The sequence below is a fragment of the Petromyzon marinus genome, chromosome 24, assembly GCF_048934315.1.
Source record: "Petromyzon marinus isolate PM22_M1 ecotype Great Lakes invasive population chromosome 24, UKy_Petmar_22M1.pri1.0, whole genome shotgun sequence".
Classification (NCBI taxonomy): domain Eukaryota; kingdom Metazoa; phylum Chordata; class Hyperoartia; order Petromyzontiformes; family Petromyzontidae; genus Petromyzon; species Petromyzon marinus.
This window is the reverse complement of record NC_133690.1, coordinates 18,966,795-19,110,973: the sequence shown is the minus strand read 5'-3', so window position 1 is coordinate 19,110,973 and position 144,179 is coordinate 18,966,795. Positions and strand designations below refer to the sequence as shown.

The following is a 144,179-nucleotide window of genomic DNA, read 5'->3' as shown; positions in this document are numbered from 1 at the left end:
TATTTCAGCTTCGTCTAGCCAAGGATTTGTTGGAGGGGGCGATTGTGTAACGGAGTAAGTTATCTTCTTGGTTATGGCAAGTTTGGACCGTGACACCGGCACACAGTGGCCTTCTCTTGCAAATTACATGAAGGGATCTTTAGCGGAGTAATTTTGCGGTTAATACAGCGCAGTATTAATCGGGGTGGCCGCTGGACTCGAACCGCGAAGATCTGCAACAAGCGGTGAACGGGTGACCGCTGGGCCGCGTCACTGCCCCTGTCCCGTGAACCCCCGAGCTCCCAAGCATCTCAACTATGCTGGAGCGCGCACGTCCAACGGCACAACATCCACCATTTCTGTAGCGCCTCTACTGCTGAGACCCTCATTGACGGATTCATCAAATCCTGACTTAAATCTTACACCTCTCCCTGACAGCCTCTTCACATCCCTCGTCTCTACACTGCAGGTGATCCAAACTGGTGTTGCCGTCGTCTCTCCGGCACCCATGAATGTGACGGCCTCTCCCCGATGCTCCGATCTCTCCACCGACTCCCAATCCCAGATCAACTTCAAGCTCGCACTCGGCGTCTTCAAGATTCCGCATTGACTCGCTCCTGCCTACCTCACCCCTCTCATCTCACTCTACTACTCCCCTTAATGCACACTCGGCTCCAGTAACCAAGGCTTTACAGGGAAGCCCCCAGTTAATATTCGACGAATGCGAGGTTGCTCATTCTCTTGTCCCCTTCCCCCAGCCACCCGTACTGTCGACTCCCTGCCCCGGTTCAAGTCCAGAAGGAAGCCTTTCCTCTTTTACTTCACCCATGACCGACTGCCTCTCTCTGTAAAACAAATAGCCCAGCCGTCTCCCTACAGCGTCTTGCGATCGCACCGCGCCCTTGCCCTGCCGCACTCTCTCACACTCACCACTGCGCGCCGTTGCGCGTGATGGTCATGCCCGGAGCGATGACCTGCCCGTTGATGTAGCAGGGGCAGAGCGAGGGCCCGTCCACGCAGGTGCCCTCCTGCGTGCGGTAGCCGTCGCACACGCAACCCTCCACGGGCGTGTCCGTCACCAGGCACGAGGTGTCGAACTGCGACAGCGACGTGCACGTGCTGTTGCAGGCGTAGGCGCCGTACTGAAACTCCTCTCCCTCGCCGCACTGCCGCGTCACCTCGGCTGAAGCGGAGGGGGACGTGGGGGGCGCGCGCTCGTGTGAACGCACGGCTGAGGTGGGGAGGCCTGTGCTGTGGAGATGAAGGCGGCCCGGCCGTGCTGCTGGCCACCCGCCCCCTCGTCGTGTGCAGTGCCCTGGCGCGGCGCCAATAGTCTAAGGCTATACGGGGGATATTTGTGTGTGCGTGTCTCTGTGTAGGATGCAATTATGCAGATGTTTTCAAACGTAGATCTGTTTATGAAATCAAACCATGCGATAAACTACAGCACTCATCTCGCACTGTCTGAATCTCCCGCAGTGGAGCTGATGATGATGAGGCTATACGGGGGTTCTTTGTGTGTGTGTGTGTTGTACACGTGTGAGCGTGGTGCACACTCACTGCACACGCCCGCCTTCCCCCTCCACCCGATGAGCACGTGTCCGCGCGCCGCGCACTCGTGTGCGTACGCGCCCAGCGCGGCGCACACGCAGCGCCCCGGGCTCTCGCACTCGCACGTGTCGTGCCGGCACGTCTGTGAGAGGTGGCACACGTACGCACGCACACACACACATGCACGCACACACACACGTACGCACGCGCACACATACATGTACACACGCACACACATGTACACACGCACACACGTGTACACACGCACGCATGCACGCACATACGCACACATGCACGCAAACACACACAGGTCCGCACGCACGCGCACACACATACACGCTCACGCACAGGTACGCATACACGCACACACATGTACACACGCACGTGCACAGCGTTAGTAGTGCCGTGTCACCGCGCTTTCTCTTGGATCGTGCAGTCGTGACCCCTGCATGGCGCTGAGCCAGGCTAGGTCGCTCAGAGTTGACGAGGAGCAGTGGTGGCATCATGATAGGAGGTCATGGGTCAAACCCACCTTTTCCTAAACCGATTCTAACACCTTATGCCAAAGACTAATACGGCCGCAGTATTTTAATCTTTTGAGTCGATGGTCTTAAACAATGCTGTGTGCGTTGTACACGCAGTGCGGTTTAATGATTTGTTTACATCTCCCGTCATCGTCCATGCCAATTAAATCCCAAAATTGCTGAGAAATCAAAGACGAGCTGGAAAGCAGCCAGGTGGTGAGTAGGCGGCAACAATTACCCACACTCTTGAATCCTCTGTCGATTTAGATGCTTTCAGTGTGGGAGGAAGGCGGAGTACCTGGAGAAAACTCACACTTGCGAGGGGCCAACGCTCTACCCCATACAGACAGAAGGGACATATTTAATTCGCCCGCTGGCCATACCACCTTCCTCCTCGACGCCCACGGCAATGGAGTTCACAATATTCGTGCGAAGATCTACCAACCCTCACCGCTGCCGCCACAGTGCTGGCTACAGGCATGCGCCACCGTGGAGAAGGCATGCAACGTGCGAGGCACGATGGGAGGACTGAGATCACGGTCACAATCGTGCCCCTTGATGTTTGGAAGTCACCCCTTGCCGACGGTTCCTGGGCTGGAGCGACCATTCACACAGAGTCCTACGTCAATAACACATTCGCTGAAATGTAAGGGCGACCCACCTTGTAGAAATGGTTGGGGTTCACCACCCCATGGCACTTGGCGAAAGGGCCCTGGGGGTCCATGAGCTTGGAGCAGGTCTCCTCGGCGTACTGGGCTGGTGGGGGGGCGTGGAGGCGAGTCAGTGGTTTAAAGTTTGTATGCCAATTACTTACCCAACAATATGAACGGCAGCCGAGCTAATGTTTAACTGGAGCTGCGTGCCCGCAGGTATACCAACGTGGAGGTACAGAAACTTGGCGCGAAGCGACATGCGCGGCGGCCATCGTGAGCGGGGGGTTTCAAACGTTCGTGGCAACGCCGGCCGAACGGAGAGAGCAGCTCACGCAGCAGACACGACTGTGTGACAGATGCTGCACGGTGACCCACCATGCCACGTGCATTTCAACGCAAGCTATGGCAAGCAAGAGCGATTGAGCGCAGACCTAGAATTCCAATCCGCGATGTGGAGACAGATGTACGAATGTGATGTGTTGTCTGCTTATATTCTTATTTTATATTTATAGAGTGCCTTAGCTGATGGTGCTTTTCAAAGTTTATAAATAAGTAACAAAAACCAAGAGATTATAGATGGCAGGGGGCATGCAAGGGCCGAGGAATGAGTGGCACGTGGAATCACGGAAGGGTTATAGGGGACGTGGAGAGGCGATGGAAGAGGAAAGGAATGTGCAATGGAGAAGAGGTGAGGATTTGAGAGGGGAATGGAAGGAGGTTAAGGAGGGAGACTGCTCAATGTACAGGGGCAGTTGATTCCAGTGGAGAAGTGCAAGGAGGGAGAAGATCGAACATGGGATTTGGCACAGTGAAAAGGAGGGACAGAGTGAAGATTGGAAATGAAGAGGATGAGAGGAGGGGGACATGGCAGGAGATGAGAGAGGCGAGATGAGGAGGGGCAAGGCCATGGAGATATTTAAAGACTCGTGAGGTATTTCAATAGCCAGCGTTGTAGTAAACGGGATGCCAGTGGAATTGACGGAGGAGAGGCAAAGTGTGAGAATTAAATGAGAGATTGAAAATAATCGTCTTGGTTCTTTCGGTAAAGTCACGTAGAATGAGAATAAAACATTCTACGTGACATTACCGAAAGAACCAAGAAGATGAATCCTTGCAGTCACGAAAGCTTTAAATAGAAATTGAAAATAATCTTAGCAGAAGCATTTTTTATTTGTTGGAGGGGGGTGAGAGCGTAAGCAGAGAGACCAAGAGCTAGATAATGGCATTCGTCCAGTTGGGTACGCTTGTATTCTCCGCAACAACGCTGTTAATGATAATCTTGCGTTACAATTGTGACCGGCGCCTCCACACGGTCCGCCCCGGCCACCGACCACTGGCGGTTGTCCTTGAGTAGCAATAAACCAGCCACCTTTTACACATGAAGATCATCAGGAAGTTGCGTCTACATTCACAGACGATGGAGGTGGCGTTGCGAAAGTTTAATTTACAATGCACACTTTATGCAAAGCATCCTTTGGTGCTTTACAACACTAATCATAACAACACAACTCAAAAAGCCATTGCTCAATCAATGGAGCTTGAAAACAAGCCAATTCAAGCAAATATGTTTATATGTTTGACGGGAAATTTCGGTCTGCTCTTTAACCAGGACATGACGTAAACCTACCCTGAAGCATGAACAGCATTCAGCATTGCTACGACTTGGGCTCGCATCAAAGACATTCTAAATGCACAATTTAGACTACATTTAACAACCTAACTATAAATGTGATTGTTGCACTATTGCTGTTGTGACTTGGAATCGAGTTGCAGGGAGCATAGCAACTGAAGTCCCTCTCCACGCACAGTCATCATTCATTGGTCTCACGCCGCCACCGTGGGCCACGCTCACTGGCACCGGTCAGCATCTCGCCCCACAGGCGACCGCGTGGAGGGGGTCATCCGAGCCCCTCGTGAGCGTTCCCCGAGGGACCCACCGGTGTGCGCGTTGATGGAGCACGGGTCCTGCAGCTCCTCGGCCGTGTCGGGGCAGCCCGTCTGCGCCTTCCACGAGTTGGCGAAGGGGGTGGAGGTGGCCTCCACGAGGCCGCATGACGTCTTCAGCTCGTCCGCCAGCACGTCGTTGTAGTTCCCGCAGAGTCCTGGCGCGGCGCGGACGCAGCGCGTGATGACGGTGCCGCGACCCCAGCGCAGAGACCGTGGCACCCAGGAGTCCTGATCCCAGACCCTGGAGCACTGTACCCCAGGACCCTTGTATCCCAGATGCTGGGAGCCTGTATCCCAGGACCCCTGATCCCTGACCCTGGAGACCTGTACCCCAGATCCCAAACCCTGGAGCCCTGTACCCCAGGACCTCAGATCTCAGACTCAGGAACCATGTATGCCTGATAAGAGAACTCCGTTAATGACGCCAAGCCCAGACCCTGGGACCATGGGATTTTGAACCGCGGACCCTGGACTCTCGTCCCTGAGAATCTAGGATTGACTGAAATGCAACGAACATTTCTCTTGGTGACTGAACGGATGGGAAAGTGCTGCCACCTACAGTGTGGACCAGGGGTCACTTGGGATCTCGGCGGGAGCTCTGCGTTATTTCCTTTCATGGGCTGTTCTCTAACTTAGAGGGTTATGCCACTCGGAGATTTCCGAATTGAATCTTTATCTACATGCCGCAACCGTCGATAGTGCGGTGGGGATGACAAAACGGTGTGTGCGCCGTGCAAGGGCCTCACCACAGGTGCGGTTCTTGTAGGCGACGGACACGCTCATGTAGAGCTGCATCTGGGGCTGCAGCTGCAGTTGGAGGTGCAGGCCGGAGCGGGTGGCCACCTGCACGAACATGGACGACTGGCGGAACACCTGCAGGCCGGCTGCGCACGCGGGGAGGACGGGAACACGCCTTCAGGTCGTTCCCTGCATGCCTCCGCAGAGTTATCGTAGAGTCGCGACGATAACCACGGTGATGGCACGGACGTGCTGAGATAAAATTTACAGCTGAGGTACGGTAAGGGCTTGGAACAAGGTGCGGTGGTTACCGGTGGAAAAAAAACGATTTGCTTTCCATTCGTCACACAGTGGAAACACGTGTCTGTACGGCCTTCACCAAGATTACGTTTGAGACTTTGTTCAAACTCTCGATGTCTGCCAAAGTGATAACGCACGACACCAATTTTTGTGCACGGACATACACAGCCGTGTTTGTCACGCCACTGTTTGTTACTCCACTGCTGTATGAGGGCCTCCCACCCCGTGTGGGGTTGTGGGGGTTATTTGACTATACTCTACCATGACGGTTAGGGTGTGTGGCATGTGGCGTGTGTGGTATGACGCACACATGGTGTGCGTGGTATGACACACACATGGTGTGCGTGGTATGACGCGTGTGGCACGTGTGGTATGACGCGTGTGGCACGTGTGATATGACGCGTGTGGCACGTGTGATATGACGCGTGTGGCACGTGTGATATGACGCCTGTGGCACGTGTGATATGACGCGTGTGGCACGTGTGATATGACGCGTGTGGCACGTGTGATATGCCGCGTGTGGCACGTGTGATATGACGCGTGTGGCATGTGTGTGTTGTGAGTTACACACACCATTGTTGCTGAAGGGAAGGTTGAGGATCATGGAGTTCATGAACACACGGCCATTCGACTCAAACTTCATGACCTGAGACGCGCGACACAAACACCGAGACGAGCCCAGGAGGTCACCACGGATTGATACGTGGGAAGCGCACGTGGGAAGCGAGCACATGTTCCCGTTCAGTCAGTCGTGATTCATCCTAAAATTCACAAAGCCACACTTAAAAATAACCACCGCGACTGAATACGTAAAGGCGTGCAACAGCCCTGTGAGAGATTAACTAGGAGTTACTGATTGAGTAGCAAGTGAACTCACCTCGCCGCCGTGCGTCAGCAGCAGGGACACGGAGGTGAGGCACGTGGCGCGGCTTGTGGAGGAGCACGGGCGCAGCTCGGCGAGGATCGTGAACTCGCGTCCTGCGCAGTCCTGATGCACAAGCACGGTACACACACACACATGATACACACATGCACGATACATGATACACACATGCACGATACAAGGCAACTGAGCGAACCAATAAACCAACCTGAGCAATGTCATAGACCCACAGTCACCGCCACCTCTGAGAGTACGCGCTGTGCATGAAGCCAACAAAACTTCTCACGGGCAGCCCCGGTGGTGAGGTCATACACAACGATCGGCGAGTTCAAGTGCAGGCTAAAAACATTCTCCAGCGCCCATCAGGGCCCGGTTTCTGCCGTCCGAGCTTCCCCTTCGACGACTTACGGCGGAGTAACAAAGTTCACGTCGACCAATCGACCTACGGAAGCTGGAACGGTGCACGAGGGCCCGTGTGGCCAGAACTACAGCCGGCCGCCATCGTCTCCCCCGTGCCGATGTGTACGCACCGCACAGAGTACTCATTACATGCTGAGCCGACCTGGGGGAGGCCCACAACCGGTTCGCATAATTGCAACTGACGTTGGCCGTGGCAGGGAACAGAACCTGGGTCAGTGCGCTAACCAATGCGCCTCAACACAGAGGTTTGTCGAGGTGGGATGAGGATTGTCAGATAACCATTTCTAGGGAATGTCCAGGGTGGAGCCCATAGAAGGGACACTTGTATTCTGTGATGGCCGCGTATTTTGTCTTCAAGCCAACGTGCGCTCGAGGCACCGTTCCTGCCGAGCGGGCAGCACGGCCGAGCGGGCAGCACGGCCGAGCGGGCAGCACGGCCGAGCGGGCAGCACGGCCGAGCGGGCAGCACGGCCGAGCGGGCAGCACGGCCGAGCGCAGCGGCGAGGTCGGCGCCGAGCCACAGCGCCGACCAGCGAGGCCCCTGCACTGCGAGTCGTGCCCGCTCACACGCGCGCCTGCCCGTGATGCCGAGCTTCCGATCGTGTTCTTTATTGCAGTCGCTCGTTGTGCAGCATCGTTTTACGATGGGCGTGCGTGTGTTTGCGAGAGTAGGCGATGATATGCCGCCAGCTATCCGATCGGTGTCGTAACTCTCGGACTTTGTCGCGAGGCATCGGGGACGCGGCCGCATTGGGGCGCGAGCGTGAGAAACGACGAAGGCCGCGACGGTCGCAGCCACGCGACAAACCCCGGCACGAGAGGAGATCAGCGAGCGCTGCGCGCCGCAGCCCCTCTCCGCCCAGTGGCGTGGCTGTCGGGGGTGCAGGCGGTGCCGCTGGGCCACTTGCCACCTGTCCTTGGGTTTCACCGCATTGCTGTTCTCTCTCCGGTATCGTGAGATAGTCTCTCCCCGACTCATCCAGGTGTGTTTATTATACCTGGTCGATGGCAATGCCCGCAACTGCAGCGGGGCGCATGGGCCATAGGGGGCCCGTGTGCCGGGGCCACGAAATGTGGCGGGGTGGGGGGGGGAACTGGGACCGTGAGTGGTCCCCACGTGGTTCTTTGCCGCAGGCGCCCACGCCAGTGGCGTTGCACTCCTGCACCCACCCTGGGACTGCCACATCTGCATAGGTGCTCGCGTTGCCGCACGCTAACCATCGCGGCTCGCGGAGGCTTTGCACAATCGTGCACCAGCTGCGAGGTAAACTCGCATCTACGAGACCTCCAGTGATGAACCAAACTCACACCTGATCTACACCCACACCTGGTCTACACCCACACCTGGTCTACACCCACACCTGGTCTACACCTACACCTGGTTACGAACCATACCTGGCCACCACCCACGCCTGGTCACCACCCACACCTGGTCACCACCCACACCTGGTCACCACCTACACCTGGTCACCACCCACACCTGGTCTCCTGGGCAGCGCGCTCACCTGGGAGAGGGTGTAGAGACAGTTCCCGTGGAAGGTGTAGGTGCGGTGGTCGAAGGTGGTGAAGTGGGAGCCGCCCTCCAGCTTGCACATCCCCGGGCACGGCAGACTCGAGCAGTTCCACTGGCCCCCTTCACATTCGCTGTGTCACGTGGGTGGGGGGGGGGCACGGGTTAGAGCAGCACACCCACGGGGCAAGGCAGTCTGGTGTACTACAATGGCCAGCTGTATGTGGCTGGAGTGAAACCTCCCATTCAGCGTCTCCTCTAAATCGACACAGGTTAAATTCTCGTGGTCCGTTGATTGATGCACGTGGCTGGTACTCGCGTAGGAAAGGCCGCAACTGGCGCGGAGGGCACGCTCACGGGGATGTGGCTACCCTTGTGTGCCCACTCAGTCGTTGCCACTGCTGCATCACAACGCAGGTACCGGATGATTCCTGTGCGACGCGCGCTCGCTCCTGCCCTGGCGAGCAGGAGGTGTCGCCACTCGCAGCATCTTTGAATTAACCGGTGGCTTTGGGTGGAGCTGTGGCCGTGGATGTGGTTGTTGGCACCGCTCTGGTTGCGTGAACACGTGCAGCGCAGCACTTGACCGAAGTCGAACTTGAAATTCTTGGTCTGTTACCGGCCTATTGCAGCGTCGCGGATCGTACCAACTACAGAGTGATGAAGGGGCAGAGGGGCCCTATAAGGGGCTCGTACCATTTACTGCAGGGGGTCCTCAGGACCCCGCCGGGTGGGTACTGCCTGCTGTCGAACACGCAGGAGCACTGCTCCACCGGCACGCAGTGCCTGCCCTGCGCCTCGTCCACGTCATCCATCACCGTGCCTAGGAGGGAGGGGGGGGGGGGTAAATTAATGATTTGGCTCTTTTCCACTGATGGACTGGACTGAAGCTGTCGAGATCGTGTTTAAAGGGCACGCTACCAAATTAAATAAATAAAGACATAAATGAAAACAACAACACCGATGGTGCTGGGGAGACCCTTGCCCCAGCCGAGGGGTTACTGGTGACTCCTCGGGGTTTAGGGTCGGGCTGAGTCAAGCGCCGACGCTGCCAATCTCCGCGCGATTTATGCTGCCATCAATCGCTTGAGAATACAAGGGCAGAGATCAGAGCCTAATTCAGAGATTTGAAGTCAACGGCCTAATTCCTTCCTCACCACCCATCACCACCATGGCCGCCCCCGCTGCCACCCTGCCCGCGCGTTCCCCACCACTGCGATGGTCTCGTCTGTGCTTTTTGCCCAAAATCGGACGAAATGGGAAATTTGTCTAGATGGGAACCTGCGTGATGCTGCCTTGCGGATCATGGAAGCTAAGCAGAGAGACGAGGCTGGATATTGCTTAGATTGGTTACACCCAGGGCTGGAACTGGGCCAGAATGAGCTGGAACACCGCAGTGATGGGAGGGAAAATTTTAATCCGACTACGTTCCGTAAGGAACCAAGGGACAAGTGTTGTAGCGGCTAGCCGTCTGAACAGATATATATGTATGCATGTTGAACTTCTTTCACACTGTACGCAGCTAACCGTGCTAATCGGAGGTGCGTGTACACGTGTACATCATCATGAGAATCGCAAAGTCCACAAGGACCATTGCGTCCTCCGCTCCCACAGTTGGAACAACTTCCAAAGCGAGGACGGCCGTGCCGTGGAGATTTAACTGAGAGGGTGAATCGGGGACCACAGCAGCTCAGAAGCATTTACCCGCACCCGCGTGCGTGCGTTTTGAAGAGGTGGGCTGATACGGTTCAGGAAGATGAGGATTGAGGATTGAGGAGACAAAGGCGGACGGGTGAGGTGCTGGCCTGCCCCTGTGTCATTCCGGCCTTAAAAGTTGCTGTTCGATAACGACACTTGCCGCAACAAGGCGATAAAGGGAATCTTTGTCTTTGTACTTGCATGAGGGTACGGTTATTGCTTGTAGTGCAAGGTGTGTGCAGATGTTTATTGTGTTTGACAAGCTGCACACTCTAGATAGTTTTCATTGCAGCCTCCCCCGCATATCCCCAGCCACGGGGATGATCGTGCATTTCTGAGCTAAAGAGCCCCAATAAACCGGTACATTAATCGAGAGCTGCTGGCACCGTGGCTGCACAAGGGAATGAGGACTCGTCCTGGCACCGACGATGGCCCCAACGGCCCATGAGCAACCCCACCCCCCATCATCCTCCGCCTCGCCACGTGGGCCCCTCTTTGCCCCTCGCTGTCGTAAACGTCGTGAGGTTAACTAAGGTACAACGGCTCGCACCCCCCCCCCCCCCGCGCACTCCCCCAACTCCCTATCGGCTCCGAGTGAGCTATGTAAATTTCGCACACTCCATGCAAATTAGTTCACGGTGCTTGCAGATGTGTACAGGTAGGTGTGTACAGGTAGGTGTGTGTAGGTGATTACCGTTAATATGGAGTGGTAGTGCAACGGCTCGCGCACTGTGCTACGAAACCAGCAACCCGAATTCGATTCCCACTCACGGCCAACACCAGTCGCGATTATCTGAATCGGTCCTGGGCCTTCTCAAGGTCGACTCAGCCTCAAAAGAGTACCTGGTGCAATGTGTAAACATCGCTACTGGGGAGACAAAGGCGGCCTTGCGTGGTGCTGGACACCCACTCCCTCGTGTGCCGTGCCAGCCTTCATTGGTGCTCGCTAACAGCACTTTCCCCAACAGTCTCTTAAGACTACATGGGGGCGGGAGAATCTGCCTTTGTATAGTTAGTTGAGTGTAGGTGTGTGTAGGTGTGTGTAGGTGAGTGTTGGAGAGGACAGGGCGCTTGTAGGTGGTTGCGTGATGCCACGGCCACGGAGCTCCCTCCAGGGGAAGTGCCCCTCACCAGACACACCACGCCAGCTACGTCTGGCCCTCGTGATTGACCCCCCGCGAGCACGCCTCACCTCCCTTAGCTTCTTTGCCAGGCCGCCGAGCGCGTGGTCTCCAAACGTTTCAGAGAGGTGAAAGAATTGGCCAAATTCCGATGTGAGTTGAAAGCCCCGGCCCCTGTGATATGATGTGAGCGAGTTCAACCAGAGACATCTCCAGGAGAGTCTGGACGACAGTCAATGAAACTGAAGACGCACACTGCGCACCGTGGGACACGCTGCGTCGGCAGTAAGTGACTGTGGATGGTGGAGAATAAAGTCTCCGATTCCACAGTTCTACCCATGCGATGAGCAGCGGGGTGTATGGAGTGGGGCGTGAGACGATCTCACGCCAGGGATGTCCTGAACCGTGTTCAGAGGCATTCCAGCCCAGGCCGGCAGGAGGTGAGCAAGCGCAGGGCGGACGATGTGCGAGATCAGGCGCCCGATCACGTAAGAGCGGTTCTCGGTAGGTTCTCGATAGGAATCGGCCAATGGCAAAGTGGCGGGAGGGAAAACGGGCGCCCGGGGATTTTTTGAGTCGGTCTGCGCGAGAGCGTCGGGCGGGAGCGCTCGCTCTGCGTTCTTCTCCTCCCCGGGGGATCCGGCCGCCGCCTTCCGTGCTCGAGATGCGATCCCGGCAGTAATCCCAGAGGGCGAGCCGGATTGGCGAGAGGGGAAACTCACTCGTGTTGGCGGAAGGTGTCGGCCGAACGGTCTCAGCGCTCGTGTAAAACAACAAAACCGCTGAACGTCTGAGAACGAGGCCAGACCACTCACTCCGTAATGCAGGTGAGCGGGGCAGGTGAGCGGGGCAAGTGAGCTGGGCAGGTGAGCGGAGAAGGTCAGTGTGGCAGGTGAGTAGGGCAGGTGAGTGGGGCAGGTGATCAGGGCAGATGAACGGGGCAGGTGAGCGTGGCAGGTGAGCGTGGCAGGTGAGCGGGGCAGGTGAGCGTGGCAGGTGAGTGGGGCAGGTGAGTGCGGGTACCAGGGGGGCAGAAGCAGCCGTCGAGGCAGGCATCCTCGCACAGGGCGCTGGCCGTGGGGTTGGAGCACGTGTCCAGGCAGCTGGTGCCGCACTCCGAGTGCTCCATCGCGTCGGGACACGAGACGGCTGTGTAGGGACACGACGCGGACACGGTGACACGAGTACAGGGGATTAAATGGTACGTTGAGATTCTCGCTCTCGTTCCATATAGGGCTGCGAGACTTCAAATTAGAGTGAGTGATGGCTGAGTGAGTGGGTGAGTGAGTGAGTGGTTGAGTGAGTGGGTGAGTGGGTGGGTTAGTGGGTGGGTTAGTGGTTGGGTGAGTGGGTGAGTGGGTGGGTTAGTGGGTGGGTTAGTGGTTGGGTGAGTGGGTGAGTGAGTGAGTGGTTGAGTGGGTGAGTGGGTGGGTTAGTGGTTGAGTGAGTGGGTGAGTGGGTGGGTGAGTGGGTGGGTTAGTGGGTGGGTTAGTGGTTGGGTGAGTGGGTGAGTGAGTGAGTGGGTGAGTGAGTGGGTGAGTGGGTGGGTTAGTGGTTGGGTGAGTGGGTGAGTGTGTGAGTGAGTGAGTGGGTGAGATAGTGGTTGGGTGAGTGGGTGGATGGGTGGGTGAGTGAGTGAGTGGGTGAGTGAGTGGGTGAGTGGGTGGGTTAGTGGTTGGGTGAGTGAGTGAGTGAGTTGGTGAGTGAGTGAGTGGGTGGATGGGTGAGTGAGTGAGTGAGCGGGTGGATGGGTGGGTGAGTGAGTGAGTGAGTGGGTGAGTGAGTGAGTGAGTGGGTGAGTGAGTGAGTGGTTGAGTGAGTGGGTGAGTGGGTGGGTGGGTTAGTGGGTGGGTGAGTGGGTGAGTGAGCGGGTGAATGAGTGGATGAGAGGGTGAGTGGGTGAGTTAGTGGGTGAGTGAGTGAGTGAGTGGGTGGATGGGTGAGTGAGTGAGTGGGTGAGTGAGTGAGTGGGTGAGTGGGTGAGTGAATGAGTGGGTGAGTGAGTGGTTGAGTGAGTGGGTGAGTGAGTGGGTGAGTGAGTGGGTGAGTGGGTGAGTGAGTGGATGAGTGAGTGGATGAGTGAGTGAGTGAGTGGGTGAGTGAGTGGGTGAGTGAGTGAGTGAGTGGATGGGTGAGTGAGTGAGTGAGTGGGTGAGTGAGTGAGTGGGTGAGTGAGTGAGTGGGTGAGTGAGTGAGTGGGTGAGTGAGTGGCACTCACGGCACAGCTGGGAGTTCCTCCACGCCCCCGGGCGGCCCCCCGCGAGCGCGCACTGCCGCGAGAGCTCCGCCAGGGAGTCGCAGGCGCACTCCGTGGGGGGCAGCCCCCACGTCTCCACGCACGCGCACACGTCCCGCGTGCACGCGACCACGAGCGCGTGCACGTCCACCCCAACGCCCTCGCACCCGGAGAAGGCGGGGAGCTGCGTGAACGCACGGCAGGTGTCCACCTAGAGAGGGACGGGGGGGGTGGGTGCGGATGAGGTCGAGGCACTGCTCTGGGGGCGGGGGGGGGGTGCGCCAGCTGAGCGCGACTCACGTGTCTGGAGCAGTTGAGCGCGGGGGGTCCCGGAGGCGCCGTCTCCTCGGTGCAAACCGCACTGCCGTCCGCGAGCTTCTGCGCCTTCACGAAGTCCGCGACCGTGCGCATGTCTGGGACACGGGGAGCGAGGGGAAGGCGTCAGTCGGGGGACTGGATGGGAGCACGGGGCAGGGGACCATAGGGAATCGCTCATTCTCTGCTTCCCAAATTGTCTGTGACTCCCTTCAGGCCGCCATCAACACCATGCCCCTGTTCAGGCGCAGACTCGGGATCTGCTTTCCATCTGAATCTCACTCTCTGCAACATCGTCTGACACGGTCAGTATTTAGACGCCATGCGTATCCATGTCTTGCAGCACTGAGCGTGGCTGGGCTGGCGTGAGTTCTGCAGGAGCGCTCTCACCGTCCTTGAACTCGGAGTTCACGGGATCCTGGTTGTAGTCCCCGCACAGGCCACACATGCGCCCCTTGAACTTCTTGTCCACGGAAATCTGTGGGCGCAACACGTGGAGTGAGGTCAGAGACAGCACCTGCCATGCTATGGTGGGTAAAATAGCAGGAGCGGTGTACTGAGTTTGAGTAAATTATGCGCGTGGTGGTGAATGTGGATGCTGCGTGGGTGCTGTGCGCGCGAGTGAACGGGGGAGCTGAGCGGGCCGAGCGGCGTTGGGAGGCACCGTGAGGGACTGGTCCACGCTGAGACGAAGCTCCATCACGTTGCGCATGCGCACGGTCGTGTAGGCGCCCACGCGCGTCACCTGCGCGCCGGTGTCGCTGAACGGCAGGCGGACCCTGCTCACCCACACGGGAGGGAGCGGACAGCATTGAGCTCAGCACACAGAGATCACCCACGGGTTAACATAGAACACAGCACACAGAGATCACCCACGGGTTAACATAGAACACAGCACACAGAGATCACCCACGGGTTAACATAGAACACAGCACGCAGAGATCACCCACGGGTCAACATTGACCACAGCACGCAGAGATCACCCACGGGTTAACATTGAGCACAGCACACAGAGATCACCCACGGGTTAACATAGAGCACAGCACACAGAGATCACCCATGGGTTAACATAGAGCACAGCACACAGAGATCACCCACGGGTTAACATTGAGCACAGCACACAGAGATCACCCACGGGTTAACATAGAGCACAGCACACAGAGATCACCCACGGGTTAACATAGAGCACAGCACACAGAGATCACCCACGGGTTAACATACAGCACAGCACACAGATCACCCACGGGTTAACATAGAACACAGCACACAGAGATCACCCACGGGTTAACATAGAGCACAGCACACAGAGATCACCCACGGGTTAACATTGAACACAGCACGCAGAGATCACCCACGGGTTAACATAGAACACAGCACACAGAGATCACCCACGGGTTAACATTGAGCACAGCACGCAGATATCACCCACAGGTTAACATAGAGCACAGCACGCAGAGCCAGTAACACTTACCGCAAATGTGACAGCATAGGTGTAAAAATCACACAGCCGTTGTGCATCGTGTAAAAAAACAATCCGCAGTTCCTGAAGAAATGCATTGTAGTTCTCCTGTCTTAGATCACCATCAAAATAATTTGACCAAATGTGACGCCGAGTGAGGGCAGCAGTGAACCAGCATGCCCTGCGTGCTGCCCACCAGGGTAACCCCGCAGCAGTGGAGATGCACGGTCATCATCCCGACAACACGCAAGGCGTCTTACGACAACATGGCGTGTTTAACATCCCCTACGGTTCACGTGATATCTGCACCGTTCTGATGATTGTATAATCTTCTTCCCACGGTTAACAACCTGTGCCCCCCCACTGCCCTTCCCCAACATCCTCCAGAAACCCTCCTTTGCATCCCTCATCCTCTACCCCCCCCCCATCCCCCACCACCCTCCCCACTCCCGTGCAAGAAGCAAGCTCGCTGCGAGTCCTTCCAAATCACTCCACGGCTGCAAGTCCGCATTAAAGAGGACTTTTAACGAACGGTTAAACAGAACCAAATCTTCCAAACCAACTTTGAACCAGTTGAACCCTACCCAGTTACTGGGTGTTTGGTGCACCACGACCACACATGAAAACTGATCGGTTCGGCTACCTGGTCTCAGGCCCTAAGGTGGTAAAGCTGCCCAAGCTCTTAGGGACACACGCCTGAGCCCACATGTTCTCAGTCTGTCGCGTCCAGGCGCACACCTTGTCACGCTCAGCTACGTTCAGTCGAGCTCGGATATGTCGAGGCGCGTTCAGGTTCACGTGAGTTTTTTTTAGGTCCATTCAGGTGCTTTCTTAGGTGTGCGCGGTGAGCCCAGGTGCACTCGGGTACGTTCAAGTGCGTTCACGTGCTCTCACGCGGGTCCGGGTACGCTCAGCTACGCTCGAAGCGTCGAGGCTGGGGTGCGTTCAGGCGAGGCGTGTTCACGCGTGCTCGGGTGCGGCGTCCGCGTACCTCTCCCCGCGCGCGGTCACGTTCCCGTCGCGGGAGATGGAGATCGCGAGGCCGTCGAGCTGCGCGCTCACGGAGCTGATCCGCCCCGCGCTGCGCCGCACCTCCACGCTGAAGCTGGAGGCGCCGTCCCCGCACTCGCGCGCCGCCACGTAGGGGCACGCGCCCGCCGCGCTCAGCAAAAAGCCATCGAAGGTGCGCACGTGGCCCAGGCCCCACGCGCTGCACGTGCCGTCACGGTGCATGGGCGGCGGCGGCGGCGCCGGCGGCGGCGTCTGGGACTCTGCACATGAGATTCATCATCATCAGCATCATCAGCATCATCAGCAGCAGCAGTGTCATCGTCATCAGTATCATAGGGCATCACATCAGGGGTGAATTCCAGCGCACCCTGGCGTGGCTACCGACGTCGATGCTGGGGAACCGGGCGTGTGTGCACACCACGCCACTACCCCCACGGGGCCTCGGAGTTTCCACTCCTAGTAATTGGGCACGATCTCAAACACCGCAACAGGGAGAGTCAACTGCTTCACCCTGGCCAACTGAGCTATCAAATGTCCCTCCTGAGATCCACCACCGATGTTTCGAACCAGCGCCTTGAATGCTAATCACACGAAGGTACCACAACGGTACACGCCAAGTGAGATCTGCATGCCTCGTGGCAGCATCCACCCACCCACTGCCTTCACAAATGAGGATGCAGTCCGGCATGTGATCGCAGCAACAACAACCGGTCCATCGGCCACACAACAATGAGTACCTTGTAAAACTTCCAAAATCGTGGATCCATTGAAGCAATCTACGGGATACATGAGGCAATTTCCTGGCTAACTAACCTAGACATAGACCGGTTATCCATCCATGCACAAGATAGAATCATAGCCAACACCACCATCATCACCACCATTATAAGCAGTCATCATCATCTCATCACCAGCACCGTCACATCCTCGAGGGAGTGCCCCCACCTGTGCCGTTGTCTGCGCCACCGAAGTTGATGTCGCTCGTCTGGTGGCTCAAGAGGAAGTTGCCCATCACGCCCGTGCCTGCACACACACGACCCTCAGCGTCATCATCATCGCAAGCACGCGGGGCTACCTGAGTGATGGGATGTGGGAGCAGTTGTCAATGTGGGGGTCAGGGTCGGGGTCACGCACCGCTGCAGATGCCGCCCATGACCGCGTGGGCGTCTTGCGCGCTGATCTGGAGTGGGTAGAGGTGCGCGAACGTGGGGAGCGAGGCGACGGCCTGCAGCTCCTCCTCGTCCACAAGGGGCCTGGGGAGCAGAGGGGAGCAGGGGGAGCATGGTGGGAGAACGTTCATTCATCTCGTAATCGGTGAGGACTATCGAGAAGCTTATGATAAACGTGGCAGAGACGTAAGAGGGACAGAAGAAGGGGAAAACAGAGGCATAGGGGAGACTAGTAACACAGGAAGCGAGAGAGAGACATTAAGAGACAGGAGAGATAGACAAGGGGTAGGGAGGGGAGAGGGCCGCTCACCCGATGCCCACGGTGACGATGAGCACCTGGGCCTGGCTCGCCAGCTCGGAGATTCCGCTCACGCGGTCGTCCGCGGGTCCGGTCGTCATCAGCATCAGCACCTGGAGACACGCGGGCGGTCACGCGGCCCGGCGGTAGCGCATTCGCTGCTTGTTGTTGCAGAGGTTCGTGGTTCGATTCCAGCGGCTACCCTGATTAATACTCCGGTGAGTGTATGAACCGTGACATAACGCGCCGTCTGCTTCAAAGTGGACCTCACAGATCCCATGATGTAATTCGCAGGAGCAGGCCATTGTGTCCTGGCTTCATCGTCCAAGCTTTCTCGATGTGAAAATTACCTGCAAATGAATTTGAGAAAACCTGGCAGGACCCATCTGAAAATGAGTCTCAGTGAGGCTTTCCTGGGTGAACGAGGATAATCGTGATTTATATAGCATCAGATCCCGTAAGTAAAATGTGTGTTGTAATACATCAGCCACCTGACACAGCCGACGAGTAAAGTTGTCACGTGATTAAACGTTGCAATGTGTCACTACTTCAGCACGCCGGTGTTGGAGGGCAATCTCACACCATCATCAAACAACTGGTACTAACACAAGCAGCACCATCATTAAACAACTGTGACTAACACAAGCAGCACCATCATTAAACAACTGGTACTAACACAAGCAGCACCATCATTAAACAACTGGTACTAACACAAGCAGCACCATCATTAGACAACTGGTACTAATTATAGATTTGAAGCTTTCGTGACTGCAAGGATCCATACTCTTTGGTTCTATTCGGTAAAGTCACGTAGGTAAAAATTTAACACAAGCAGCACCATCATTAAACAACTGGTACTAACACAAGCAGCACCATCATTAAACAACTGGTACTAACACAAGCAGCACCATCATTAAACAACTGGTACTAACACAAGCAGCACCATCATTAAACAACCGGTACTAACACAAGCAGCACCATCATTAACAACTGGTACTAACACAAGCAGCACCATCATTAAACAACTGGTACTTACACAAGCAGCACCATCATTAAACAACTGGTACTTAAATTTTCGTTCATGAGGCTATCCACATATACAAACACAGAGACAATTTCAACCAAGAAGATGGATTCTGGCTTAGCAATCATTGGAAGGATTTGATAAACCATTTCGGGTCTTAATTGATTGTTCACGCTCAAGGTGGCTTTCAGACCGCATCCATTATTTTTCGTCTCCCCCCTCCTCTTTTCCGAACATAGATGGACTCGTCCATCTGAACAAACTGTCAAATCGATATCCGTGGTGCTAACGTTAAATAACCGCCACTTTTTTCAAATTTTCTTGTTGTGGTTTTCACACCTGATGATGATTGCTTGTGTTGCAGTCGAAACGTCGTGAGCATTTTATTGTTTTATATTTTTATTATTTTATTGTTTCCCTTCTACGTGACTTTACCGAAAGAACCAAGAATATAACTGGTACTTACACAAGCAGCACCATCATTAAACAACTGGTACTTACACAAGCAGCACCATTATTAAACAACTGGTACTAACACAAGCAGCACCATCATTAAACAGCTGGTACTTACACAAGCAGCACCATCATTAAACAACTGGTACTAACACAAGCAGCACCATCATTAAACAACTGGTACTTACACAAGCAGCACCATCATTAAACAACTGGTACTAACACAAGCCGCACCATCATTAAACAACTGGTACTAACACAAGCAGCACCATCATTACACAACTGGTACTTACACAAGCAGCACCATCATTAAACAACTGGTACTTATACAAGCAGCACCATCAGAAACTGACACAATCGCGAAGACGTCCTCCGGTCTTGGGCCTTAAACACGGAGGGTGATGTCACCAATGTGCCAGGAAGTGAATACCTAGAGTTGAATATGCTGTATTCCCTTAAATTATGCTGTTAGATTATAATAAGTTACGTTAGATACGTTTTTATAACGGAATGTATAGATATATTTAGTGAATCAGATTAGTCAATGTTAATTAATGAGGCTACACTAACTTAGTAGTAATGTTATAATGCTGTGTTAGTTTATATTAATGTGAATGCGTTTCCAAGCCCCGCTCAGCCCGGAGATGTCAACTCTGTTGAGATAATTTTAATTTATCTCAATTCTAGAGGATTCGCTCACAATCTGGCAACTGCCTGATGACGCTGTCGGTAGCGACCAGCGAAACGACTGCACCCCATTGTCAAGTGTGTGTGGATCGCTCTCCAGCACAGCGGAGTGCTGAAGCGATACATTGGCACTTGTGCTAATCACGTGACAACTTGTTCATTGGCTGTGTCGGGTGGAGGAGGGTGAACGACACATTTTACTGGCCCTTGCGACTTGGGATCGCCGAATCACAAGTCGTTGGACTCGGTGAGTATTCTCTACATGTGTTTACTTAATAGGGTTCGCCTGTTGGCATCTCTTACATACTTTGTATACATACGTACACATACATAAACTATTCCAATGAAATTTCAATTTGTGCTGAACTGCAGTTGAACTTCCTTGCCGAGATTTCTACCCGACATCACCGAGACACCGCGACCTGTCGCTTTAAACCCCGCACACGGTGCACTCCATTGTTCAGCAACGTTTGGTGACCGCTCTGTGATTGCAATCTCGCTGCTACACTTGGGAACCCGGGTTCGCCACGGGTGTCTGAGAGCCGCATTCGAACCCAGGACCTCAGTGCTCCGACGAGGCAGCATCGTTCCAACCACCATTCCCTCGCCCCCCCTCCCTTTCCCGCTCTCCCCTGCGCCCCCTGCGCTCCCCTGCGCCCCCCCCCCTTCCTCCCCCGCGCTCCCCGCACTCACCTTGGTGCGATGGACCCCGTCGTCCGGCCCGGGAGGAAACCCGGCCTGCAGGATGAAGTCGAGGGCGCCGCCCGTGTTGCGACCGCCCCGCGCCACCTCCACGAGGCCCAGCACGTAGCCCGCGCTGGCGGCGGAGGCGGCGTCCCCCAGCCGCAGCAGGGGCTGCGCGTCGCGGTCGAAGCGCCACAGCCCCACGCGGGACAGGTTCCCCGCGGGGGCAAGCCACTCGAGCGCGGCTCCCGCGAATGTCTTCATGGCCTCCAGGGTCACGGTGCCCGTCTCGCGGTTCGCCTCCAGCACCAGGTTCAGGTCGAGAGCGGCGCGCGTGCACGCTGGGGGGGGGGGGGGGGGGGGTCGCGGACACGGTGATGAACACGTGGCATGGAGGGACCGCACAATGCGCGGTGTTCACGCGCGCGTGCACGCTGTGGGGTAGGGGGCGAGGAGGTGAGATGGTTCACGCGTGCCTGACCCCCCCCCCCCCATAATCATTAAACTTTACTCAGTAGAGGAGGTCGTTCGTTCTCATTCTGCTGCTGTGCCCCGGTCATCCGTGCTGGCTCTGTTCAACTGGAGGCTCCAAGACCTCATTGTCTCCTCTGTGTGTGACTGCCTCTGTGATGTTACATATATATTTATATAAATTAAACATTGACATATATTAAATTAATTAAATATCTGTTTTTTTATTGCGCATATGGTGCTCTGTATGTAAGTCACGTGTAAAATAATTCGCCAAATAAATAAATACGTGATGTAAAATCTTGTCTGACACCTGGCACGCTGGAAGGCGTTCAGCGCCGCATTCCGCACGCGCGATCCTCTCCGTTTACCCAACAATCTCCGCTTATTCTCAAGAGGCTGCTTTTTTTGAAGGATGTTGCGTTGTGGGGATTTTTTGACCTCAGTTCCTTTTTAAACTCGGAGTTTTTTTGTTTTGTTTGACTTCGTGTTGGAGGAGACACGAGTACCCGGAGATAACGCAACCAGCGCATACGAGGGAGCGACATTTGTGACGGATTCACGATTCCACTTGATGAACTGGACTTGTCTATGCGCCTCCACCACGTGTTTATTGAGAAACATGAGTTTAGAGTATTTGCCTGCAATACATTTACACACGATAAGCCACTTCGTTGAGCTATAATTTGTGGCCAGGTCGCTTCTGAAAAAAAGCTTTAAAACTCAGTGGACCTTACCTGGTAAAGAATAAATAAAGTGTAGCGCGTAGTGTGTCGATTCATTCGTGTCCGCGTGTACGTTCGTGCATTTGTGTGTGCCCACGTGTGTGTTCACGTGTTCGTGCTTTCACGTGTGTTCGCGTGTCCACGTGTGGTCACGTGTGTGTGTGTGCGGCATGTGTCTGTGTGCAGGGTTGCATCTCACGTGTGTGTGTGTGGGCCATGTGTCTGTGTGCAGGCTTGCATCTCACGTGTGTACCCAGGGAAGCCTCACTCAGTCGCTTTCTAATGAGGGTCCTCGCCAGTGTTTGCAGTAGCGGCGCTATGATTACTGTGTTGATACCAATTTTCGTAATTTGCAGATATTTCAAAAAAGCGAATTTGCCAACTTTGGACCAGGACGCCGGCACGTAATGGCATACTTTTGCGAATTGCATCACTGCATCTTTAAATTGTTTCATGGTTAATACACCCCTAGTATTAATCAGGACGGCCGCTGGAATCGAACCGCGAAAAATATGTAATCGTGCTACCGCGAAACGAGGGCAATCGGTAGATTCATGGCTGAAATTCCACGAAAAACGATTGCGGGTTTCTGATTTTCGGGATCGGTAATACATTCTCAAAATGGTTATCGGTGTAACGGTGTTTGTTTGATAACCCGAGGTATGTTTGTACTGCGTGTTTGTGTCTGTGCTGTGTGTGCGTGTGTAGGGAGCGGTAGTGTAGTGGTTAGTAACCCGAGTTCGATGACCGCTCACGACCAATAATGGCGAATATTTGAACCGGTCCTGGGCCTCCCTTGGGTCGACACATCCTTCAATGAGTACCTGGTGCGGTGAGTAAACATCGCCACTGGGGAGACAAAGGCAGCCGGACGTGGTGCTGGCCACCCACCACCTTGTCGCGTGCCGTGGCGGCCTTGATCGGTGCTCGCGAACAGGACTTGCCCCAACGGTATGTCAGAAGCTATACGGGGGATCTGTGTGTGCCCACGTGCCCCACGCGTGTATCCGAACGCGCACGTGCACGTCAGTGCACCAATTTAAAATCCCCACGCACTCGCGAGTGCTGTGCGTGTGTGTGTAGCGAGAGCGGTTCTTCGAGGCGATGTGACCTCGCCTATTGGGGACCCATGAGGACCCTCGCTCTACTCCTCACCTGGATTCCCAAAGCCACGCACCGCCGGGAGCAGCATCAGCAGCAGCCACATCGCTCTGAGGAGACGAGACCCCGTGCGGCCGCGGTTCCAGGTCGCCATGAGCGCTTGCTCAATATTTAGTCGGAGGGGACCTTGGTAGTGGGGTTTATAATCCCCTCTCGCAAAGGCCCTAAAAGGTGGGAGCGGCGCGGGGCAGGGTGCGGGGCAGGATGCGGGGGTGACGATGTGGGTGTTGCCGTGGTGATGGAGGTGTGGGTGCGGAGTGGTGATGAGGGGTGGTGGTCTGCGTGGTGGTGATGATGTCGGCTTTGTGATATTCGTATCAAGGTGATGATGGATGGAGGTATCAAGGTGACGATGGCGGTGTCCATGTGGTGATGGGGGGTGGTTGGGGATTGATAGGAGTGCTGATCATGGTGTTGGGGTAATTTTGGAGATTTCAGAGACTCGGGGATCGTGGAGGTCACCGTGTGCCTATGATGCAACAGCTGCGACATGGGGCAGAGCGTTGGCGCCATGTGGCGGCATCGGTGGCTTTGGCCACGATCACGTCTCGATTTTGAGAGTGGTGATACGCGTGTCGAGGATGTGATTTGGGGTAGTGATGGAGGTGCTAGACCAGAAGTCGGCCACCAAAATAACAAGAATAACCATTTTTTATTCGAATTTGGTAAAAAAAAACCTCAATATTTAAAGATCCGTCATTCATGTGAATAAGGTCACTAAGAAGTATTTAAAGAGACGCAGGTTTCCGACCCCTGTGCTAGACCTTGGTGGAGGTGTCAGGGCGGTGATGGAGGTGTCGGGATGATGATAGAGCTATCAGGTTGGTAATGGGTGTGTCGAGGTTGTGATTGGGGTGTGGTTGTGGTGGCGGTGTTGGGTTGTGTTTGCGGTGGGTATTGAGAGTTGTGTAACGTCCCACAATTACAGTTCAAAATATATGTCTCGATTTAAAGCTTTCGTGACTGCAATGATTCATCTTCTTTGGTTCTTTCGGTAAAGTCACGTAGAATGATAATAAAATAATAAATTGATAAAATAAAATAACACAATAATATTCTCACGACGTTTCGGCCACAACACAAGCGGCCTTCATCAGGTGAAGGGGGCGAGACTGTCCACTCCAGCGCTGTCCTACCAGACAGTCTCGCCCCCTTCACCTGATGAAGGCCGCTTGTGTTGTGGCCGAAACGTCGTGAGAATATTATTGTGTTATTTTATTTTATCAATTTATTATTTTATTATCATTCTACGTGACTTTACCGAAAGAACCAAAGAAGATGAAAATATATGTCATTTGTCAATTACGGAATTTTGGACAAGCACCGAATCTCACCCAATGCACCTGATCTCTCGTCAGATGTAAGAAGCCCATCAGCGTTGAGCCTGATTGGTGCTGGGATCGAAGACGGCTTTGGAATACCAGGTTGTAGGCTCGTGCTGAGAAATGGCAGCACAACATTGGATTTTTTTGCATCAATCTGTGCAAAGCTTTAAGTTTGCCCACTGATATTCGTCCTGGGTTTTCTCCAGGTTATCTGGTTTCCTCCCACACAAAGCCGCTCATGAAGAGAATTGTCAAGGGCATACCCACGAAGCACCCCCGATTAGCACCGACGGCTATGTACGGTGCGGAAGAAGTTCAGCATACATACAAAACAGGGCCCTGTTGGAAATTTCTCTTGAGAATTAGTGGGGCCCTCCTGAGCCGAGCCATGGCAGAGCTGCTCGCTCCCGCATCTCTGTAGGCAGCTGAGCGGCTCAAGTGCGAGCTGCGTTACAGGTCGAGTCAGAGCCGAGCCGTGACCACGAGCACGGCCATAAAGGGAGAGTAAATTAGCTCTTATCGAGTGTGTGGTCATAAGATGTCTACCAAATGCAGGGCTATAACCGGTTGTAAATGCCAGTGGATCGAGCACTCTGAAAAGGGGAAGTGCGAGAGACATGACAGTCGTGGATTGAACAGTGCGGAGCCTTTTGAGTCGATATGATCGTTAAGCAACATCGGGCAGCAGAAGGAAGTAAATGAGCAGAATTAAAGGTGACCCCAGACGAAGGGGGGGGGGGGATATCAGCGACGCCGATGGGATCGGTTACAAGGCAGCGGGGGACACGCGCGGTGCGACTGCCGAGATGCAGGAGGTAGCATCGCAGACAATCATCGTCCCGCCAGGCAAGGAAGGCGACACCGAAACAAGTCTCGCGACTCTACGCGGATACATCTGGTGAGCAGTCCAGGGAAGGCATTTGCCAGAATCTTGCCAAATAGAACTAAGAATCATAAAAGCACACTTACGGGGAACTCGATGTGCATTTCTATCATGGAGGGGTTGTATCGATGGGTAAGGTAAGTTGGGACTATATTTGAATATAGTCCCAACTTACCAGGGTTGAGACCAAGAGGAAGTTCCAAGACTTGACGGTGGGAGACTGTCAGGGCAGCTCGTGGAGGTCATGCGTCTCCTGTGCAGCATCTGCGGGCTCGAGCGCGGGGCAGTCAGCGGCATTGGGAGTGAGATGCGGGGGAGTGAACGCCTCAAACGATTGTCTCGATCTTGATGCTTGTCTTGATCTTGATCATGATTGTCTTGATCTTGCTGATGGTTGTATTGATCTTGATCATGATTGTCTTGATCTCGATCATGGTTGTTTTGATGTTGGTACTAAAGGCGGCTGGATGTGTCGCTTGCCACGTGACCCCTTGAGAGGTGGTCCCGTATAAGTCTACATTAGGAAACTTTATCTCTTGTGTGTGCGTCATGTTTTTATAAACTATACCTCTGTTTCAATAAACACGTGTCTAATCTGCGCACACACACACACGAATGCTTTACTCGCGAATGTAAACTCCCTGACCGATAAACCGATCCGCCCCGACCACGGGGAATGTGTCTGCTGGGGAGGAAGCGAGAGGGGGGGCAGGATGACTTCTCAAAACTTAACCCCACGGGCGTGGCCACTCAGGAGTCCCCCACCTCTGTGCGCTGCAGCCCTTTGGCCCACAGGCGTTAGCTGCAGCTGAGCACTTGTTGGCTGGCGTTGATGCTGTGAGCACATGTTTGTGAACCCATTCTCAATCGATCTCATTTGCATTGGGAGGGGGTCGCTGCGTTCTCAGCTGTTGAGCAATGGTCTAGAACAGCCGTTCTCAAACTTGTCGAGTGCGCAGATCCCTTTTCAACCTCCAAACGTTTCGCGGACCACCAAACGCAACAAGTTGTTTGAGATTGTCCATTTCCTTGGTGAGGATGTTTTTATTTATCCGCGGAGCCCCCCCCCCCACCCCTTGTCGTAGCCTCGCGGACTAACAGGGCGGACTAACAGGGCGGAGTAACAGGGCGCACTAACAGGGCGGAGTAACAGGGCGGAGTAACAGGGTGCACTAACAGGGCGGAGTAACAGGGCGGAGTAACAGGGCGCACTAACAGGGCGGAGTAACAGGGCGGAGTAACAGGGTGCACTAACAGGGCGGAGTAACAGGGCGGAGTAACAGGGTGCACTAACAGGGCGGAGTAACAGGGCGGACTAACAGGGCGGAGTAACAGGGCGGAGTAACAGGGTGCACTAACAGGGCGGAGTAACAGGGCGCACTAACAGGGCGGAGTAACAGGGCGGAGTAACAGGGTGCACTAACAGGGCGGAGTAACAGGGTGCACTAACAGGGCGGAGTAACAGGGCGGACCAACAGGGCGGAGGGCGACGCAGCCCACAGGTTGAGGCCCGCTGCTCTAGACAAAATAACAAGATTTTTTTCGAATTCGGTACAAAACAACAGGATGTTTCACGAGCCGCAGCGCACGTGGGTACGAGAAGGTCCTTGATAAATGACGTCACGAAGCAGTCCTTGAAGAGCCGCAGGTTGCCGATCGCTGGTCTCGGATCGCTACTTCGCATTGGTTCTCGAGTCTACATTCACCTCTCGTCAAGTCCATCACTCTGTGTAAATTATGATGAAGGTCATCGATCATCAACACCAACATCATCAACAACAACAACATCAACGACAACAGGGAAACGTGTGCGGCCCGGACAATGAGATGTAACAGGGCACAGCTCCCAGCATGCCTTGCATGCATTGCATGTACAATGATCTCAGCCTTGTCTAGACCACCAACTCAGAAGAGAGCTGAAAGTATGTGTGGCCGTCCGTCCATTCAGGTAGCGATGAAACAGGCGATACTTTTAATAATTTTGAGTTGGTGGTCTAGATAAGGCTAAGAGCATTGTACGTGCAACGTGGTGGTCATATAACATGCACTCTCCTTTGCAGAGTTTATCGTCATTAACAGAGGAGAGTGTTACAGCCGGTTTACTGTCCCTTGCATTAAACCGATGTCCACGGTTTCGAACTGAGTCGTCACTTTCAAAAGCACTGAACTCCTCCGCTATGATGTTGAAGACAGAGTTTGTGGTGGCCTCCAGTCAAGCGAGTGAATCAGTCAACCACGCCATTACGAAACAACTCAACAACCATAAACACGCAACTGTGTATCATTCTACTCACCCCCACCCCCCCGCAATCACCGCATCTCGCTTCCCCTTCCCCCACGTGAATCAATCTCTCCCACGCCCGCCCCTGGGAATTTACAGCGTTTACAGCCATCGTAAAAGCTATAATTACAGCAATCATCAATTCCACAGTCATTGCGGCGCAGGAACGAGCCGTTAGTGTCGTTGTATCTCGCACCGCACATGGTCAAAGGTGGAGCAGAGGTGAAAAATCAAAGATCGAGTGGTCACACCTCGATTCCTTCCGTTCCTTGTCGCGACTTCAGTTCTTGTCCCCTCTAAATGTGGCGGCCTCTAGTGGCGGCAGGGGTCACACAAATCCATTGCATCTGAGTACGAATACAGCACAAATCAGCGCCTTCTTCCACGTGTGATTCCACGCGCGTTGCGTGAGCGTAAAGAACCCACGGGGACCCAGTGGCTCTCCCGCGGCACCCCTCGCCGAACGCTCCTCGCGTCTGCGGCGCAACGAGGTGCGCGGGAAGCGACGCGCGCGCGCCGGGCCCCGCGCGACAACGAATGATGCTGCTTGTTGTTTTCAGTCGGCGTACATTGTTACAGACTTTGTGAGCCAGGCCTCTAGTTTTTTGTTAAGGATATCCAACTCATTCTTGGCTCTTTCGCTAAAGTCACGTAGAAGGGAAACAATAAAATAATTATTGCTTTATATTTTTATTATTTTATTGTTTCCCTTCTACGTGACTTTACCGAAAGAACCAAGAATATGAATCCCTGCAGTCACGAAAGCTTTAAATCAAAATATATCGAACTCTTAAAGGGCCCCACGGCTGAGCCGATGGCTGCGGCTCCTGGCTTCGCACCCCCCCCCCCCCCGTGGCAGTTGGGACATCGATCGCACAAGGCACTGGGCGCAGCTTACGCACAGCACGATGGAGATTCAAGACCACTCCAATGGAACACACCCCTCTGACACGTTTTCAGGTTGTACGTCACTTGCTGGAGGAACATCTTATCAGAAGGTGAAGAGAGACGTCAGACATGGTGCCGAGTGCAGAAGCAAGCAGTAGTAGTAGTGCTTCAAGGCATGGACCATCGAGTGAACAAATCGTGTCCTTCACTCTTACGATGGCATCACCATCATCAACATGACCACCACAATCACCCTCCACTCCCATTAGCACAATTGGCTCCGTACGGTGAGCAAGAAGTTCAACATACACGCATACTCATTGCCCCGGAAACATCTGAATTCCACTCCGCATCTCCCGAAGCTCTTGACTGGATGTCACCCGACACGGTGCAACCGGTATTGGCGAAACATCCCGATGCTAAAAGATGTCTTGCAAATGACTCAATTGGGATTAGACACTGGAACATCGCCCCGCTACCTGCAAAGGCTTGGCAGGACCCTCTTTAGAATGCGCCTTGGGACTGACTCGGTGAGACTTTCCCGACTAAACAAACTGAACAATAACGTCGTACTGTCAAGTGTAGCCGCCAGTCCTCAGTGCAACATCATCGTTATCAGCAAGGGGCTATCCGTCGTGAAGGTGTTCTCTCTCCAGCTGTCTCTGGGTGCTGTGGATTTCGCTCACTTGAAAAACACCCATTTATAAATGAGCCAAAATACAGTACAGAACCCTCCTGAAAAAATAGGCTTGAACTCACCCTTCGTCTTTACGACCACAGTGTTGTAAATACCCCGGCAAACAGCCATGCCAGCATCGAGATAACAGCTCATTTATAATCTCTGGGTCTTTAACGAGCAGGCGTCATTAGGAGGAGAGTGCTTGGAACGGAGTGGAGTGAGATGAGAGAGGAGAAGTAGGAGAGCGAGTGGAGGGGAGTGGGATGAGAAGTAGGAGAGCGAGTGGAGGGGAGTGGAGTGGGATGAGTGGTAGGAGAGCGAGTGGAAGGGAGTGGAGTGGGATGAGAAGTAGGAGAGCGAGTGGAGGGGAGTGGAGTGGGATGAGTGGTAGGAGAGCGAGTGGAAGGGAGTGGAGTGGGATGAGTGGTAGGAGAGCGAGTGGAGGGGAGTGGAGTGGGATGAGTGGTAGGAGAGCGAGTGGAGGGGAGTGGAGTGGGATGAGAAGTAGGAGAGCGAGTGGAAGGGAGTGGAGTGGGATGAGTGGTAGGAGAGCGAGTGGAGGGGAGTGGCGTGGGATGAGTGGTAGGAGAGCGAGTGGAAGGGAGTGGAGTGGGATGAGTGGTAGGAGAGCGAGTGGAGTGGAGTGGGATGAGTGGTAGGAGAGCGAGTGGAGGGGAGTGGAGTGGGATGAGTAGTAGGAGAGCGAGTGGAGGGGAGTGGAGTGAGTGGTAGGAGAGCGAGTGGAGGGGAGTGGAGTGGGATGAGATGAGTGGTAGGAGAGCGAGTGGAAGGGAGTGGAGTGGAATGAGTGGTAGGAGAGCGAGTGGAGGGGAGTGGCGTGGGATGAGTGGTAGGAGAGCGAGTGGAGGGGAGTGGAGTGGGATGAGTGGTAGGAGAGCGAGTGGAGGGGAGTGGAGTGGGATGAGATGAGTGGTAGGAGAGCGAGTGGAAGGGAGTGGAGTGATTGGGAGGGGAGAGGTTGGCAGGGGCAGATCTGTGGAGGATCTGGAAGACTGCAAGAGCGATCTGGGGCGGGGGACAGCGGACAGTGTCAGAGTGTCAGGGTAATGGGATACGTTTATGGGTGTTGATGAGAGGTCTGGTCGCATCATTTCGATCATCGCGATTTGGGGCGGCTGTAGGGAAGGGAGGAGCGAGTTGGGGGATGGATGCAGGCATGGGTGACGAGGGTATCGGCAGTGTCTGCGTCGTGTGGTTGAGGCAGCGCGAGATGTTGCACAAGTGGAGTATGAGGCACGGGGTTCTGTTGCGGAGTTGAAATGTGGGGAAAACATCATCATAGCTGCGCTTCGTGAGGGTTTAACGTGGTTAACAGGCAATGCGCATCGTGATGGCCTTGAAACTTTTAAAAGACAGTTTAGGCTCAACAAAACTCTAGCTCTCACGTGGGTTTTGATGAAGATGATATCCGTGTAGATGACAGTACAGCAATGTATTCTTGACGCAAGCTTTGCGGAGCTTTACGTGTTACCCACTCATATACATGGTGGGGTTTTTCCACCCTCGCTACGACCCCAGTTCCAGTCAGTTGGATGTGGCGACCCTTGGGTAAGAGATGCGAGTTCATTTCTTATCTTTGGGTAATCTGTGAGCAAGCGAACGTTCGCGTGTTCCTAGGTGTGTCCTCGTGTAAGCAAATACAAAGACCCCTGTGTAGTCTTAACAGACTATTTGGGCAAGTGCTGTTAGCGAGCACCTATGAAGGCCGGAACGGCACACGAGGGGGTGGGTGGCCAGCACCACGCCCGACCGCCTTTGTCTCCCGAGTGGCGATGTTTACACATCACACCAGGTACTCATTTGAGGCTGAGTCGACCTAAGGGAGGCCTCGGACCGGTTCATATAATCGTTACTGGTGTTGGCCGTTAGCGGAAATAGAACTCGGGTCGTCAGGTTCAGAGCACAGCGCGCTAACCACTCCACGAGTGACAGACCAGGTAGCTTCCACACAGCATTGCGCAGCCGATGAAAAGATAATTCTGCTCGACTGATTCAGTGAGACCTCTGCTGTCAAACCGGAGCTGGTCATGGAGCACACTGCCCAGGTATGGGAAACTCTCCACTCTCTCCATAACTGCTCCATCACCAATAGGGAGCTGAAGGGGGTGAAGTGTTTGGTGGCACCAAATACCCAGGCAGGTGCTTAGTTTTGGTGGGACTGATGGTAAGACCCCACCTCTTAGTGGCAAGCTCCAGGTTCAACAGCAGCGCCTCCAACTCCTCCTCTGAGTAAGCAGCAATCACCAGGTCATCAACATACATAACACTTCCTCCACAGATGGCACCTCAGCCAACCATTCAGAAGCGGTCGCTACTTGTGCCAATATTTGAGGTACTTTTTTCTACTAAGCACCACAGTGGGAACACCAAGCCCGTGCTCCCCACACTCGCCGAGACACACACAGAACAACCAGACGGCAAGCTCCCCTTGCAGTTGAATCCTTTATTAAACCCAGAAGGAGCCTCTACATCGCCACCACTCTACAAACAAGAACCCCGAGGTCCAGAGCAACGGCGTGCGACCGCGTAAACTTCCCCCCGCCGCACGAACCCCGCTCGATCGCTGAAGCCGGCACGCGTCACCAGCTGCTTACAAGGACGCTCCATGTGGCAGGCAGTTCCTACTCTCGCTCCCTCTCTACATCCCCCTCTACTCCACCATCTCCCTCTCCTCGTTTAGTTTTTCTACATAATGTCCTACGTGAAATGTGCAAAACTGTGGTGGGACGGACGGTTTGTGTTCTGTTGAGGATGCTGCGGTGGCGTGGAGGAACAAAGGGAGCACGGTTCGAGTCGCGGTCATCACGGGGGCAGAGCCCATTCCAGGGGAGTGGGTGGGTAGGTGGAGAGTTGCGTGTGAAGAGGACGGGAGAGCTGGCACCCAGGTGATACCCGTGCCCGCTAGGCTAGGGTCCTTGCGACCCTGCCCTATGGCGTTCACGTGGCATTGCTCATATTTTGCAAAAAATAAATCCCCCTATTTTTATTCTGATCGCGCAATCGGCAACGTGTCACGAGATGCAGAATCCATTCGGAAATCTCACAAAGCAGTGCGACCCGTCATTTTAAAGAACGGCCCAGAGAAAACGGATATCATAGAGCTACCTCTGAGATCCCCTCTTCAGGGGAACTCTGCTCCACACACACAGTCGTATGCTGTGCCTGCCCCACAATGCAACCTCCCGCCCGAGTGCGTGAGGCTTCTCTGCCCTCGCGATCTCACAAGTGTTTGCATTCAGCGTCGCGATCCCATCGTGGTCAAAGTAGCAGAAGCGGGAATAATAACAAGCCAATTTTTGACTCGGGGAAGCCTCATTGAGTTGTGACGGTCAGGAGCAGCTCCTGCATCGGGATGCAAGACCAACTCTATGAGCGGTAGTGGACTCTAGAGGCCATGGGTGACCCAATTAGAAACAATGCACACGAGGGTTTAACACCTTTGTGTCTCACGAAGGCGACTTGGCTACGGGCATGATGAGCAAAACCAATGTGAATCGACGAATCGCTATTGCACCCCTCTGAAACAGTGGAACACGCCAGACCACCCTCCGTGCCTTGATCATCCACCTTGCCGCGAATAGCGGACTCCCTCCATCCCTTCTGTGCACCGCGAGCTCCTACCCGCCACGAGCTCCCCCTGCACAGGACTGCCCCACATCTGCTACCTCCACTCGCTCGTTTGCTCTCACACTCACTCACACGTGCACGCATTCTTCCCGACCGCGGCCGTGTTGCCAGCCGTCGTCGTTTGTTGTTGTCGTAGGGAGCGCTAGCGACGTCCACGGTCCCTGGCGGGCGAGTGGCGGGCGCTGCGGCCGTGCGTCGCCAGCGCGGCCATGCTTGCCGCGGGCGTGCAGGCGCTGGGCTCGCAGCGGCACTCGAGGGCGCGGTGGTAGTCGTACTCCTTGAAGCCGTCGGCGCAGCGAAGGGGCACCGCTTGCTTCTCGAAGCGAACCTCGCGGCAGCACGAGCAGTTCTGGCTGGACGTGCCCTCGGACGTGTACCTGTGTGTGTGCGCGCATGCGGAAAGCCGGGCAGCGGGTGTAGAGGCGATGTGCGAGCGCTCAGGAGGGAACGCGATGTGATATGCAGGCAGTGAATAAACAGTCAGTAGAAGAGTTTGACAAACATTCCGAATATAGGACTGCAGAGCTTGGGCAATTGTTGGAGATGTTGAGTGTTTATCACCCCTGTGCACGCGTATGTTATTTTCCTGATACTCTAGAGCTGGAAAAAAACGTTCCAATATAGGAACACAGAGGTTGGGCAATTGTTGGCACCAGTTTGGGCTGCCTTCCCGCTTGCCCATGGTTTCCTAAGCCTCCGAATGGGTCTTTCTCTCTGAGAGTGAACAAACTCCATGCGCGTTAGACGTTATGAATCTCCCATTAACATCACAACTTGATGCCGAGCGGTTGATTCGTTGAAACTTCACTTGCAACTGCATTTGCCTCGTATACCCTAGTCTCTTTCCACATTAGCGCAATAGTCGCCCTACATTGTACACCCCCTGGGCGCACCTTTGTGGTTAGGTGATTGTGGCGCAGTGTGGTTGGCATGCCCCCTCTCTCTCTCCCACACTGTGTATTGTTCTCCCCTCTTCGTAGGCCAGGACCTGACCCGTGAGCCATGGTGCAGTTGCACTGCCTGAACACTCAATAGCTATGCCACTTCTGTGAGTGCGATGGGCGTGCCTGCGTGTGAAGGGAGCGCGTGGGACAGGCCCTTACCAGTTGACCGATGAACACAATCCCTCGCAGTACGTCACGTTCACCGGGTAGACGGACTCGCACCCCTCCACCATCAGGATCTCCTCCGTGGTAAACACTTGGCAGTGCCCAATGTTAACCGGCAGTTCACCTGTATGCGAGCGACCGGGGAGAGACGCAGAGTGAGCACGAGCTTGTGCCTGCACGTTTCATCGCCGTGCCATGTCTCCTCCGCCATCCTTCTGTGATGCTTGTGCGAATGAGGAACTTACAGATCTCACAGCAGTCCCTCACCACGACCTCACCACCCTGCCGGAGCGAAACAAACACAGAGAGAGCTCTTCAAGCTGCGTGTGTGTCCGTGTTTCTCTGGCTTGTCTTTGTCCACGTCTAAGTCTGTCTGCTGTTGGGTGCGACTGTAATTGTGCATGTCTGGGAGCGCGTGTGTACGTGTATGATTGCGTGCATGTGTGCGTGCCTTCACGTGGCACCCACTGACCTTGCTGTTGCACTCGCTGTGGTCGATGGACATGCACTTCTGCTCCGACAGCATCACAAGGTTGCCAATCTCCAGACATGCAAACTTGGTGCACATCTCCTCCCACTTGGTGCCAACCTGGCATCACAGGAGCCACAACAAGCAGGGCTTCATTGCAGCTGGCACACAACATCCAGTATACCTCTCACCGTGGGCTGTAGCTACGAGACGCGTGCCATCTGCTCCAGCCTACCTGGACCACCAGCTTGAGGGACCAATGTATGGCCCAACTCTCAAATGGTTTGAAAATGCGGTTGTCCCATTTGCAGCCTGCGCGCATTTTCCTGTTTCGGCAAGGTTTAATTAATTACAGAAAAATTTGCAATTTAATTATTTAATTATAATAATGGACAAGAGGCTGCGACAAATGAACTCGCCGATTAAAACCGCTAAGTTGTAAGCGAATGACGACTGTCCAATTGTAACGGGCAGCGCTAAGGTCACTGCCAGGATGCACCGTAATAGGTGGAATCAATTGATAGACACCGGGACAGCCTCGGTGAAACCAGGGGGACCATCTGGGCCTTTTGGCAGCTTGGCTCTCGTGCGTCGGAGCCGGGTCGCGGAGCCCGTCGCGAACGATCGACCGGACACGGCACGCGTGGCCACGGCGGCACGGGAAGAAGCCGCGGTGTCACTCACCGGCACGACGGTCCCGTTCAACGTCATGCAGACTGCGGCCCACGGACACGGAGGCACGTGGGTACACGCACGCACACACACACACGCGCACACATGCACACGCACGACGAAAAAAGACACGGGTCAGTTAAAATCAACGTGGAACACTGGAGGGATCACGATCGCTCCTCGTGTGAACGATGGCTGAATGTAATGCAGCAGGTGCTCAGACGTCTTCCGCATCTCCCGCAGGGTTCGCCGATCTTCACCAGAAGCTAACGCTCCCTTTGTGCTGACCTCTGCTGGTTTGACCACACAACCCTGCTTTGTACTTGCTGCCCCCGTAAATCTCTCTTTTTATTCTCTCTCATTTCTATTTCCTCTGCTTCTCTTTCTTGCCACTTGGCTCTGTTCCAGACCCATAAAACTCCACTGGATGCCTGTACATCCTGCGTCTGTCTTTGTCGGTTTGATTAGTTGGAAATCTGAATAATGTTATAAATAATCTGTGCAGCAGGCACGATGCTGGGCGTGTGGGGCTGATGGTGCGCATGCATCTCGGATACGCAGTGTGCGTGCTTGCATACGTGAGTGCGTGAGTGTGTGTGCACACGCATGAGTACGTGAGTGACTGTGTGCGTGCATGTGCAAGTGTGTGTATACGTGAGATGTTAGTGGGGAGCGGTAGTGTAGCGGTTAGCGCGCTGCGCTATGAATCCGGCGTCCCGAGTTCGATTCCCGCTCACGGCCAACACCCAGTGAAGATTATCTGAACCGGTCCTAGGCCTCCCTTAGGTCGACTCAGCCTCAAATGAGTACCTGGTGCGATGTGTAAACATCACCACTGGGGATACAAAGGCGGCCGAGCGTGGTGTTGGCCACCCACCCCCTCGTGTGCCGTGCCGGCCTTTATAGGTGCTCGCTAACAGCACTTGCCCCTACATTCTGTTCAGGCTACACGGGGGATCTTGGTCTTTTTTATACGTGAGTGTGTGCATACGTGAGTGACAGCGTGCGTGAGTACGTGTGTGCACGTGTAAGTGCGTGCGTGAGTACGTGTGTGCATGTGTAAGTGCGTGCGTGAGTACGTGTGTGCATGTGTAAGTGCGTGCGTGAGTACGTGTGTGCATGTGTAAGTGCGTGCGTGAGTACGCACACAAGCAGCTCTTGAGACACTTGGGATTACTCGGGCTGTGCTGTTGAGTCGTGTTGGGGCAAAAGCAGCCCTCGACAAGGGTGGGGATGGCGTGAGGGTCCTCGACGCTGAGGATGAGGAGATCAGACGGAGTCAGTCCGGGGTCGTAGTTAGTTGTTCCGCAACACAATAACATTTAGGGCAACATCCTCTGTGGAGATGGAAAGATGAGATCTGCTCGGAAATGGATCGAGTGGATTGTCACATCGCAGCATCGTGAGAGATGACGACAACTTTGGCGAAACCTTCAGCCAGCAGTGGTGATCATTGCCGATGATGACGATGAGCATGACACGACGGACCGTGGTGAATCGTGGGAACCCTCCCTTAGCAAGAGGCCGGATGCACGTGTGCTGGCGCACCCCGATGCACCCTGTCGTGGGCCACCGTGGAACGCACCTGTCCGGGAAACAGTACGTGTCCTCCTTGCACGCGTGGTATTCGAGCGGGGCGTCGCACGCGTAGGCTGCACACGCACGGGGACACGCGAACACGTGGAGTCACGCGAGGACGAGTGGGGACACGCGAGGAGACGCACGGGGCGTGACAATCGGCGCTGCCACCTCCCGGCCACACCTCACAGCCCCACGAGTACAACACCCAGCAAGCACTTGGCAAAGACGGTCAACTTATTCAAGCCCTTTCCAGGCTCGAGGCTGCTTAGCTTCCAAAACCCGACGAGATGTGACACGTCCCAGGGCGATTTGTTCGACTCACGACAAAGACCATCGGCGAGAGGGCGCCAGTCGACGCAGACGCCGTGCTGGGCGCACAGCTCGGCGTAGAACGCCACGGAGCTGCAGGCCACGGAGCCGGACGAGTGGCAGGCGTCGTAGTTGCACGCGTACAGGTACGGGTCCACGTTCACCAGACTCCTGCACACCTCAAACACCCTGCGCGGCGCCAGCAGCAACGCCGATGTCAGCATTGTTGCTTTTAATGCATGGGTTTGTGATAAAGGTGCAGCCCTGCACTTGCTTGCCCGAGCCTCCAGTACTAGAGAGCCCCCTCTGGAGTATATGTGTTGAACTAGTTTCGCACCGTACATAGCCAACCATGCTAATCGCAGGTGCGGGAGGGTACGGTTCCTACTGTTCCACGCTGGATAGACATCTTGGAAGAGGGGTGAGTACTCATGGGGCCATACAGTTATGCCACTCTGCACGTCGATGATTCGCTAGCAGCATTTCAGATGTTCACGGGGACACTCGTGAAGCCATTCACTGGTTTCACCCACCAACGCTGACGTGGACGTATCAACCTTGATGAGCGCCTCTCCACAACACGCAAGAAGACACCCAGCGTACGTGATCTGCTGATCGACTTGGGGTTGTGGGCAGGGCATAACTTCTCACCGAATGTTATCTGGCTCAGACTGGAGTAGGTGGCTTGTGACTCGTAGGCACAGCCATAACACGAGGTATACTGGATGTGGTGTGACGGGGGGAAGAAATATTTTCCATAGGTTCGCCGTGTTCATATCACAATGAGCTAACCACCTCATCACTGTTTTCCACTCAGGAAGACAAAGATCCCCTGTATAGCCTGTATAGGCAGTTGGAGCAAGTGCTGTTAGTGAGCACCTAAACACATGTGCACGCACGCACTTCTGCACGAGTGCGTGCGAGTGTGCGTCGCTACACGTACGGGTGCATTAGCAGGTCGCAGGGGCGGCCCGGGGGTGGGCAGGGTGGGCCCGAAGTTGGAGTCAGTCCGTGGTCGTGCGGGTGGCACGGCGTGGAGTTGGTGACCCAGTCCCAGCCGCTGTCCACACAGCGGTCGGGCGCCAGCACGGTGCCGTTACGCAGCACGCAGTCGTCAGTGCCGTCACCGTCGCACGTGCCTGGGAGCGGGGGGTAGAGGTGAGGGGGGCGCGGAGGAGCGGGGGGAGGCACGAACGCCGTCAACTCCGCCGCACGCACAACAGAAGCCATCGCGAGTGCCAACGCTGTGGCCGCTCGTTCCTCTCGGAAGGGGGCGGCGAGTGGAAGCTGCACGCGGAGGCCGCTCACCGCACTGGCCCTGCGTGTTGTTGTAGAAGAACTCGTGCTGCAAGTGGATGGAGAAGCGGTCTCCGCTGAACTCCACGGTGACCCCGATCTCGGGCACCGTCACCTGCACGTAGATCTTGCGCACCTGCACGTGCACGCCACCCTGCACGAAGGGCAGCCCCACCTTGAGCCTGTTCACCTGCACCTGTGCGCACCGAGCAGAGGCTGTGAGACTCGGAGGGATCCCTCACACTGGCTCAAGGGCCAAAGACACGGAGCCGGCACAACTGGGATCAGCCGAAATCCTGCGTTCGATTCCACACGTGTGTATGCGGGTGTGCGTGCACGTGATCAGTAGTGTAGTCGTTAGCGTGCTGCGCTACAAACCCAGTGACCCGAGTTCGATTCCCGCTCACGGCCGACAATTAATCGGTGACGTCACCACCACAAACTGGCGAACGGTGACAGTTGTTGTATGAGCGTACACGCGCACGTGCGTGTACGTGCGTGCACCACGTACCACTTTGAAGTATCTGTTGACATCGTCGGGCGCCGTGACGTTGACGGTCACGCTCTTGTAGCGCACGATGATGGCGCGCGTGCACGTCACGGCGTTGTTGCAGTCGTAGTTGGTGAGGTGCACGGAGAAGTCGTGCCGCCTGAACTTCTCCTCCACCAGGACGTACGTGCAGTTGCCCATGAAGCTGTAGAAGACCTCGTCGAAGGTCATGAGGTGGGGGTCACCCATGCCGCCACAGTCACCTGCAGAAATCACGTTTCGTTCAACATGTCACCTACTCCGCGTCTCCAACAAATCAAGGGCAAACTTTACTTCTGTTGAAGCTACGGCATCCCAGCCGACGCTGCTGGATGTTTCTTATCGGCACAGTAGGCAGAGAAATGCAACGCCGCACGACTCTCATCGCTCGACAGGAGGTCTGCTCTGAGCAGAGACCTCTGCTGCCTGTGGAGCTTCTCGGTGGGAGGTTTTCATTGGACATCAAGCCCCCCCCCCCCCTCCCATTGTACAGTCGGAGTTTCACATCGCAACACAGACGCACACCCACGCACGCACCACAACCTGACACACATTTACACGCACCACAACCTGACACACATTTACACGCACCACAACCTGACACACATTTAAACGCACCACAACCTGACACACATTTACACGCACCACAACCTGGCACACATTTACACGCACCACAACCTGACACACATTTAAACGCCCCACAACCTGACACACATTTACACGCACCACTACCGCGTGTAAAGACAAATATTCCTCGTGGTGCCTTTAACAGATTGTTGGGGCAAGTGCTGTTAAGGGACCATTTACAAAGACCGGCACAGCACACGAGGGGGTGGGTGGCCAACACCATACCTGGCCACCTTTGTCTCCTTAATGGTGATGTTTACAGATTGCACCAGGTACTCATTTGAGGCTGAGTCAAACGAGGAGAGGCCCAGGACCGGTTCAGATATTATCCACTGATAGCAGTCGGCAGGTTCGTAGCGCTGTACACCAACTGGTGCGCCACCACTCTCCCCGCACTACCGTGCGCACACACGAACACACACTCAGGTCACACCCCACAACCAACAGCCACTCACATTCTCACATCTCACACCCTTTACGCAGACCCTCACCCGAGCCGTCCCTAGAGTACGGCGAATTGGGGGTAAACGTCCCAGACCTTGCGCTTTGGGGGGGCCTCACGCTTCGACATCATGGTGCCAGATGTAATACTTCCGGTTTAGGTCGGGGGGGGCCCACACGGTGGATTTACCCCGGCCCCCCCTATGGCCCTGACCCTCACCCACCAGCTCGCGTACCGGCCCGTGTACTCACAGTCACATACGGTGTGGAAGCAGCAGCCGTTGTGTGTGTACACCACACGAGGGATCTTGTTGTGGGGACACATGATGGGGCCTTTGTTGGGGGGGCATATCAGCGGGGTGGACTTGATGATGTTGCAGGACGTGCAGATCTTCTGCACGCAATTATCAATCCACGTGGTGTTCTCCTGCAAGTGTGCACCATTGCCATAACCGTTACCACCCCCGCCACCCTCTTGTGAATCAATAATTAATCGCAAGGAGTCACTAGGAACTGAATTGCAGCTCACTTTCTAGCTCAAAGAATCTGCACGTTGAACTAAAACGTCAGACATCGCGCCGAACAACACACAGTACGACATGAAAATACACCAGAGAACATTTTCAGCATAACCGTGAAAAACCTACACAAATTATGATTATTACTATTGCTGCATTTCGGTGTCTGGCAGGCAAATCAATAATACCTCAAACATCTCAGGGGAAGGGGGTTGTGCAGGGTAACTCACTGCTTTGGGCGGGTACAGGGCCGGGCAGCCAACACATGAAGGCCCGGCGGTCGGTTTCGTGAAGGTGGGAGTGGTGGTGATGGGCGTGGTGGGGGGGAGGATGGTGGTCGTGGTGGTGCACGGCACAAAGAGGTTCTGCACGGTGCAGTTGGGCAAGCAGATGGCGATGAAGCACATGTTGCCGTCCATGGTGCCGTTGTACACGACCTCACCTGCATCGCGCACGCACGCAGACACGCAGCACGCGTCACGCAAGAGTGAGCGGCGCCCGGGATGTGGCATGGAGATCATAACGGGTGTCCCCACCACACAGCGCGAATTAGGAGGTCGTATTCATCACGTGTGTTCCCCCTTTGGGGTGCGAGGAGTGAATCTGAGAGGGCGAGTAGTGGACCTCTATAGTCTCCCCCAGGCTTTGACACCGCTGCATCAGCGGGGACATTAAGACTCCTCGGTCTGACCACATTTCCATTTGCGGTGTAGAGGCTCTCTTCTCTCATGCCCTGCCATGATTTTATTATGTATACGGTATTAAACAATGCAGAAAATTGGGCAATCTGTCCTCTGACTTCCCTCCACTATGCAAAGGTATTCCACAGGGTTCTGTGCTCAGTCCTACTCTATTATCAATTCATAGAAACGAGCATCTGCAGGAATACATCTATGCTGCTGCCTGCTGCACGTACTTTATTGTTGATTTTATTACATTAAATCAACAGGGCAGTTCTATTGCTGTCGGCCCCAAACCTTCCTATTTAGCCCCCACCCCCATCTATATACCCACCCCTTATTCCATAGGCCCCATCCCTTCTGGATTAGGCACCGCCCCTTCTGGATTCGGCCTTATTGTGTGCATCTTTAGTCTCTGCACACTTTCCTCTTAGTAATATCATATATCTTAACAATATAGCATCAAATCCATCTCATTCAAACATTCTATCTCATGCATACATGATTATCTATACACCAGGAACTTCAAGAGTAAATGTACAACTAAAATTACAAAAAATGTTTTGTAAATGTTGTGGATTCACTCTTTAACACACCGGTGGGCTAAAGTAGTGAACTATTTGTCTTTTGTCAACGTGACACTTTTTTACTGATTGGCCGTGTCGGGTGGTGGAGGGTTACGACACATTTATAAATAACGCGATCTAACCCAAAAACCTTTATGAATAAAATTACGCGATGACTTTACTTGAATACAAAGCAAGACTAAATATTTTTCCTTTGTGAGCCTTAACTCTGCTCTACTTCAGCTACGAGCCATTGCACTTTGTCCACAACTCATCTCTGAAGCAAATTTAAAATGTTTACAAAATGTTTGGCATCTGCCTCGATTGCCATCTGCTGAGCTCATGTTAAACCATTTTGGATTTGCTAAATTCTAACTTTCTTTCATTGCACACATCACTGTGAACTTTACTCTAAAAGCGGTCATCACCCTCTTTCAACTTAGAGGAAGACTCGTTGGGCCTGAGATATGTTGTGCATGGCAGGCTCCCGAGGGGGCAACCGGAGTCAGTCCGACCCAGGGGGGGGGGGGGGCAGGAGATAGAAGATGTCTTCTAAGGTGGCTGGGTGTCTCAGAGGTCAGAGGCACCGCTAAGATGCTGAGTTTAAACCTGGGTTTCGGCTGTTCACAGGCTGCCTGTAGGCAGTCGAAACCCAGATTCAAAGTCACACCACATTTAAATTGGGTTCTAAAGTGCAGAGTTCATAATGATTTGGGATGGAGCACCCCTCACACTAGAACATATCAGTGATGTGCAAGCAATATAAACAGTCATTGATGAAGAATGTAATGTATGAATGAATTAGAAGTGCTTAATAAGAGACGAGGTAAGATCGGCCCAGTCAAAATCTAACTTTTTTGTTCACTTCGTTTTTCAGAATTCCTGCTGTGAGAATTAAATATATTACCATGCTGCAAACATCTCTACAGCAGGTGCAGGACAATGCAACGCCCTGAGAATAAATAAGTTAACTTGATGGGAACTGTATATCCGAGACATTTCTCTCAGGACACTGTAAGAGTTGTAAAAGGACACTTGGTTCCATAATATGGGGAAAAAATCTCCAAAAATATAACGTGAAGAATGACCCTGCTGATAGTTCAAAGGAACATTTTTTTAATCTCCTGGCAAAAGCCCCAAGTCAATGGGAATTGCCACAGGCTGAAGAAACGCTGTGGCATGGGGGAAGGCATGGCTCACCTGGTCTCACAACGGTGCCATACGGGGTGGAGCAGAAGCAATCCATGGTCGCCTCCGATGAGCTGCTGCTGATCGGCGTGGTGATGACGGTGCCAGGCGAGGTGACCACATGCGGTGAATATTGAGACAGAATTGTTGGTGGTGCAGTTGGTAGGGGTGTGTCTGGTGCTGGTATGCCTGCTGTTGATGGTGTGCCTGCTGTTGGTTTTGTGCTTATTGATATTCTTCGTGGAGAGGTAGCAGCAGTTGTTGTTGGTGGTGTGCTTGATGGAGTTGTTCCTGGGGTGGTTGGGCAGCCCGACTCACAGCCCGAACAGCACAGGACCTTGATCTCGTAGTCATCGCAGAAGAAGGTGTCTTTGTTGAGACAAAGCAGCCCTACGTCCTTGTCACAGATCACTCCCGGCTGAAGCTGGTTAGTCGTGGTGCCATAGATTCGACACTCGATGTCACTCGGCTCCAAGCAGATGCTGCCTTCTCCTTCTACTTCCAGGATGTGAGCAAACGTCTCATTGTCTCCCACCCCATCATAGCTTGGGTAATCAGATGAGATCCAACTTGACCACACGCAGTGGGGCGTGCAGGTGCAGGGTGGGGTGCTGGGAGTGGTGGAAATCGTTGCGCTTGCTGTTGATAGTGTGCCTAGTGCTGTTGTGCTTGCTGTTGGTGTGCCGAATGTTGTGCTTCCTGTTGATGGTGTGTCTGGAGTTGCTGTGTTTGCTGTTGATGATGTGCCTAGTGCTGTTGTGCTTGCCGTTCGTGTGCCTGGAGTTGTTGTGCTTGCTGTTGATGGTGTGTCTGGAGTTGTTGTGCTTGTTGTTGGTGTGCCTAGTGTTGTTGTGCTTCCTGTTGATGGTGTGTCTGGTGTTGTTGTGCTTGCTGTTGATGGTGTGCCTAATGTTGTTGTGGCTAGTGTTGTTGTGCTTGCTGTTGATGGTGTGCCTAGTGTTGTTGTGCGTGCTGTTGATGGTGTGCCTAGTGTTGTTGTGTTTGCTGTTGATGGTGTGCCTAGTGTTGTTGTGCTTGCTGTTGATTGTGTGCCTAGAGTTGTTGTGGCTAATGTTGTTGTGCTTGCTGTTGATGGTGTGTCTAGTCTTGTTGTGCTTGCTGTTGATGGTGTGCCTGGTGTTGTTGTGGTTAGTGTTGTTGTGCTTGCTGTTGATGGTGTGCCTGGTGTCGTTGTGCTTGCTGTTGATGTGCCTAGTGCTGTTGTGCTTGCTGTTGGTGTGCCTGGTGTTGTTGTGCTTGCTGTTGATGGTGTGTATAGTGTTGTTTTGCTTGTTGCTGATGATGTGCCCAGTGTTGTTGTGCCTGGTGCTGTTGTGCTTATCGTTGATGGCGTGCCTGGTGTTGTGTTTGTTGATAGGCTTGGTGGAGAGGTAGCAGCAGTTGTTGCTGGTGGTGTGCTTGATGGAGATGTTCCTGGGGTGGTTGGGCAGCCCGACTCACAGCCCGAACAGCACAGGACCTTGATCTCGTAGTCATCGCAGAAGAAGGGGTATTTGTTGAGACAAAGCAGCCCTACGTTTTTGTCACAGATCACTCCCGGCTGAAGCTCATTAGTCGTGGTGCCATAGATTCGACACTCGATATCACTCGGCTCCAAGCAGATGCTGCCTTCTCCTTCTACTTCCAGGATGTGAGCAAACGTCTCATTGTCCCCCACCCCATCATAGCTTGGGTAATCAGATGAGATCCAGCTTGACCACACGCAGTGGGGCGTGCAAGTGCAGGGTGGGGTGCTGGCAGTGGTGGAAATCGTTGTGTTTGCTGTTGATGGTGTGACTAGTGCTGTTGTGCTTGCTGTTGGTGTACTTAGTGTTGTGCTTCTTGTTGATGCTGTGCCTGGAGTTGCTGTGCTTGCTGTTGATGATGTGCCGAGTGCTGTTGTGCTTGCTGTTGGTGTGCCTGGTATTGTTGTGCTTGCTGTTGATGTGGCTCGTGCTGTTGTGCTTGCTGTTGGTGTGCCTGATGTTGTTGTGCTTGCTGTTAATGGTGTGCCTAGTGCTGTTGTGCTTGCTGTTGATGTTGTACCTGGTGTTGTTGTGCTTGCTGTTGATGGGGTGCCTGGTGTTGTTGTGCTTGCGGTTGATGGTGTGCCTAGTGTTGTTGTGGCTAGTGTTGTTGTGCTTGCTGTTGGTGTACCAAGTGTTGTTGTTCTTACTGTTGATAGTGTGCCTAGTGTTGTTGTGCTTGCTGTTAATGGGGTGCCTGGTGTTGTTGTGCTTGCTGTTGATGGTGTGCCTGGTGTCGTTGTGCTTGCTGTTGATTGTGCGCCTAGTGTTGTTGTGGCTAATATTGTTGTGCTTACTGTTGATGGTGTGCCTGGTTTGGCTGTGCTTGCTGTTGATGATGTGCCTAGTGCTGTTGTGCTTGCTGTTGGTGTGCCTGGTGTTGTTGTGCTTGCAGTTGGTGTGCCTGGTGCTGTTGTGCTTGCTGTTGATGTGCCTGGTGTTGTTGTGATTGCTGTTGGTGTGGCTGTTGTTGTGCTTAGTGTTGTTGTACTTGCTGTTGATGGAGTGCCTAGTGTTGTGCTTATTGTTGATGGTGTGCCAAGGGTTGTTGTGCCTAGTGTTGTGATTGCTGTTGATGGGGTACGTGGTGTTGTTGTGCTTGCTGTTGATGGTGTGCCGAGTATTGTTGTGCTTGCTGTTGATGGTGCGCCTAGTGGTGTTGTGCTTGCTGTTGGTGTGCCTAGAGTTATTTTGCTTGTTGTTGATGGTGTGCCTGGACTTGTTGTGCTTGCTGTAGATAGTGTGCCTAGTGCTGCTGTGCTTGCTGTTGGTGTGCCTACTGTTGTTGTGCTTTCTGTTGATGGAGTACCTGGTGTTGTTGTGCTTGCTGTTGATGGCGTGGCAAGCTTTGTTGTGATTATTGTTGATGGTGTGCCTGGTGTTGTTGTGCTTGCTGTTGATGGTGTGCCTAGTGTTGTTGTGCTTGTTGTTGATGATGTGCCCAGTGTTGTTGTGCCTGGTGCTGTTGTGCTTATCGTTGATGGCGTGCCTGGTGTTGTGTTTGTTGATAGGCTTGGTGGAGCGGTAGCAGCAGTTGTTGTTGGTGGTGTGCTTGATGGAGTTGTTCCTGGGGTGGTTGGGCAGCCCGACTCACAGCCCGAACAGCACAGGACCTTGATCTCGTAGTCATCGCAGAGGAAGGGGTATTTGTTGACACAAAGCAGCCCTACGTCCTTGTCACAGATCACTCCCGGCTGAAGCTGGTTAGTCGTGGTGCCATAGATTCGACACTCGATGTCACTCGGCTCCAAGCAGATGCTGCCTTCTCCTTCTACTTCCAGGATGTGAGCAAACGTCTCATTGTCTCCCACCCCATCATAGCTTGGGTAATCAGATGAGATCCAGCTTGACCACACGCAGTGGGGCGTGCAGGTGCAGGGTGGGGTGCTGGCAGTGGTGGAAATCGTTGCGCTTGCTGTTGGTGTGCTGAGAGTTGTGCTTGCTGTTGATGATGTGCCTAGTGCTGTTGTGCGTGCTGTTGATGGTGTGCCTAGTGCTGTTGTGCTTGCTGTTGGTGTGCCTAGTGTTGTTGTGCTAACTGTTGATAGTGTGCCTAGTATTGTTATGCTTGATGTTGATGGGGTGCCTGGTGTTGTTGTGCTTGCTGTTGATGGTGTGCTTAGTGTTGTTGTGGCTAGTGTTGTTGTGCTTGCTGTTGATGGTGTGCCTAGTGTTGTTGTGCTTGCTGTTGATGATGTGCCTAGTGCTGTTGTGCTTGCAGTTGGTGTGCCTGGTGTTGTTGTGCTTGCTGTTGATGGTGTGCCTGGAGTTGTTGTGCTTGCTGTTGATGGTGTGCCTAGTACTGTTGTGCTTGCTGTTGGTGTGCCTAGTGTTGTTGTACTTCCTGTTGATGGTGTGCCTGGAGTTGTTGTGCTTGCTGTTGATGGTGTGCCTAGTGCTGTTGTGCTTGCTGTTGGTGTGCCTAGTATTGTTGTGCTTGCTGTTGATGGAGTACCTGGTGTTGTTGTGCTTCCTGTTAATGGTATGACGAGTGTCGTTGTGGTTGGTGTTGATGGTGAGGCTAGTGTTGTTGCGCTTGCTGTTGATGGTGTGCCTGGTGTTGTTGTGGCGAGTGTTGTGGTTGCTGTTGATGGAGTGCCTGGTGTTGTTGTGCTTGCTGTTGATGATGTGCCTGGTTTGGCTGTGCTTGCTGTTGATGATGTGACTAGTTCTGTTGTGCCTGGTGCTGTTGTGCTTACCATTGATGGCATGCCTGGTGTTGCTCTGCTTGCTGTTGGTGTGCCTGGAGTTGTTGTGCTTGCTGTTGATGTGCCTAGTGCTGTTGTGCTTGCTGTTGGTGTGCCTGGTGCTGTTGTGCTTGCCGTTGGTGTGCCTGGTGTTGTGCTTAGTGTTGTTCTACTTGCTGTTGATGGAGTGCCTAGTGTTGTGCTTATTGTTGATGGTGTGCCAAGTGTTGTTGTGCCTAGTGTTGTGATTGGTGTTGATGGGGTACGTGGTGTTGTTGTGCTTGCTGTTGATGGTGTGCCGAGTGTTGTTGTGCTTGCTGTTGATGGCGTGCCGAGTGTTGTTGGGCTTGCTGTTGATGGTGTGCTTGGTGTGGTTGTGCTTGCTGTTGTTGGTGTGCCTGGTGCTGTTGCGGCTATTGTTATGATTGCTGTTGATGGTGTGCCTGGTGGTGTTGTCCTTATTGTTGATGGTGTGGCTGGTGTTGTTGTGCTTGCTGTTGATGATGTGGCTAGTGTTGTTGTGCTTGCTGTTGATAGTGTGCCTATTGTTGATGTGCTTGCTGTTAATGGTGTGCCTGGTGTTGTTGTGCTTGCTGTTGTTGTGGCTGGAGTTGTTGTGCTTGCTGTTGATGATGTGCCTAGTGCTGTTGTGCTTCCTGTTGATGGTGTGCCTGGAGTTGTTTTGCTTGTTGATGGTGTGCCTGGTGTTGTTGTGCTTGCTGTCGAAGGTGTGCCTGGTGTTGGTGTCCCTGATGTTGTTGTGCTTGCTGTTGATGGTGTGTCTAGTGTTGTTGTGCTGAGTGTTGTTGTGCTTGCTGTTGATGACGTGCCTAGTGCTGTTGTGCTTGCTGTTGGTGTGCCTGGTGTTGTTGTGCTTGCTGTTGAAGGTGTGCTTGCTGCTGATGGTGTAGATTTTGTTGTGCCTAGTGTTGTGATTGCTGTTGATGGTGTGCCTGTTGTTCTTGTGCCTGATGTTGATGGTGTGCCTGGTGTTGTTGTGCTTGCTATTGATGGTGTGCCTGGTGTTGTGTTTGTTGTTGATGGGGTACCTGGAGTTGTTGTGCTTGCTGTTGGTGTGCCTAGTGTTGTTGTGCTTGCTGTTGGTGTGCCTAGTGTTGTTGTGCTTGCTGTTGATGGAGTACCTGTTATTGTTGTGCTTGCTGTTGATGGTGTGGCTAGCTTTGTTGTGCTTATTGTTGATGGTGTGCCTGGTGTTGTTGTGCTTGCTGTTGATGGTGTGCCTAGTGTTGTTGTGTTTGCTGTTGATTGTGTGCCTGGTGTTGTTGTGGCTAATGTTGTTGTGCTTGCTGTTGATGGTGTGCCTGATGTTGTTGTGCTTGCTGTTGATGGTGTGTCTAGTGTTGTTGTGCTTGCTGTTGATGGTGTGCCTGGTGTTGTTGTGGCTAGTGTTGTTGTGCTTGCTGTTGATGGTGTGCCTGGTGTCGTTGTGCTTGCTGTTGATTGTGTGCCTAGTGTTGTTGTGGCTAATGTTGTTGTGCTTGCTGTTGATGGTGTGCCTGGTTTGGCTGTGCTTGCTGTTGATGATGTGCCTAGTGCTGTTGTGCTTGCTGTTGGTGTGCCTGGTGTTGTTGTGCTTGCTGTTGATGGTGTGCCTAGTGTTGTTGTGCTTGTTGTTGATGATGTGCCTAGTGTTGTTGTGCCTGATGCTGTTGTGCTTATCGTTGATGGCGTGCCTGGTGTTGTGTTTTTTGATAGGCTTGGTGGAGCGGTAGCAGCAGTTGTTGTTGGTGGTGTGCTTGATGGAGTTGTTCCTGGGGTGGTTGGGCAGCCCGACTCACAGCCCGAACAGCACAGGACCTTGATCTCGTAGTCATCGCAGAAGAAGGGGTATTTGTTGACACAAAGCAGCCCTACGTCCTTGTCACAGATCACTCCCGGCTGAAGCTGGTTAGTCGTGGTGCCATAGATTCGACACTCGATGTCACTCGGCTCCAAGCAGATGCTGCCTTCTCCTTCTACTTCCAGGATGTGAGCAAACGTCTCATTGTCTCCCACCCCATCATAGCTTGGGTAATCAGATGAGATCCAGCTTGACCACACGCAGTGGGGCGTGCAGGTGCAGGGTGGGGTGCTGGCAGTGGTGGAAATCGTTGCGTTTGCTGTTGATGGTGTGCCAAGTGCTGTTGTGCTTGCTGTTGATGATGTGCCTAGTGCTGTTGTGCTTGCTGTTAGTGATGTGCCTAGTGTTGTTGTGCTTGCTGTTGATGGTGTGCCGAGTGTTGTTGTGCTTGCTGTTGATGGTGTGCCGGGTGTTGTTGTGCCTAGTGTTGTTGTTGATGGTGTGCCCAGTGTTGTTGTGCCTAGTGTTGTTGTGCCTAGTGTTGTTGTGCTTGTTGTTGATGGTGTGCCCAGTGTTGTTGTGCTTAGTGTTGTTGTGCTTGCTGTTGATGGTGTGCCTGGTGGTGTTGTTGATGGTGTGCCCAGTGTTGTTGTGCCTAGTGTTGTGATTGCTGTTGATGGTGTTCCTGGTGGTGTTGTTGATGGTGTGCCCAGTGTTGTTGTGCCTAGTGTTGTGATTTCTGTTGATGGTGTGTCTGGTCTTGGTGTGCCGAGTGTTGTTGTGCTTGTTGTTGATGGTGTCCCTAGTGTTGTTGTGCCTCGTGTTGTTGTGCTTGCTGTTGGTGTGCCTGGTGTTGTTGTGCTTGCTGTTGATGGTGTGTCTGGTGTTGTTGTGCTAGCTGTTGATGGTGTGCCCAGAGTTGTTGTGACTCGTGTTGTTGTGCTTGCTATTGATGGTGTGCCTAGTGTTGTTGTGCTTACTGTTGATGGTGTGCGCAGTATTGTTGTGCTTATTGTTGATGGTGTGCTTGCTGTTGGTGTGCCTGGAGTTGTTGTGCTTGCTGTTGATGGTGTGCCTGGAGTTGTTGTGCTTGCTGTTGATGGTGTGGCTAGTGTTGTTGTGCTTGCTGTTGATAGTGTGCCTATTGTTGATGTGCTTGCTGTTAATGGTGTGCCTGGTGTTGTTGTGCGTGCTGTTGTTGTGGCTGGAGTTGTTGTGCTTGCTGTTGATGGTGTGCCTAGTGCTGTTGTGCTTCCTGTTGATGGTGTGCCTGGTGTTGTTGTGCTTGCTGTCGAAGGTGTGCCTGGTGTTGTTGTGCTTGCTGTTGGTGTCCCTGATGTTGTTGTGCTTGCTGTTGATGGTGTGTCTAGTGTTGTTGTGCTGAGTGTTGTTGTGCTTGCTGTTGATGACGTGCCTAGTGCTGTTGTGCTTGCTGTTGGTGTGCCTGGTGTTGTTGTGCTTGCTGTTGAAGGTGTGCTTGCTGCTGATGGTGTAAATTTTGTTGTGCCTAGTGTTGTGATTGCTGTTGATGGTGTGCCTAGTGTTGTTGTGCTTGCTGTTGATTGTGTGCCTGGTGTTGTTGTGCCTAGTGTTGTTGTGCTTGTTGTTGATGGTGTGCCCAGTGTTGTTGTGCTTAGTGTTGTTGTGCTTGCTGTTGATGGTGTGCCTGGTGGTGTTGTTGATGGTGTGCCCAGTGTTGTTGTGCCTAGTGTTGTGATTGCTGTTGATGGTGTGCCTGGTGGTGTTGTTGATGGTGTGCCCAGTGTTGTTGTGCCTAGTGTTGTGATTTCTGTTGATGGTGTGTCTGGTCTTGGTGTGCCGAGTGTTGTTGTGCTTGTTGTTGATGGTGTCCCTAGTGTTGTTGTGCCTCGTGTTGTTGTGCTTGCTGTTGGTGTGCCTGGTGTTGTTGTGCTAGCTGTTGATGGTGTGCCCAGAGTTGTTGTGACTCGTGTTGTTGTGCTTGCTATTGATGGTGTGCCTAGTGTTGTTGTGCTTACTGTTGATGGTGTGCGCAGTATTGTTGTGCTTATTGTTGATGGTGTGCTTGCTGTTGGTGTGCCTGGAGTTGTTGTGCTTGCTGTTGATGGTGTGCCTGGAGTTGTTGTGCTTGCTGTTGATGGTGTGGCTAGTGTTGTTGTGCTTGCTGTTGATAGTGTGCCTATTGTTGATGTGCTTGCTGTTAATGGTGTGCCTGGTGTTGTTGTGCTTGCTGTTGTTGTGGCTGGAGTTGTTGTGCTTGCTGTTGATGGTGTGCCTAGTGCTGTTGTGCTTCCTGTTGATGGTGTGCCTGGAGTTGTTTTGCTTGTTGATGGTGTGCCTGGTGTTGTTGTGCTTGCTGTCGAAGGTGTGCCTGGTGTTGTTGTGCTTGCTGTTGGTGTCCCTGATGTTGTTGTGCTTGCTGTTGATGGTGTGTCTAGTGTTGTTGTGCTGAGTGTTGTTGTGCTTGCTGTTGATGACGTGCCTAGTGCTGTTGTGCTTGCTGTTGGTGTGCCTGGTGTTGTTGTGCTTGCTTTTGAAGGTGTGCTTGCTGCTGATGGTGTAAATTTTGTTGTGCCTAGTGTTGTGATTGCTGTTGATGGTGTGCCTAGTGTTGTTGTGCTTGCTGTTGATTGTGTGCCTGGTGTTGTTGTGGCTAATGTTGTTGTGCTTGATGTTGATGGTGTGCCTGGTGTTGTGCTTGTTGTTGATGGTGTGTCTAGTGTTGTTGTGCTTGCTGTTGATGGTGTGCCTGGTGGTGTTGTTGATGGTGTGCCCAGTGTTGTTGTGCCTAGTGTTGTGATTGCTGTTGATTGTGTGTCTAGTCTTGGTGTGCCGAGTGTTGTTGTGCTTGTTGTTGATGGTGTCCCTAGTGTTGTTGTGCCTCGTGTTGTTGTGCTTGCTGTTGCTGTGCCTGGTGTTGTTGTGCTTGCTGTTGATGGTGTGTCTGGTGTTGTTGTGCTTGCTGTTGATGGTGTGCCCAGTGTTGTTGTGCCTCGTGTTGTTGTGCTTGCTATTGATGGTGTGCCTAGTGTTGTTGTGCTTATTATTGATGGTGTGCCTAGTGTTGTTGTGCTTATTGTTGATAGTGTGCTTGCTGTTGGTGTGCCTGGAGTTGTTGTGCTTGCTGTTGATGGTGTGCCTGGAGTTGTTGTGCTTGCTGTTGGTGTGCCTAGTGTTGTTGTGCTTGCTGTTGGTGTGCCTAGTGTTGTTGTGCTTGCTGTTGATGGAGTACCTGTTGTTGTTGTGCTTGCTGTTGATGGTGTGGCTAACTTTGTTGTGCTTATTGTTGATGGTGTGCCTGGTGTTGTTGTGCTTGCTGTTGATGGTGTGCCTAGTGTTGGTGTGCTTGCTGTTGATTGTGTGCCTGGTGTTGTTGTGGCTAATGTTGTTGTGCTTGCTGTCGATGGTGTGCCTGGTGTTGTTGTGCTTGCTGTTGATGGTGTGTCTAGTGTTGTTGTGCTTGCTGTTGATGGTGTGCCTGGTGTTGTTGTGGCTAGTGTTGTTGTGTTTGCTGTTGATGGTGTGCCTGGTGTCGTTGTGCTTGCTGTTGATTGTGTGCCTAGTGTTGTTGTGGCTAATGTTGTTGTGCTTGCTGTTGATGGTGTGCCTGGTTTGGCTGTGCTTGCTGTTGATGATGTGCCTAGTGCTGTTGTGCTTGCTGTTGGTGTGCCTGGTGTTGTTGTGCTTGCCGTTGATGGTGTGCCTAGTGTTGTTGTGCTTGTTGTTGATGATGTGCCTAGTGTTGTTGTGCCTGGTGCTGTTGTGCTTATCGTTGATGGCGTGCCTGGTGTTGTGTTTGTTGATAGGCTTGGTGGAGCGGTAGCAGCAGTTGTTGTTGGTGGTGTGCTTGATGGAGTTGTTCCTGGGGTGGTTGGGCAGCCCGACTCACAGCCCGAACAGCACAGGACCTTGATCTCGTAGTCATCGCAGAAGAAGGGGTATTTGTTGACACAAAGCAGCCCTATGTCCTTGTCACAGATCACTCCCGGCTGAAGCTGGTTAGTCGTGGTGCCATAGATTCGACACTCGATGTCACTCGGCTCCAAGCAGATGCTGCCTTCTCCTTCTACTTCCAGGATGTGAGCAAACGTCTCATTGTCTCCCACCCCATCATAGCTTGGGTAATCAGATGAGATCCAGCTTGACCACACGCAGTGGGGCGTGCAGGTGCAGGGTGGGGTGCTGGCAGTGATGGAAATTGTTGCGTTTGCTGTTGATCGTGTGCTAAGTGCTGTTGTGCTTGCTGTTGGTGTGCCTGGTGTTGTTGTGCTTGCTGTTGATGGTGTGCCGGGTGTTGTTGTGCCTAGTGTTGTTGTTGATGGTGTGCCCAGTGTTGTTGTTCCTAGTGTTGTTGTGCTTAGTGTTGTTGTGCTTGCTGTTGATGGTGTGCCTGGTGGTGTTGTTGATGGTGTGTCCAGTGTTGTTGTGCCTAGTGTTGTGATTGCTGTTGATGGTGTGCCTGGTGGTGTTGTTGATGGTGTGCCCAGTGTTGTTGTGCCTAGTGTTGTGATTTCTGTTGGTGTGTCTGGTCTTGGTGTGCCGAGTGTTGTTGTGCTTGTTGTTGATGGTGTCCCTAGTGTTGTTGTGCCTCGTGTTGTTGTGCTTGCTGTTGGTGTGCCTGGTGTTGTTGTGCTTGCTGTTGATGGTGTGTCTGGTGTTGTTGTGCTTGCTGTTGATGGTTTGCCCAGTGTTGTTGTGCCTCGTGTTGTTGTGCTTGCTATTGATGGTGTGCCTAGTGTTGTTGTGCTTATTGTTGATGGTGTGCTTGCTGTTGGTGTGCCTGGAGTTGTTGTGCTTGCTGTTGATGGTGTGCCTGGAGTTGTTGTGCTTGCTGTTGGTGTGCCTAGTGTTGTTGTGCTTGCTGTTGGTGTGCCTAGTGTTGTTGTGCTTGCTGTTGATGGAGTACCTGTTGTTGTGCTTGCTGTTGATGGTGTGGCTAACTTTGTTGTGCTTGTTGTTGATGGTGTGCCTGGTGTTGTTGTGCTTGCTGTTGATTGTGTGCCTGGTGTTGTTGTGCTTCCTGTTGATGGTGTGCCTGGTGTTGTTGTGGCTAGTGTTGTTGTGTTTGCTGTTGATGGTGTGCCTGGTGTCGTTGTGCTTGCTGTTGATTGTGTGCCTAGTGTTGTTGTGGCTAATGTTGTTGTGCTTGCTGTTGATGGTGTGCCTGGTTTGGCTGTGCTTGCTGTTGATGATGTGCCTAGTGCTGTTGTGCTTGCTGTTGGTGTGCCTGGTGTTGTTGTGCTTGCCGTTGATGGTGTGCCTAGTGTTGTTGTGCTTGTTGTTGATGATGTGCCTAGTGTTGTTGTGCCTGGTGCTGTTGTGCTTATCGTTGATGGCGTGCCTGGTGTTGTGTTTGTTGATAGGCTTGGTGGAGCGGTAGCAGCAGTTGTTGTTGGTGGTGTGCTTGATGGAGTTGTTCCTGGGGTGGTTGGGCAGCCCGACTCACAGCCCGAACAGCACAGGACCTTGATCTCGTAGTCATCGCAGAAGAAGGGGTATTTGTTGACACAAAGCAGCCCTACGTCCTTGTCACAGATCACTCCCGGCTGAAGCTGGTTAGTCGTGGTGCCATAGATTCGACACTCGATGTCACTCGGCTCCAAGCAGATGCTGCCTTCTCCTTCTACTTCCAGGATGTGAGCAAACGTCTCATTGTCTCCCACCCCATCATAGCTTGGGTAATCAGATGAGATCCAGCTTGACCACACGCAGTGGGGCGTGCAGGTGCAGGGTGGGGTGCTGGCAGTGGTGGAAATCGTTGCATTTACTGTTGATGATGTGCCAAGTGCTGTTGTGCTTGCTGTTGGTGTGCCTGGTGTTGTTATGCTTGCTGTTGATGATGTGCCTAGTGCTGTTGTGCTTGCTGTTGGTGATGTGCCTAGTGTTGTTGTGTTTGCTGTTGATGGTGTGCCGAGTGTTGTTGTGCTTGCTGTTGATGGTGTGCCTAGTGTTGTTGTGCTTATTGTTGATGGTGTGCTTGGTGTTGTTGTGGTTGCTGTTGATGGTGTGCCTGTTTTTGTTGTCGATGTTGTGCTAGTCGCTTGTTCGCATGTGGTGTAGCAGCACAGGACTCTGATGCGGAAGTTGAAGCAACTGCCTTCAAATGAGCCATCTGTGTTGAAGCACTGGAAGCCGCTGGTCACGTCGCAGGTGACGTTGTCATTAATCTCATTGGGCGACAATCCTGGAAATCCCACTGCCTCACACTCAATAGCGATCGGATACGGGCAGAATATTATACCCTTCGCTCTGAGGTGGGCAAAAGTCTCGTTTTCATTCCCAACCTTGTCAGGATAACTCGAATCCAGCCAGTTGGTCCACTCACACCACGACGTGCAGAAGGTGGAGGACGGCGAAGCTGAGGTTGACAGGACTGTGGTGGTTGAGGGTGGTGTGCCTGGCGTTCCTGATGGTGTGCTTGGTGCTGTTGTGCTTGTTGTTGATGGTGTGCTTGGTGTTGTTGTGCTTCCTGTTGATGATGTGCCTGGTGTTGTTGTGCTTGCTGTTGATGGTGTGCCTGGTGCTGTTGTGTTTGCTGTTGATGGTGTGCCTGGTGCTGTTGTGTTTGTTGTTGATGGTGTGCCTGATGCTGTTGTGCTTGCTGTTGATGGTGTGCTTGGTGCTGTTGTGCTTGCTGTTGATGGTGTGCCTAGTGTTGTTGTGCTTGCTGTTGATGGTGTGTTTGGTGCTGTTGTGCTTGCTGTTGATGGTGTGCTTGGTGCTGTTGTGCTTGCTGTTGATGTGCCTAGTCCTGTTGTGCTTGCTGTTGATGGTGTGCCTGGTGCTGTTGTGCTTGCTGTTGATGGTGTGCTTGGTGCTGTTGTGCTTGCTGTTGATGGTGTGCCTAGTGTTGTTGTGCTTGCTGTTGATAGGCTTGGGAGAGAGGAAGCAGTAGTTGTTGGTGGTGTGCTTGATGTTGTTGGTATTTTTTGGGTCGTAGATGGGCTGCCTGACTCACAGCCCAAACAGCACAGGACCTTGATCTCGTAGTCATCGCAGAAGAAGGTGTCTGTGTTGAGACAAAGCAGCCCTACGTCCTTGTCACAGATCACTCCCGGCTGAAGTTCGTTATTCAAGGAGCCATAGATTCGACACTCGATGTCACTCGGCTCCAAGCAGATTTTGTCTTCTCCCTCTACTTCTCGGATGTGAGCAAACGTCTCATTGTCTCCCACCCCATCATAGCTGGGGTAATCAGATGAGATCCAGCTTGACCACACGCAGTGAGGCGTGCAGGATGGGGTGTTGGGAGTGATGGAAATCCTTGGGGTTGCTGTTGATGGTGTGCCTGGTATTGTTGTACTTGCGATTGTTGGTGGTGGTGTGCTTGATGTTGTTGGTATTTCTTGCGTCGTAGATGGGCTGCCTGACTCACAGCCCAAACAGCACAGGACCTTGATCTCGTAGTCATCGCAGAAGAAGGTGTCTGTGTTGAGACAAAGCAGCCCTACGTCCTTGTCACAGATCACTCCCGGCTGAAGTTCGTTATTCAAGGAGCCATAGGTTCGACACTCGATGTCACTCGGCTCCAAGCAGATTTTGTCTTCTCCCTCTACTTCTCGGATGTGAGCAAACGTCTCATTGTCTCCCACCCCATCATAGCTGGGATAATCAGATGAGATCCAGCTTGACCACACGCAGTGAGGCGTGCAGGGTGGGGTGTTGGGAGTGATGGAAATCCTTGGGGTTGCTGTTGATGGTGTGCCTGGTATTGTTGTGCTTGCGATTGTTGGTGGTGGTGTGCTTGATGTTGTTGGTATTTCTTGCGTCGTAGATGGGCTGCCTGACTCACAGCCCAAACAGCACAGGACCTTGATCTCGTAGTCATCGCAGAAGAAGGTGTCTGTGTTGAGACAAAGCAGCCCTACGTCCTTGTCACAGATCACTCCCGGCTGAAGTTCGTTATTCAAGGAGCCATAGATTCGACACTCGATGTCACTCGGCTCCAAGCAGATTTTGTCTTCTCCCTCTACTTCTCGGATGTGAGCAAACGTCTCATTGTCTCCCACCCCATCATAGCTTGGGTAATCAGATGAGATCCAGCTTGACCACTCGCAGTGGGGCATACAGGGTGGGGTGCTAGAAGTGGTGGAAATTGTGCTTGCTCTTGATAGTGTGCCTGCTGTTTTTGGGCTTGCTGTTGATGGTATGTTTGGTGTTTGAAATGGAGTGCCTGGTGTTGATGGACCCCTGTTCGGCATGGTTGGTGTTGGTATAGTTCTGCTGGTTGGTGTTGTGTACATCTGTCCAGCTGTCACTGACACAACCGTGGCTGTGGTTTTTGGTGGCAAAGAGAAACATTGGGGAAAAAAATGAGAAATATTTTGGAAGAAAAAACATTCCCCTAGATCAAATATAAAGTTGTAAACTAATTCACATTTGACAGGACTTGGGTTAGTGCGAGGGCAAAACAGCTGTGCCGGGTGCAGAAATGCACTCACTGAATACGGTGCTGGCGGTGGGGCCGGTGGTGCTGGCGGTGGGGACGGCGGTGCCGATAATGGGGATGGTGTCATTGCCACACGGTGTCACCACGCGGTAGAAGACGTTGCCATTTTCACCGCAGTACGCCTTGTAGCACACACCCATGCCGTCGTCCACCACGTAGATAGTCTCGTTGTACTGGTACTCGGTCCCGTTCCAAATGCACGCGCACTCCGGAATGGGTGTGCACTCGACGCGCGACTCCGCCGTGCACACACTGCATGCGACGGAACACGATTAACACCTCCAAGGAGAAGGGACTGCGGTAAACTTCTAGAGAAAAGTGTCGTAAAGGGTTCTCTGTCGCAAAGTATTGCAGTCTATTCTGATGAGTGTGGCCAATACGTGGATCACAAGATATTTTTTGTGGATCTCAGCACAAATGAAAACAATCGGCAACATGAGCATATAATAGTGGCATGCAGAGCGCTAGATCACAATTGGCTTGGGGTAAATGGGCGGTATCTTAGGCCCCCGGCAGTACTTTAGGCCTTGTTGGTGACAAGTGAGGTCAAGCCTTCGCATCAGGCCTAGTTGGCAGCACACATGATTGAGCCTGAGGTGGGCCTAATTAATCACACACATGGATGACCCTGAGTTGGACCTAGCTGTCCGTGCAACATAGCACAGCCTGAATTGGGCTGAGTGATGCACAGTGGTATTATATTGTTTGAATGCTTAGTTAATATCGGAGTCAATCATGCAAAGTTAATATAAGTGATGGTAATGCTGCAGAAAGTTAAAGTGATTAATGTTATTATCCCACAAATGAAGCAGTTAATTCATTACAGTGATGCATGGGTAATGTACAGCGTTATAATGCATACAAATAATTAATCCGTGATTAGTAGTTATATAGAAAAAAGGAGCTGCCCTCATTAAAAATACATACTTGGTCTTGATAGGGTTAAATCCAGATTATTGTCGGTAATATTTTCTTGTGCATCGTGGAGTCCATTGAGATCCACCAAAATAGATCGGAGCGCTCGATGTATTGGCAGTCACTGCCTGAGATGCTCAACGAATGTTTAGCGAGGGCACTCATCTGGTGAGGTCACGCACTGGTGGTGCGGGAATCGGGGTGGTGCTCACCAGTGTTCGCAGGGATTAGACGATGGCACGGTCTCGCTCGTGTTGTAGTGGATGCTCGGGTCGTCAGGGTCATAGCAGCCGCAGTATTCTAGCGCCACGCACTTCATGCTGTTCTCCTCTAGGAAAGGGAACTCAGGGGGGCACGTGGGAAAGCAGCCTGGGCGCGGGGAGAACACAGGAGGCACAGGGGGTGGAAGTCAGCACCGTGCGGCCTCGGACACTTCAACACTGTCGATTTGCTAACGACGGCGTGTTGGAATTGCCACGGCGTGTGGAGAAGAAACTCCGTCTCATTGTTTGAGAGGAACTGTAAACAGCTCCTCCTCATCCTCGCCACGGGGCCCTGGATCGCCCCAGCGTGTGTAACCCTTACCCTCAATGGAGGGGAGGTGGGTGGAGCAGTTCTGCTCTGGGTAGCGGCAGCTCTGGATGCACGGCTTCTTGCACGGCTCGAAGTGCCACTCGCACTCGTGGCCCGGCTCGTTGTAGTAGTCACAGAATGCCGCTGTGGGGGAACGCGCACGCGGTCACACACGCGGTCACACACGCATACATACGGGGACCTGGGTTCACGCTCGCTACTAGGACATTATCATCATCCACTGTGTAATGCACCATTCACAATATCGGTCTCAATGCCCTGTAGTGTGGTTCATACCCTGTGGAACTCTCAACCTAGTGGGATAAGCGAGTGTGTCTGTACGTAGAGAGCTTTAAATCAGCACTCAAGACCCAGCTCTCTATCTTGCTTTTTATGAGTTTTGATTCCTGCTGGCTGTGCGGATATAGTTGATGTATCACTAGATTACATTTTTATTTTATTCTGTGTACATGCACATGTCATCTAGCGGACTGCGCATTAGAGACATGAATGTTGGTTGACCGAGTGAACGCGCAACCACCAGGAATCGTAAATAAGTGGCCTCCACACGCCATGTTCATCATGGCGGTCGTTTGACCATACTTACGGTACTGGTCAGTGTGGGTTGGGGGGGTGGGGGAAGGGGGGCAGGACTCGGTCATGCTCTCACTTACTAACCTTAGCCATGGTCAGAAATCGACCTTGGCCCATCAGGCTCCTGGTGCTTCGTGCTAACCACCAGACCGCTATTTCTCCCACTTTCGGTCCCGATTAAGAACAAGTAACAACCATCGATCCGTTTAAGAACAAGTAACAACCATCGATCCGTTTAAGGACAAGTAACAACCATCGATCGAGCCTCCCGCTTCGCTCGTCGTGCAGGAACCACGGTCCGCGGGACTCACGGCAGATGACCGGGGACCTCCAGGCGATGCACTCGCCGGCGTCGCGGCAGGCCTGCGCGTAGGCCGACATGGCCGTGCAGAAGCAGGCGCAGTCGCCGCCCATGTCGCAGCCGCACGAGTCACGCACGCACGCTTCGTAGTACGGCAGGGGGTCGACCTGCAGCACACAGTCCCGCGTCGGTCTGCTGCTCGCTCAACGTCGCACTGCAGCTCGGTGCAGTTGGGACATTTAACTCTTCTTGTGATCTGCTATCTTTAACAGGTTGATATCCTGTGATTTCAGCAGGTTCAGCCGTCGCAGGATTGATGATAACAACACGGGCAAGCGGTAGCGCATGTCACTTGTTGAAGATATTTGTGGTTCGTGCTCTGTGGCCGCGCTGGTTAATTCTGCTTCACAATGGATGTTAAAGATCCCGCAACGTAATTTGAAAAACAGGCCATTGTGTGCTAGCATCATGGTCCAAGTTTTTGGTCACTTTGAAAAATGTAAAACATGACACTGCAAATTACTCAGTTTGGAGAACACACAGCAGCACCGCCCCCTACTATGAAGCTACTGCAGGCTGTACCATGGTAAAAGCTTTGCTCCATGAGAATGGCACGAATACCAAACTTAGTGATGGTTTTATTTATCATGCTCCATTACCCCGTATTGATGTGACCAGGACAAAACAATGAAACAAACTCCTCACAATAAATCATCTTTCTGGAAAAGCCATTGTGAAAGAAACAAACAAGGGATTTCCTTCTCAAATGAGCATTGAGGCAAGGGTGCTCATTCCGATGGTGGAAGCGAGTCTATCCATATGGCAACAACTGCTGACTTACAAAGTGGTACTCATGTTTTCGACTCTGAAGGGATGATGGGCAGGGTCAACCCCCCAACCAGGATTTTAACTTATAGTTTGAGCCACTCACTCTACCTAGTAAACACACAATGGTGGGCCAACATTATATCAACGTTTACAATCACATGCCAACGTTGGCCCGACGTTGTGTGTTTACTGGGTACCGCTGAGCTGCTACCCTATTCAAGGCAGTAAACCTCGTGGTGTCGTCGGGGTGTTGGAGACAGGGGGTTCGGGGCAGTGCCACGAGAGTCCGTGGGGCGCGACCGCGGCAAGACGTTGCACCTTGGCGTGGCAGCCCTTGAACGTGTCGCCCATGATGCGCGAACATTCCCGCTCGGCCCACGCCTTGCGGTACGGGTTCATGTAGCACGGGTCGGCGTTGGCGGTGGTGCTCGCGCACGCGATGGAAGAGACCTGCCAGGAGTTCCCGAACTCCACGGGGCTCGCCACCACCACCTGGCCTCGAACCGTGAAGTCGTTGAGGGAGTCTCCGTCCATGTCTCCGCACAGCCCGCACAGCCGGCCCTGCGTCGAGAAGCGGGAGTTCGTATGAGTGCCGCAGGGTTACCCATAAAATACGCACCATCTGCTTCATCGTGGATGTTACTGGACCCGTGACGTATCGTAGAAGAGCAGACCGTCGTGCACCGGCGTCATGGCCCAAATATGGGCGAGAGAGGCGACGTCGTACCCGGCTGTCGGAGGAGACCATGAGGCGCACGCTGTTGCCCCCGTCCCACTGCAGCAGCAGCCCGTTGGCGGCCTCCACGATGTGGGTGCCCCCCAGCTTCCGCATCCTGTATGGGATGTGGGTGCCCGCCCCGCTCGTCACGGAGCTGATGCTGTGATCGCCATCGGCAAAGCGGATCTCCACGTCCTGGGACACACGACAGCGAACACCACCACGTAAACTCCACCTGCGACGCAGGCAAGTGCAAGTGAGTGCAGGTGATTATAGGACAGTGCAGGGGAGTGTTGGTGAGTGGTGGTGATTAGATTATTTGGCTGCAAAAAAATTTCCACATGATAAGGGGCCGTCCATAAATGACATCACGCACCTGGGGGGGGGAGGTCAGACATTTGTGACGATGTATGACGAGGGGGGGAGGGAGGGTTTGAGAAATGTGACATCACATCGAAATGCGCAACTTTAAATAAATATAGAATTGTTATAACAACACTAATTTTGATTAATTTTCATTATTAACAATTTGATTATTTATATTTACTAAAGTCACCATTTATTTATTCCATGAAAGAGCATTTTGCTTCTCCATGGGAGAATGGAGAAGCATACATTTTGAACATTTTTTTAATGATTGTTATTAAACATTTTGATTCCAATGATTCTACCAAGGCTTTTCCTTCTGTGGAATGAATATATGATTGTTACTGTATAATTGTACTCTCCATTTTGCTTCGTTCTAGTACAAAGATTCAAGTATTTTTTATAGTTATAATTACTTTTAATATTTTATAATTATAAGATAATTTCAACATTATATTTTGAACATCTGCAGTTTTAGTAAGACGTTGAATATTTTCAAGTGAATTTTATGCTAAATTTAAGCTTTTCAACACCTCCTTTATAATACGTGTTTTCTCCTACAACATCAGAGTGCAGGGCCACATTAAATACGCACTACAATGACAATAGTTTAAAGCGACTTGAAGCATGTTTTATTTTCAAAATGGAAATATGGATTTGGGGGGGGGGGGGGCAGAGCTTTGTGACGTCATATTTGAGGGGGTCTGACTTTTTGTGACGCCGTGTGACGAGGGGGGGGGGTAAAAAATCGTCCAAAATCGCGTGACGTCATTTATGGACGGCCCCTAAGCCACTTCGTTGAGCTATCATTTATGGCCAGGTCACTTCTAAAAAAGAAGCCATTAGCTGAGTGGGCTTTACCTGGTAAATGAAATGGTTTTTATTTTTCGATTTTTTTGTGATTTGCTTTCCTATACTTTGCACTCCTATCATGTTTTTATATTGTTTGTTGTAACATTTTGACCTGTCCCTACTGGACATCTGTGAACAATAGTTTTACGGTTCATCGGATTTCTCCAGTATAAATAGAGATTCTGAGTCTGAGGTGAACATAGGAAAGTGCAGGTGAATGCTGTAGATGATTTCAGGTGAGTGGATGTGAGTGTAGGAGACTAGTCGAGGTGAGGTGAATGCAGATGAATATAGGAGCCCAAGTGAGTGGTGGTGGGCGCAGGTGTGTGGTGGTGAGTGGTGGTGGGCGCAGGTGAGTGGTGGTGGGTGCAGGTGAGTGGTGGTGAGTGGTGGTGGGCGCAGGTGAGTGGTGGTGAGTGGTGGTGGGCGCAGGTGAGTGGTGGTGAGTGGTGGTGGGCGCAGGTGAGTGGTGGTGAGTGGTGGTGGGTGCAGGTGAGTGGTGGTGAGTGGTGGTGGGCGCAGGTGAGTGGTGGTGGGCGCAGGTGAGTGGTGGTGAGTGGTGGTGAGTGGTGGTGGGCGCAGGTGAGTGGTGGTGAGTGGTGGTGGGCGCAGGTGAGTGGTGGTGGGCGCAGGTGAGTGGTGGTGAGTGGTGGTGGGCGCAGGTGAGTGGTGGTGAGTGGTGGTAAGGTGCTGCACCCCGAGCAGGAGCTTGATGCTCTTGGAGCAGGCCACCCCCGAGGTTCCACACGCCATGTTCTCTGTGATGACGCGGAAGCTTCCGCCCGCAGGGTTGGATGGACAGAAGTCCTGCGGGAGCAGAAACCGGCACGACACCGTGGCGCGTAGCTTGCCGCACAGCTTCACGAGCACAGAGCAAGAGGGGGAGGGGCGGCCAGGGAGAGGGGGGGTGGCCAGGGAGAGGGGGGGTGGCCAGGGAGAGGGGGGGTGGCCAGGGAGAGGGGGGGTGGCCAGGGAGAGGAGGGGGCCAGGGAGAGGGGGGGGTGGCCAGGGAGAGGGGGGGTGGCCAGGGAGAGGGGGGGTGGCCAGGGAGAGGGGGGGTGGCCAGGGAGAGGGGGGGGCCAGGGAGAGGGGGGGGTGGCCAGGGAGAGGGGGGGCAGGGAGAGGGGGGGGCAGGGAGAGGGGGGGGCAGGGAGAGGGGGGGGGGCAGGGAGAGGGGGGGGGCTCACCTGCGAGAGGATGTACTCGCACTTCCCGTCGAACAGGAAGCGCCGCCCGTCGTAGGTGGTGTAGTGTCCGTCCCCGTAGAAGGAGCACAGCCCCATGCAGTCGTAGTCCGTGCAGCTCCAGCGAGCACCCTCACACGTGCTGCACACGTGCGGACGGACGGCGTAAGCATGGGCTGCTGAGCCACGAGGACGACTGCGCACAGGCGCCCTGTAGCTCAAGCTGCGAGCCACAGGGCGCCCGTCTGCTTTACAAGTGGGTAGCAATGTCGCCGTGAGGGTGGCTGTGCAAATTACCTTTCTCTCGTTGACCAGACATTGTGTGATCCCCTTATAAATGTACTTCCGGAGTTACCAGCTTAGCGCACCATTCTTACCAAGCTCCTCTCCCTGGTTTTAATAAAAAATAATTTCATTTTATGTAGGATCATTCATGCTAATGCATCTCACAAGGCTGTACATTATTATATATAAGGGCCAAATCATTTTTTATAGCAATTACCAATAAAATGAAAAACATAACAATTTTTTAAATAAATAAAAGACACCAAAACAAAAGGTACAAACACTATTTGCACCCTCTCATACAACCGATTAATACCAGCCGATTAATGTGACCGCTACTCCCCTATAATGCCATCTCCAGTCTCTTGGGCGTCCCTGGTTGTTTCTGCGGCGTGGACCGGCCGCTCACCACGTGTTGCAGTCGACGGCCACTCTGTCGCCCGGGCTGTAGCTCTGGCCGTTGTGCTGGCACGGGCACTCGTCAGGGCGCACGCACCCGTCGGCGCTGTCCAGCACAGTGCCCTCGGGGCACATGCAGCCCGACACGCAGCCGGGCGTGTACTGCACACAAACACAAAGATTCCATTAACAGACCGTTGGGGCAAGTGGTGTTAGCGAGCATCTACGAAAGCGTACGCCCCACAACGGGGTGGTCTGGCCAGCACTATGCCCGGCTACCTTGGCTGATGTTTATACGCTGCACCACGTGCTCATTTAAGGCTGAGTTGGCCTAGGGGAGGCCCAGGATCAGTTCAAATATTCGCCACTGTTATTGGTCTTGAGTGGGAATTTAACTCGAGTTGCAGTGTGCTAGCTACTACAGCATCCCTCCCCACTTACACAAACACGCACACACGTGTTTGTGCGTGCATAGACATACACATATACACAGACACCCAAGTGTACATGCACGTACAGCCAATGGCTTCAACACCTCTGCCAAGAAGACGTGGTGCCGATATTGTGGTTGTGCCATTGTTGCCAGTGTGTGGTTGTGATATTTGTAGTCGTGGTGTGGATGGTGAGTGGCTGGCCGTGTTCCACTCACACATTCCATGTCGGGGTTTTGGCACGTCCGCTCGCACGCCAGCCCCTGCACCCCAGGCAGGGCAGCCTGGCAGTCGACGAACACCCGTGGGGGGAGGCACTCTGCACACACACAAAGTTCTGTTAGTAAGCACTGACTGAGGATAGCATGGCACACGAAGGGGTGGGTTGCGAGCACTACGCCTGGCCCAATGCTTACATCTTTTACACACCACACTAGGTAATTATTTAACGCCAAGTCGACCCAGGGGAGTTCCAGGAACGGTTTAGATATTCGTCACCAATGTTGGCCGTGAGCAGGTTCGTAATGTACCATGCTAACTACTACACAACCGCTCCCTACAACATGTGTAGTGAGTGACTTCCGAGACACGTCGAGTCGAAGGCTTCTTATTTATTAAGAGCACGCGGGGCGATACACTTCGTAATGCAGCTACACATAGACGATCCTAACACGCAGCCTATCCCCGTCATACACTACGCTAGCTGTTTGATTAGCGTAGCGGCGGTGACAGAGCTGGTCTTGCAGAAGAACAGCCACGTGGTCGAAGACGAAGAGACAACGATGAGCAGCGGTGCAGCCAGGACCCGCAGAACAGCACCAAACCTCTGGTTCGGTCCCCCTTATATCTGCCCGGCGCGGCCAAGCTCCACCTCTGGCCACGCCCCCTTTCCAGAAAATTCGGGATGGTTCCCGGAGCTTCTCGACTGACTCCGCCCTTCATCTTTACCCCAGATACGCCCCCCTTATAATAAGGCATTATGTAATGCGGTCATTACCGTAATTACCCCTACAGGCCGGCAGGTGTCACCCTGTCATTACACATGCATGCACATCTACACAGAGGCAAACACTCACAGGGATACACACACACACCCACATGAACAAATGCGAAACCTATCTCTGTAAAAGTCTTGTGCAATCGTACATTGAATTGATCATGAACACCACCACCACCACCATCATCATCATGACAATTATCAAAGACCACCACCATTATCACCACCATCCCGTGCCTGCCCCTTACCCACCTGCCACGAGGTTGGCCTTGCACTGGATGACCCCACGGCGACACAGGCTGTGGGCGCACACATGGCACGTGTTTACGGGGGCCGACTCGGCACACGGCGATGTCCACTGTGGGGGCTCAGCAGGTCGGAGGTGGGGGGGGGGTTGGGAGGGTCTGGACCATGTTGCGAAGGTTGTGAGCAGAAGGGTGGAGCCGGGATGCACGTGTGGAATAACAGCCCCTCACCACCCAGGGGACGTTGCTGGACTAGCCCCGCTTAAAGAGGATATTGCAATACAAGTGGGTTTGTGTACTTTAACGTGCACCTCGTATTGTACGAGATATGGTAGCATCACCTTAACGCACGACGACCCTATCTTAATTCTTGGGAATTAACCGAGTCCATCATCGTTTTGGTGTCAATAAAATAGTATCACATTGTCCCCCATCATCCCTTCAGGGTCCATTAATGTATCATATGGATAGCCTTATCCTTGCCAGAGGATTGTGATTTTTCCAGCACTCAGAGGTGAACCCCCATCGACTCAGACTGCCGCACTCTCTCACACTCACCACTGCGCGCCATTGCGCGTGATGGTCATGCCCGGAGCGATGGCCTGGCCGTTGATGTAGCAGGGGCAGAGCGAGGGCCCGTCCACGCAGGTGCCCTCCTGCGTGCGGTAGCCGTCGCACGCGCAACCCTCCACGGGCGTGTCCGTCACCAGGCACGAGGTGTCGAACTGCGACAGCGACGTGCACGTGCTGTTGCAGGCGTAGGCGCCGTACTGGAACTCCTCTCCCTCGCCGCACTGCCGCGTCACCTCGGCTGAAGCGGAGGGGGACGTGGGGGCGCGCGCTCGTGTGAACGCACGGCTGAGGTGGGGAGGCCTGTGCTGTGGAGATGAAGGCGGCCCGGCCGTGCTGCTGGCCACCCGCCCCCTCGTCGTGTGCAGTGCCGGCCTACATAGGTGCTCGCTAACAGGTGTTGCCCCAGCAGTCTGTTAAGGCAATGCGGGGGATCTTTGTCTTTGTGTGTACAGGTGTGAGCGTGGTGCACACTCACTGCACACGCCCGCCTTCCCCCTCCACCCGATGAGCACGTGTCCGCGCGCCGCGCACTCGTGTGCGTACGCGCCCAGCGCGGCGCACACGCAGCGCCCCGGGCTCTCGCACTCGCACGTGTCGTGCCGGCACGTCTGTGGGAGGTGGCACACGTACGCACGCACACACACACGCACATACATGTACACACGCACACACACTCACACATGTACACACGCACACACACTCACACATGTACACACACGCACACACACTCACACATGCACGGAGCGTTAGTGGTGCCGTGTCACCGCTCCGCGTTCCTTTAGCCCCGCGTGAACGGAGTATGGGAGGGGGTATGGGGAGTGATGGGGGGATGGGGGGTACTCACCTTGTAGAAATGGTTGGGGTTGACCACCCCATGGCACTTGGCAAAGGGACCCTGGGGGTCCATGAGTTTGGAGCAGGTCTCCTCGGCATACTGGGCTGGGGGGGGAGTTGGGGGGGGCACGGGGGGGAGGTGGTGATTGCAGATTCTGGACACTGTAAACATGCACACCTCTACAGCGTTTATATGTTGCACTTCCAGATTAATGAGATAGGGTCCAGTCTGGTGACTACACATTTATGTTAATACTAGTTCATAAACCGAGGTAAAAGTTTTCAATAAATATCATAATTAACCGGATATATTTTTCACAATTTTTTATCTACGATCTGAAACTAACTACTCCAAAAGCGTGGATATTTCTGCAAAACAAAAACGAAAATTGTTGACGATTTGATTCCACTTCTTATATTTAAAGATGTACCCATCAGAAACTGCTGAATGTAAAGATTCCCTTATTTTTTATTAGAAAGAACAAAAATGTATCAACTTAATAGTTTATTTGGGAAAGCTCCAATATTTTACCGTTTTCGTAGTTTTTCGTTCAAAACTGCTTTAATACGAAATATGTCGCTTTGTTGGAGAGGTGATTGAATTTGGAAATCAAATTGTCCCTACATTTGGTCAACATAGTGAGATCCCGCGACTCTAAGGTAATACCAACCGCATTTACACTAACCTCTGCTGCTGCAACTTCTCTCAATGCAAAACGAATTCTAGCTAGAACTAGCTTCGCTCTTATCTCGGAAAAAATCAGACTTACACGCACCGAACTCGATCAGTTAGACAAGACACTCTACAAATCACACTTAACATTGACAGCAACAATGTCTACATCGGATTGGGAACATGTAGACAATATGACTACCTCTTCGGCTGCCACTGTCGACCAAATGTAGGGATAATTTAATTTCCAAATTCAATCACCTCTCCAACAAAAAATCGGATCCACCCACCGAAAAGATAGACGTCAACAAAGTCGTAATTAATCGCAGTAACAGTTTCATTTCTGATGGTCTGAAATCCGTTTTAGCTAAAGGTCTAAACTTTGCTGTCACACCGAGACACATACCGGTTAATGATATCGTTGCCCATGTCGACGTTGCACTCAAGGGCTTGAGTCACATCTCTGCAGACGTATCAAGATCTGAAATCGCTGCAACCCTCAAAAACGCTAAGTTGCCACCCAGCAACATCAGCAAAGACGAACGCTTTGAATTATCTCAATTTAAAAAGAGAGATGATATTGTCGTCCTCTCAGCCGACAAGGTCAATGCCACTCTCATCATGGACAAAACAGAATATAACAAAATTCAAGAACTACTCAACGATGGCAGCTATACAAAAATAAAGAGATCCCACCAACAGCCTGGTTTCCAAAACGAGCAAAATCATCTCTGATTCAACAGCATTAATTGATCAGACCAAACAGTTCTCGTTGAAACCCTCTGCTGCCAGACCACCAAGATTATATAGCCTTCCAAAGATACACAAAGAAGATACACCCCTTCGTCCCATCGTCTCTACTATCAACTCCCCCACCTATAAACTGGCACGTTTTCTTGCTCATATACTGCGACCTTTCACTGGAAAAAACACCTCTGCGGTACTAAATTCTACTTACCTGGTATCGACAATCAAAGGTATTTCCCTGTCCCCAGATAACCTGCTTGTCAGTTTTGATGTGGTGTCCTTGTTCACCAAAGTCCCGGTACCTGACACCATCGCTATCATTGAAGACCTGGTTCATCAAGGACTGCATACTGATGTACCCCCCCCTGGTGAGACATTGCTTAACCAATACATACTTCACCTGGAATGGAACTTTCTACAAACAAACTGAGGGCACCCCAATGGGCTCCCCCCTATCTCCGGTTGTAGCCAACGTATTCATGGAAAAATTTGAAACTGACGCCATCCAGACTGCCAATCTACGCCCGACCTTATGGAAGAGGTACGTGGATGACACCTTTGTCATCTGGCCACATGGCCAGCCTGCTCTAGACCAATTCCGCGACCACATCAATTCCATACACCCAGCCATCAGATTTACCATGGAGGTCGAAAAAGATGGCAAACTACCCTTTTTGCATGTCTTAATTAAAAGGAGACCTGACGGTTCAATGAGCCACTGTCTACAGGAAAGCTACCCATACAGATGCTTACTTGAAACCGGATTCCCACCACCATCCATCCCAGAAGAACTCCCTCATCAAGACTCTATACCATAGAGCCCAATGCATTTCCGACCAGGAACACATTACCAGTGAACTCAAGCACGTACACCAGGCTTTCAGGGCTAATGGTTACTCCGACTACACAATCTGCAAAGCCATCACTCCAGTCATGAAGAAGGATCCTCTTGTGGAGCCACTCAAAACCATCACCTTACCCTACATTGCAGGGGTCACTAAAAATATCTCCAAAATCCTGAATAAACACAAGATCCAGGTCCGATTCAACACAGTACATAAAATCCGTGATCTAGTTCCATCTGTAAAAGATGATGTTCCAGACATACAGTACCCGGGCGTTTACAAACTAAAGTGCCTCTGTGGTAGTAACTACATTGGAGAAACCAAACGACATATCTCGGACCGCATCCGCGAACATAAAGCAGACTTGAAACACGGTAGAACGAACTCCTCTGCCGTGGCAGATCACTGTTATAATTCAGTGGGCTCACATGACATTGACTTCTCCAAGACGGAGGTTCTTTGCAAACCAACCGGCTACCATGAGAGATTCGTTCATGAGGCCATTCACATATACAAGCACAGAGACAATTTCAACCGAGAAGATGGATTCTGGCTTAGTAACCATTGGAAAGATGTTTGAAACCATTTCCGTTCTTAATTAATTGTATTTTACGATGACCTTCAGACCGCAGCTCTTTCGCTGGCATTGACTCTTAATACCTCTCACACCACGGTTAATGGTATGGTTTACAACATGGAGTATAACAGCGCCTCACAGCTGTCTCTCTCCCCCTCCTCTGTTCCGAGTTATTTCAATGCTAAATTCTCCTAGTTATTTCAATGCTAAATTCTCCTGTTTGATTTGTACTAGGTGCCTCTGTGAATGTGTATGCTCTGACTTTAACATAGCTATTTCTGTGACCAGTCACAAGCTAATCACTCAGCTATTTCAATGCTAAATTCTATGCTAATTCCTTTGTCAAGGGGTGCCTCTGTGGATGTGTATGCTTTAACTTTAACACAGCCATTGCTGTGACCAGTCACAAGCTAATCACTCAGCTATTTCAATGCTAAATTCTATGCTAATTCCTTTGTCAAGGCGCTTTGTTTCTTCTCACACAGCTTAAAGGTCGCGTCCTGAGCGTGGCTTTTTCGCTCCAGCGCTGTCCTCCAGACAGTCTCGTCCCTTCACCTGATGAAGGCCGCTTGTGTTGTGGCCGAAACGTCGTGAGAATTTTATTGTGTTATTTGATTTGATCAATTTATTATTTTATTCTCATTCTACGTGACTTTACCGAAAGAACCAACGAAGATCTCTTATTTTCTGATGTTTCCTGTTGTTTGTGTCCAAAAAACTACCTATGTACCAAATTTTTGCTTTCTACCTTGTCGGGAAATGCCCTAGAAGTTTTTGAGACGTACATATACAATGACATTAGAGCCTACACGCGCTGTGAGTGGACTAGTGGCCACGGGAGGTAATGAAAGGGGAGTGAGCCTACAGTGCGAATGGACTAGTGGCCACGGGAGGTAATGACTTGGGTATCAGTTGCGAGTGTGAAGGGACTGGTGGCTACGGGAATGTTCGAGAAGGGAGCGTGATCAGGTGACAGAAGGGGACGCTGGAGTCTGCCGGTGGAGCGAGCGTCCAGAGTTGGCGAGAAGGTTCGAGAAGGGGGGCGTGGCTTCGGTTGGTATATAAGGGGGAGATGCGCGGGAGACTCGGGGCTGTTGCGGTGGGGATCTCTGCCTGATGTCAAGTGAACGTGCCTTCAATAAAGTGCCATCTCAAGAGAAGTGTGTTAAGTCGTCATTACACATACATACAGTTTAAGGTCTTTATTTATAGATATATATACATCTATACAGTGCTCTTGTACGATATACAGAAAGCTCTGCGTTGACCAGTGAACACTTCAACAGGATCGAGAACTTTATTCGTGCACTCCACCACGGGACCTGCAGACAGCACGTGCAGACAGCACGTGCACACTGCAGACAGCATGTTCACACTGCAGACAGCACGCCCATACTGCAGACAGCACGTGCAGACAGCACACGCACACTGCATACAGCAGTGCACACTGCAGCAAAAATGTGCACACTGCAGAGCATGTGGGCACTGCAGACAGCACGTGTACACTGCAGACAGCACGTGGGCACTACAGACAGCACGTGGGCACTGCAAACAGGGACTTCTAATATCGTACACCACGCCACGCTTCACGTCTCCCGGTCACACACGGCGCTTGGCTGTGTCTGCCACCCCCAGCCACAATGCGTCCTGCTTAACACCATAGGCCTTTGTGTCTCGAAAGACAATTCTTTTTGCGCCTTACGAGGTCAGCTGTAGGTTTTGCAGCGCCTAGAATGACTTAGTAGGCCAATCCTTGAGTGACAATCCTTGCCACAGCAATTGCAAGTGAATGTGGTGGCAGCTCCAGAGGAGCACTATCGTCCCGACAGTTCTGTTCTTTCACCTGATGAAGGCGACTTGTGTTGTGGCCGAAACGTCGTGAGAATTTTATTGTCTTATTTTATTTTATTATTTTATTCTCATTCTACGTGACTTTACCGAAAGAACCAAAGAAGAAGCTCCAGAGGTGTTTGTTGCTTTTTCTTTACGTTGCTCCCCTCTTGGTCTGCCAAGCAGTGTGTCTTTTCTCCTCGCCTCTCCTGAGGCCTGTCTTCACAGCCTGCTGCCAGCTGAGTCGGTCACCGGCAGTTTTCTCCCAGTCATTTGGGTTGATGTCGCAGCTCTTCATGTCCCGTTTACAGACATCTTTGAAGCGCAGGACTGGGCGACCAGTGGCCCGTGTGCCTGATGCCAGCTCGCCGTACAAGACATCCTTGGGTATTCTGCCATCCTGCATGCGGCGCACGTGTCCAAGCCATCTCAGGGGCCTATGACTGAGTAGAGAGTATATGCTGGGAATGTTGGCCAAGTTGAGAACTGAGGTGTTGGGAATGTGATCTTGCCATCTGATATCGAGGATGCGCCTGAGACATCGGAGGTGGAATGTGTTTAGTCGATGTTCTTGATGGGCGTATGTTGTCCAGGACTCAGACCCATAGAGGAGGGTGCTAAGGACGCAGGCCCGATACACTTGTACTTTGGTGTTGAGCGTTAGGGATTTGTTCTCCCACAATCTTTTAGTCAACCTGAACATAGCTGTAGACGCCTTCCCAATGCGCTTGTCGATCTCTGTGACAAGGGACAAATTGTAGGTGATGGTAGAACCCAAGTAGGTGAAGTCCTGAACGACTTACAGGGTGTAGCTGCCAATGTTTATGGAAGGGGTGTCTCTGACATCCTGGCCCATGACATTGGTCTTTTTTAGACTGATCGTCAGGCCAAAGTTGTTGCAGGCATTGGAAAGGTGGTCGATGAGTGTCTTCAAACCTTGTTCTGTGCGAGCTGTCAGCGCAGCATCATCAGCAAAAAGGAGTTCTCTAATGAGAACTTTGCGGACTTTGGTTTTGGATCTGAGACGGCCAAGGTTGAAAAGTTTGCCATCAGATCTTGTATGAAGAAAGACTCCCTCTTCTGCTGTCCCAAAGGCATGTGAGCATAAGTGAGAAAAAGATGCCAAACAGTGTTGGGGCAAGCACGCACCCCTGCTTTACATCGCTGAGTATGGGAAATTCCTCTGAGGTGGTGCCGCTGTGTTGTATTGTTCCTTTCATGTTGTCATGGAAAGAGGAGATGATTGCCAGCAGCTTCGGTGGACAGCCGATCACTTTGAGGAGTTTGAAGAGGCATCCCCTACTGATGAGGTCAAATGCTTTAGTAAGATCAATGAATGCCAAGTACATGGGCATTCTCTGTTCTCGACATTTCTCCTGTAGCTGACGCAAGGAGAAAAGCATGTCAATTGTAGACCTTCCTGCTCTGAAGCCACACTGAGCATCGGGATACGTCCTCTCAGCTAGTATCTGTAACCTGCTGAGGGCCACACGGGCAAAGGTTTTCCCCACAATGCTAAGCAGGGAGATGCCGCGGTAGTTATTGCAGTCCCCACGGTCACCCTTGTTTTTTTATAGGGTGATGATGTTGGAGTCTCTCATGTCTTGAGGCACTGCTCCTTCTTCCCAGCACTGGCAGAGAAGTTCATGGAGTTTTGTGAAGACGGCGGGTTTTGCACATTTCAGTACCTTAGGTGTGATACCGTCCTGTCCCGGTAACTTGCCGCTGGCTAGTGAGTTGATGGCGTTGACAAGTTCCTTCAAGGTTGGAACATTGTCCAGTTCGTGTATCGTTGGTAGGGGCTTTACAGCAGCAAGGGCAGCTTCTGACACACCGTTGTCTCGTGAGTAGAGCTCTGAGTAGTGTTCTACCCACCTGGCCATTTGCTCTTGTTTCAGTGATGATGGCCCCTGTGCTGGATTTAAGGGGGGCAGTCCTCCTGATGTTTGGACCAAAGGCTGTCTTGATGCCTTCATACATAGCATGGATATTGCCAGTGTCAGAGGCGAGTTGGATCCTACTACTGAGATTCACCCAGTAGTTGTTGGCGCAGCATCTGGCGGTCGTTTGAGCTGCACTGTGAGCAGCTTTCAGAGCTCTTAATGATTCTGTACTTGGGACTTGCTTGTACTTCAGGAGCGCCATGCGTTTGGCTTGAAGGATGGGTTCCAATATAGCCAGGTGTTCCTCAAACCAGTCTGTGTTCCGCCTTGTCTGCTTGCCGAAGGTATTGATGGCTGCATTGAAGATTGCGTCTCTGATGTATGCCCACTTTTTCTCCACGCTTCCATCTGGTGTGTCGTGTAGGAACTGCTCAAGGCTGTGTTGGAATAATTGAGTGAGCTCTGGGAGGGATGTCTTGGCAGAGTTGATGCGTAGGTAGCACTTTTGTTTGAGTCCGTGTATTTTTTTGGGGCGTAGTCTGACCTTGCTGGATACCAGCGAGTGATCGGTGTCACAGACTGCACTCTGGTAGCTGCGTATGATGAGCACCGAGTTGAGGAGGGCTCGTCGGGTGATGACGAGGTCCAGCTGGTGCCAATTAAGAGACCTTGGATGTCTCCATGATACTTTATGGCATGGTTTTGTGAGAAAGAATGAGTTTGTGATACAGAGATTGTGGTATGAACAAAGCTCCAGTAGTCTTTGGCCACTGGCATTCATCTTTCCAATGCCATGATAGCCAAGGCATGCGGGCCACGCGTCGTGGTCAGCCCCAACCCTTGCATTGAAGTCTCCCAACAGAAACATGTGCTCAGAGCTGGGGATTTTGCTAATAATATTGTGAAGCTCTTCATAGAACTGGTCATGAATCTCCGGAGGTGAGTAGAGTGTTGGGGCGTAGACACTCAGGATGTTTGCATGGCCAGAAGCAGTGAGCAATGAGTAGAATCTGCTCGGAGCCTGCAGTCGGTGGTTCTATCATGCCAAGGAGTGTGTTTTTGACGGCGAACCCAACACCGTGTTGCCTTGGTTCGTTCTGCTGTTTTCCTTGCCAGTAGAAAGTGTAGTCACTCTCTCGTAGTGAGCCACTGCCAGCAATGGGTCTCCAGCAGTGCTGAAATATCGACATGGAGTCTCGCCAACTCCCTGTCGATAACTGCAGTCTTGCAAATGTCCTCAATCTGCAATAGATCTTCGGAGAGTCCAGAACACATTATACTACATTCCAGCTTGCAAAATGAAGGGCTGGAACCTTCTTTCGTTTTGTTTTGCTTTTGTCTGGTGCAGGTTTTGCAGCCCACTTGTCTGGTGATGAACCATAAGCTCCAAGCACCCATTGGAGCAGGTGAGTCGTGGCGGGAAAGCACCTTATTGGCCGGGGGCTGCCCAGCTTGATGCGGGTGGCAGTAGCTATCCATTGGGGTGCAATGACCCCTCCCACCGACGATGGCAACCCGTGGCGCCCATTTTTTACGCCAATCTAAAATGAGCTTATAACCCGTGACTACTGCCATCCGTGTTTCTTGGCCACGATTAGGTGGCCGAGGAGTGTCCTCTCCCCATTTTTGCACCTCTTGTTGGTGCAAAGCCCGGGCAGGTTATTCTGGAAATCCTGGGTTGCCCATGCGTCGGGATCCCCCCCTCGGCCTTGCTGGTGATGTCCAAAGGAGTGCGTAGCACGACGTTTGGTACCAGTTTGGCTGCAGGGGCTGCCGGGATTGTGCCGCAGTGCATCACAAAACCGCCTGAGGGGCCCCACTCCTGATTTTCTGTCGGGGTTTACTCCCTTAGCCATTGACTCTCCCGAGACACTCACAAGGCAGTGAGAAAACCGCGTAACCCTGGGAGGGGCCCTTACCAGGTACTGACAGCCGGGCCAGCTGTGCCTGGGACTCGCGTAAGGCAGGGTCGTCACGCCCTGAGGTAGTTTATCACAAACTACCCGCTACCAAGTTAAATAACACATACACATAAAGTCTGTTAAAGCAAACCAAATACTCCACAAAGCCAGCGAATTATTGTTACTAGAGAGAATACAGCATAACAGGAGTGAATTATCTCAAATTTCTGAATCTCTACAGCACTTGCAATTACCAGTAATCTATCCATACATTATTGAAATATAATCGATACTATAGCACAACAATCAGCAGATATTCTATTTAACCTAACCAAAACTAACCAAATTAATACATTCTAAAGACTTCCTAACAAACGATTCCCAACTAATAATAAACAATTTAAAAACAAAACTGTAACGAACTTTACTAACACTGATTTAAATATCGACATGATATCTATCGGTCGTATCTAAAGGTCTTAACTTTGCCGTTACTCCATGCACAATTACAGTAGATGAGATCATTGCTGAGGAGGAATCAGCGGTAAGACACCTTTCACATAATGAGGCAGCTGACTAGGCACGAGGTTTCCACAATAACTGAGAATCGCAAAGTACCAAAAATAAATATTAGCTTTAGCGAAGCAATAGCCTTAAGAGAGCTTAGATTAAATAAATATATCCAAATTCTGGCGGGTGATAAAGGCCGCTCAACGGTAGTGATGTCACGAGCGGATTATGATAATAAAATTAAAGAGTTACTGGAGGAAAGTACCTATATTAAAATTAAACGAGATCTAACTAGCACTTTAGAACGTAAGACTAAATTTCGATTTAAAGCTTTCGTGACTGCAAGGATTCATCTTCTTTGGTTCTTTCGGTAAAGTCACGTAGAATGAGAATAAAATAATAAATTGATAAAATAAAATAACACAATAATATTCTCATGACGTTTCGGCCACAACACAAGCGGCCTTCATCAGGTGAAGAGACGAGACTGTCTGGCTACTGCAATCATTGCAAATTCATTCATTCCCAAGGCTGAACAATACAAAATTAAGCCAAGGGCTTCAAAACGACCTCGACTGTACGGGCTACCAAACATTCATAAAATCGGTAAGTACAATAGGCTCTGCCACATATAAATTAGCAAAATATGTAACTAAACAAATACAGCCTTAAATCGGTAGGACATCTTCATTCATATGAAATTCAGAACATCTTGTGAATGTGATTAAATATGAAACTTAACCCTAATGATATTCTGGTAAGTTTTTATGTGATTTCTCTCTTCACTAAGGTTCCAGTTAAAAAGTCACTTAAATTACTTGATACACTAGTAAAGAATACAGGTTTACCAAAAGATCTTCAAAAACTAGCTGACCATTGTCTAAACAACACTTACTACTTATGAAGAGGTGATTTCCATAAACAAAAGAAAGGAGCAGCAATGGGCTCTCCTTATTCTCCTGCTATTGCGAATCTGGACATGGAAAACTTTTAAACAAGAGCACTTGCTTCAAGTACATTTAAACCATATTTTTGGTTAAGATATATTGATGACACTTTTGTTGTCTGGCTGGCCACATGGTAAAGATACACTTAATGCATTTCTAAATCATCTCAATGCACAAAATCTAACCATCCAGTTCACCATGGAAATGGAGGTGAATAACACACTCCCTTTCCTAGATATGTTTCTCGGACGCGGCCTAAACAATAAAATAACAGACAGCGTTTACCGAAAGGGAACGCACACTGACGCCGATCCGAATGCAGATTCGCATCATCACCTCGCACAGAAATCCTGTCTCATCAAGACGCTCATACATCGGGCTAAAACAGTGTCAGATGGTGAAAGTCTGAGGAGAGAGTTTAAACATGTTAAATAAGCGCTACCATTGAATGGCTACAATAATGCTCAAATTAACAGAGCATTGAATTCCAAACCAAGATCGAACAGCAATACTGCTGAAAGCGATCAGATTATTAAAACAATAAAAATACCATATATCGCGGGAGTAACTGATAAGTTCGCTCGAGTTTTGCAAAAATAAAACATCAAAGTAAGATTTGGCACAGTACACACAATTAAAAAATTAGTATTTTGTACTAAAGATTAATTGCCGAAGTTATCAACAGAAGGTGTGTATCGGATTCATTAATTATGTGGCAGATGCGATATTGGACAGACGGGACGTAACATTAGCGTAAGACTAAAAGAACACCAAATAAATATTAAATACTCTCAAACGCAACTGTCGGCAGTTGCAGAACATGCTTGCCAACAAGGACACTCAATTGATTTTGATAACGTTCAAGTGTTGTGTAAAACTAATGATTACTGGCCAAGACTAATTCGAGAATCCATTGAAATTGAGAGAAATACAAATAATTTTAACCGCTCTGACAGTTACAGGCTTATTGCAGCCTGAAAGCGTATTATTAAGTAATACATCCTACAATTACAATTCCTGAAAGAGGAAACACATACTAATTACCGAATTACTAATCTATTATATAATGACAATACCCCCCACCCCTCCTCTGCCTCTGATCTCTGCACCCGATTTGGTTCCATGATGACGTCGTTTTGCTTCACTATTCTGGCAAATCGCCCGATGATGCTGGCTGTAATTACCAGCGAAACGTTGGACTCAAATTGTAAATGTTGTGGACTATTTGGCGCTTTGTTTACGTGACAAATTCCTTACTGATTGGCTGTATCGGGTGGTGGAGGGTTTCGACACATTCATACTTACGCGATATAACCCAAGAACCTTTATTATGATTAACTGAATAACTCGGAATTTACAAACACAACTCTCACACATGCAGTTCCTTCGCTCCATATTCGCCACAAATGCACATTACCTCTATCAACTCAACAACAACATACAGTTTAACTTTACCTCAGGATTATTAATTTATTCTGCACAATATATGTATTTAAATACGTCATCTTGTCAATTATTTAGAAGTTCCAATTTAATAATGATATGTTACAGTGACTTTCCCACATCTATTTAAATAAAGACCTTATAATCTGTATGTATGTACGTCTCAAAAACCTCTTGGGTACTTCCCGACAAGATAGAAAGCTGAAATGTGGTATATAGGTAGCGTTTTAGACACAAACAACAGGAAACATCATATTCTTGGTTCTTTCGGTAAAGTCACGTAGAAGGGAAACAATAAAATAATAAAAATATAAAACAATAAAATTCTCACGACGTTTCGACTGCAACACAAGCAATCATCATCAGGTGTGAAAACCACAGCAAGAAAATTAGAAAAAAGTGGCGTTTTTTACGTTAGCACCACGGAGAGCGATTTCGGCAGTTATTGTTTCATATTTTTATTATTTTATTGTTTCCCTTCTACGTGACTTTACCGAAAGAACCAATAATATGAATCCATGCAGCCACGAAAGCTTTAAATCAAAAGGAAACATCATGTTAAGGCCCCCAAATCTCGATTTTAAATTCCCTATAAACATGTGTGTGCGTGGTGTCATTCAGAAACCGTTCAAAATATAAGATTGCGTTGTTTTTCGTTTGAGAGAGCGTTCAACAGAAAATACAATTAAAGCGAAAACCTGGTTATATCTTTAATTGTTTTTGAGATATTTCGGATTCAAGCAGTTGAACGAAAACAATTTCGCACTTTATGTTCAAATCTGAATAATTGGAAAACGGTAAAAGCTTCCCCTCAGAGTATTACGTTCATTATTGTTTGTGCTTTCTAATAAAAAAAAAGAACGGCATCTTTAAATTCAGTGGTTTCCGATGGGTACGTATTTAAACGTAAGACGTTGAATAAAGTCAACTATTTTTTTGCGGAAAAATACAAATGGTTGGAGTAGTTGTTAGTGTCTGATCGTGATAAAAATTGTAAAAAATCATATCAGGTTAATTATCATATTTATTGAAAACGTTTGCCTGGCGAAGACAGGCTTTATGAATTAGTTAACCAAAAAAAAAATCTGAAATGCAAGAGTAACTACCGCACTGTACATGGATTGCATTAGAAGGTTCTCAATTACAATTAATTATTCATATCCTGAGGTAACACAAGTACCTTACACATGTAATAATTTTCCATCATATTCTTGGGTCTTTCGGTGACTTTACCAAAAGACCTTAGAATATGAATTCCTGCAGTCACGAAAGCTTTAATCAAGATTTAATTTTCCATCACTATGGTATTAACTCATCCATACAAAGTATAACCTTTATGGTATCTATGTTAATTTCGGCACTTTTAACCATGTAAACGTACCGCCACAATCATCAAATTAACATGCGAATCTTTTAAGTAAACAGCATTTGCAATCCGTCATGTCTGTGATGAAAATATTCCCGCTTAAATATTAAGAGATGTAATTACAAACGTGACAGAATTACTGTCACGTTTGTATATAGCTTAGTGGTGTCCACACATGCTCAAATTAACACCACTACTATAGCTAATAACTCTATTAAATTACCAAAATTTCATCCCTAAAATGTAAAGGCAATTAACATTACTGTTAAGCATTTTTTTAAACAACCATATTCCACAATACACTTGCAGACTACGCGAGCACAATGGACGTCCAAACACCGCGTCGCCTCGCGCCGTCCAATCACACGCGGCGCTGGGCTGCGCTTGGCCACGCCCAGCGACGATGCGGTAAAACGAGGGGCGTGGCACAAGCTTGCTGTGGGCGTGACTGCCTACTTGCTGTCACAATCTTGAAATGGAGGGGGTCTTATTCCCACGCCCTTCAAGATGTAAGCAGCTGTCTTGCTCGTCAGGAATATCACGTGATCATTTATTCCGATCACAGACGGTCGTACAACTTCTCACTCAATTCAATACTCAATTACACCCACGGCCGCCTGTAACAACACCAACTAACTTTGATCAATAACATAACGAAAATACAGCCACCTCTCTTAACCGCTGTCCTCTTCCCGAGCCTTGTCACCCTCCTTGTCCTCCTCACCCACGAGTCTCCCCCCCACCCCCCCCCCCCCACCGGAACGATCTCCATGGCTGTCCTGCCTCGTCTCTTTCCATACCCCCCTCCATTCTGGGTCATTACATCGATATTTCGTGCCCCATATAAAGTCGTCAAACCCACCACCACCCAACATGGCTGATTAGTAAGGTTTGTCACGTAAACAACCAAAAAAGCTGTCCCAAAAAAACTTTATTATGATGGATAATATTAGTAGCGATAGCCTACGTGCTCTAGAATGTTTACGTAGCATATCGTATGCATACACACACTAAATATGCTATATACACACACACATAGAACCGCCTACTTTCGTGCATGTCACAGTGCGATATCGCCTTGGGATGCGGTTGTATTCATAATAAAGGCACAGTCCAGTGATTTCTTGGGCACGCCACTGCTGGCTACAGCGTTGTTTGTAGATGCTGAGATTGTAGAGCAAGAATATAATCGTCATGCGCATCGTTGCTCGTAACTGATCTTACCGTCGACATTGATCACAACGATGATGATTGTCCCCGAACACACGGCATTCTGGGATATAATGAGTAGCGCAGTGGTTAGCACGCTCTGAACCTAATGACCGGAGTTCAATTCCCGTCCACGGCTATAGGATCAGCGGCGAGCGACAGCTGAAGCTTGTCCTGGGCCACCCGCTGTACCGACCCGCACAAACCTGGCGTGGTAGCGCAGAATGGCCCAACAACCAACCCCGATGGCCGACTCGGCGTTGGGGGGGGGGGGGCGAGGGACCCACCGGTGTGCGCGTTGATGGAGCACGGATCCTGCAGCTCCTCGGCCGTGTCGGGGCAGCCCGTCTGCGCCTTCCACGAGTTGCCGAAGGGGGTGGAGGTGGCCTCCACGAGGCCGCATGACGTCTTCAGCTCGTCCGCCAGCACGTCGTTGTAGTTCCCGCAGAGTCCTGGCACGGCGCGGACGCAGCACGTGACGACGGTACCGCGACCCCAGCGCAGAGACCGTGGCACCCAGGAGCCCTGATCCCAGATCCCAGACACTGTGATTCTGGACCCCAGATAAACCCTAGAACCCTATATACCCTAGGTACCCAAAACCCCAGACCCTAGAACCCTGTACCCCAGATCACAGACCCTCGACACCATTGACGACTCCGGAACCATGGACTGCAGTAGGTAGGCCATGAATCCCAAACTCCAGTTAGATGCACGCTAGGCCCAAAGACCCCGCAAAACGCCACACATTCACATCCAGTCAATCCCACTTCTTCCATCCACCCTGTATCCCTCGTTAGCCTCCGCCCTCTCACACCACCCCGAGTGATTTCCACTTCTCACCCCCTCACTCTGCACCCCACCCCCGCGGCCCTCACCACAGGTCCGGTTCTTGTAGGCGACGGACACGCTCACGTAGAGCTGCATCTGGGGCTGCAGCTGCAGTTGGAGGTGCAGGCCGGAGCGGGTGGCCACCTGCACGAACATGGACGACTGGCGGAACACCTGCAGGCCGGCTGCGCGCGCGGGGCGAACGGGAACGCGCGTTACATTGGCGTTACAGACGCGCGGCGGCTGTGTTTTATTCGCGTGGCGGTGTTAACAGCAGCACTCTCACAAAAATCGGGGTATGTAGCATGCGATGTGTGGGGTGTGTGTGGTGTGCGGGGTGCGTGCGTGTGTGTGTTGTACGGGGTGTATTGTGCGGAGTGTGTGTGGTCTGCGGGGTGTTTGTGGTGTGCAGGGTGTGTGTGTGTGTGTGTTGTACGGGGTGTGTATGTTGTACGGGGTGTGTGTGGTGTGCGGGGCGTGTGTGTGTTATACGGGGTGTGTGGTGTGCTGGGTGTGTGTGTTGTACGGGGTGTGTGTGGTGTGCGGGGCGTGTGTGTGTTGTACGGGGTGTGTGGTGTGCTGTGTGTGTGTTGTGCGGGGTGTGTATGGTTTGCGGGGTGTGTGTGTTGTGCGGGGTGTGTGTGTGGTGTGCGGGGTGTGTGTGTGGTGTGCGGGGTGTGTGTGTTGTGCGGGGTGTGTGTGTGTGATGTGCGGGGTGTGTGTGTGTTGTGCGGGGTGTGTGTGTGTGTTGTGCGGTGTGTGTGTGTGTTGTGCGGGGTGTGTGTGCGATGTGCGGGGTGTGTGTGATGTGTGGTGTGTGTGGTGTTCGGGGTGTGTGTGTTGTGCGGGGTGTGTGTGTGTTGTGCGGGGTGTGTGTGTGTTGTGCGGGGTGTGTGTGTGGTGTGCGGGGTGTGTGTGTGATGTGCGGGGTGTGTTGTGCGGGGTGTGTGTGTAGTGTTCGGTGTGTGTGTGTGATGTGCGGGGTGCGTGTGGTGTGCGGGGTGTGTGTGTGATGTGCGGGATGTGTTGTGCGGGGTGTGTGTGTGGTGTTCGGGGTGTGTGTGTGATGTGCGGGGTGGGTGTGTTGTGCGGGGTGTGTGTGTGTGTTGTGCGGGGTGTGTGTGTGTTGTGCGGGGTGTGTGTGTGGTGTGCGGGGTGTGTGTGTGATGTGTGGGGTGTGTTGTGCGGGGTGTGTGTGTGGTGTGCGGGGTGTGTGTGTGATGTGCGGGGTGTGTTGTGCGGGGTGTGTGTGTGATGTGCGGGGTGTGTGTGTGATGTGCGGGGTGGGTGTGTGGTGTGTGTGGTGTGCGGGGTGTGTGAGGGCTGCGGGCCGAACCGCTGTTGCTGTAGGGCAGCTTGGCGAGCATCTCGTTCATGATGACGCGTCCGTCCGCTTCGAATTTGATGACCTGGATGGAGCGCGACACGCAACTTTGTAGTCTTCCTCCCGAGCCACGGTAGCGCTGTTAACTATCGTGTAACTATCGGGTAACTATTGTGTAACTATCGCGTAACTAGCAGAGCAGAGTCGGATTTAGTCGAGCGCGAGAACGGCGCCGCCTGGATGTTGTTTGAGTTCAAAGGAGCCGCGTTGTCGTCCCCGCTCGGTCGCGATGGACAGAGCGTGGACACTTTCAGCACCTGGGACAGCTCCGCGTCTCCCACTGCCTGCAGAGTTGAACGCGCGCGACTTCACGTGCGCGGATTACGGCGACGAGCATAGACGGAGATCAACACTGACGAGTAGAAGATAGCAACGGGTCATCTACAAGCGAGGTGAGTGGTGAGGATGCTCACTTCACCGCCGTGCGCCAGCTGCAGGGACACGGAGGTGGGTGATGTTGGTGAGTAGAGCGAGGTGAGTGGTGAGGATGCTCACCTCGCCGCCGTGCTCCAGCAGCAGGGACACGGAGGTGAGGCACGTGGCGCGGCTTGTGGAGGAGCACGGGCGCAGCTCGGCGAGGATCGTGAACTCGCGTCCTGCGCAGTCCTGATGCAAATACAAAGATCCCGCGTGTAGCCTTCAACAGACTTTCGAGGCCAGCGCTGTTGGCGAGCACCTATTAACGCCGGCACGGCATACAAGGTGGGTGGGTGGTCAGTACCACGCAGGGCCGCCTTCGTCTCCATCATGGTGATGTCAGATCGTATTGGTGTTTTGACTTTTTTTACTATAACCCTCAACCTCCCAATAGAGCCAATCAAATCAAGTTGTTGCGTCATGGGAGAATGCCAGTTTAACACGTAGGCTGTCGCGACCCATATCATTCATATTACATGTATTGTTTGGGTTAGATCGCGGAAATGTAAATGTCTCCAATACACTTGTGTGCTGAAGTAGTAACTAATTGGCACGTTTTGTTTACGTGGCAAACCTTACTCATTGGCTGTGTCGGGTGGTGGTGGGTTAATGACACATTTATATTTACCAGAACTAACCCAAAAAAAACCTTCATTATGGGCGACGGTGCCAACTTTTTTTATTAATCGGCAAAACCAGAGGAGGAATGTTAAAAAGCAAGCAAAATTTGGGATGCATTTTGTTTGCATTTTACCAACACAATGATCTCACCAAAAATAAACTAATTCTGAATCATGCATGGTATTGATCGTCACAGTCTGCATATAGATTTAACCTGCAATGCACGCGATTCCGCAAACGGACAAAAGCTTGAATGTGACTCGGAGGTGTGGAACCCGGTTGAGAGTTACCACCCACACCTGGACACCACCCACACCTGGACACCACCCACACCTGGTCACCACCCACACCTGGTCAGCACCCACACCTGGTTACTACCAACACCTAGTCACCACTCACACCTGGTCACCACAAACACCTGGTCACCACCCACACCTGGTCACCACTCACACCTGGTCACCACCAACACCTGGTCACCACCAACACCTGGTCACCATCCAGACCTGGTCTATACCCACACCTGGTCACCACCCACACCTGGTCACCACCCACACCTGGTCTATACCCACACCTGGTCACCGTCCAGACCTGGTCTATACCCACACCTGGTCTACACCCACACCTGGTCACCACCTACACCTGGTTACCAACCAAACCTGGCCACCACCCACATCTGGTCACCACCCACACCTGGTCACCACCCACACCTGGTCTACACCCACACCTGGTCACCACCTACGCCTGGTTACCAACCAAACCTGGCCACCACCCACACCTGGTCTACACCCACACCTGGTCACCATCCAGACCTGGTCTATACCCACACCTGGTCACCATCCAGACCTAGTCTATACCCACACCTGGTCACCACCCACACCTGGTCACCACCCACACCTGGTCACCACCCACACCTGGCAACCACCCACACCTGGTCTCCTGGGCAGCGCGCTCACCTGGGAGAGGGTGTAGAGACAGTTCCCGTGGAAGGTGTAGGTGCGGTGGTCGAAGGTGGTGAAGTGGGAGCCGCCCTCCAGCTTGCACATCCCCGGGCACGGCAGAGTCGAGCAGTTCCACTGGCCCCCTACACACTCGCTGTGTCACGTGGGGGGGGGGCACGGGTTAGAGCAGCACACCCATGGTGAGAGCAGCACACTCGGAGTAGCTCCTTACCCCAGCCACCCGACTCCCCCTCCCCACCCCACGCCTCAATGAGGATGCCGAGGTGGTGCAGCCAAACGAGGTAGAGTCAGAGCTCCAGGGTCCAGACCGAGTCCGCTCCGCGCGGGTCCCGAACCCGCAGCAGAGAGGGGATAGGCGCATGGAGGAGGGGGGTCCTATCCCGACTGCAAGGTGGTTACGATAAGGGCAAGGGGCTCGTACCATTTACTGCAGGGGGTCCTCAGGACCCCGCCGGGTGGGTACTGCCTGCCGTCGAACACGCAGGAGCACTGCTCCACCGGCACGCAGCGCCCGCCCTGCGCCTCGTCCACGTCATCCATCACCGTGCCTGGGGGGGAGAAGGCGGAGGACGAGACGGGGGGGGGGGGGGTGCAAGGTGTATCGTGCCGAAATAAACCTGATTATATCAATCGGATATTGGCTATGAACAATTAATCCTGAGAGCATGGTGCTTGGCTTCTGAGAGACTGGCAATACAGTACGAGGTGTTATAGGCTAGGGCTACGCGGTGGCCTGGAGATGGAGGCATCGTTCGAAAAATATCTGGAACGCTAGGCTCAGTGTTACCCCTTAAGTGAAATTGGACAAACATCTCAATGCAGGATCCTCCTGAAAATTTATTGATACTCAGGTTTTCCTGGGTAAATAATTGGCATGTCGATGATGATTAGGATGGAGTGTCTTGTCGAGCGTGTGATGTTGAGTGTAAAGTGTGTGATGGTGAGTGATAATGAGCATCTGTGTGTTTAGGTGAGTGGGGCAGGTGAGTGTGGCAGGTGGGTAGGGTAGGTGAGTGGGGCAGGTGGATGGGGGAGGTGGGTGGGGCAGGTCAGTGTGGATGGTGAGTAGGGCAGGTGAGTGGGGCAGGTGAGTGTAGCAGGTAAGTGGGGCAGGTGATGCAGGCAGGTGAGTGTGGCAGGTGAGTGTGGCAGGTGAGCGGGGCAGGTGAGTAGGGCAGGTGAGTGGGGCAGGTGAGCGGGGCAGGTGAGCGGGGCAGGTGAGTAGGGCAGGTAAGTGGGGCAGGTGAGCGGGGCAGGTGAGTAGGGCAGGTGAGTGGGGCAGGTGAGCGGGGCAGGTGAGCGGGGCAGGTCAGTGTGGCAGGTGAGTGGGGCAGGTGAGCGGGGCAGGTGAGCAGGGCAGGTGAATGTGGCAGGTGAGCGGGGCAGGTGAGTAGGGCAGGTGAGTGGGGCAGGTGAGCGGGGCAGGTCAGTGTGGCAGGTGAGTGGGGCAGGTGAGCAGGGCAGGTGAGTGTGGCAGGTGAGGGGGGCAGGTGAGCGAGGCAGGTGAGCGGGGCAGGTGAGCGGGGCAGGTGAATAGGGCAGGTGAGCGTGGCAGGTGAGTGGGGCAGGTGAGCGGGGCAGGTGAGCGTGGCAGGTGATGCAGGCAGGTGAGCGGGGCAGGTCAGCGTGGCAGGTGAGCGAGGCAGGTGAGCGGGGCAGGTGAGCGGGGCAGGTGAGCGGGGCAGGTGAATAGGGCAGGTGAGCGTGGCAGGTGAGCGTGGCAGGTGAGCGTGGCAGGTGAGCGGGGCAGGTGAGCGTGGCAGGTGAGTGGGGCAGGTGATGCAGGCAGGTGAGCGGGGCAGGTGAGCGGGGCAGGTGAATAGGGCAGGTGAGCGTGGCAGGTGAGTGGGGCAGGTGAGCGGGGCAGGTGAGCGTGGCAGGTGATGCAGGCAGGTGAGCGGGGCAGGTCAGCGTGGCAGGTGAGCGAGGCAGGTGAGCGGGGCAGGTGAGCGGGGCAGGTGAGCGGGGCAGGTGAATAGGGCAGGTGAGCGTGGCAGGTGAGCGTGGCAGGTGAGCGTGGCAGGTGAGCGGGGCAGGTGAGCGTGGCAGGTGAGTGGGGCAGGTGAGTGCGGGTACCAGGGGGGCAGAAGCAGCCGTCGAGGCAGGCATCCTCGCACAGGGCGCTGGCCGTGGGGTTGGAGCAGGTGTCCAGGCAGCTGGTGCCGCACTCCGAGTGCTCCATCGCGTCGGGACACGAGGCGGCTGCGTTGGGACACGACGCGGGGAGACGACGCGGGGAGATGGGGAAACACGGGGGATGGGGGACACATTGGGGACACAACGGGAGACAGGGAGGTACACGGTCATTATCAAGAGTCGGGCCATGGACCCCTGCAAATAATTTCCTCGTGGAGAGTGTTTCTTGCGTGAAGTGTTTTTTTTAGGGGAGAGTGTTTCTTGTGTGCGGTGTATTTTGAGTGGAGAGTGTTTCTTGTGTGCTGTGTTTTTTCATGGGGAGTGTTTCTTGTGTGGAGTCTTTTTTTGAGTGTAGAATGTTTTTGTGTGGAGTGTTTTTTGGTGGAGAGTGTTTCTTGTGTGGAGTGTTTTTTTAGTGTAGAGTGTTTTTTGTTTCTTGTTTGCGGTGTTTTTTGGAGTGGAGAGTTTTATTGTGTGGAGTGTTTTTTTGAATGGAGAGCGTTTCTTGTGTAGATTGTTTTTTGAGTGGAGAGTGTTTCTTCTCTCCCACTGTCGTTAGTTCCAGATCATGCAGACGCCACGTGTCGTTTCGGGACGTGGCACATATACTGTATATGTATCTACTGTATGTATGTTAAACTTCTTTTGCACCGCACGTAGCCAACCGTGCTAATCGGTTGGCTACGTGACTCGCTGGGTGTGTGACCGCACTGAGATCGTCAACTCGCTGGGCGTGAAACCCGTTTAGGAACCTCAGGGTCTGAGTGATGCCGAGCTCAGAGCTCGGAAAATGGACATTGCCAATTAATTTTGTTCAATCGGTGTTGGCTGCTGAGGTCGTGTCGGAGTTTTGTTCATTCTTGTTGTTCTATGCCCTTACCATCCCCATCCTTTGCAATATGCACTGATGCCTACTTTATTGAGGGCGATATTTGCAGATAAAAGAAAGCTCGTTGCTGGCATGCTCACCACAAACACGTGCCATCTTGTCATCTTCCTGGACTTCAGCAAAGCCTTTGACACTGTCCATTTGTTTACTTGAGAAACTCTCAATCGTGAACGTTCCGGACAACATCTATAAGTGGACAGTCTCATTTCTCAATAACCGCTCTCATTGCACCAAGTTTGCGACTGAGAATTTGTGTAACTCAGGGGCTCAGCGCTTGGCCCTGCAGGCTTATCATCACCGCCGCCCACCTACACCCGAGAACCACAGGCAATGTTCAAGTTACATTCCCAGACGACACCCATTTCATTATCCAGAATCTAATTCTTCATCAGCTGCCGAAGAAATCGACCACATTCATAAGTGGGCCACTTGTAATAATCTCACGCTCAATCAAGAAAAGTCCACAGAACTGAGCTTCAGGCCAAAGGGTAGACACGGCAGCCCCAGCATCAACCACTACCCCTGATCCACCTCCCCTTCAATGTATCAAGCGAGAGGCGATGGTGAACATTTTAGGAGTGGTCATCACCAATAACTTTTCAATGCCCCTCCCACATTGCCTCTACAGTTGCGTCGTGTGCTCGTACTTTTTATGCCTTACGCATATTACGAGCGCATGGAATGCCGCAAAGCTGCATTTATACTGTTTTCGCCTCAACCGTTATCGCCAAGAAGAGCAGCGACTCTCCAGCATGATGGGGATTTACCAAGGCAGCTGAGCGCGATCGGCTCGCGTCAGTTCTCCGCCGCAGCACGGCCACTCTGTGAGGAGCCCTGCAAAGTCGCCGACTCGCCCCTCCTCGCCCGTATCTTATCTCACCATCACCACGTTCTACACACATTGACCCCCCCTCCTCCTCCAAAAAAAAATCAAATAACTTATTATCACGTGCGCTCGCGGCCGCGTTATCACGTGCATTATCACGTAAGACGTCTTCTCTACGAGGAGACCAGTACTTTATAGTTCTTATGCTTTATTTTGATTGTTATTCATCTCGATTTATTGATTACGGCTACACCCATTGAGGATTGCATTTTCTTGTATAGAGCAGCACTATCTGACCCCCTCCCTCCCCTTTCCCTTTCTCGCCCTTTGGCAATGTGTTGCATCCCTTTCCACCTTTCCGCTATATATGTTTGTGTTTTTTATGAGCATGCATTACTGCAATGATGTACGCAGTCGCGGCGTGTCGGCTGCTCTGACTCACTTGAGTGTGTGAAGAAACGATGCGAGTGAGAGGAGATCGGGTGGCGTGCCAAGGCCAAATACGACAACTTCTGACAAAGACACTCGGCACGAGGAGGTCACGGGGTCATGTAAGCACGCGGGCTGTCCAGCGTGCCCCCCCCACCTCCAGCGGCGATCAACACGATATTGATCCAGAGCTGATGTCGAGGGAAGGGTCGAGGTCAGCGTCAAGGTATAGGGGACACAGTGCACGGAGGGTGACGGGGAAGGGTTCGAGAGGCAATGTTCCCTGCGTCCCGTGGAGTTTATGGCTGTGCTGTGTTTGCAAAAACGCGGCCATTAAAATGACCTTGGTAGCTACGTTTATATTGTTGCTTGACACCACGCGCAAAGTATCCACATAACGCTGGCTCTAAATCCTAAAAAACCCACGATACGTATCTAACCATGGTCCTAACTCTCGCTGACCCCGTGCGAGTGTCCATACCCGTGGGTCTAAATCTCAATGAGCCACGCGACTGTTAAAAAAAACAAAACCCAAACAGAGTTGCGCCGCCACCACCGGGGGCCAGACTCCGTGCAAACAGTGGCAGGCGGCGGGGTGCTGCTGACGCATCACGTGAAGCGCTGCGGGGCCGAAGTCCGCGCAGCTCCACACCGGGGCCGCAGGGCAACAAACCACCGCGCTCACGCCACCACCGAGCATTGGAACTCACTCCAAGCGTAGCCGTCTACCCGCCACCCTCCCCCCTCCTCAACCGGCGATGCAGCGATTCGGTGGTGGCTACGCTGCGCTGCGGAGGCAGCAGCAGCGAGCGCGTGGTGTCTCGCACACGTGTTGTGAAAGTCCCTTCCCGCGGGCGTCGAAGAGGAGCCGTACCCTGGCTCGACAGGAGTAGACGGTACAGCCAAGTGTGGACTCCGTCTGTCCCATGTGTATGATATAGAGTGTTGCCCCCTCGCACACATGGGTTATCTTCGGGTGCTCCGGTTTCCTCCCACGTGTGAACACTCATTGCTTGGCCGATAACACCTTCATATATAGAGGATCGCAGAGTTTGGGGGTGGCGGGGGCGTAATGTGGCGCCGGTTTATCGCGTGCCTGCTTCTGTCGTCCCACTCGTGACTCCTGTCGACTCTGAGTCGCCCTCCCTGTCTCTCCAGGAGAGTGAGGAGTGGACACCACCTTGGCGCCTCGGTGTCACAAGCTGTCCTTTGTATCGAATTGACGCGATTCAATAGAAATCTAGATTTTAAAAAACATACTTTTTGGCTTCCAGCGGCTGAATTCGGAGACTCAGTGAACGAATTATACGCAACGCATACGCATCGAGTTATCCTTACGACGCACGGGGCATGTGCTGCGTGAACCGTGAGGTTGGAAATCATCTCAGTCGATGCTTCCTTGTGAGATGTCCCCCTCAGCCCCTTGTCCACTCCATTCTTTCCCCCTCCCTCTGCACCCCCACTGCCCTATCTCTACAACCCCGTCCCTCAATGAGTGAGTGCGAATTTCATTCATTTCCTGATATTAACAGCGCCCCCCCCCCCCTCGCCACTCCTTTCCTTATCACCCCTTCCCCGATAAGTGAGTGATTCACGAGTGAGTAAATGATAGGTGACTGAGTGATAGATCAGCGATGAGTGGGTGAGTGAATGGTGGATGAGTGATATTGATGAGTGATAGATGAGTGAGTGGTGAATGAATTTATGACTGAAATAATTGCAGAGTGAGTGATGACCGAGTGAGTGGCCGGGTGGGTGAGTGGGTGAGTGAGTGAGTGGGTGAGTGGGTGAGTGGGTGAGTGGGTGAGTGGGTGAGTGAGCGAGTGGTTGAGTGAGTGGGTGGGTTAGTGGGTGGGTGAGTGGGTGAGTGAGCGGGTGAATGAGTGGATGAGAGGGTGAGTGGGTGAGTTAGTGGGTGCGTGAGTGGATGGGTGAGTGAGTGGGTGAGTGAGTGAATGAGTGGTTGAGTGAGTGGGTGAGTGGGTGGGTTAGTGGGTGAGTGGGTGAGTGGGTGAGTGAGCGGGTGAATGAGTGGATGAGAGGGTGAGTGGGTGAATTAGTGGGTGAGTGAGTGAGTGAGTGGGTGGGTGGGTGAGTGAGTGAGTGAGTGGGTGAGTGAGTGAGTGGTTGAGTGAGTGGGTGAGTGGGTGAGTGGGTGGGTTAGTGGGTGGGTGAGTGGGTGAGTGAGCGAGTGAATGAGTGGATGAGAGGGTGAGTGGGTGAGTTAGTGGGTGAGTGAGTGAGTGGGTGGGTGGATGGGTGAGTAAGTGAGTGAGTGGGTGAGTGAGTGAGTGGTTGAGTGAGTGGGTGAGTGGGTGGGTGGGTTAGTGGGTGGGTGAGTGGGTGAGTGAGCGGGTGAATGAGTGGATGAGAGGGTGAGTGGGTGAGTTAGTGGGTGAGTGAGTGAGTGGGTGGATGGGTGAGTGAGTGAGTGGGTGAGTGAGTGAGTGGGTGAGTGGGTGAGTGAGTGAGTGGGTGAGTGAGTGGTTGAGTGAGTGGGTGAGTGAGTGAGTGGGTGAGTGAGTGGGTGAGTGGGTGAGTGGGTGAGTGAGTGGGTGAGTGAGTGAGTGAGTGGGTGAGTGAGTGGGTGAGTGAGTGGGTGAGTGAGTGGATGGGTGAGTGAGTGGGTGAGTGAGTGAGTGGGTGAGTGAGTGGGTGAGTGAGTGGCACTCACGGCACAGCTGGGAGTTCCTCCACGCCCCCGGGCGGCCCCCCGCGAGCGCGCACTGCCGCGAGAGCTCCGCCAGGGAGTCGCAGGCGCACTCCGTGGGGGGCAGCCCCCACGTCTCCACGCACGCGCACACGTCCCGCGTGCACGCGACCACGAGCGCGTGCACATCCACCCCGACGCCCTCGCACCCGGAGAAGGCGGGGAGCTGCGTGAACGCACGGCAGGTGTCCACCTAAAGAGGGACGGGGGGGGGGTGCGGATAAGAGCGAGGGCTCGGAGGTCGAGGCACCGCTCCGGGGTGGGGGGGGGGGTGCGCCAGCTGAGCGCGACTCACGTGTCTGGAGCAGTTGAGCGCGGGGGGTCCCGGAGGCGCCGTCTCCTCGGTGCAAACCGCACTGCCGTCCGCGAGCTTCTGCGCCTTCACGAAGTCCGCGACCGTGCGCATGTCTGGGACACGGGGAGCGAGGGGAAGGCGTCAGTCGGGGGACTGGATGGGAGCACGGGGCAGGGGACAGAAGATGTGAGAATGGGGGACACGGGACACGAGGCATTGGCCACGGGACATGAGGCATTGGACACGGGACACGAGGCATTGGCCACGGGACATGAGGCATTGGACACGAGACACGAGGCATTGGACACGGGCGCATCCTCCCGGAACACGGTGACGCAAGTTTGGGACGCGCGACACGCAAGACAAGGAACGCGACACACGGACACACGACACTCCGTATGAGGCGAAGGACATGGGACACGGGACACTCACCGTGGGACATTGTGCACGGGACATGGGACACGGGACACCGACCGTGGGACACGGTATAAGTGACACACGTCCATCGTCGCGACCAAAGTTGCGACGCTGCGCCCATTGTCCGAGTCGCCTCGCGTTTATCGACAGAGCGAAGCAAACTCGCGCGTAGTCTGAGCATCGTAAGCGAATCGCAAACCGCCAGGACTCAACGTTGGCGCTCCACGGGGAACTCGGGCCCGCTTGTCCACGCCGCCGTTCGTGATTAAATCGCGGCCTCTTATGGCGCGCGCCAGCAACTGAACTCCACGCGGTCGTGCAGAGCCATTGCCCCGCGTCACTGTGAGCTTCTGTGCCGCGTGGTTAGAGACTTCGACGGGCGCGGTGTGGTTAGCGATATTCATACCGGACGAGAGTTGTGTTCTTGTAAAGATATGAGCTGTGCTGTGTTCAGACGACATGTAATCAGTACAATGTATCTCAGCTAGTTGTCAATCCACTGCTGGTTGAATGCCTCTCCCCACACCTTCATATCGGTCATGGAATTGGGAATTTTTGTTGCGATATGTCGCCACGCCGGCCAGTAGGGGTTTGTGTCAAGGGGATCGCGGGAGGACCGGTTCCGATGTCAACCACCATGGCCGATCGCTGTGGCCTCAGTTTTGGGTCGCCGGTTCATCGCGCACTGCGCCACCCAATCAACGTCATCACTCGCGTCCTGGTGATGCATCTTCGGATCCCCTTCTTCTAAGGACTCCGAGGTCAAGGCTCTGCTCCTGGGCTGACCGGGCTGTTGCCAGTGCAGCTTCCAAGCTTTGTAACAACGCTTTACCTTGGCTAATGAGACGATCAGAGTCGTGAATATAGATTCAGTCTGTCTTGAAGACTCTAAACTGGCCTCTTACCCCCTAGTCCTGGCCCTGTGCCCTGCAGGTTCCGTCTCTTTCCTGATTTCCGTACACGGGGTGCATTGCGATGTACGGATGACACTCGCCACTTTACAAATGTAAATGATTGTTATTGATGTCCGCGATAAAATAAGTAAGCAGACAATCCGCCCACTCCTTCCCACGTGCGTCACTCCACGTGAACGGTGAAGGCACCGGCTTGGTCGAGAGGCGTCGCCACTCCGCGGTGTAACGGAGGAGGGGGGGGGCAAAGTCATCACCGACAATGTGCACATGACTCCCCGTCTCCCCGGAGACTACTTTTGGGTTGTTTTATGAGCGGGCATGACCCCGACCATCGTGCGTTACTCATCGAATTTATAGTCATCGGCGCTCCATAACATAGCTTACAACACGGTGACACAGAATGGAACGATCTAGATGGCAGGGGCGTGCTGCAAGGATTGAGAAATGAGTGAGGGTACTTAGGGATCACGAAAGGGCTGTAGGCGAAGGACGGGAAGGAGTGGAGGGGCGAGGGGAATGTCGGATCAATGCTTCATTCGCACGACTGACGTTGCTGTGGAAAGCAACACCACTCGATCCACGCTGAGGTGGTTGAGCCAGGAATGTGCGAGTCATTGACTGCGAATCGCCACCACGAGACGTGGGGGGAGGGGGGGGGGCGGGGGGTTATTTGGGTTCTTATCGCCTCTTGTTAACAGCTGTTACCAATGATTTTCAATGAGTACTCCAAGGTGATTCGCTATCTATAACAAGTCAGACCTTGCTTACACCACCGAGCCAGCGGTGGTAATTCCACATTTATATTAAAGGGGGCGAAGTCTATCCGTAGAAATAACCGCTGTTAATTCCCCCCCCCCCCCCCCACAAAGTGGTTCCTATTTTATTCAAGCATAGAGGGAGGGATGATGGGCTGAGTCAATGCCCAACCAGGAGTTGAACTCCCACTCATTCTCATTCAGGTTGCCAGCCTCTCGCTCTGCCGTGGAGCCGCCTGCCGCACGATGGGGAGACACACGGCGGAAGGACGACGTCATGCCTCTAGCCAGTGTCACGGGATTGTCAAGATGCTTCTCCAGCAGGGTGCTGCTACACTGAGATGTTTGGCCAATTTTAGTGGACGCTTTGTAAGTGGCAAGATACTGGAGTACCCGCAGACAACCCATCACAACAGCACCCAGTCCGCATGGACGGGGTCATGAACCCGTTTGTGGGCACTGCCATCTCTTGACCACCTCACACCCCAACGGGTTTGGAAGTTTCAAAACAAGCATCTAGGTGATCCACCAACCCTTGCCATGTCTAGATTGACAGGCACGCGCATAACCGCCATGCCTGTGGTTGTGAGAGACTGCCTCGTGGCAGCTGAGTGATCGCGGCGCTCACCGTCTTTGAACTCGGAGTTCACGGGGTCCTGGTTGTAGTCCCCGCACAGGCCACACATGCGCCCCTTGAACTTCTTGTCCACGGAAATCTGTGGGCGCAACACGTGGGGTGAGTTCAGAGACAGCACCTGCCATGCTATGGTGGGTAAAATAGCAGGAGCGGTGTGCTGAGTTTGAGTGAACTATGCGCGTGGTGGTGAATGTGGATGCTGCGTGGGTGCTGTGCGCGCGAGTGAACGGGGGAGCTGAGCGGGCCGAGCGGCGTTGGGAGGCACCGTGAGGGACTGGTCCACGCTGAGACGAAGCTCCATCACGTTGCGCATGCGCACGGTCGTGTAGGCGCCCACGCGCGTCACCTGCGCGCCGGTGTCGCTGAACGGCAGGCGGACCCTGCTCACCCACACGGGAGGGAGCAGACAGCATTGAGCTCAGCACACAGAGATCACCCACGGGTTAACATAGAGCACACAGAGATCACCCACGGGTTAACATAGAACACAGCACACAGAGATCACCCACGGGTTAACATAGAACACAGCACACAGAGATCACCCACGGATTAACAATGAGCACAGCACACAGAGATCACCCACGGGTTAACATAGAACACAGCACACAGAGATCACCCACGGGTTAACATAGAACACAGCACACAGAGATCACCCACGGATTAACAATGAGCACAGCACACAGAGATCACCCACGGGTTAACATTGAACACAGCACGCAGAGATCACCCAAGGATTAACATAGAGCACATCACACAGAGATCACCCACGGGTTAACATTGAACACATCACACAGAGATCACCCACGGGTTAACATTGAACACAGCACGCAGAGATCACCCATGGGTTAACATAGAGCACAGCACACAGAGATCACCCACGGGTTAACATAGAACACAGCACGCAGAGATCACCCACGGGTTAACATAGAACACATCACATAGAGATCACCCACGGGTTAACATTGAACACAGCACACAGAGATCACCCACGGGTTAACATTGAACACATCACACAGAGATCACCCACGGGTTAACATTGAACACAGCACGCAGAGATCACCCACGGGTTAACATAGAGCACAGTACACATAGATCACCCACGGGTTAACAAAGAGCACAGCACGCAGAGATCACCCACGGGTTAACATTGAGCACAGCACACAGAGATCACCCACGGGTTAACATTGAGCACAGCACACAGAGATCACCCACGGGTTAACATACAGCACAGCGCACAGATCACCCACGGGTTAACATTGAACACAGCACACAGAGATCACCCACGGGTTAACATTGAACACAGCACACAGAGATCACCCACCGGTTAACATTGAACACATCACACAGAGATCACCCACGGGTTAACATTGAACACAGTACGCAGAGATCACCCACGGGTTAACATAGAGCACAGTACACATAGATCACCCACGGGTTAACATAGAGCACAGCACGCAGAGATCACCCCCGGGTTAACATTGAGCACAGCACACAGAGATCACCCACGGGTTAACATTGAGCACAGTACACATAGATCACCCACGGGTTAACATTGAGCACAGTACACATAGATCACCCACGGGTTAACATAGAGCACAGCACGCAGAGATCACCCCCGGGTTAACATTGAGCACAGCACACAGAGATCACCCACGGGTTAACATTGAGCACAGCACACAGAGATCACCCACGGGTTAACATACAGCACAGCACACAGATCACCCACGGGTTAACATTGAACACAGCACACAGAGATCACCCACGGGTTAACATAGAACACAGCACGCAGAGATCACCCACGGGTTAACATTGAACAGCACACAGAGATCACCCACGGGTTAACATAGAGCACAGCACACAGAGATCACCCACGGGTTAACATTGAACACAGCACACAGAGATCACCCACGGGTTAACATTGAACACAGCACACAGAGATCACCCACGGGTTAAAATTGAACACATCACACAGAGATCACCCACGGGTTAACATTGAACACAGCACACAGAGATCACCCACGGGTTAACATTGAACACAGCACACAGAGATCACCCACGGGTTAACATTGAACACATCACACAGAGATCACCCACGGGTTAACATAGAGCACAGCACGCAGAGATCACCCCCGGGTTAACATTGAGCACAGCACACAGAGATCACCCACGGGTTAACATTGAGCACAGTACACATAGATCACCCACGGGTTAACATTGAGCACAGTACACATAGATCACCCACGGGTTAACATAGAGCACAGCACGCAGAGATCACCCCCGGGTTAACATTGAGCACAGCACACAGAGATCACCCACGGGTTAACATTGAGCACAGCACACAGAGATCACCCACGGGTTAACATACGGCACAGCACACAGATCACCCACGGGTTAACATTGAACACAGCACACAGAGATCACCCACGGGTTAACATAGAACACAGCACGCAGAGATCACCCACGGGTTAACATTGAACAGCACACAGAGATCACCCACGGGTTACCATAGAGCACAGCACACAGAGATCACCCACGGGTTAACATTGAACACAGCACACAGAGATCACCCACGGGTTAACATTGAACACAGCACACAGAGATCACCCACGGGTTAAAATTGAACACATCACACAGAGATCACCCACGGGTTAACATTGAACACAGCACACAGAGATCACCCACGGGTTAACATAGAACACAGCACACAGAGATCACCCACGGGTTAACATTGAACACAGCACACAGAGATCACCCACGGGTTAACATTGAACACAGCACACAGAGATCACCCACGGGTTAACATTGAACACAGCACACAGAGATTACCCACGGGTTAACATTGAACACAGCACACAGAGATCACCCACGGGTTAACATTGAACACATCACACAGAGATCACCCACGGGTTAACATTGAACACAGCACACAGAGATCACCCACGGGTTAACATTGAACACAGCACACAGAGATCACCCACGGGTTAACATTGAACACAGCACACAGAGATCACCCACGGGTTAACATTGAACACAGCACACAGAGATTACCCACGGGTTAACATTGAACACATCACACAGAGATCACCCACGGGTTAACATTGAACACAGCACACAGAGATCACCCACGGGTTAAAATTGAACACAGCACACAGAGATCACCCACGGGTTAACATTGAACACATCACACAGAGATCACCCACGGGTTAACATTGAACACAGCACCCGGCACGTGTGATCACACCGGAGGGAAGAGGCGGCACGAGTTTACGTGGAGCACGATGAACGCGGTCCTCAACGTTCCGACACAAGAGGCCACGCCAGAGGAGGCGCACCCCACGGACATATATTTATAATCGCGTCGCACACCACATCAAAAGCACACAGATCGTGTCCCACGCGGGGAGGCCACGGGTGCACCAACAGGTGCGCAGGGGCGCTGAAGTACGCCCCGGTATTGATCAGCTGCACTCAGGTGTGCTTCTTGTGTGTTCTCATGTCTCACGTGTGTTTAAACAGCGTGCTCAGTAGCACTTAGATGCGTTCAGGGACGTTTAAGTTCATTCAGGTGCGCTCACACGGGTCCGGGTACACTCAGCTACGCTCGAAGCGTCGAGGCTGGGGTGCGTTCAGGCGAGGCGTGTTCACGCGTGCTCGGGTGCGGCGTCCGCGTACCTCTCCCCGCGCGCGGTCACGTTCCCGTCGCGGGAGACGGAGATCGCGAGGCCGTCGAGCTGCGCGCTCACGGAGCTGATCCGCCCCGCGCTGCGCCGCACCTCCACGCTGAAGCTGGAGGCGCCGTCCCCGCACTCACGCGCCGCCACGTAGGGGCACGCGCCCGCCGCGCTCAGCAAAAAGCCATCGAAGGTGCGCACGTGGCCCAGGCCCCACGCGCTGCACGTGCCGTCACGGTGCATGGGCGGCGGCGGCGCCGGCGGCGGCGTCTGGGACTCTGCACATGAGATTCATCATCATCAGCATCATCAGCATCATCAGTGTCAACGTCATCGTAGCTCCTATGTATATTGAACTTCGTACGCACTTTATGTAGCCAACCGTCCTAATCGGAGGTGCGGATCGTCATCATCGCACGTCGTCATCACCATCACGCACCTGTGCCGTTGTCCGCGTTGTCGAAGATGGTCTGACTCGTCTCCTGGCTCAAGAAGAAGTTGCCCATCACGCCCGTGCCTACATGCACACGACCCTCATCATCATCATCGCAAGCACGCGAGGCTACCTGAGTGATGGGATGTGGGAGCAGTTGTCAATGTGGGGGTCAGGGTCGGGGTCACGCACCGCTGCAGATGCCGCCCATGACCGCGTGGGCGTCTTGCGCGCTGATCTGGAGTGGGTAGAGGTGCGCGAACGTGGGGAGCGAGGCGAGGGCCTGCAGCTCTTCCTCGTCCACAAGGGGCCTGGGGAGCAGGGGGAGAAGGGGGAGAAGGGGGAGCAGGGAGCAGGGGGAGCATGGGGGAGCAGGGGGAGCATGTGGGGAGCAGGGATATTAACGCGTCGTCCAACTCACAAACAAGGGCGATACAGGAGAGAGCGATAAAGGTTAGCGGAGACACAGGTGAGAGTGATGAGAGAGGAGAGGAAATGGAGAGACAAGGAAATAGAGAGAATGGGAGAGACAGGGGAAGGCAGTGAAGAGAGAATAGATAGGAGACAGCGAGACACAATGAAGAGACAGATGAGAAAGTAGACCACGGATAGACAAGGGTCGCCAGCAGGGAGAGACAGGGGAAATCAGAATCTTTATCAGAATCAGATCATAATATTTATCGAGACTGGAGAAATCCGATGAGCTATGACGCTATTTTAACAGATGTCCAGGAGGGGCGAGAACCCCAGGAGAGATGGGAGTCGAGAGGGCCGCTCACCCGATGCCCACGGTGACGATGAGCACCTGGGCCTGGCTCGCCAGCTCAGAGATTCCGCTCACGCTCTCGTCCGCCGGTCCGGTCGTCATCAGCATCAGCACCTGGAGACACGCGGGGAGATCTTACGGGGCACGAGACGACCCGGGCGTGCGCCCCTGTGTGCCGTGGCGCCCCCGCGCTCCCCTGTGCCCCCCCCCCCTTCCTCCCCCGCGCTCCCCGCACTCACCTTGGTGCGATGGACCCCGTCGTCCGGCCCGGGAGGAAACCCTGCCTGCAGGATGAAGTCGAGGGCGCCGCCCGTGTTGCGACCGCCCCGCGCCACCTCCAGGAGGCCCAGCACGTAGCCCGCGCTGGCGGCGGAGGCGGCGTCCCCCAGCCGCAGCAGGGGCTGCGCGTCGCGGTCGAAGCGCCACAGCCCCACGCGGGACAGGTTCCCCGCGGGGGCAAGCCACTCGAGCGCGGCTCCCGCGAATGTCTTCATGGCCTCCAGGGTCACGGTGCCCGTCTCGCGGTTCGCCTCCAGCACCAGGTTCAGGTCGAGAGCGGCGCGCGTGCATGCTGGGGGGAGGGGGGCGGGTCGCGGAGACGGTGATGAACACGTGGCATGGAGGAACCACACAATGCGCGGTGTTCACGCGCGCGTGCACGGACGCAGGGTGTCAACAGGAGCGCGCGGAATGAAGAGCGCCATCCACTCTGCCAGGTCCCTGTCCCGGTGGCACTAAAATAAATCATTACAGCAATGTCATTTTGCGTACAAATAAAAACTTTTACCGAGTTTCATGACTCTTTTTTCCATGAGGGCCCTGCTACTGCCACATTGGGATATTTGGATAATTCCATGAACGAATGAGAGAGGGGTGTGGGTGGTGACACTCAAAGCACCTATGGATTTAAATAACTAAAACATTTTCGCTGCCAGCTCCTGGCCACCTCTCAGCTCGATCCTACAACACTTGACGTTCTCAATCCGTCTCCGATTCAAGTACGAGCCACAGACTGAACGCTGCGCGAGCTTCCCGGACGGGTGGTGCTCACGGGGACGGAGCGAGCCGGCTCCCTCCTGGGCCGGGTCACAACGATCGCGCGCAACCCACCAACGTCCTCGTTATTTGAATGGCTGGACATTGGCAAGGGCCTGCCACCAGATCAGCCGGCATGCGCCTCATCCCGTCCCGCGGTGGTGCACAAGCAGATCAACAACAACAACAATGATCTCAACGCGTTTCTTTGGAGGCAGTGTTCGAGACGGCACCGAGCGCCCCAGCGGTCGCGATGCCTCCCGGGTGTGAGGCCAATGAGGCAACGCGCGTTGGTCGCATAGCTGGGATGATGACCGCGCAGGTGTGACAATGGTCACACAGGTGTGATTATGAACACGCATTTGTGATATTGATTATACAGGTGTGATATTGGCCATACAGATGTGACGATGATCACACAGGTGTAACGATGCTCACACAGGTGTGACGATGATCACACGGGTGTGATATCGATGACGCAGGTGTGATGTGGGTCATCCAGGTGACCGAACAGGTGCACTCGCAGTCTCTGTTTGCCTCTCACCTGCACTCCCTGAGCCCCGCACGGCCGGCATCATCATCAGCAGCAGCAGCGTGATCGTCAGAGCCATCTGAAGGAGCGGGGCCCGCTTGGGGCCACGGTCCCTGAGCGCCATGAGATGGGGCTACAGATCTAAACAGGGGCGACCTGGGGGGAGAGGTTTTTATTCAGTTCTAGCGGTGGTCATGAAGGTAGGAGAGGTGCGCGGTTTGAGAAGGGAGGACAAAGGAGTTGGAGGGGGAAGGGCGGGTGACAGGTAGCGGTGCTGAAGAGAAGGATGGAGGAGGAGGAGGGGGAGGAGGGGTCGGCATGCAGAATTGATGGGTGGATGAAAGCGGTAGAAGGGGTCATGCTGATTGATGATGATGGGGAATCAGGTGAACGGGGAGTGGGTCATGAGGATGTTGGGAAGATATGGTGGGAGACAGGTGACGATAATCGGGGGGGGAGGGCGTGGTGATAATAATGATCGGGGAACGGGTATGGAAGGGGGTGATGATAATGGTGTAGGGGTGATCAGGATGGTTGTGAGATAGAGTGCGGGGTGGTGGTGATGGTGGTGATAGTGGTGATGGGGGTGGTGGTGATGGTGGTGATAGTGGTGATGTGAGTGGTGATGTTGGTGGTGGTGATGGTGGTGATGTTGGTGGTGGTGATGGTGGTGATGTTGGTGGTGGTGATGGTGGGTCGGACTGTGTGGACGTGGCTTCGATCCAAGAGGTGGTCTCCTTCCCCGCGTGCTTCCCTTTGAGCTCCGCGACTCTGCGCCGTCAATAATGCCCCGTGCCCCCCCGCGCCCCCCCCCCCCTCCACTGGCCTGCCCCATTGCAGCATCTCCAGCAATGCGTGCCGGTGACCCCTAATCAGTGATACGGGAACACGGGGACACGGATACATACAGTTAGGGAAAAAAGTATTTGATCCCCTGATGATTTTGTACGTTTGCCCACTGACAAAGAAATGGTCAGTCTATAATTTTAATGGTAGGTTTATTTGAACAGTGAGAGACAGAATAACAACAACAAAATCCAGAAAAACGCATGTCAAAAATATTATAAATTGATTTGCATTTTAATGAGGGAAATAAGTATTTGACCCCCTCTCAATCAGAAAGATTTCTGGCTCCCAGGTGTCTTTTATACAGATGTAGTGGAGTACGAATGAGCGTTGTGGAAACAGCGTGATTACATGATCACACAGACAGTACGGGTTATCTTGGGTCAGCCTGTAGTGAAGGCGAATACAGCGCAGGTTATGTTAGGGCAATTAAGCTGGGGTGGCCGTGGACGGCTGTGATTGGTTGGTGCTGTTGCCGGGGCTGGAGAGGCGTCTGGAAGTCTGGCGAGAAACAGGTGCGATGGTCACGCGGAGCGCTGTTGGGACGCGTGTTAATTAATTGGGGGTGTAATGAGAGCGGGTATAAGAACGGGAGTCGGAGTCAACAGAGGGGAGTTGAGTTGCAGAGAGTTGAGCTTAGAGATGGGTTGAATGGTGAAGAGCTTGGAGAGAGGTTGAAGAGCGGAGAGCTTGGAGATGGGTTGACGTTGGAGAGCTTAGGGAAGACAGAGTTTGAGAGACAGATTTTGGAAGACAGAGTTTGAGAGACAGAGTTGGAGTTGGGAGCTGGACGAGGCAAGACGTGGAGTTTGGAGGAGAGTTTGGAGACAGAGTGGGAAACAGAGTTTGGAGCGGAGCTGAAGAAGAGAATAGCCAGCAGTGGAGTGAGCATAGCGATAGCGGAGCTGAAGAAGAGAATAGCCAGCAGTCGAGTGAGCATAGCGATAGCGGAGCTGAAGAAGAGAAGTAGTTAGCAGTGGAGAGAGAGCGTAGCGATAGCGGAGCTGGAGACGAGAATAGCCAGTAGTGGAGAGAGCGTAGTGATAGCGGAGCTGAAGACGCTGTGTGCGAAGTCGCTGTGTGCGGAGTTGCTGAGTGCGGAGTTGCTGAGTGCGGAGTCGCTGAGTGCGGAGTCGCTGAGTGCGGAGCAAGCGAAGTAATCGTGGGGAGTGGAGAGACAAAGGTCTCGCGCCGCCGGGAAACGCCGACGATGGAGCCGCACCTCCCGCGGCGCTGCAGGCGGGGCAGCAGGACGCACTTCACGCCGCTGCTTCGCCGCCATCGAGAGAGAGAGCGCCGGAGCTGGAGGAGAGAGAATGCCGCCGCCGCTAATGTGGGTGCCGGGGCGGGAAAATTGTGCGCATCGTGCGCGCGCGACCGCCATTGTGGCGGCCGGTCGGGACGTGGTTCCCACCAAAACGCCGTCCCGCCATTCTCAACGCCTGTGGAGGAAGATGTTCAGCCGTCTTGGTGGCATCCTGTCGCAAGAGGATGCCGTGCTTCGAGTTCCTCACAGCCTCTCAGGCGAGTCGTGACACAACGCACCTGGCCCTAAACACACACCTCAGCCATCTTGCGTGCGCCGGGTTGTTGTTTTTGCGTGTGGGTTTTTGTTGCTCGCTGGGCTGCCGAACGGGGTTTCTGGCTGTGTGAATGTAGAATGAATGCAATGTCTGTGCTCGTGTGTGTGGCTACGGCATCGGGAGTGTTATCTGATGGGGTTGTTAATACTCTTTGGTTCTATTCGGTAAAGTCAGGTAGGTAAAAAATAAAACAACAAAAATCACGACGTTTTGGCCACAACACAAGTGACCTTCATCAGGTGAAGGGACCATTTTGTTACGAGGACAGCGTTGGAATCAAGAAAGTCAAGCCAGGTCGCGTCCTTTAAGCTGTGTGGGAGGAAACCAAACGCTTTGACAAAGGAATTAGCATGAAGTGTGATCGAACACTTAAAGTGCTGATAGAACACTTAAACACGGGGGGGGGAGGGGAATTTGACAATGCAAGCGTTGTGTTGAAGGGAAATAAGCTGCTGTGAAAGTTTGGAATATCACTACTGGATAAATATACTGTACCATTGAAATTAGTTTAATGTTTGGTATGATTTAGAACATCTTTCCAATGATTGCTTAATTTGAAACCATCTTCTCGGTTGAAATTGTGTCTATGTTTGTAAATCTGAATTGCCTCGTGGACAAATCTCTGATGATAACCTGTGGGTTTGCAAAGGACCTGGGTATCGGAGAAAACTATATCGTGATCACCCACAGCGTTGTAACAGTGATCAGCTACGGCAGAAGAATTCGTTCTGCCGTGTTTCAAATATGATTTGTGCTCGCGAATTCGGTCAGAGACATGTCGCTTCGTCTCCCCTTTACCGAATAGAACCAAAGAGTATGGATCCTTGCAGTCACGAAACCTTCAAATCTAGAAGGGGTTGTTAATGATTAATTCGTGTGTGTCGAGTGTCCCGAGGCCCTTTAAATATCCTGTAGGTTGCCATGTTAATGATTCGCGATTGTTATTGTATATGCTGTATGGAGCTTAGCTTGTGATTGGTTATGTGTGACTGTGAGAAACTTTGATCGTTGTTGTTGCCAAGATATAGACTGTATCGGACTGTATATGCTGTGTGTACTGTATTACCTCATTCGGCGATTCGTAGGATTGTGTATAGTGATGTGCTCTCAACTCGGTTGGTACAGCTGTGTGCTGCAATGCGAATATCTGACATAATGGTACTGATGCGGGATGTGAAGTGTATTGTGGTGACCGTTGGGTATTTGAGATCGTCGCAAATTGTACGTGCTTGTTCGACATTGGAGATGGTGACATGCTGCCATTGATTTGGTATTGTGCTGGCTGTCAAATCTCTTGGGGCACAGATCCTGACCAGGATGGCCCAGTAAGTGTTGAGTGTCTAAAACGAGAGTGCGGTCCCGTCATGCGATGGATGATGGTTTGACCTGACGACCCAGAGGTTGAGGCCCTCCATGGTGCGTCTGAAGCTATACGATGGAGCTATAGGCTCGCCCTGGTGGCCCGGAGTTCGAGACACTCCGAGGTGCGTTGAAACAGTGGGCTGGAGTTGTATCCCTCAGTTGTCAGGGTGCATGTTGTGCAGTGAGGTAACGATGTGTCTTCTCAACTCGGTTGGGGTAGCCGATTGTGGCAACGCGAGTCTTGGAGAAACACTGGTTTAAAATTCCCCCGCTAGGACCGATTCGTGCGACGAACGCCGGCGACACGCAGAGGCGTCGGAGGGTGTGAAATGCGCTGTCTGTCATAATTCCCAGAGGAGTATGCTGGGATGGGAGTGCGGAGAGAACCGCGGAGATATGCGGGTGCGCGGGGATTGCAGCATTGCCGTCCAAGCATGCGGCCGTCATTGTGTGTGTGCATGGGTAATTGTGTGATTATGGGTTGATTGTAGAATTTGTATTTTGGTTCCTTCCACCGGGTGGAATTGATCATCTCCATTTCCCTGGGTCAGGTGACTGCTCTGTCCGACGAGCCGAGGCGAGTGTTCGTCGAGTGATGCCTCAGGAGGGTTGTTTTCTCTCGTCACAGGATTCCTGCACCTGCCGCCCTTGGAGTCGCCGGTTGTGCTGGCTGGATGTGGACTTGAAGGGGGGAGTGGAGCGCGTGCTCGCCTCCCCTGGGGGCTCGGCCACGCGAACTCGTTGAAGACTGGCCGCTGGAACTTGCTCCCGATGAAGAACTTTCTATTGACTTTTACGCCTCGTACGGCTGTTGTACATATGTTTCTGTGATGCGTTGGTGTTGTTATGTTGTTGTCCATTGTTATGTCCAAGGTACTCCACTACCCAGAGGTCGAAGTGTCGTCGTAGCCGGGACGGCTAGATTTTTTATTCACGGGGGGGGGGGGGGGGGTGATGTAGTGGAGTACGAAGGTGCGTTGTGGAAACAGCGTGATTACATGATCAGACAGACAGTTCGGGTTATCTTGGGTCAGCCTGCAGTGAAGGCGAATACAGCGCAGGTTATGTTAGGGCAATTAAGCTGGGGTAGCCGTGGACGGCTGTGATTGGTTGGTGCTGTTGCCGGGGCTGGAGAGGCGTCTGGAAGTCTGGCGAGAAACAGGTGCGACGGTCACGCGGAGCACCGTTGGGACGCGGGTTAATTAATTGGAGGTGTAATGAGAACGGGTATAAGAGCGGGAGTCGGAGTCAACAGAGGAGAGTTGAGTTGAAGGGAGTTGAGCTTGGAGTTGGGTTGAATGGTGAAGAGCTTGGAGAGAGGTTGAAGAGCAGAGAGCTTGGAGATGGGTTGACGTTGGAGAGCTTAGGGAAGACAGAGTTTGAGAGACAGAGTTTGGAAGACAGAGTTTGAGAGACAGAGTTGGAGTTGGGAGCTGGACGAGGCAAGACGTGGAGTTTGGAGGAGAGTTTGGAGACAGAGTGGGAAACAGAATTTGGAGCAGAGCTGAAGAGAATATCCAGCAGTGGAGTGAGCATAGCGATAGCGGAGCTGAAGAGAATAGCCAGCAGTGGAGTGAGTATAGCGATAGCGGAGCTGAAGAAGAGAAGTAGTTAGTGGAGAGAGAGCGTAGCGATAGCGGAGCTGGAGACTAGAATAGCCAGTAGTGGAGAGAGCGTAGCAATAGCGGAGCTGAAGACGCTGTGTGCGAAGTCGCTGTGTGCGAAGACGCTGAGTGCGGAGTTGCTGAGTGCGGAGTTGCTGAGTGCGGAGTTGCTGAGTGTGGAGTCGCTGAGTGCGGAGTCGCTGAGTGCGGAGCAAGCGAAGTAATCGTGGGGAGTGGAGAGACAAAGGTGGCGAGCGAGTCGAGTGAAGCACGGCGAGCGAGCCGTGGCGACCTGGATATTGTGGAATGTGGAGGACATGCTGAGAGTTGTAAATAAAGCGGTGTTCGAAGAAAGACAGAAGTTGTCCGAGTGAAATCGAACACTACACAGGTAACGAGCTGAAATTAGGAGCACACGCTTAAAGGGAGTGCTCCTAATGTCAGCTTGTTACCTGTATTAAAGACACCTGTCCACAGAAGCAATCAATCAGTCAGATTCCAAACTCTCCACCATGGCCAAGACCAAAGAGCTCTCCAAGGATATCAGGGACAAGATTGTAGACCTACACAAGGCTGGAATGGGCTACAAGACCATTGCCAAGCAGCTTAGTGAGAAGTTGACAACAGTTGGTGCGATTATTCGCAAATGGAAGAAACACAAAAGAACTGTCAATCTCCCTTGGCCTGGGGCTCCATGCAAGATCTCACCTCGTGGAGTTGCAATGATCATGAGAACGGTGAGAAATCAGCCCAGAACTACACGGGAGGATCTTGTCAATGATCTCAAGGCAGCTGGGACCATAGTCACCAAGAAAACAATTGGTAACACACTACGCCGTGAAGGACTGAAATCCTGCAGCGCCCGCAAGGTCCCCCTGCTCAAGAAAGCACATATACATGCCCGTCTGAAGTTTGCCAATGAACATCTGAATGATTCTGAGGACAACTGGGTGAAAGTGTTGTGGTCAGATGAGACCAAAATGGAGCTCTTTGGCATCAACTCAACTTGCCGTGTTTGGAGGAGGAATTCTGCCTATGACCCCAATAACACCATCCCCACCGTCAAACATGGAGGTGGAAACATGCTTTGGGGGTGTTTTTCTGCTAAGGGGACTGGACAACTTCACCGCATCAAAGGAACGATGGACGAGGCCATGTACCGTCAAATCTTGGATGAGAACCTCCTTCCCTTAGCCAGGGCATTGAAAATGGGTCGTGGATGGGTATTCCAGCATGACAATGACCCAAAACACACGGCCAAGGCAACAAAGGAGTGGCTCAAGAAGAAGCACATTAAGGTCCTGGAGTGGCCTAGCCAGTCTCCAGACCTTAATCCCATAGAAAATCTGTGGAGGGAGCTGAAGGTTCGAGTTGCCAAACGTCAGCCTCGAAACCTTAATGACTTGGAGAAGATCTGCAAAGAGGAGTTGGACAAAATCCCTCCTGAGATGTGTGCAAGCCTGGTGTCCAACTAAAAGAAACGTCTGACCTCTGTCAGTGGGCGAACGTACAAAATCAGCAGGGGATCAAATACTTTTTTCCCTCGCTGTAGGGGTGCCGTGCAGCTGTGGACTATCCGCAAGGCAGCGTCAGGTCACCGACTCGATTTGATATTTACGCAAAAAAAGGTGGTCCAGATCGCCTCTCCCCCCCAACTCCACCCAGTGTCCCCCCGGTTTTGATGGATCTAGCGACCGCGCCCACCCATGGCCGTGAGAAAAGACGCGACTCTGCGTGCGGTTGACGCGGTGAGACTGGCAGCGAGTGAGTGACACCGCGTGATTGATGCCGCGTGAGTCAAACAGCTGAACACGCCGCACGAACCTCCGCGCCTTGATCATCCACCACCTCCTCGCGAACCGTGGGTCGCGCGCCTTCAGTGGAATGGCGCCGGTCTCACGGAACCATCCTCCCCCCCCCACGTCTCCAAGGGTGGGACATGAAAGAAAGCTCGGAGCATTGCGATTTGACGGAACATTGACCTCACCATCGGCCACATAACAGTCAACCACCGCGAACTCTGTGTGAGTCTATGGATGATCTATGTGAGGATATGAGCATGTATGACATTATATGGGTTTGTATGTGAATATATAAAAGCCTCTGCACGGCTCTCCATGCGAATACAGTATGTGAATTTCGATCTGCGTATATTGGTCTCTATGCAAGTCTATGCATCTCTATGTGAACTCCGATAATTCAACGGTGGTCCTGAAACAATCCACCACTCCACATGAACTTGAAGCCATGTCCTGGCTAACTAATGTGTGCACATATAAGCTGCTATTCCTCCAGGCTCCAGTTGTACGCAATAGAGAGAGAAAGAGAGTCGCATCGTTACTGACACCGCAGTATGAACGAGACTGGAACCACGTGACTCACACAGCTTGACTGACACAGCAGAGTGATGGAACATTGACAGGGCCACGGTGCGTTCCCATTGAGGCGTCTCAGACCACCCCGGGCCTCTGAGGGCACCACGAACCAGAGCAGAACTCTCGTCGTAGCGATGTATTTATACGAACAAGGAGAGTGAATTACTTTTTAGACGGGTTTCACATAATTCACTAGAAACATCTGGCCAGGACTCCTCACGGACTGCTCGTGTCCGCCAGCCGAGCGGTGACCAGGGGGAGGGTCGCGCTTGCTTGGGCTGAGGTGAGGGTTGGGGCATCGCCACATGGGTAATATTCCCATGGACGCGCCGTCATAGCCGCACACAACACTGCTTACTTAGGTGCGAGGGCTGTGTACGTGCCAATATGTGTGTGCTGATACGTGTGTTTTTGTTAATGTGTTTGTACTTGTCAATGTGTGTGTGAACGTGTGTGCAGTGTGTGTGTGTACGTATGTATGAACGAACCCGCGTTTGAACCGCGTGTGTGTTAATGCGTGGCTGTGAGTATGTAAGTGGTAGGTTTGTGTGTGTGTATCTGTGTGTATCGTGTGTGTGTATCGTGTGTGTATCGTGTGTGTATTATGTGTATATTGTGTGTGTATCTGTGTGTATCGTGTGTATCGTGTGTGTATTGTGTGTGTATTGTGTGTGTATCGTGTGTGTATCGTGTGTGTGTATTGTGTGTATATTGTGTGTGTATCGTGTGTGTATTGTGTGTGCATTGTGTGTGTATCGTGTGTGTATTATGTGTATATTGTGTGTGTATTGTGTGTATCGTGTGTGTATCGTGTGTGTATCGTGTGTATTGTGTGTATCGTGTGTGTATCGTGTGTGTATCGTGTGTGTATTGTGTGTGTATCGTGTGTGTATCGTGTGTGTGTATTGTGTGTATATTGTGTGTGTATCGTGTGTGTATTGTGTGTGCATTGTGTGTATCGTGTGTGTATTATGTGTATATTGTGGGTGTATTGTGTGTATCGTGTGTGTATCGTGTGTGTATTGTGTGTATCGTGTGTGTATTGTGTGTATCGTGTGTGTATCGTGTGTGTATTGTGTGTGTATTGTGTGTATATTGTGTGTATCGTGTGTGTATCGTGTGTGTATTGTGTGTATCGTGTGTGTATCGTGTGTGTATCGTGTGTATTGTGTCTGTATCGTGTGTGTATCATGTCTGTATCGTGTGTGTATCATGTGTGTATCGTGTGTGTATCGTGTGTGTATTGTGTGTGTATCGTGTGTATCGTGTGTATTTTGTGTGTATCGTGTGTGTATCGGGTGTGTATCGTGTGTGTATCGTGTGTGTATCGTGTGTATTGTGTGTGTATCGTGTGTGTATCGTGTGTGTATCGTGTGTGTATTGTGTGTATCGTGTGTGTATCTGTGTGTATTGTGTGTATTGTGTGTGTATTGTGTGTGTATTGTGTGTAAGTGTGTGTATTGTGTGTAAGTGTGTGTATCGTGTGTGTATCGTGTGTGTATTGTGTCTGTATTGTGTGTAAGTGTGCGTATCGTGTGTGTATTGTGTGTGTATTTGTGTGTATCGTGTGTGTATTGTGTGTGTATCGTGTGTGTAAGTGTGAGTGTGTATTGGGGAGCGGTAGTGTAGCGGTTAGCGCGATGCGCTAGGAACCCGGCGACCCGGGTTCGATTCCCGCTCACAGCCAACACCAGTGACGATTATCTGAACCGGTCTTGGGCCTCGCCTAGATCGACTCAGCCTCAAATGAGTTCATGGTGGGATGTGTAAACATCGCCACTCGGGCGACAATGACGGCCGGACGTGATATTGGCTTTGTCTTTGTGCGGGGGTTGGGGGAGTGACACCCTCCCCTCGCCTCCCACCGCCGGTTCCCATGTCAAGGTTGGCTTTGACGCGGTTATCACTGAGGCGGAGTTTGTCTTTACACATTGTAGTGTTTACCTCGGGTCGATAAGGGCGCGATTAGGAATGAATTCGCGCAAACAGAGGCGCGCACGTCAGCAATTACCGCATTCGCACGCGTACATTCACACCCAAAAACAAAGTTCGCTCGTACAGCATTTAAACTGCCGGGGCAAGTGCCGACGAGGAGGTGGGTGGCCAACACCAGCCCGGCTGTCATCTACTCATTTAAGGCTGAGTAAACCTAGGGGAGGTTCAGGACCGGTCTCAGAAATTAGGTTTGAGCGGGAATCGAATTCGGGTCGCCGGGTTTGTAGTGCGCTAACCACTGCGCCACCGCTCCCCACACACGCATACACACGCAGACTTACACACATCCACATAGATTCTCATGTACAGAGGGGAGCGCTCTTAGCCAACACCTATAAAGACCCGAACGGCACGCGAAGAGTGGTGTGGCTATGAATCGGTATAACTCTCGCAAGGGATTCGTCAGTGGCCTCATAGCCGCCGTTGCTGCCATGTGCCTGGGTGGATGCGGGTACAGGAGAAGCCCTCGCTGAGCACCGTGGCGACGCTTTGTGCTCTGCCGAAGGGCGACCATAAACCGGCTGTAACTCTCTCTTCTGTTAATGACGATACACCCATAAACAGCGTAAAATATACCGTGGTATTGTCCAACTAGGACACGTATCCAACAGAGGGAGGGCCATTGCCTCTAAACATCCGGCAGATCATCAGCATTGCTTTGGGCAAGCCGGACTCTGCTGGTGAGACGGACGGGATGTGTCACAATTGGCGTCTTGTTTCTCACGGGGAACGCCAGATGTGGGACCTGGGTAGCTGAGAATGAAAATGATGCTTAAAATTGTTGATTCGCTCTAGTTTTCAAGCTATGCTCCTGGGTCAGTAGATACGACCCTTGACTTGAGAATGGCTGAGGATAAGTGAGTTATAAAGGGAAGGGATTTCAATTTAAACCACAAATTACTAAAATATATATTTGACTGGATCTATGAATAAATCTATGACTGGGTTTGGACAGTATTTGCTTTATGAGCAAAACAATGAATGATGCAATCTGAACCTGGTATTGCATCATACATGATGTGAACTGCATCATGTTATTCCGAGAAGTCATGGATGATGCAATCATAACTAGGCTTGCATCCCTCTGCTGAACAATTGCCCTATATCAGCTCTAGAAATCATACAGTGTCGTGCTCTCTTATTTGTCAGTATTTGATTTTGCAAAGGGACACATTTCTCGATTTAAAGCTTTCGTGACTGCAATGATTCATCTTCTTTGGTTCTTTCGGTAAAGTCACGTAGAATGATAATAAAATAATAAATTGATAAAATAAAATAACACAATAATAGTCTCACGACGTTTCGGCCACAACACAAGCGGCCTTCATCAGGTGAAGGGGGGCGAGACTGTCTGGTAGGACAGCGCTGGAGTGAAAGAGCCACGTTCAGATACGGCCTTCAAGCTGTGTGAGAGGAACAAAGCGCCCTCAAATTTCAGCACCACGGATAGCTACGGGCCCCGTTCAGACGGACGAGTTCGTCCATGGTCGGAACAGAGGAGGGGGAGAGAGACAGCTGCGAGGCCCTAGTATGCTCCATATTGTAAAGCTATACCATTAACCGTGGTGTGAGAGGTATTAAGAGGCAATGCTGGCGAAAGAGCTGCGGTCTGAAGGTCATCGTAAAAATACAATTAATTAAGAACAGAAATGATTTAAAACATCTTTCCAGTGGTTACTAAGCCTGAATCCATCTTCTCGGTTGAAATTGTCTCTGTGCTTGTATATGTGAATGGCCTCATGAACGAATCTCTCATGGTAGCCGGTTGGTTTGCAAAGAACCTCCGTCTTGGAGAAGTCAATGTCATGTGAGCCCACTGAATTATAACAGTGATCTGCCACGGCAGAGGAGTTCGTCCTACCGTGTTTCAAGTCTGCTTTGTGTTCGCGGATGCGGTCCGAGATATGTCTTTTGGTTTCTCCAATGTAGCTACTACCACAGAGGCACTTTAGTTTGTAAACGCCCGGGTACTGTATGTCTGGAACAGCATCTTTTACAGATGGAACTAAATCACGGATTTTATGTACTGTGTTGAATCGGACCTGGATCTTGTGTTTGTTCAGGATTTTGGAGATCGTTTTAGTGACCCCTGCAATGTAGGGTAATGTGATGGTTTTGAGTGGCTCCACAAGAGGATCCTTCTTCATGACTGGAGTGATGGCTTTGCGGATTGTGTAGTTGGAGTAGCCATTAGCCCTGAGAGCCTGGTGTACGTGCTTGAGTTCACTGGTAATGTGTTCCTGGTCGGAAATGCATTGGGCTCTATGGTATAGAGTCTTGATGAGGGAGTTCTTCTGGGATGGATGGTGGTGGGAATCCGGTTTCAAGTAAGCATCTGTATGGGTAGCTTTCCTGTAGACAGAGTGGCTCATTGAACCATCATGTCTTCTTTTAATTAAGACATCCAAAAAGGGTAGTTTGCCATCTTTTTCGACCTCCATGGTAAATCTGATGGCTGGGTGTATGGAATTGATGTGGTCGCGGAATTGGTCTAGAACAGGCTGGCCATGTGGCCAGATGACAAAGGTGTCATCAAGGTACCTCTTCCATAAGGTCGGGCGTAGAGTGGCAGTCTGGATGGCGTCAGTTTCAAATTTTTCCATGAATACGTTGGCTACAACCGGAGATAGGGGGGAGCCCATTGGGGTGCCCTCAGTTTGTTTGTAGAAAGTTCCATTCCAGGTCAAGTAAGTGTTGGTTAAGCAATGTCTCACCAGGGGGAGTACATCAGTATGCAGTCCTTGATGAACCTTGTCTTACTTCACCTGGAATGGAACTTTCTACAAACAAACTGAGGGCACCCCAATGGGCTCCCCCCTATCTCCGGTTGTAGCCAACGTATTCATGGAAAAATTTGAAACTGACGCCATCCAGACTGCCACTCTACGCCCGACCTTATGGAAGAGGTACATTGATGACACCTTTGTCATCTGGCCACATGGCCAGCCTGCTCTAGACCAATTCCGCGACCACATCAATTCCATACACCCAGCCATCAGATTTACCATGGAGGTCGAAAAAGATGGCAAACTACCCTTTTTGGATGTCTTAATTAAAAGAAGACATGATGGTTCAATGAGCCACTCTGTCTACAGGAAAGCTACCCATACAGATGCTTACTTGAAACCGGATTCCCACCACCATCCATCCCAGAAGAACTCCCTCATCAAGACTCTATACCATAGAGCCCAATGCATTTCCGACCAGGAACACATTACCAGTGAACTCAAGCACGTACACCAGGCTCTCAGGGCTAATGGCTACTCCGACTACACAATCCGCAAAGCCATCACTCCAGTCATGAAGAAGGATCCTCTTGTGGAGCCACTCAAAACCATCACCTTACCCTACATTGCAGGGGTCACTAAAAATATCTCCAAAATCCTGAACAAACACAAGATCCAGGTCCGATTCAACACAGTACATAAAATCCGTGATTTAGTTCCATCTGTAAAAGATGCTGTTCCAGACATACAGTACCCGGGCGTTTACAAACTAAAGTGCCTCTGTGGTAGTAGCTACATTGGAGAAACCAAAAGACATATCTCGGACCGCATCCGCGAACACAAAGCAAACTTGAAACACGGTAGGACGAACTCCTCTGCCGTGGCAGATCACTGTTATAATTCAGTGGGCTCACATGACATTGACTTCTCCAAGACGGAGGTTCTTTGCAAACCAACTGGCTACCATGAGAGATTCGTTCATGAGGCCATTCACATATACAAGCACAAAGACAATTTCAACCGAGAAGATGGATTCAGGCTTAGTAACCACTGGAAAGATGTTTTAAATCATTTCTGTTCTTAATTAATTGTATTTTTACGATGACCTTCAGACCGCAGCTCTTTCGCCAGCATTGCCTCTTAATACCTCTCACACCACGGTTAATGGTATAGTTTTACAATATGGAGCATACTAGGGCCTCCCAGCTGTCTCTCTCCCCCTCCTCTGTTCCGACCATGGACGAATTCGTCCGTCTGAACGGGGCCCGTAGCTATCCGTGGTGCTGAAATTTGAGGGCGCTGTGTTCCTCTCACACAGCTTAAAGGCCGTATCTGAACGTGGCTCTTTCACTCCAGCGCTGTCCTACCAGACAGTCTCGCCCCCCTTCACCTGATGAAGGCCGCTTGTGTTGTGGCCGAAACGTCGTGAGACTATTATTGTGTTATTTTATTTTATCAATTTATTATTTTATTATCATTCTACGTGACTTTACCGAAAGAACCAAAGAAGAGGACACATTTCTGTTAGCCAAAGTGAACAGAGATGCCTCGTACTTGTGTGAACAAAGCAGATAACTTCTGCTATGTTTGTGGTGAAGTGACGTTTGCATCACAAAAACGCAGTATAATCACTATGGTTAAGAAAGCCTATCACCTTTATTTTGGTTGCAAAATTGGAGATCAGGACAAGATGTAGGCCCCAAACATATGTTGCAACACTTGTGCAACAAATCTTCGTCAGTGGTTGAACAGGAAAAGGAAATCTATGCCTTTTGCAGTGCCAATGGTTTGGAGAGAGCCAACAGATCATATCAGCGATTATCACTTCTGCATGGCACCTCCAGTTGGGAAAGGTGTGTCAAAGAAGACAAAGTGGACTGCACTATCCAAACATTCCATCAGCTATACGCCCAGTACCCCACGGAGAAGGACTGCCGGTTACTGATGCACCATAATAATTCTCACTTGAGTCAGACGAGGAAGAGGATGAAACTTCTGGTCCTAAACCATCAAGGTCACATGACCCAGATTTTCTCCCATCCTCCTCCTCTGAACCACACCTCATAACACAAGCTGAACTGAAAGACCTTGTCAGGGATTTGGAACTACCCAAGAGTAAGGCAGAGCTGTTGGGCTCCAGACTGCAGCAGTGGAATCTCCTGGCAGGTGATGTTAGGATTTCCATGTTCCGTGACTGTCAAAAGGATCTTGTCCCATTCTTCTTCATTGAAGGTGAACTTGTAGCCTGCAACAACATAAATTCCAGTTGGTCATGCAGTCCATATGAAGGAAACCTATAACATAAAACAATTGTTGAGGTGCTTAAACTATGACCAACATCAGTGGCAGCTTTGTGGCGATTTGAAGGTTGTTTCTCTCTTGCTTTGTCTGCAGACTGCATACACAAAGTACTGCTGTTTGCTCTGCGAATGGGATAGTCGTGCGAGTCGACGCTAGATGGACACGACTGGACGATGCTTCATGACTCCTGCAGAGCCAACCCCGGCTCAACCCTATAGCCTTAAAAGACTGTCGGGGCAAGCGGTGTGAACTGGCACCTATGAAGGTGTGCAGTGGAGTGCAGTGGTGGCACGGGGTCACAGTGGACACCACGGGTTATAGTAGACTGGGTCAGGGTGGACACTGGGTCAGGGGGGACACCACGGGTTATAGTAGACTGGGTCAAGGTGGACACTGGGTCAGGGGGGACACGACGGGTCGTAGTGGATACTGGCTCGCGATGTGCACCACCATTCCGTGTCAGCGACTTGTCTTCGTCATCCTGGGTCCCGCCGCGAGAATGCCGAGTGGGGCCCTTCGTGTGGCCCCGCGGGACGCGCATTCAGCGCCCCCTAGAGACAGCTCCGCTGCATAGGATCTGTTGACTCGGAAGGGACCCATAGGATTACAAAGGATCAATAGATTCGTATCGGACCCATAGGACTAGATAGGATCTACAGACTTGTATCAGACCCAAACTCGTGCAGTGGGGCACTGCCTTTGCGTGGCCTCAGTTTTGGACCGGAACCCCGGACCAGTCAGCTCTCGATGACCAGCTTGGTGAAGTATGACCATATGACCGACAAGGCCTTCATCGAGCAGTGTATTGACAAGGGGCTGTCCAGGCCACACGTCGCCACCGAGTGAATGGACACACGCGCCGCATGGGGCAGGGGGGACAGGATATGGGAACCCGAACATCCCCCCCCACCACCTCCTTCAACTCCCCCCCCCACTCTACACACCCCCCACCCCCATGCCCCCCCCCCCACTCTACACCCCCCCCACCCCCATGCTCCCCCCACACCCCCGGGGACCCCCCCAGCTGCCGCGTGCCCCCCTGGAGCCGCCCGGGAGCGCGCGGCTCCCTCTCGCCAAATAAAGCGGCGCGCTCCGCGCATTCCTCGCCTCTTGTTCGCAACGGGGGAGCAGCTGTCAACTGGGTACACGGGTATACGGGTACATAGATACACGGGTACACGGGTACATAGATACACGGGTACACGGGTACATAGATACACGGGTACACGGGTACATAGATACACGGGTACACGGGTACATAGATACACGGGTACATAGATACACGGGTACACGGATACACGGGTACACGGGTACACGGGTACACTGATACATGGGTACACGGGTACACGGGTACACTGATACATGGGTACACGGGTACACGGGTACACTGATACACGGGTACACGGGTACACTGATACATGGGTACACGGGTACACGGGTACACGGATACACGGGTACATTGATACACGGGTACACGGGTACACGGGTACACGGATACACGGGTACACGGGTACACTGATACACGGGTACACGGGTACACGGATACACGGGTACACGGGTACATGGGTACACAGGTACACGGGTACATGGATACACGGGTACACGGATACACGGGTACACGGATACACGGATACACGGGTACACGGATACATAGATACACGGGTACACGGGTACATGGGTACACGGATACATGGGTACACTGATACATGGGTACACGGATACATGGGTACACGGATACACGGATACACGGGTACACGGGTACACCGGTACACGGATACACGGGTACACGGATACACGGGTACACGGGTACACTGATACACGGGTACACGGATACATAGATACACGGGTACACGGGTACACGGGTACATGGGTACACTGATACATGGGTACACGGATACATGGGTACACGGATACACGGGTACACGGATACACGGGTACACGGGTACACGGATACATGGGTACACTGATACATGGGTACACGGATACATGGGTACATGGGTACACTGATACATGGGTACACGGATACATGGGTACACGGGTACACGGATACACGGGTACACGGGTACACGGATACACCGATACACGGGTACACGGATACATAGATACACGGGTACACGGGTACATGGGTACACGGATACATGGGTACACTGATACATGGGTACACGGATACACGGGTACACCGATACATGGGTACACTGATACATGGGTACACGGGTACACGTGTACACGGGTACATGGGTACACGGATACACGGGTACACGGGTACACTGAGACATGGGTACACGGGTACATGGGTACACGGATACACGGGTACACTGATACATGGGTACACGGGTACATGGGTACATGGATACATGGGTACACGGATACATGGGTACACGGGTACACTGATACATGGGTACACGGGTACATGGGTACACGGATACATGGGTACACTGATACATGGGTACACGGGTACATGGGTACACGGATACATGGGTACACGGATACATGGGTACACGGGTACACTGATACACCGGTACACTGATACATGGGCACGCGAGTACACGACTGAGCACATGGGTACACGGGTACATGGGTACATGGATACATGGGTACACGGATACATGGGTACACGGGTACACTGATACATGGGTACACGGGTACATGGGTACACGGATACACGGGTACACTGATACATGGGTACACGGGTACATGGGTACACGGATACATGGGTACACGGATACATGGGTACACGGGTACACTGATACACCGGTACACTGATACATGGGCACGCGAGTACACGACTGAGCACATGGGTATACGGGTACACGGGTACACGAGTACAATCAATGTCTATACACATCGCGTGCACGCGAGTACACACCGCCCGCGCACATGTGTGCATGCAAGTACACGGCGTGTGTACACACCAAGTACACCTGTGCACCACAAAGCATGGGTGCATACATTATTCCGTTGACTTGCGCACACATACACACGTGAGCTTACACAAGTGGTGTAAGTGTGATGCTGGGAAATGTGAATATATATATTGTTGCGTAATTATACAAACAAAATGTTTTCAGTTGTACAATAGTAAAATCTCGTTCTTATTCTTAGAGACCATGTTTTTCATATTTAACCACATGCACACACACATGCATAGCGTCACAGACTGCTGGGGCGAGAGCTGTTAGCGAACTCCTATGAAGGTGGTGTGTGGCCAGCACCACGCCCGGCCGCCTTTGTCTCCTCAGTGGCCAGGTTTACACACCGCACTAGGGACACATTTAATGCTCAATCGACCGAGGGGAGGCCCTGGACCGGTTCAGATAATCCTCACTGAACTCGGGTCGCCGATCCCTACAAGCATACACACGCGCAGCATGCACACACACATACACACACATAAACACATACAGACAGGCATGTACACACATACACAGTTACACACACTTACACAGAGACACGCACACACACGTTGCGTGTCATCACACCACCTCCCCCCGTTGTTTTGCTCTCAACTCCCGCACGGAATCCGCGGGGTCGCGGCGCTGCTCCTGCAGCCGCCTTCACGCACAGCGCGGAGTGGAGGTGGCGGGTGGGGGGTGGTGGGGGGTGGTGGTGGGTGGTAGTGGGTGGTGGTAGTGGGTGGTAGTGGGTGGGAGGGGGTGGGAGACGTTGTCCGGAGAGGGAGGAGGGATGCGGCGCGAGGCGGTGATGTCAGCGCGCGGGATGGACGGGCGCAGCTGCGGGGATGTTTTGGGCTCCGCTCTCCCCCCTCGGCCCCTGAGCCCCAATGCCGCGCGCCGCCCGCGGCGACTCCGGCGGCCCGAAGCGAGCAGCGAGGCCCGCGGCGGCCGCGAGCGAGGAGGGCAGCACGGGGAGCGAAGGGGCCCAGAGGCCGTGACTCTGAGCGGTGGCTCAAGCTGATCTGGGGGGTCCGGCTCCTCAACTCGTGGAGGGGGGGGGGTGTCCGGGGACTCGGGGGTTGGCGGAGCAGCGTCCCCCCCCCCTCTTCGGCGCGGGACGAGAGAGGCGGCTCCTCGCCTTCCCGGACCTTTTCTTCGGCCCGAGACTGCGGCTCGTCCAGTTGTCGACATGAGAGCGTCCGTGCTGCGTGAGTCGGGGCGCCGGTCCGTTTGAGAGGAGAACGCTGCCACGGGGAGAGAGACACGGGCGGTAGGGACACAACTCCTCCGTTACCAAAGCAGAGGACATGACAGCGCCACCGCGAGAAGAACGGGGCGCGACCTCCACTCTTTATCCGGGCGGACGTGCATCCGTGTCGGTGAAGTGAAGACGACGACACGGAGGAGGAGGACGACGAGGGGGGGGTCGTTATCGTCAGCTGATATTGAAGAGACCAGTCGCGCAGGAATAACCAAGCGCGTTCCAAACAGGTCCCTCCATTCATCCGCTGCGTCACGGGGTTCATTACCACCAGAGCTTCCTTCCCACACCACCTCGCTCACCGCATCCTTCACCACCTTCCTCACCACCACCACCACCACACGCTCCAAGCAGCCAAAGTCGCGGGCGGAAGCCGGTGACCGCTGAGCAGATCGCAGAAGAGTTGGGGAGAGGTGGGGGACGTGGGTGCTGCTGTGTGACTAGTGGGGGGGGGGGACCCAGGAGAGAGGGGGGCGGGGGTGGGTGGGCAGGAGGAGCAGGGGAGGGGATCGTCTGCTCGAAGCGAGATCGAGCGCCATGGGCCAGGACCAGACGAAGCAGGGCATTGAGAAAGGGCTGCGTCTGTACCAGGCCAACGACACGGACCGGGCGCTGTCCGTGTGGCAGCGCGTCCTGGAGCGCGCGCACGATGACCCCGTGTCTCGGTTCCGCGTGCTCGGCTGCCTCATCACGGCGCACGCCGAGCTGGGCCGCTTCCGCGAGATGCTGCGCTTCGCCGTGACGCAGATCGACACCGCGAGGGACCTCGGCGATCCGGACCTCTTGGCCGAGGCCTACCTCAACCTGGCGCGCGCCAACGAGAAGCTCTGCGACTTCCACAAGACGGTGTCGTACTGCCGGTGCAGCGTGGACATGCAGGCACGAGGCGCTACCAGCAACTGCTGCTTGCATCATCACCATCAATCGTGAACGTCCGCATCAATCATCGTTCAATCGTCAACCTTCAATCATTACCAACATTCAATTATAACCTCTACTATCATTTATATTCTATGAATATTCTATCGTTATTCAATAATCATCGTCATTAACATGCAATCACCGTTATCTTTCAATCAACACCATCAACATTCATTCGTAATCATCGTCATCATGCAATCATTCATCATCGTCGCCACCACCACGGAGAGCACGCCTGCCATCCTTCTGGGTGCGTGGTTTCACCGCCATAATCGTGAGTGGCCATGTCCGACTCCATTCAGCGTCGTTATGGAATTCCTGCCGAGATCACCAAATATGTCGAGTTTCACTGCTCACATCATCACCAGCCATGGTCAATCCACTGCTGGATAGAGGCCTCTTCCAAGCCACCGCCATCACTAACGATCCTGCGATGCACCAATCCACCCTGCACACGAGCGGATTTCACTATCGCTCCATCTCCTCTCGGACGCGTTCCAACCCAATCCCGTCATCATTATCTTTGAGCGTCATGGCCATCGTCCCGTGTGGCCGTGGCGGCTCTGCCCCCTCTCGCTCCCCTGGGCGGCTTGGTGCGGCGTCAACCTGCGCTTCTCCTGCGGTCCACTCCCATGTAGGGGCTCTCGGTGCAATTCCAGGCGTGCTTCACTCCGTGCTGCTCCTTTACATTTTTCGCTGTTCCGTTTTAAAGCCATGCAGTTGGGAACTTCATTGTTCACGCAACCAGTTCTTTTTACAGAAGTTCGCGAACCTTGTGGTTCAATGGAAAACAAATGACCCCCCCCCCTCCGAACCTCTCACGTGGCCACGTGGCGGCTCAGCGGCAGAGCGAGCGGTTTGCAGCGATCGGAAGGTCAAGAGGTCAAATCCCGGGATCGATAAAAATGAGCATCAACGAGCCCCACTTTGTGGAGAAGTCAATACCCGGTGTCCTGTGAACGGACTCGCTCCCGTTATATAAATATATAAATATGGAATTTCCACCACTGGCTGTTCTACTCGTGCGTGTGGCAATATGTTCAGCGAGCTGAATGCCAATGTCGATCGTTTTATGGTGCTGCAAAGGGCCCTTTTGCCAGCACGTAGCTCTACCGATCACATCTGGATGTGGCCCAGATAACGGCATCAGTCGTGGCGTTGTTTACGGTGACGCCAGACCGGTGGAGCCACCTCGAGAAGGGGGCCACCGCCTCAATGCGCATTTCCTGGGGAATTCACGCTGGGCCTTGACGTGCGCGTCTGTGTGTGGGTGCGCCGTGCGCAGGGCACCACGGTGGGCGCGGGCCTGAACGGCCAGGTGTACCTGAGCATGGGGAACGCGCACCTGGGCCTCAGCTGCTTCCAGAAGGCGCTGGAGGCGCTGGAGCGCGCCCTGCGCTACGCGCACAACAACGACGACAAGATGCTCGAGTGCCGCGTCTGCTGCAGCCTGGGGGGGCTCTACGCGCAGCTACAGGCACGGGCGGGCAGGGGGACGGGGAGTTTGGGGTGACAAAGACAAAGGTTACCCGTATGGTCTTAAAGGGATGTTGGGGGAAGTGCTGTTGGCGAGTAGCACCTGTGTGGAGGTGGGTGACCAACAGACGCCACGCCCCCGCCACCCGTCTCCCTCGTGGCGATGGTTACACATCAAGTACCAGGTACTCACTTGAGGCTGAGTCGACCTACCAGAGTTCAAGATTGATTCAGATAATCATCGTTGGTGTTGGCCGTGAGCGGTAATCGAACTCGGGTGGCTGGGTTCGTAGCGCAGCGCGTTTACTGCCCCACTGCCGCAGATCGGAATGACGGGCACACACGCGCATGCACGCACGCGCACGTCTCGAGATGTTCGGCATGGTACACATACGACATGGGCATGAGACAGTAACGATGATTAATTAATGTTGGCGGCGATAATGCTGACGATGCAGAAAAGCCGGCCCATTCTGCTCGTGTTTGACACGTGGGATGAAACCCACCGTGAATTCGGCAGCGTAGCACACTTCTGTACTCCGCACATCTTGCCAGTCACATTGCAACCCAAGTCTACAGCTGCTGATGATAGTCAAAGGCAGTCTCCAATCCAAGTGCTAATCAGCCTCAATCCTGCCGTGGAATGATGGTGGTGGCGTTGATGGCTGCTTGTTGGTGATAAGTGACGGTGGTGCTGCTGCTGATGATAATGCTAATGACTCTGATGACAATTATCGTAACGAGGGCAATGATTAATTAGATAATGATTATTATGCTGATTGATTATTACACTGATGACACCGATGCCAATAATTGCTTGGACAATGGTAATGACACTGACTCTGATGACAATATTGAAGATTATGATGACAATGCTTGGATGATGACGATGATGGTGGCGATGATGATGGTGGTGATGATGATGATGTTGATGGTGAAGATGATGGTGAAGGTGATGGTGGTGATGTTGATGGTGAAGATGATGGTGAAGGTGATGGTGGTGATGTTGATGGTGAAGATGATGGTGGTGATGTTGATGGTGAAGATGATGGTGAAGGTGATGGTGGTGATGTTGATGGTGAAGATGATGGTGAAGGTGGTGATGGTGAAGATGATGGTGAAGGTGATGGTGGTGATGATTTCACCGGCACTGATGATGATGTTGATGCTGTGGCTCAGGATTTGGAGAAGGCGCTCTTCTTCCCGTGCAAGGCGGCGCAGCTCGTGAGCGACTACGGCTCCTCGTGGAGCCTCAAGTACCGCGCCATGAGCCACTACCACGTGGCCGTCGCCTACCGCAAGTTGGGCCGCGTGGCCGAGGCCATGGAGTGCTGCGAGGTGCGTGGGGCGCGTGCGTGGGGCGCGTGTGGGGAGCGGTGGCGCAGTGGTTAGCGCGCTGCTCTACTAACCAAGTGGCCCCGAGTTCGTTTTCCTTTACGTGAGAACTAAATCAGCTCCGATTAGCACGGTTGGCTATGTACGTTGCGAAAGAAGTTCAACATACATAAAATGTACGGTGGAAGCAGTTGCTGCTGAGACACTGCACCGAATAGGGCCGAGTGAGTTATTAACAACAACAGCGTGAACATCCATTGCACAGCCTTGAGAATCCATTCCACATTGTGAGAAACCGTGAACCTCACGGGCATTCCGGCGTGTCTTGACGCGCATGAACAAGTGCACGTGTCCAGTGTGTGCCGTGCCGGCCTTCATAACAGGTGCTCGCAAACACAACTTGGCAAGGCAGGCCAGGGGGCAAAGCGGGGGGATCTTTGTGCGTGAGCGTGTGGCGACACGGGATCCTAGCCAGGCAAGGTTGGGGGAGGGTTGTCACGTGGTACATCACTTCCCCGTGGTGCATTGCGTAATGACAACCTTGGCACTCAGCTGCTGACTCGGCGCTCTGACACGGCCATTGTGAATCTACAACACCCACGACGAGAGTCGGACTCGGGCATTACTTTGTTAACCTGCGACCCGTCACGAATCCCCCAGAAATATTCATTGATTCACGTCTCCGTTTGGATGATTCATTACCCTCGCAGTATTAAAGCGCCAACTTCCACTGAACCTAAGAGGCCTCTGCAGCGCAGCGCTTTGCTGTGCCGATGGTGCGCACAGCGACTGTTGGCCAAATCGAGCACAGAGAGCCTGATCAGAGGTTAACGAGAGGAGCGTCACAGTGAACGTGTACGGGTCCAGTTGGTCCCGTCGTTCCTAGACAGCGCCCCCAAAACGGCGTTAGAGGAGGGGGAGCAGTCGTGGACCCAACATGGAAAGAACAAGGAGATGGTGGTGGCTCGTCGCGGGTCACGCGGGGTCACGCGCGATGATCCCGAGCCGCGCCCACGCCGCAAGTCGGAGCGGCGACTCGGCCCTGACCCCACACCGAGCCGGCTCCGTGGGTTGGCCCCCGCGGGTAGCCGCCGGTCCCCAGTCCGATGCCGGGCGAAGCCTCGCACACAGAGCGCCGCGTGCGATGCTCGATCAGAAATCTCGTCTTTGGCCGAGTGACCCGGAACGCTAAATCTGGCAAGCTTAGCAATTATGAGGGATAACGCATTTGAGTTGCTCTAGGCGGCAGAGTTCGATTCCCGACCACGGCTAACATCAGTGGCAACTGATATCAGAACCTGTTTTGGAATTCCCACAGGTTAACTCAGCCATAAATGATTGCGTGGTGTGCTGTGTATGTATGTGTACGACCGAGTTGCAAGCGGTTGGAGGTGGTGCCGTCCACGTGACTTGCTCGTGGTCCTCGCCAACTGCACTTGTCGCAACAGTCTGAATCGGCTGCCCGGGTGAGCTGTTTCTGTGTGCTCCCAGGAATCAATGAAGATCGCTTTGCAGCACGGGGACCGGCCTCTGCAGGCGCTCTGCCTCCTCTGCTTCGCTGACATCCACCGCAACAAGGGGGACATCGACGTACGTGTGTGTGTATGTGTTTGTGCAAGAGTGGGGAGCGGTGGTGTAGCGGTTAGCGCGCTGCGCTACGAACCTGGCGACTCGAGTTCGATTCCGGACAACAGTGACGATTATCTGAACCGGTTCTGGGCCTCCCCTAGGTCGACTCAGCCTCAAACGAGTACCTGTGTGAGCATCGCCACTGGGGAGAAAAAGCGGCCAGGCGTGGTTCTGGCCACCCACCCCCTTGTGTGCCATGCCGGCCTTCATAGATGCTCGCTAACAGCACTTGCCCCAACGATCTGTTAAGGCTATACGGGGGGGGGGGATCTTTGTTTGTTGTGTGTGTGCGAGAGGGCGTGCGCAAGAGGGCGTGTGAGAGTGCGTGCGAGTTTAGCACTGTCCGAAATCAGTTCAACACACACATACACGAGAGTGAGTGTGTGTGTGCGGGTGTGCCGGTGGATGGCGCCATGCTATGAGCAGGGGCCTGAGTGGAGAGCGAATCGTCGCGGGCAAAGCTTTGTCATGACTCACAGTGATTCCACGATGGTGTTCAGACAAAATAACCTCGTAAAGTTCTCGAACGTCATATTAAAGTGTGGTCGGAGAGAGCGGAGAGTCGGAGAGAGTCGCGTTGCTATCCCTGCAGAAGGCGCTCCCACGGTACGAGTCGTCTCTCAGCATCATGACCGAGATCGGGAACCGCCTCGGTCACGTGGGCGTCCTCTTGGGCCTCGCCAAGTGCTGGATCACGCGGAGCGACTCGGACAAGGTGCGCGGTGAACGTGGCAAACCACGAACACAACAACAACCGCAACCACTGTCACATCAACCAACAACAAACACGAGCAGCGACTACAGCGACTACAGCAAATCGAGTCACGAAAGTTCAATGGACCGGAGCGAGGCGACCTGTAGGCACGGACTGTTGATGATCACTGCTCAGCTCTTTGAGCAATCGCCGCTTTGCTTCAAGGCTGAAACGCAACCACGACGAACTCCAACACAACCACGAGACAGCAACAACAACCACAACAACAACGCCAACACAAGTCAACTCCAACATCGCCAATTAGGAGCTGTCCATGAGCTACAAAGGGGAGTGGGATGAGGGGCCCCCATTGCATCCCTTGCTCCAGGGCCCATGCCAACCTCTCTCTTCCACTTCCCCCAACCCACCCCCCCTTGTGTGAACGGGGCAGGCTCTGGAGGCGCTCAGCAAGGGTTACGAGATCGCTGATGCGGTGGGGAACAAGGTACCCTGCTGCTCCACACGCGGAACCACGTACGGGAGTGTGGCCATGCTCCACAAACTCTGGACCATATAGTCAACACGTATAGATACAGAGGGACCCACGGAGACACGTAGAGACACATTGAGATACGTAAAGACCCACGGAGATAGGTAAAGATCTATGGCACATAGAGATACACAGAGGCACATAGAGATAAACAGAGGCACATAGAGATACACAGAGGCACATAGAGATACACAGAGACACAAAGAGATACGTTGAGACACGTAGAGACACGTTGAGATACGTAAAGACCCACGGAGACAGGTAAAGATCTACGATACACAGAGGCACATAGAGATAAACAGAGGCACATAGAGATACAGAGATGCACATAGAGATACACAGAGGCACACAGAGACACAAAGAGATACGTTGAGACACGTAGAGACACATGAATGACACAACCACAGTCGAGTGATTGTGGCCAAGCAACCCAAACTATGGATCGTACAGTAAACCAACTATATTCGTAGTAAAGTGTTTTGGGTTAGATCGTGTAAATATAACTGTCGTAAACTCATGTTCACCCGACACAGTCAATTAGCAAGGCTTGGCACGTGAACAGTACGTGCTAATTAGTTTCTACTTCAGCACACCGGTGCGTTGGAGAGCAAACCCACAGCATTTACAATTTGAGTCCGATACATTTACGTTTACGCGATCTAACCAAAAACACGTAATTATTAATTATATTGGTCGCGAGATCCTATGTGTTAAATTAAAGTCATTGCAGTCTGCGCTCTTTCAACGGAGCAGGAACAGCGACACGACACGAACTCTCTCTCACTGCTGAAGCTCCGTCAGACCCACACATTGGCATCAAGCTCCTGAACCAGAGATTGCGATCTCGCGCGAGACTCGACTGGAGCGAGACGCGCGGTGGCCCTAAGCGCTGGCCCCGCTCTGCTGCCCCTTCCCGCAGCTCTCCCTGCTCAAGGTGCACGCCCTGTCGGAGCGCATCTACCGCACGCGGGGCGAGCAGCGCGCCTTGCGCGAGCACGTGGTCCGCTTCCACGAGTGCGTGGAGGAGCTGGAGCTCTACTGCGGCCTCTGCGGCGAGGCCATCGGGGAGCGCAACCTGCAGCTGCAGGCGCTGCCCTGCGCGCACATCTTCCACCTCAAGTACGTGGGGGGCTGGGGTGGGGGTGGAAGCAAGCCACGAGGGTTACAAGGGCCAGGGTAAGGTTTGGATGGGCTAGGGCAGGGAGGGGTCGGCAACCTGCGACTCCAGAGCCGCACGCGACTCTTTACGGACTGCCCTGGGACGTGACGCACGGCTGCCTTCACACGCATTGCGGCTCTTGTAATATTGACTTTTCTTTACCGAGTTGGAAAAAAACGGCTCTTGTTGTTCGTTTGGTTGCCGACCTCTGGGCTCGGGTTTAGGGGTCTGGATTGGGTGGGGTGGGGTCTATATATCAGCTGGGTTACATCGCAGCAGCCTGCTCTGTAGCTGCCCCTTCTTGTGGCCGGGGCCCTCGATGCTCGTGCAGAGTGGGACCACCGGCAGGGCCCTCTGCACAAGGCCGCCCGCTGTGGAGGGGACGTCGGTGGCTCCCGGCTCCCTCTGGGCGGATTCCCGCATTTGAGACGGGCGATGACAACTGCCACTCGCCATCCCATCAGGGATCGGGCGCGTCAGGTGCACGCTCGCAAACAGATGTGTCAGCAGATGGCACCACTTTGTGCCTCGATTTCTTGAGTAACAAGTGACCTCCTTCAGCGTGCATTGGGAATATAATGGGGAGGGAGCAGGGGGAGGGCGCAGGGGGGAGGAGAGGGGCATTGTCGCCTCTGAAACACTTAAAATGCGTGCATTGTGAGCGTACGAATTTACGTTGATCAATGAATGGGCGCAGCGTTCCATCCCTAGACCAATGTTTAGATGTCAGGGTCATTTCTCTACCCCTTTTCTACTTGCGCATCCGAGTCGAGCCAGCACAGGTCCAGCATGGCACGGATGGTTTTTCACTGGCGTTTTTACCGAGTGGTGCAGGAACTGAGCCGTGCTACGCTGGCCTCACGAAACGACGTCTGAATTTGGCTTAGGACTAAGGCGTACTGGGTGCGGGGCTGATGACCAATGCGTGTGACGTCGCACAATACAGTACAGCTCAAACACAGCGTCATCTACACGCATCACGCGTTGCTGGAACGTCGGCGGCACAGCTTGTGGAAAAGCAACCCGTGCTTCCTGAGCCGCGCTGACACGGCAAGGCCACAGCACGGCTCGGATGTGCAAGTGGAAAGAGTGTCAGATGGATCTCACCACTCTACCCACCTGTTTATCGTCTTCACCTTCTCTCACCCACCCCCCGCCCCACCCCCAAAGGTGCATCCAGGGGAACGGCACTCGGGGCTGCCCCAACTGCCGGAGGAGCACCGTGAAGCCAGGGTTTGTCTGACGGAGGTGGAGGGGGTAGAAGCGGGGTGACGGTGACCCGGTGAGGTGTCGCTACGTCCCGGGTGAGAGGAGTCCAAGCCTCAAGTCGATGCGTCTCTCTCGCACGTCTCCGCGCCCGTGTCACCACCATGATGTGCACGAAATGGAAGTCCGAATAACTTGTGAGTGCGCCTCCCCCACTCCCATCTCCGCACGTGTCGATGGGGGGCGGAGGAGGGGTAGGGGGCAGAGCGATTCCTGAGTTGGGGGGGGTGTTTTGGGGGAGTCGTGGTGGTGGGGTGGCACGGTGGTCTGGAAGGAGAGTGGGGGGAGCAGGTGGAGGTGCGGGCAGAGCGGTGGCTATGTGAGCAAGGTGAGGCGGACACAGGAGTCTGCTTTTAGGGGGTGAGTTGAAGCAGGAGGCGGTAGGGGGAAGGGGCACGCGACTGGGCGCCTCGAGACGCAGTAATGCGAGCGCTGTGGGGAGATGGGGGGCGCTAATCCCATATTTTGTACTCACCTGGGAGGCCGCCTGTGGCTCCCACTCGCCGCGCTCCGCGCCCACGCTCGGGGCACCGGCGCCTTGCGATGGGTCGCGGGACGCCAGCGCAGCGCCAGCCGTCGGGGGTGCGCGTGCAGTTGGTACCGCCACCAATCACGAACACCGCCCACCTCGGTGTTTCATAATGACGATAATTTGCTTATTTATCCAGGAAAGCCACATTGAGTCGTAGGACTCTATTTCAGGAGAGTCCTGAATTGGGTTTTTATTTTTATTTATTTTAAGATGTCTTGAGCTAATTAATGAGTTGTGTTTATTAAACAGAAGACAGCGGAGCACCCGGAGACAGCCCACGCGTGCGAGGGGGCAACTATCCCCGTACAGATGGAACAGATGGTGACGAGTCCACACTTTGCTATACATGTACCGCCTTCTGGCGTGCCAGGGTACAGCTCCTCCTCGACGGCCACGGGAAGGGAGTTTCACGACATCTGTGTGAGATCCACCAACCCTCGTTGCTGCCTCCACAGTGCTTGGAGTACAGGCAGCCACGTGTGGTATAGCCACCTTCACCGCCCGGCTGGAGTATTGTCTGCACATTGTCTGTGACACAAGTCCACAGTGTTGGTGGCACACGTATTGGTCTTTTTCATGATGATTATCATAATACCCCGAGTGACACGACTATTTTTCAAGAGGGTCCTGCTGCTATATTGAGGATGTTTGGCCGATCCCATTAATCAGTGTCCGGATCTGTGTGGGGAGGAAACCGGAATGCCCCGAGGAAACTCACCACGCCGACACTCGGACTTCTGCCAGATGTATTCAATCCGCAGACGGCCCCATCACTGAACGCCGATCTGTTCCCAACCCATCGCTCTAAACAGCTGTCCCCGAGCCGCGTTACAGCCCGAGCCTACGAGCCCTGGGACATGCTGGTGGTCAGCCATCCAAACACTACAACTTGACTCGACCCCTGCTTAGATCCCAAGAGCCAACGAGGTGGGGCGCATGCAGGGCAAATTGAGTCATGGTCTGCGTCGGCCACGTCATAAGCCATCATCACCATCAGCATCGCCATCACGCATCGCCCGTGAGTTGTGATCGAGGTGACCAATAAAATATGGGTGTGGTGAGGCGACCATTACGCCTTCCTCGGTCTTGTCTCGCTCGATGGGAACTCGGCGTTTCGACATCGGACATCGTCTTTGTGTGCGCAGCGTGCAGAAAAAATTTCGTTCCCAAAAATAAAAAAAATACTTCGTGTTGATTCTCACGCCGCTCGCACGTCATGATGAGCGTCCCAGGGCTCACCTGTGCCACCTGTTTACAATCACGTCACGTGCCGACCGGCCGGTGGCTCAGCTGTAGAGGTATCTCTTCACGAGTGTTGCTCGAGTTGATGTTCCCGTGTTTATTTATCCAGGTGAGACCTCGAGAGACTAGGAGGAGAATATCCCAGAGTGGGGCTTTTATCTACCAGTTGGGGGGCGCCCATCGCTGCTGAGACCAAACTGAGTCGTTTGCGGTGCAATGGTCCAGTTTGGCAAAATTTGGTCCGTGACGCCGACACACAGTGGCCTACTCCTGCCAATGACGTCAGGATTGTGATTGTGTATTCAAATACGATGGTCTCTCTGTTGTGAATTTGTGTCAAAAGTGTGTGTGTGAGTGAGCGTTGGCCTGGTTTTAGTGTGAATATGTGAGCACGTGGCATTCTATACGTGTGTGTGTCCGAGTGTATGTGTGTGAGACTGCCAATGGCTGTCCGAGTCTGTGTCTGTTGTGTGTACAGCTGAGAGACTGTGAGTGGGCGGTGGGACAGTGAGGATGTAACCGGACCTTGCGTGATATTTCTGGACGCTGCTATGCGTGGGGTAGGGCCTGGGGGTTGGAGGTCAGAGAGGGAAGGGGGCAGCCTCTACTCGGGCCCTCTCAGCCCCCCTTCCCTCTCAGCCCCTCCCCATTCCGTCTAAGACCAGGGGCGTCGCCAGGCAAAGCAAACGAGTAAAAACTCAGGGCACGAGGTAGCTAATGAACAAATAGGAATGCATCAAATATCCGCTGGAATTAAATTCCAAATAATCATAAAAGGCCCATGAACATAGAGAATGAATCTCTGTGTCCCACCTCCCTCAAACAACCCCATCGTTCCATGACACCACAACGGACAAAGTAGTTCGGGAAGGAAAACGAGGGATGTCTACAGCCGCGCGCCTACACACACACGTACACTGCGCGTGCAGAAAACTCTTGAAGCAGTATGCAAACCACGAGTTCCTGAAGAATTTCACTGTGGGCATCTTGTCCTCAGTCACCATAAATACGTTGACTAAATGTGACAACCCGACAGACCGCGGTGAGACGAGGTGACAGCTGTTCGATCGGCTTTGTCAGTACAGTCCCCGTTGGCGACTCTACTGATGAGTCATACTAAGGAGGAAACCGCCACATCTCTATCACTTGTCTATATCTCGCCTGTCATCTCACGAGGAGATGATACATTCAAAGGGGAGGAGGAGGGGTGGGGGGCAAAATAGCGCCTCGCTCGGGTGCCGCAAGAGGCAAGCTGCGCCACTCTGCGCGGGGCTCCACGCGCCCAGCCCCAGCCCCAGCGGTGGCCACGAGAGGGCGCGCGTCCACCTCGCGTCCACCGGGACCGCACGGAGCGGCGTTAGCAGCCCCAGCACCTTTGCTAAGCGGGGGCAGTGGTGGTGGCAGTGGAGATGGAGAGACGTTGCCTATCCGTGCCTGGCTAGGCACGGAACGGTACGCATGGAGGTGGGTGGACAGCATCACGCCCGGCCGCCTTTGTCCCCCCAGTGGTGATGTTTACACACCACATCAGGTACTTATTTGACGTTGAGACGACCTAGGGGCGGTCCGGGACCGGCTCAAATAATCATCACTGATCTTTTCCGTGAGCGGGAATCGAACTCGGGTCGCCGGGTTCGTAGCGCAGCGCACTAACCACTACATTACCGCTCCCCACGCAGACACAGACACACAGACAGAGACACACGGCGAGAGCACGTGGCCCACGCCGGGACAATCACGAGGACCCGGACCCCCCCATGACCCTGACCCCTCGCGAACCGCACCCTAGCACTGCGTGGTCTACAGTTACACGCAGCCCGAACAGTCCGCAACGCTGCTACGATCATTATCTGGCACGCCAGTAGTGCTTCTGGTACTTAACTAGAGGGTACAGCAATATAGGACTCTCGTGGTAGTGCCTTACGCCAATAGTTACTACTCCAAGCCAACCTAGCGGTGTAAGAAATATCGCAGTGAGTCATTCGTGACGAGCAAAATAAATAAATACATTAAAATGACAAGTCATCGGAGTCACGTGATGCAGATACAAATTGACCAATTAACCACGTCTCTTGGAAATTAGATTCAAATAGCAAATGAAGCAATTGGCGGGACCCCGGGGTCCCATCACTGCCCCGGGGTGGGAAAAAACCGCGTAGCGACACGAGTCTTGTTGCCTTACCGACAACAAAACTAGTGTCAATCGATTGGCCTTGTCGAGAGCTACTCGGAGCACTAAGTTTCGTAAAAAGTTGAAAAATTACATAAACACGTTAAATTCACTGCCTGGGGGGCGGGCTCGCCTCGGCAAAGAAGCTGAGGATCGACGGCTGACCGGAGGGCGTCGTCGCCGCGCGCGACTGCGGCGGACGCCCCCCGGGCTTGCGTTTGGCCGGTGGGGTGGCGCCCATCGTGTCGATCGCCGCCTGCTGCTGGCGCTTGTTGTTGGCGCGAGTCTGGGCGGGCGGCGCGTTGCTGTCGTCGTCCAACTCGGCGACGAGATTGGGCGGGATGGCTGGATAGTAGTCGAGGCAATCGGCGGGGGCTAATGCCCCCCTCCCCACTCCCCATTACGTGGGGGCTGAGCTCCCCCTCCCCACTCCCCGTTACGTGGGGGCTGATCTCCCCCTCCCCACTCCCCATTACGTGGGGGCTGATCTCCCCCTCCCCACTCCCCGTTACGTGGGGGCTGATCTCCCCCTCTCCACTCCCCATTAGGTGGGGGCTGATCTCCCCCTCCCCACTCCCCGCGAGCGGGTGGGGTGCGACGTCTGCCCCCTCCACCCCCACTCGCCGCTCGCGGCTGATCACGAGTGGGCCGACTAAAAATAGTCATTATTGACCTGATTTTTGCGGGACCTCGGGGTCCCGTCAAATGATTCAAATGTGATTCCATTATCTATAATTTAGATACTGTTCGTCTTTTCTTGAGTAGTGTACTGTAATTAAGAATTTTCCACGACAGCGCCTCACCCCCCACTCCCCCCTACCCCACCCCCACTCATGTCCCTTCAGCTGCACGGTAGCCATCGACCAAGAGTTGCCACATTATCCACGATGGAACAAACCCAGAGACGTTTCTCAGCCTGTCCAGATCTCTCCAAGCCTGTGCGGCAATCGGGCCCCGTCATAAAGTTGACCACAAGCACAGCTGGGCACCAGATGTCTGTGCGGACCTTTGACCTGCAAGCACCGCCACGAATTCCAACACAGACGACCATCCCGGGAAAGGTGGCACCCCCCCCCCCCCGCCCCCCGCGTCGCCAGGCTCTATCTACCACTGCATGGTCTTGCTGCGCGCGAGGCGGCTGATGAGCGCGCGACGCACGTGCAGCACGCGGGAGTGCAGCGCGCCGCGCCGCACCTCGCGCACCAGCGCCGCGAGCGCCGCCTCCACCGCCTCGTAGCCTCCCCCATCGGCCACGGAGAGCTCAAAGAAGCCGCACCTGGGGAGGGAGGGGGGAAGAGAGGTCGCACATCGCTCTGAGCCAGGGCGACTCATCGGGGCTACTCAACAGGGCTATTTTAACGAGGTTACTCATCAGGGTTACTCAACAAGGCTACTCATCACCTGAGGTCGCTGGCCAGGGCTTGGCCCTCCTCGGGACGCACCACGCGCCCCCCCTCCATGTCGCATTTATTCGCTACGATGATAGCAGGGATGCCTGTCAGAGGGGGGGGGGGGGGGGGCGAGGGGATTCATAACTGAACCGCGTGCGGCAATGTTCTCATGCGTTCGCATGCTTTTTCTTAATAATCTCTCATTTAAAAGGAATTAAATTCATTCGAACTTTTGTCTTTGTCGATAAAGCTGTCTGCCAGGCTGGGTCCTCATCATTCACTTATCCAGCAGCGCCTGTTGGGCGGGAGGGTGCTGCTACTATCTAGGGTTTCTATGTTACGATGTTTTCAGCCAATTAACGAGGAGTCTATACACGTCGGAGGAAACCGGAGTACCCAGAGAAATTTAACGCGTGCGAGGGGGAAATACTCTATCCCCGCACAGATGGACACCGATGGCGATTCGTCCATTTGCCGTACCGCTTCTCCTGGCGAGCCCAGGCACGATGCTGTTTCGACGGCCATGGGAAAATGATTTCACATCTGTGTGTGATGCACCAACCCTCGCTACCTGCTTAGTGCTGTGTCACTGACCCCCTCCCCCCACTCGCTACCTGCTTAGTGCTGTGTCACAGACCCCCTCCCCCCACTCGCCGAGCGCCTGCTTCACGTGGTCAATGAGCCTCTTGAGTCGCGACACGGCCTGAAAGCTGCCCCTGTCCGTCACGGAGTAGATCAGCACGAACCCGTCTCCCCAGCGAATGGAGCGCTCCAGCGGGGCATGGCCTGGCAGCCCGGACACCTGGGTGAGGGGTGGACACGGCGCGGGGACACGGGGTGACACTGAGACACAGAGACACAGACAGGAACACACCCCACCCCCTAACCAGGTACTCAGTGCGGGTCCGAGACGTCGACAGAGACTGCATATGTGATTACACACACACGCAATAAAAGTATTTGTTAATACAGCTCATCAGCCGAACGGTGTGCCTCATGAAACCGCATTGGTTCAATAGAAGCAAAACTCTGGGCCGATTTCGGCACAAGGGTGTCTCATTAGCCTGCTTAAACCAATGCTGGTGAACTGTCAGACGTTATAGGGAAGGACCCTCGCTTTAGTGGTGGGTCTCCTCTAGCTCGACCCAAAATCATGTAAATCATGCTGCTGCTGAAACGATGCCCTTCGTCAAGGCCGCATGGCTGGCGCAGGGGCCGACACGGGAAGGAAGCGAATTGACTCATTGTCTATGTGTAGATGTGGCTCATTTATTCTCCACATCGACATAGCCAGTGGCTATGTTGTGTTTACCTGACTGTTGAGTCCCTTGTTTACCCGTGTGTATACTCGTGTTTACTCCCGTGTGTTCACTCACGTGTGTTAACCCGTGTGTTGTTGTTTACCCGTGTGTTTACTCGTGTTTACTCATGTGTTTACCCATATGTTGTTGTTTACCTGTTTATTGGCTGTGTCCAGAATTTCCAGCTCAATCGGTTCCCCGTCCACCTCTTTCCGACAGCGGTAGGTGACTTCTAGAGGGACGGCACACACTCACCCCCACACTCATCCACACACTCACCCACACACTCACCCACTCACACACACACTCACCCAATCACTCACCCCCACACTCATCCAAACACTCACCCAAACACTCACCCACACACTCACCCACTCACTCACACACTCACCCAATCACTCACACACTCACTCACACACACACTCATCCACTCACACACACACTTATCCACACACTCACCCACACACTCACCCAATCACTCACTCACACACTCACCCAATCACTCACCCACACACTCACCCACTCACTCACACACACACTCATCCACTCACACACACTCATCCACAGACTTACCCACACACTCACAAACACATTCACCCGCACAAAGGCTCAATAGACTGTTGGGGCAAGTGCTGTTAGTGAGCGCCTGTGAAGAGCGGTGCAGCACACGAGATGGTGGGTGGCCAGCACCACGCCCGACCGCCTTTGTCTCCACAAGTGCGAATGTTTACACAGGTACTAATGTTAGGTTGATTCGAGCTAGGGAAGGCCCAAGACCGGTTCTGATACACACACCGTCACACACACCGTCACACACACCGTCACAAAGACAAAGACCCCCCGTATAGCCTTAACAGACTGTAGGGGCAAGTGCTGTTAGCGAGCACCTATGAAGGCCGGAACGGTACACGAGGGGGTGGGTGGCCAGCACCACGCCCGACCGCCTTCGTCTCCCCAGTGGCGCTGTTTACACACCGCACCAGGTACTCATTTGAGGCTGAGTCGACCTAGGGGAGGCCCGGGACCGGTTCAGATAATCGTTACCGGTGTTGGCCGTGAGCGGGAATCGGACCCGGGTGGCCAGGTTCATAGCGCAGCGCGCTAACCGCTACACTACCGCTACACTACCGCTCCCCACACCATCACACACACCCTCACACACACCCTCATACACACCCTCACACACCATCACACACACCCTCACACACACCCTGACACACACCATCACACACACCCTCCCACACACCCTCACACACACCCTCACACACACCCTGACACACACCCTCACACACACCCTGACACACACCATCACACACACCATTACACACACCCTCACACACACCATCACACACACCCTCATACACACCCTCACACACACCCTCACACACACCATCACAGACACCCTCACTCACACCCTCACACACCTTCACACACACCCTCACACACACCATCCCACACACCCTCACACACACCATCCCACACACCCTCACAAACACCTTTCACACACACCCTCACCCACACCCTCACACACACCCTCACACACACCCTCACACACTCCATCATACACACCCTCACACACACCCTCACACACACCCTCACACACACCCTCACACACACCATCACACACACCCTCACACGCACCCTCACACACACCCTCACACACTCCATCATACACACCCTCACACACACACCCTCACACACACCCTCACACACACCATTACACACACCCTCACACACACCCTCACACACACCATCACACACACCCTCACACGCACCCTCACACACACCCTCATACACACCATCCCACACACCCTCACACACACCCTCACACACCATCACACACACCCTCACACACACCCTCACACACACCATCCCACACACCCTCACACACACCCTCACACACACCATCATACACACCCTCACACACACCATCACACACACCATCACACACACCCTCACACACACCATCACACACCCTCAAACACACCATCACACCCTCACACACACCCTGACACACACCATCAGACACACCATCACACACACCCTCACACACACCATCACACACACCCTCACACACCCTCACACACACCATCATACACACCCTCAAACACACCATCACACCCTAACACACATCCTGACACACACCCTGACACACACCATCACACCCTCACACACACCATCACACCCTCACACACACCCTGACACACACCATCAGACACACCATCACACACACCCTCACACACACCATTACACCCTCACACACACCCTCACACACCCTCACACACACCCTGACACGCTATATCTGTTCGTGTGTGTCTCTTTCTACATTCAGATCTACACACGCACACTGCCCACACACACACTGCACACACACACACTGCCTACACACACACTGCCCACAGGCCCCACACGCACACTGCCCACACACGCACACTGCCCACACACACACTGCCCACACACACACTGCCCACACACACACTGCCCACACACACACTGCACACACACACACTGCCTACACACACACTGCCTACACACACACTGCCCACACACACACACTACACACGCACACTGCCCACACACACGCACACTGCCCACACACACACTACACACACACACACTGCACACACACACACTGCACACACACACTGCCCACACACACACTGCCTACACACATACTGCCCACACACACACTGCCTACACACACGCACACTACACACGCACACTGCCCACACACACGCACACTGCCCACACGCACACTGCCCACACACACTGCCCACACACACACTGCCCACACACACACTACACACACACACTACACACACACACTGCCTACACACACGCACACTGCACACACTGCCTACACACACACACTACACACACACACTGCCTACACACACGCACACTGCACACACTGCCTACACACACACACTACACACACACACTACACACACACTGCCTACACACACACTACACACACACACTACACACACACACTACACACACACTACACACACACACACTACACACACACACTACACACACACTACACACACACACACACTACACACACTACACACACACACTACACACACACTACACACACACACTACACACACACTACACACACACACTACACACACACTACACACACACTACACACACACACACACTACACACACACACTACACACACACTACACACACACACACTACACACACACACTACACACACACACTACACACACACACTACACACACTACACACACACACTACACACACACACTACACACACACTACACACACACTACACACACACACTACACACACTACACTACACACTACACACACACACACACTACACACACACACTACACATACACACACACTGCACACACACACACACTACACACACACACTACACACACACTACACACACACACACTGCCTACACACACACACTACACACACACTACACACACACACTACACACACACTGCCTACACACACACACTACACACACACACTACACACACACACTACACACACACTACACACACACACTACACACACACACTGCCTACACACACACACTACACACACACACTACACACACACTATACACACACACACTACACACACACACTACACACACTACACACACACACTACACACACACTACACACACACACACTACACACACACACTACACACACACACTACACACACACACTACACACACACACTACACACACACTACACACACACACTACACACACACACACTACACACACACTACACACACACACTACACACACACTACACACACACACTACACACACACTACACACACACACTACACACACACACTACACACACTACACACACACTACACACACACACTACACACACACACTACACACACACTACACACACACACTACACACACACTACACACACACTACACACACACACTACACACACTACACACACACACTACACACACACTACACACACACTACACACACACACCACACACACTACACACACACTACACACACACACTACACACACACTACACACACACACTACACACACACACTACACACACACACTACACACACACTGCCTACACACACACTACACACACACACTACACACACTACACACACACACACTACACACACACACTACACACACACACCACACACACTACACACACACTACACACACACACTACACACACACACTACACACACACACTGCACACACACACACCACACACACACAATTGACCTCTCACCTCTCTGCCGGTCATACTCGCCGATGAAGCGCCGCGTGAGGAAGCGCACGCACAGCGCTGCAACCCGTGGAGATGAGGGGAGGGGGTATGGGGGATGAGGGGAGGGGGTATGGGGGATGGAGGGAGAGGAGGGGGTGGGGGGGTATGGGGGATGAGGGGAGCAGCGATGGAATGGAAGGGGAGCGAGGTCACACGAGGTCACACGAGGTCACACGAGGTCACGCCAGTGCACGCGCATTCTCTCGGATATCGACACGTGGTTGCCATAGAGACAACCTGCTCATTCCATCATAGTTAAACCATCATCATTATAATCACTAACCAACATTGTCATCATCATCAACGCTATCATCGTAAACCTGTCATCAAACCAATGGTCTTTATCAACTACGATAATGCTTCATCGTAGTTGTGATGTTTCATAGTTTCATCGTCATCATAAAACTATCATCAGATAAAAACAATACACAGTCAAAACTGTCATCAAAGTATGATTCAGCATCATTCAAATTTTGTCATCAAAAGTTGAATAGTCGAAAGTGCGATTTATAAATAAATCACTATCAAACTCATCAAAGCGATTAAAACATTTCGTCCCCTCGCCCCCCTCGTCCCCTCCTCCCCCCTCGTCCCCTCGCCCCCCTCGCCCCCCTCGTCCCCCCTCGCCCCCCCTCGCCCCCTCGTCATGCCCCCCCCCCTCTCACTCACCGGTCTTGCCGCAGCCGTCCCTGCCCAGCACCACGAGGCGAGCGCGGGGCAGGCGCCCCCCCTGGGCCCCCTCAGCCGCGCTCATCCCCAACACTCCCCCCCAACACTCCCCCCCAACACTCCCCCCAACACTCCCCCCCCCAACACTCCCCCCCAACACTCCCCCCCCAACACTCTCCCCCAACACTCCCCCCCAACACTCCCCCCCCAACACTCCCCCCCAACACTCCCCCCCCAACACTCCCCCTAACACTCCCCCCAACACTCCCCCCCCCAACACTCCCCCCCAACACTCCCCCCCCCAACACTCTCCCCCAACACTCCCCCCCAACACTCCCCCCCCCAACACTCCCCAGCTCTCTGTCTCTCTTCTGTGTCTGCCTCTCTGTATGTCTGTATTTGTCTCTGTGTCTCTGTGTCTCTGTATTTGTCTATGTGTCTCTCTGTCTATGTATGTGTCTATGTGTCTAAGTGTGTATTTGTCTCTCTGTGTGTGTATTTGTCTCTGTGTCTAAGTGTGTCTGTATTTGTCTCTGCCTCTCTGTGTGTCTGTATTTGTATCTGTGTCTCTGTGTGTCTGTATTTGTCTATGTGTCTCTCTGTCTATGTATGTGTCTATGTGTCTAAGTGTGTATTTGTCTCTCTGTGTGTGTATTTGTCTCTGTGTCTAAGTGTGTCTGTATTTGTCTCTGCCTCTCTGTGTGTCTGTATTTGTCTCTGTGTCTCTGTGTGTGTATTTGTCTCTGTGTCTAAGTGTGTATTTGTCTATGTGTCTTTGTGTGTCTGTATTTGTCTCTGTGTCTCTGTGTGTCTGTATTTGTCTCTGTGTCTGTATTTGTCTCTGTGTCTCTGTGTCTGTGTGTGTATTTGTCTCTGTGTCTGTGTGTGTATTTGTCTCTGTGTCTCTGTGTGTCTGTATTTGTCTCTGTGTCTAAGTGTCTCTGTGTGTATTTGTCTCTGTGTCTCTGTGCGTCTGTATTTGTCTCTGTGTCTAAGTGTGTATCTGTCTATATGTCTCTCTGTCTATGTATGTGTCTCTGTGTCTCTGTGTGTCTGTATTTGTCTCTGTGTCTCTGTGTGTGTATTTGTCTCTGTGTCTAAGTGTGTACGTGTTTATGTCTCTGTGTATGTATCTGTCTTTGTGTCTAAGTGTGTATTTATTTATGTCTCTGTCTGTATTTGTCTCTGTGTGTCTGTATTGTCTCTGTGTCTCTGTGTGTATTTGTCTATGTGTCTCTCTGTCTATGTATGTGTCTATGTGTCTCTGTGTGTATGTATTTGTCTTTGTGTCTAAGTGTCTCTGTGTGTTATTTGTCTCTGTGTCTCTGTGTGTGTATTTGTCTCTGTGTCTAAGTGTGTATTTGTCTATGTGTATCTGTGTGTATTTGTCTATGTATCTCAGTGTGTATTTGTCTCTGTGTCTCTGTGTGTCTGTATTTGTCTCTGTGTCTAAGTGTCTCTGTGTGTATGTGTCTCTGTGTCTCTGTGTGTATTTGTCTATGTGTCTCTGTGTCTATGTGTGTGTGTATGTGTCTCTGTGTCTCTGTGTGTATGTATTTGTCTTTGTGTCTAAGTGTCTCTGTGTCTCTGTGTGTATTTGTCTCTGTGTCTCTGTGTGTGTATTTGTCTCTGTGTCTAAGTGTGTATTTGTCTATGTGTCTCTGTGTGTGTATTTGTCTATGTGTCTCTGTGTGTATTTGTCTATACGTCTCTGTGTCTCTGTGTGTGTGTATTTGTCTCTGTGTCTAAGTGTCTCTGTGTGTATGTGTCTCTGTGTCTCTGTGTGTGTATTTGTCTCTGTGTCTAAGTGTGTGTGTATTTGTCTCTGTGTCTAAGTGTCTCTGTGTGTATTTGTCTATGTGTCTCTGTGTGTGTATTTGTCTCTGTGTCTAAGTGTGTATTTGTCTATGTGTCTCTGTGTGTATTTGTCTATGTGTCTCTGTGTGTGTATTTGTCTCTGTGTCTAAGTGTGTATTTGTCTATGTGTCTCTGTGTGTATTTGTCTATACGTCTCTGTGTCTCTGTGTGTGTATTTGTCTCTGTGTCTAAGTGTATCTGTGTGTATGTGTCTCTGTGTCTAAGTGTGTGTGTATTTGTCTATGTGTCTCTGTGTCTAAGTGTCTATGTGTCTATGTGTCTAAGTGTGTATTTGTCTATCTGTCTAAGTGTGTCTCTGTGTTGTGTCTCTGTGTCTAAGTGTCTCTGTGTGTGTATTTGTCTATGTTTCTCTGTGTGTGTATTTGTCTATTGTCTGTGTGTGTATTTGTCTCTGTGTCTCTGTGTGTGTATTTATCTCTGTGTCTAAGTGTGTATTTGTCTATCTGTCTAAGTGTGTCTCTGTGTTGTGTCTCTGTGTCTAAGTGTCTCTGTGTGTGTATTTGTCTATGTTTCTCTGTGTGTGTATTTGTCTATTGTCTGTGTGTGTATTTGTCTCTGTGTCTCTGTGTGTGTATTTGTCCCTGTGTCTCTGTGTGTGTATTTATCTCTGTGTCTAAGTGTGTGTCGCGCTCTCCCTCCATCTCTCCTCCATCGCCCTCTCTTCAGCGCTCCCTGTGTGCGTCTCTTTCGCGTCTCACCTCTCTCTCTCTCTGTGCCCGTCTCTGTCTCTCTCTCTATGCCCGTCTCTGTGTGTCTCTCTCTCTCTATGCCCGTCTCTGTGTGTGTCTCTCTCTCTATGCCCGTCTCTCTCTCTCTCTGAGCCCGTCTCTGTCTCTCTCTCTCTCTATG

The 144,179-nt window shown here is 52.7% G+C and overlaps 3 protein-coding genes across 3 annotated transcripts; 1 reads left to right on the top strand and 2 right to left on the bottom strand.

The window, feature by feature from the left end:
- Positions 1-60,575: 60,575 nt before the first annotated feature.
- On the bottom strand, positions 60,576-101,955 carry LOC116945450 (mucin-2-like). The gene is made up of 28 exons (XM_076069281.1): positions 101,844-101,955; positions 100,504-100,835; positions 100,278-100,378; positions 99,691-99,809; positions 99,505-99,582; positions 99,067-99,343; positions 95,660-95,774; positions 95,386-95,473; positions 92,672-92,784; positions 92,341-92,569; positions 87,463-87,588; positions 85,808-85,934; positions 85,381-85,519; positions 83,885-83,995; positions 83,521-83,673; positions 83,342-83,414; positions 82,053-82,190; positions 81,462-81,626; positions 67,254-67,348; positions 66,885-67,017; positions 66,395-66,647; positions 65,844-65,890; positions 64,813-64,913; positions 64,174-64,325; positions 63,483-63,621; positions 62,992-63,174; positions 61,087-61,272; positions 60,576-60,920 (listed from the first exon to the last, which is right to left on the bottom strand). Exons 1-28 carry the CDS (start codon positions 101,953-101,955, stop codon positions 60,576-60,578), a joined length of 4,230 nt encoding a protein of 1,409 aa, XP_075925396.1.
- Positions 101,956-121,251: 19,296 nt separating this feature from the next.
- Positions 121,252-131,419, top strand: RAPSN (receptor associated protein of the synapse). Its single transcript, XM_032960191.2, has 8 exons — positions 121,252-121,657; positions 122,985-123,176; positions 124,355-124,513; positions 126,002-126,100; positions 126,732-126,854; positions 127,285-127,338; positions 128,303-128,502; positions 129,713-131,419. The coding sequence occupies exons 1-8, from the start codon at positions 121,316-121,318 to the stop codon at positions 129,783-129,785; spliced, it is 1,242 nt and encodes a 413-aa protein (XP_032816082.2). The 5' UTR covers positions 121,252-121,315; the 3' UTR covers positions 129,786-131,419.
- Positions 131,420-134,261: 2,842 nt separating this feature from the next.
- LOC116945449 (ras-related and estrogen-regulated growth inhibitor-like) lies at positions 134,262-141,538 on the bottom strand. Its single transcript, XM_076069512.1, has 6 exons — positions 141,453-141,538; positions 140,745-140,801; positions 136,600-136,676; positions 135,798-135,945; positions 135,154-135,247; positions 134,262-135,028 (listed from the first exon to the last, which is right to left on the bottom strand). Exons 1-6 carry the CDS (start codon positions 141,535-141,537, stop codon positions 134,857-134,859), a joined length of 633 nt encoding a protein of 210 aa, XP_075925627.1. The 5' UTR covers position 141,538; the 3' UTR covers positions 134,262-134,856.
- Between the last annotated feature and the right edge of the window lie 2,641 nt (positions 141,539-144,179).

Excerpts from the sequence above, each read along its gene's own strand:
- LOC116945450 (XM_076069281.1), bottom strand. The coding sequence starts at position 101,955 with ATGGCGCTCAGGGACCGTGGCCCCAAGCGGGCCCCGCTCCTTCAGATG. Across the intron at positions 95,474-95,659 it reads GCGTGGACCAGTCCCTCACG|ATTTCCGTGGACAAGAAGTT; the intron begins GTGCCTCCCAAC and ends TTGCGCCCACAG. Across the intron at positions 65,891-66,394 it reads ACGCGCAATGGCGCGCAGTG|CCTGTGTCGCCGTGGGGTCA; the intron begins GTGAGTGTGAGA and ends GTGCGCCCACAG.
- LOC116945449 (XM_076069512.1), bottom strand. The coding sequence starts at position 141,537 with ATGAGCGCGGCTGAGGGGGCCCAGGGGGGGCGCCTGCCCCGCGCTCGC. Across the intron at positions 136,677-140,744 it reads CGAGTATGACCGGCAGAGAG|AAGTCACCTACCGCTGTCGG; the intron begins GTGAGAGGTCAA and ends CCGTCCCTCTAG. Across the intron at positions 135,029-135,153 it reads GCCCTGGCCAGCGACCTCAG|GTGCGGCTTCTTTGAGCTCT; the intron begins GTGATGAGTAGC and ends CTCCCTCCCCAG.
- RAPSN (XM_032960191.2), top strand. The coding sequence starts at position 121,316 with ATGGGCCAGGACCAGACGAAGCAGGGCATTGAGAAAGGGCTGCGTCTG. Across the intron at positions 121,658-122,984 it reads GGTGCAGCGTGGACATGCAG|GGCACCACGGTGGGCGCGGG; the intron begins GCACGAGGCGCT and ends CGCCGTGCGCAG. Across the intron at positions 127,339-128,302 it reads CTGATGCGGTGGGGAACAAG|CTCTCCCTGCTCAAGGTGCA; the intron begins GTACCCTGCTGC and ends CCCTTCCCGCAG.